The following is a 107,097-nucleotide window of genomic DNA, read 5'->3' on the forward strand; positions in this document are numbered from 1 at the left end:
TCTAATTAGTTTTTAACCTTTTTAAGAATATGACTTAGCTAGGCAGTGTTGGCTGTAGGCAGACTTTTCTGTCCCACCAGCCAGCTCCCAAATAACCACATAGAGACTTATTATTAATTGTGAATGCTCTGCCAATAGCTTGAGCTTTTTACTAATTAGCTCTTGCCTCTTAAATTAACCCATATTTCTTATCTGTATAGTGGTACCTTTCTTCAGTATGGCTTGTTCATCTTCTCCCCACATATCCTGGCAACTCTGCCCTTCTTCATCCATGAGCTTTTTCCCCGTTGGCAAGTCCCACTTAACCTCTTCCTGCCTAGCTGTTGGCCATCAGCTCTTTATTAAACCAATGAGAGCAATACATCTTCACAGTGTACAAAAAGACTGTTCCATAACAGTGGCGCAGGCCTTTAATCTCAGCACTCAAGAGGCAGAGGCAAGTGATCTCTGAGTTTGAGACCTGCCTGGTCTACTGAGTGAGTTCCAGGACAGTCAGGGATACACAGAAAAACCCTGTCTCAAAAAAAAACAAACAAAAAAGAATATGATTTATTCACACATATGTGCTTGGTGCCAGCAGAGGTCGGATGAGGTGCTGGCTCCCCTGGAGCTGGAGTTAAAGAACAGATGGTAGTGAGCTGCCGGTGAGTGCTGCGACTCGAACCCAGGGCCTCTGTAGGAGCAACAAGAACTCTTATTGGCTGAGCCATCGCTCTAGGCCCTCCATCTTGTTTTTTGGGACAAAATGGTCTCTCACTGAACCTGGAGCTCACTGACAGGCTGCCTGGCCGACCCATGGGAATCTACCCATCTTTCCTTCCTTGGTCCTAGCCTTTATTTTGAGACGGTTTTATCCAGCATGGACTGCCCTTGATCTCCTTTGCCTCCCAAGTGCCAGGATTAGTCTATACCACCATGTCCAGAAATTATTATCTTTTAATTAATTTTTTCTATGCTTATTTTCATTTTATGTATATTGTTTTGCCTGCATATATGTGGGGGGGGGGGGGTGTTGGATCCCCTGGAACTGGAGTTAAAGGCAGGTGTGAGCTGCCATGTCCTTGATGAACCGGGGTCCTCTGGAAGAGCAGCCAGTGCTCTTAACTGCTGAGCCATCTCTCTAGCTCAGTTATTATTTTTAAGGTCACTCTGGCTGCTGTATAGGTGAAAGACTGCAGGGAGATCAGGGAGGGGACAGTTTTAACTTCTCAGGTGGCAGATGATGGAAATGAGGTAAGAAGTGGTCAGACTCCAAGTTACACTTGTAATTGTACTCGGTGCCCTATCTGGAGTGAAGACCTTTTGTTTATCTCTTCTCGGGAAACAAACAAAAAAAACACCACCTGGAAATAAAGGCTTGATTTCTTTTTGCAACCAAGAAAACATTATTAGCGTCATCATGGGGTAAAGAAGGGAGGAATGTTGTTCATCTTGAAACAGACTTCAGCCCTTGAGATCAAAGCTCCCCTACTTTTCTCCCTTAGTACCCCTAAACTAGACGGTATACTTTATGCACGGAGCACCCTGATTCTCTACAGTGTGGCTGGCTACTCCTAGGGCATTCCCAGGGAGAGACCAGGCTATCCCTGGGAAAATGTTTCCTAGCTCTGAGGGCAGGGAATCACAAACACTGGTTTCCTAGAATCTTTGCTTCTTACTGAAACAAACTTTTGTATCAGATCAATTGTGCCTGGGCCACTAAACTAGAAAAGGTCCCGACTGTACCTACCACCAGAATAAAAAAGCCTCAGGCATTTCCATATGGCGCGAAGGGAGCTGAGAAAGTAGAGATACCACACCAAAGCCGTGTAAAAACCTCTGCATCATCCATGGGCCACGGGGCGGGAACCAACAGTGCTGCCCAGCTCAGCAGCTGCAGAGGCCGCCCGGCAGAAGCCCCGCCCACCATCCGGGCAGCCAATCGAATCCCAGCAGCCGCTCGTCCCGCTACCCCTACCGGCGGGAAGGCGGCACTGCAGGAGAGCCGGAGCCGGGCGCAGGCGGGCGCCTGGAGAGGTGAGCGCAGGCCGGGGAGGGGCGCGGGGCTGGGCGCGAGTTCCTGCAGTGCGAGGGCGGGAGCCCGAGGCCGTCGAGAGGCCCCGAGCCGCCCTTCGGGACCCGGAGCATCCTGGTCACCCGCTTCTCACTGCCCGGCCCTTCGCAGGCCCGGTGGCGGCGAGCCGGACACTCCGCTCTGCAAGACGGGCGTTACCGAGTGCAGCCGGTGACACAGAAATGCAATTTGCTTCTCGTTTGAAAGTGTAGATGGTTTCGGGCCTTACGTAGTAGATTGGTGGCTGCATCGCGCGGTGTTAATCCACCGGACTGAGCCTGAGCCCGTGGTTAACCCGTTTCATCTCCGGAATGGAGACTTTGAACTCTGCCCTGGAATTTTGAGTGATGGGTGACCATCTGCTCCAAGAGTGTCCTTTACTCTCTCCTAGCTGCACTTTATTATTTGGAAACTGAAGAAAAAATAAGTGTTGCAAGATGCTGTGAGGATTTCACTGTAGGCTGCGTGCTATCTGAAAAACTCAGAAATAAGGCTGAGGTTATCTCCTACTTAAAAAAAAAAAAAAAAAAAAAAAAAAAACCAGAACTAAAGCCGGTGGTGGCACACCCTTTAATCCCAGAATTCAGGAGGCAGAGGCAGGCAGATCTCTAGTTCTAGTTCTACAGAGTGCGTTCCAGGACTGTTACGAAAAAAACCCAGTCTCGGAAAAAAAAAAAAAAAAAAAAAAAGAAAGAAAATGTTATACTTATGCAGTTTTCCTTACAGCTGCCATTAGATTTGGGGCACATTAGCTCACCTCTTCCTGTCCGTTTCCTCATTTGTCGAAGTAGGGCTAAGGATAATGCTTGTTTGGTAGGATGGCTATGTAAGGCAACAGGATTTCCAACATAAGATTTATTATTAGCACTCATAATATACAAAGCAAACAATATTGTACTGCAAAGTTCCTGCCATAGTTAATGAAATTTCCATATTACTTCCAAGAAGTTTTTGAAATTATTGAACTAGAATACTAGAGCTCATTTTATTGTAAAAGTTTGTATTAATAAATATGCAGATACATTTCTTACATTGTACATTCCAGAACAACACACATCGAAGTCTAATAGGAGACAAAGTATTATCAATAGCCAGAAAACTAAGAAATATGAATGATTGCCAGACAGTGGTGGCACAGGACTTTAATCCCAGCACTTGGGAGGCAGAGGCAGGTGATCTCTGTGAGTTTGAAACTAGCCTGGTCTACGGAGTGAGTTCCAGGACAGCCAGGACACAAGAAATCCTATCTTGAAAATAACCTTAAAAAAATAAAAGGCCAGTCTGGTCTCCAAAGCGAGTTCCAGGAAAGGCACAAAGCTACACAGAGAAACCCTGTCTCGAAAAAAACAAAAACAAAAACAAAAAAACAAAACAAAAAAAAAAAAAAGGTAAAAAAGGGGCCGGGCGGTGGTGGCGCACGCCTTTAATCCCAGCACTCGGGAGGCAGAGCCAGGCGGATCTCTGTGAGTTCGAGGCCAGCCTGGGCTACCAAGTGAGTTCCAGGAAAGGCGCAAAGCTACACAGAGAAACCCTGTCTCGAAAAACCAAAAAAAAAAAAAAAAAAAAGTAAAAAAGGACCTGGGCAGCGGTGGCGCACGCCTTTAATCCCAGCACTTGGGAGGCAGAGCAGGCGGATCTATGTGAGTTCGAGGCCAGACTGATCTACAAAGTGAGTTCCAGGAAAGGCGCAAAACTACACAGAGAAATCCTGTCTCGAGGAGAAAAAAAAAAGTGAAGAAGGGAGGGAGGGAAGAAATATTAATGACTAACTACACTTGAACTTTTAGAACTAAGAAATTATCTGAGACTTCTGGGACTCAGGGACATAATTGCTGTTAATATTTTGGTGTGTGTAATCCAGACTTTCCTGTATTGTCAATATATTTTACTCTATAGGTCTCATTATAAAACATGGCTGAGGCAGGAGGGTTGCTGAGAGTTGGAGGCCAGCCTAGGCTGCAGAATGAGTTTCGTGCCAGCCTGGGCTACGAAGTGAGACCCTAGCTCAAAAGCAAAACTCACACACACAAATCCCGATAAGACAAAGAACAAGATGGAACAAAAGGAAGTGAATTGTTGTTGATCTTCACTGTGGAAAAACAGGCAGAGTTGAGGAGATCCGTGAGTGGAAGAGAGGCAGCCGAGGATGAACTTCAGGTGATTACAGTCGCCACTCTGAGGTGTAGGGAGGACTCTCGGATCAAGGCTGGGTGGGGTATGCAGATAGCGTATGGCAGAGTGTAGCTGGAGCTTCCGATGCCTGCTCCAGGGTTGTAGTGTCTGTGGTAGCCAAATGCAGCTTTGCTGATGAGCTCTGTGTAGCTTGAGTTTTCCTGCCTACCCCACAGTCAGGACAAATCTCTGTCACCCGCCAGTCCCACAGCCGCTCAGACCCAACCAAGTAAACACAGAGACTTATTGAAAGGTTTACAACAAGCCCCCACGGTCGGGTGTGTTTGCATATGCCCGACGGACACTTCCACCTAGCCAGTTCCAGGTCAGGATAGCCATTTCTGGGTCAGGGCATCTCGCGTGACCAAGATCCGTGACATTCCACAGGCTACGTAGGCGTGCAATGTGGCCATGTGATCTACGCCCTTGCGTGTAGTAGTGACGTTGATCTGTCCACGCCCAGCCTTTAAAATCCGGCGCCATGTTCCCGGTTCCTTCTTCTTCTTCTTCCTTCTTCTCCACACACATGTTTCCCGCAGGCCTGTTCACTCTCTGTCCCTTTATCTTTAATAAAACTCTTATTAGTGGATTCTGTCGTGTTTTGTGACATTCCGTGCAGGGTAAGAACACAGCGCAGCCAAAAAACTAACACTTATATTGCTTACAAACTGTATGGCTGTGCCAGGCTTCTTGCTAACTGTTCTTATATCTTAAATTAATCCATTTCTATAAATCTATACCTTGCCACGTGGCTCGTGGCTTACCGGCATCTTCACATGCTGCTTGTCATGGCAGCGGCTGGCAGTGTCTCTGACTCAGCCTTCCACTTCCCAGAATTCTTCTCCTCCTTGTCCCGCCTATACTTCCTCCTGCCTGGCTACTGGCCAATCAGTGTTTTATTTACTAACCAATCAGAGCAACACATTTGCCATACAGAACATCCCACAGCAGCTCTGTGTAGAACTGTGCAGGTGAGGCATAAGTAACCCAGCCTGTCTTCCTTTCTTCACCCTCATTTGGTGATTCTTCATTGGCCAAACACCATCACCAAAGGATCCATTGTCTCTGTGTGCCCCTGCAGTATGGTGGTTCTCAAAGATAGGCTAAACATTTTGTGTTTGTTTGCTTTTTAAAGATTTATTATTTGTGTGTGTGTGTGTGTGTGTGTGTGTGTGTGTGTGTGTGTGTGTGTTTGCATATGCACACGCCTGAGGATACCAGAACAAGGTGAACAAGGTGGCAGGTCCCTTGCAGTTGGAGTTACAGACATTTGTGAACTCCCCGACATGGGTGCTGGGAATTGAACTCTGGTCCTCTGCAAGAGTAGCAAGTGCTCTTAACCACTGAGCCAGCTCTCCAGCCTCACATTTTCTTTCTTTAGTAAAAGCAGCAACACAAGTTCAAAACCCTCTGTAATGAGGTCTGGTGCCCTCTTCTGGCCTGCAGGGACACATACAGGCAGAATACTGTATATATTATAAATAAATAAATCTTTTTTTAAAAAATGGGTTTGGGGATTTAGCTCAGTGGTAGAGCACTTGCCTAGCATGTGCAAGGCTCTGGGTTCGGTCCTTAGCTCTGAAAATAAAAAAATAAAATAAAATAAAATTTAAAAAAAAAAGAAAGAAAGAAAATATGTTTTAACTGTAGATCTTGGTGTTTTGGGTGTGAGCATATCCTTTAACCTCTGAGCCGTCTCCCCAATCCTTTGCTGGAGATCTCTAAAAATAATTAAGATTTTTTTTAGCCGGTAGTAGCACATGCCTTTAATCTCAGCACTTGGGAGGCAGAGGCAGACAGATCTCTGTGAGTTCGAAGCCAGCCAGATCTACAGAATGAGTTCCAGGACAGCAAGGGCTACATAGAAAAATCCTATCTTTGTCAAATACAAATGGACTAGACATTGAAAAAAAACAAAAATAATTCCTTGATATGCACTTAATTTTGCTACTTATTAAAGTGTAAAGCAAATTTGCATACTAATGAGATAGATGTGATTGTTTTACATTTTTCATACTTCACTGAAATTTGATACATAGAGCATCTTCAGTGCTTTTCAGAGCTGCTAGATATTTTGATTTTTATAATTGTTTATGCTGAGAACACCACTTTGCAAGGATACATGGGAAATTCTGTCCTGACTCCCAGACAAAACTCACTGGATGATTTTTTAAAAATGAAGTTCAAGTCAGCAACTGAACAACAGTTTTAAAATCAAATATCCTAACACAATATGATCTAAAGATATACTAATTTGATGGTTAATGCCAAGGAATGATAGGAAAATATGAAAATTCTTTGCTTTTTTTGTAATAAAACTATTATATTTCTATAAGAGTAGTTTTTGCCGGGTGGTGGTGGCACATGCCTTTAATCCCAGCACTTGGGAGGCAGAGGCAGGAAGATCTCTGTGAGTTCGAGGCCAGCCTGGTCTACAGATCGAGATCCAAGACAGGCATCAAAAGGACACAGAGAAACCCTGTCTCGAAAAACCAAAAAAAGAAAGAGTAGTTTTTTTCAATTTTTTGTTGTAAATAGATTCTTCTCTCATAGAGAGTAGTTCTTGACCATGATGATAGCATCAAACCTGTGCTCGATGGCACTTGTGTGGCTTGACAACATACACAGTGTGGCGTTTTGTCACAGTAATAGAAAGCTGATTGACACAGCCCCCTCTTTACCCATCACATTCTTCTCTCTCCTTCTCTCCATTTTCCTGCCAATATTTGACAAAATCTGGGATAATCTGATTTTAATAGATCTTAAAACATCAAAGACCTTATCCTACAAAAATAAGATTTAAATTTGGTCAGTGTTTTTTTTTATTTCAAGGATTATGTAGATGATCAGACATGGATGTATACCGTCTTACAGCTTTCAGTGTGACGTTCAGAGAGAGGTCCTGATGTTGGGCACTTAGTGAGCGTTCACGGGATGATTCTCATCATCATGAAAAGAAAAGCCAATTCTCTTTAGATTCTAATGGCTTCATTTTTCTCTAAAAGTTTGTCTCCACATTACTTACCAAGTGCTTTGTCCTTCTCTGCTGACGTACTGTGTTTCTCACTGTGTTTATATGACTGTGGCTTGAGGTTCTGCTATCTTAGCTGGGGGGGGTGGTAGGGTGAGGGGAGTGGGGGTGGGGGGTATTACCCCTTCCTCACACTCTGTCTTTACGGCTTTGCCTCATAGCCACAGTTAGAAGATCACAAAGGACAGATAACGTGTCCTGAGGAGAAAGGAGGACATTACTGAAAACAATGTGTTCTTTGCACAGGCCCAGGTAGTCACGTGGTCTTCCCAAGGCATTCTTGGGGTTGCCTCAAGTAAAGTTTGAGTTTTTTGGTTTGGGTTTTTTGTTTTTGTTTTTTTTAAGATTTATTCATTTACTTTTATTTTTTGTGTATGGGTGTTTGCCTCATGTTTGTCTGTATACCACAGATGCCAGAAGAGGGCATTGGCTTCCCTGGAACTGGAGTTACACGTAGTTGTCAACCACCATGTGGATGCTGGGAATGCAGTCAGTGCTCTTAACTGCTGAGGCGTCTCTCTAGTCCCAGAGTTTCTGTTTTCATGGGAGTTATTATTTCAGTTACTCGTGATTATTATCACTACACTTACTCAAAGAGAATCAGATCCCAGGGCTGGGGCAATGTATAGAGTGCCACAGAATAAATACCCTTGCCTCCCTTCTCAGCCTCTGGTTATCCAGCTGTCCTGTCACAGAGTAACACATCTAGCAGGTCTAAACAACGAACACAAAAAGCTAATCTTTGCAGGATTCTCCGCACAACCCTAGTGTTTCCCTAAGGCTGGCACCAGATCAATGGTGCACCGTCTAAGGGGCCTGGTGGAAGAAACTGGTCCACAGCTCCCCTCTGTTCTAGGGGTTCGGTATCAAGAATACACAGCTAGCATGCTGGCTGAGGAGTCTACTGAAGCTAGCGCTGCTGTCACATCGATTTCCTTTTCTGCTTCCTCCCTCTGCCTGTGACCCCCGGTCTCCGGTCTGGCTCTTCCTTTTGCCTTAATGTAAAGTGTCCGGAAAGACTGTTGAACAGTTCTCTTACGCAGAAAATTCAGGTCCCGTGGGGAGTCAGCTTCGCTTGTCTCTATAAAAGTAAGCTAGATTAAAAAGTGTGAGCTCCTGGGCTGGAGAGATGGCTCAGAGGTTAAGAACACTGACTGCTCTTCCAGAGGTCATGAGTTCAACTCCCAGCACCCACATGGTGGCTCACAACCATCTGTAATGAGATCTGGCTCCCTCTTCTGGCCTGCAGGGATACATGCAAACAGAACACTGTATACGTAATAAATAATAAATCTTTAAAACAACAACAACAACTGTGAGCTGGAACCTGGGGAACTACATCATCCCCATAGAGACTATGTGTCTCTAGCTTCTTATCCAGGATAGGACATAGACCATGCAGATTCACAAATGTCCCTCTCTAGACATTTGCTGAGATGACATCCCAAGGAAGGTGCCCTCCAGCAGCCCTGGAGAAGATACCTGTGTACCGTTCCTGGAGGGCAAAAGGTGGTGGTGGCATTTGAGGGAAATGGGACCAATGATGAAGAAGAAGTGGGGAAAATGGGGTCACGTAGGCTAGCTGTCCTAGTCAGCCTCTCTGCTGCGGTAAATGTGACCAAAAGCTGACCCGTCCCGCGGGCCAGGTTATTGGGGAGACCCGAGGAGGCACCTCCTGAAAGATCAATGGGGGCGAGAGAGAAAGGAGACCAGGCGCAATAAGAGAAGACAGAGTCAGTCTGAGTCGCGTCAAGGTCTCGTTTATTGACTGGGCATTGAGGCTTATAAGCAGGGCTTCAGGTAGGGAGGGGAGCAGGGGAAGCAGGGAGAGAGAAAATTCCTAAGGAGGGGGTCAGGGGCGAGGTCGCTTTGATCCCGGGCCCCCTGCAGTTGACAGGCTCCAGAAAGTTTACCTAATCGCCATCTCCTGCACTTAGGCCAGGAAGGTCTTATCTAGTCACATCTCCTGCAGTTAGGTCAGGAAGTTCTTGTCAAGGCTTGACAAAGTCCAGGACATAGCTGTCCGGAGTCGGTCTCCAACAGTTCCTCCCCTTTTCTCAAAAATGGACCAAGTCCATTGTGATCGGGGTGGCTAGGGTCCGAGAGAGTCCCTGTCTTAGGCTACACAGGGGGCTTCCCACGCTCGGCAGCGTGCCATGTTGAGCCGGTCTCGACGACCTCTGTACGCTGTTGTCTCCGGCGTGAGCCCTGTACTATTCCCGTCATTGGGTACCCTCTAGCAAGACCGTGGGGACGTTAGGGCCTTAGGACACTGAATCTGAGTCCTTGATGGGGCTCCTGGCTGGCCTCCTCGGAATCTACTCTCTGATAATGAATCGAGATGTGTCGTGGTGAGGCCGAATCAATCTAATTTTTGATAAACTGAGTCAACTGCTGAAAGGCCCAGGGACCAAAGGTAATGAGAAGGAGAAAAACAACTAAGGGGGCTAGAATGGTAGGTAGCAAGGTGGAGAGCCAGGGGGACCCTTGCAGCCAATTTTCAAACCACCCGTGCTGGTTTTCAAACTCCCTTTTTCTTTGGGCTAGCCTTTTCCTTAATTTTTCCATCAATTCCCTGACAATACCAGTATGGTCAGCATAAAAGCAGCATTCTTTCTTAAAGGCTGCACATAATCCCCCCTCCTTTAAAAAGATTTCTCCAGAGCAGAAATGGATCTTTCTATGGCCTCTAGGTCAGTAGTCATAGCCATTTGTAACTGCATAAGGTGGTTACTCTGCACGAGGGCAGTAGTTCCTGTACCAATTCCTGCAGTGATGCCCCCAATACCTAACAATAGGGCAATAGTCATAGACACAGGTTCTCGAGTGTATCTGCCTCTCTGCTCAAAGAATTCCATATCGGAGACTAATTGGACCAGAACATAAGAGTTTTCCCATTATCAATGGCAAAGCGAGCTTTCCCTTATTTAGTTTTTGCCATCTGCAAGTGTGTCATGGGTTCAGAGGTGGATATTGGAATTCTAGCATCCTCAGTTTAGTGGTACCCAGACATGAATCATCATTTAGTTAAGACATCAGTGATATAAGAGCCAACAGTAATTAGCAGAAGCACAAGGGACAAAAGCCTTGTGATGGCTGACAGAGTTCCTTATCCTCAAGGAACCTGGAACTTTATCTCAGGTTCCCTATGACAAGAAATTCCCTTTTGATCTAACATTCCAGGGGGGCGGGAAACAAGGGCGATGTTTTCTCTTCTATAATTACTTCCTGCTGACATTGGGACGTTGTTGTCAAGGCCCTGGAAAGCCAGAATGTTAGTCAAAGACAAGAGGGAACGTTTTATTGACCAGCTGAAGAGATGGTATGCATATCGGCTGAATTGGTCCATATCAGCTTTCAGCAAGTTCAGGGCTCAGTCATTTGCAGTAGGTTGTCACCAGCAAATGATGCTTGGATGTATCTGTCAGCCAAGTGGAAACCTGTTGAGATAGATATAAACTAGGAACAGGAGTTAAAACTTACGAACTTATTTGGAACTTTTAGACCCATAGTCTTAGCAATTGTAGTATTATCAATTTGCCCTGAAATCCATAGTGTCTTTTCTATCTAGAGAGCCAAGAATAGATTGGACTGAATTTTCCTTGGCCCAATAAAAAGCATCTGTAAGTCTATATTTAGAACCTGTTTACCTTTTTTTTTTAAAGAGACTTATTAGCTTTAATTAATTAATCCATTGATCAATCAATTACTAAGCTGAGAAAGCTATGGCTAGTCCAGTCATCAATGTCATCAAAGATCTGAGAAGAATAAACTTTACCTGAGTGCAGACTTTTAAATCTAATTAAAAAAAAAAAACAACAACAACAACAACAACAGAGACTATCTATTACCCAGACTGCCATCATCCCAGGCTCCTATAGTCTTCATAGTGTTGGCAGGACAGGTGTCAGGACAGCATCAGTCTTGGCTGCTGGGCCCATAATGTTAAATTTTCCCTGTTGAGGAGCAACTTGGTAAAAACTGACCTTATCTTGTCAGTGTCTCATAGGCCAAATCCCTGGCAGCAGGTGTTGAGTCAGAGCATCTTGCCCAGTGGTCGGTGTTGTCTGCAATTCAGGTGGCATCTTTTTGTCATTGCTCCATATCTTCTTTGGAGACCTTGGGAGTCATTGCTAGGAGCTGGGGAGCTTGGAGTCTCTGTTTGCTATAGTAAGCTTTTTATCCAAATAATGTAAATGCCATATTTATCAGATCTTGACAAGTTTGAGGACCATTATCTATTAAATGTATCTGAGCCAAACAAATCTAGGCCCAATCTTGAAAATATCTCTAAGTTTGGTAACAATAGCCAGGTCAATTTGTTCACCTATAGATATATTAGTTAAATATACCTCTCAGTTTTTTTTTATTAAAATAGAACAGTTTATGCTTTAAACTAGTATCTGAATAGCCAGATGACTAGTATTAACTTGTATTCCTTAGCATAAAGGACATGCAAACTCAGACATTCAAAACCAAACATACATGTGGCCACATTTTTCATTCATACCTGTAGAGTAGACAGACATTTTTACAACTATGACCCTTTGGAGTCTCAATGTAACAGCAGAATAGCAAGACAAAGAAATCTGAAACATGTTTCATCATTTTTTTTTTTATATCTCAAGTCATTTTTTTTAAAATCATTATTTAAACCTTTTCATCCTCAGACCTTTATACCTTGCTTTTACGTATTCTAATAACTTGCATGTTACATATTTTTTAAAACATTTCTTTATTTTTATATCTAAAACCTTTATATCTTATATCCTATATAAATTTTATTTAAATCTTATAATTTAAACTTTAAAGTTAAACTTTAAAGTTCTATATTCTTATATCTCAAACTATTTATTTAGACCCAAAATATCATATATTTAAACCCTCATGACACGCTTAAGCCTTTAAATTTTTATATCTTAAACTGTTTTTTCAAACCAGAAAAAAATCATTTATTTAAACTTTTATCCTCATATCTCAAGCCTTCGTATTTTTATAAAAGCATTATATTTTATCTTAACCAACAATAATTTGAAACCAATTCTCTTAAATGATGGCAAGTATTTGTAACCCATTGAACTCAAATGACCAAAACCCATTGCTATACCCAGATCGCCCCAAAGAAGCCACCTAGAGACTTAGGTACAGAATGCAAAAAGCAAGGTTCATTCAAATGAAGTCAAAGTTTACAAGCCACGGCAGGGGGCTCGTTCCAAATCTCTCACGAACAGCAGGGAGATTGGAAGGAGCGCGCCCTTTCTTTGTGAGGCTAGTTCTTAAAGGCACAGACCACATAATTCATCTCTCACAGCCTGCCTCCATTCTTTCTGGTTCATATCAGTATGTTATCTTTATTTCTTGTTTGTTAAACAACCGTGTCTAGGAGTTTTACGAGCTGTCTCCGGGGTTCGAGAAGTTTGGGATGTTTTATGACCACTTAGCCTCTGTCAGATGGTCATATATTCGGACTCTGTGTTTTTAAGTTTCTGTAGCTGATAAAGCCACCTGGGAAAAAAGGGGTCTAACTTCTTATCTACACTTAGGAATCTTGGTTTAGGCTCCTCTTTGTCTGTAGGGGATAGAGGAAGGGGGGTTATTGAGGTTTCACACCATGTAAATTTTTATTTTTCCTGTGGAAACAAAAGCATAATTTTCCCAGTATCTTGAACTGATAATTTAACATTTCTTTTTAAGCAATACCAGGACAGAGAAGGGTTAACAAGAGAAGCTGCTGGCCGGCAGAAGAGACCTTGAAGTTATTATCACAGTAAAGGGAGGGAGGGGGAGCAGTGGGCATAGAGCGTGTCCTTGGCTGCCAGTGTTCCTGAAAAAAAGTTTTTGTTAACTCCTCTGACTAAAGTCAGATTATCTGTTCAGTGTTCACACAGTTTTTGTCAATTGCAGGCAGTCCCCATTGCCCTGTCCAGAGCTCCTGTCTTTGCCCGCCTGTAAGAAGAGCGCGCACCCCCACCCTCGTGAGAGCGGCCTGCTGGCTGCAGTCCTGATAGCAAGAGAGCTAAGAAGGGACGGAGGTGGCCTTAGTTATGCCTCTCTTTCCTCCTCTTCCTTTAGGAAAATAAGGGAGGTTAGTAGACAGAAACAAATAACATTTACAGAGACAATCCAAGAACCGGAGCATCAGCACTGAGACGACGGCCTCATTCACAGCCAGCAAGTCCCTCTTACAGTATGCAAGCCACACCTGGCAGGAGCTACCTGTTTATCTCAGTTCAATCGGGGAGTGGGGGTGGGGGACCCAGTTCCCTCTATTGTGGCTCAAACATCCTTCCAGTGGGCTAGGCAAAGGTCTAGTGGAGAAGAAGGGAACTGTCCCATAGCGTCCGTCATGGTCAAGTCAACAATGAGAACAGTTAACATATTACACATAAGACCAAGGGCACACGGAAGAAAACTTTGCCCCAACGAGACAACCAACAAAGCTCCAAGAACAATGACAGCCTGATGTGCTCTGGCGGGGGGTAACCCTCCAGGCTCAATCACATCAAAAACAATGCAGACTCGAGGATCTCTGTCCTTAATCAAACAGACATCAGGGGCTTCCACATCCCTGTCAGACATGCACCTTTTTTTTTTTTTTTTTTTTTTTTTTTTTTTGGAAGAGAAGGAGAGAGTAAAGTAACAATGATCACAACAAAACACACACAAGAAACCCACAAAATGGCTCTGACAAATTCCCGGGACAAAATACAAAGTGGCACTTCCTCCCACCGTGGGGGAAGATACCCAAAGATGCTCCTAAACCAAATGGTCACCTCTGAGGTGGCCTTAGGGCTCTGGGACGTCTCCCTTTGCCGCCAGGTTCACTGTCCGGACACGTCTGTCCCAGTGAGAGCCTGCAAAGTACAAATCAAGCCTGCAAAGTACAAAACAAAAGTAACAAGACAGAGAGACACAGACAAGACAGAGAGCGCTCTTACCGGTAAAACATCTCTAATCACACCATAAAAACTAAAAAAGGCGTCGGGGACATTTTCCCCATCTCTGAGTAATTTGTTAATATCTTTTCCAACCTTGTTCCAAGTCAGAGGGTGAATTCCTGGTCCATTAATCACTAACCAGGGACATTTCTCCTCCACATATTGGAAGAATTTTATCAAATCCTTTTTTTTTTTTTTAACTCTTATTCCTCTCTCCCTAAGATTACCTTTCATCTCCTTTAGAAAAACAGCCTCTTTAGATAAATTTTTTGCCCATGATCGATGGGACGACATATTTACCTCAAGACTCTCCCACGTTGCACGAGTGATGCAGTCAGGGCGTCTCTACCCTGATCCTCTCCGGGGGGGCCCCTTCTGTTGTCCGTCGTCCGGCAGGTCACCGTGCCTCGGGCCCCACGTTCGGGCGCCACTTGCCCGTCCCGCGGGCCAGGTTATTGGGGAGACCCGAGGCGGCACCTCCTGAAAGATCAATGGGGGCGAGAGAGAAAGGAGACCAGGCGCAATAAGAGAAGACAGAGTCAGTCTGAGTCGCGTCAAGGTCTCGTTTATTGACTGGGCATTGAGGCTTATAAGCAGGGCTTCAGGTAGGGAGGGGAGCAGGGGAAGCAGGGAGAGAGAAAATTCCTAAGGAGGGGGTCAGGGGCGAGGTCGCTTTGATCCCGGGCCCCCTGCAGTTGACAGGCTCCAGAAAGTTTACCTAATCGCCATCTCCTGCACTTAGGCCAGGAAGGTCTTATCTAGTCACATCTCCTGCAGTTAGGTCAGGAAGTTCTTGTCAAGGCTTGACAAAGTCCAGGACATAGCTGTCCGGAGTCGGTCTCCAACAAAAAGCCACTTGGTGGAGGGGTGGATCTATCTGGCTTACAGGTTAGAGTCAGTCATTAAGGGAAGTCAAGGCAGGAACTTCAGGCAGAAGAAGCCTCACCGGGCACTGAAGCTGGGCAGGGAGGCAGTTTCCTGGCTTGCTTCCTCCGCCCTCCTCAGCTGCCTTTCTTCCGCAGCCTAGGGCCACCTGCCTAGGGATGGCGCTGCCCACAGTGGGCTGGCGCCTCCTATAGCAATTAGCCATAATTAAGAAAATGCCCTACAGACTGGCCACAGACAAATCTGATCTAGGCAGTTCCTCAGTTATGTTCCTGCTCCAAGGCATGTTCTCCAAATTGCAACATTTCTTCCAAGAAAGGAGAAAAGGGTGACAAGGCAAACAGAAATGCTCCAATGTGGGGGGAAAACAGGAACTTGGAGTTAAAAAAAAAAAAGTAGAAAACGGTGGCAAGGGGTGAAGACTGACCAGCCAGGCTGCAAAAAGGAATTCTTCACTGCACTCACTGTCCACCGCAGGCGGCGTGGAGAGCGCCAGGCTCGCGCGTTCCTGGAGTCTGCCCCTGCGCTGTTGAGCACCCCCCGCTCCTTGTAAGTGACCCCTCTTTTGCCACGCCCTGTTAGCGACCCCAGCTGTAAACTTGCTGACTCACCAGCTTGGACACGGGTACAGTTGTCCCTCGGTCTACCCAGGGCTCCCTTCTGGAGGTGAGTCGATGTCTGTGTCTGCCTGTCACACAACAGTCCCCGCCTCCCGGTTCCCTCTTACAGCGTTGACACCTGAAGCTAAGTGTGAAAACAGAATTCATAGAGAGGTTGTGCCAGTGTCCCCCCCGGGTCCTGAACCTCCTTCTACCTTCACAGCACCAACGGAAGAGACCAAGATGAGTGCTGAGGTGAGTTCCGTGCAGAGGGCTGTAAGGGATACTAGTGCTGCTGTGGGCCTTATTTCTCTCCTAGAGTATCCTTTCCCTCTCAAGATTTTTCAAACACACTCCCCGCCCCCCCCCCCAGGCTACCTACTTATTCATGGCTGTGGGTGATGGAGGAAAAATGATCTCCCCTGAGTTTTTATCCGGGCCTGCTGTGGGTCACTATATGCCTCTCCCTGTCAGTCAGTCCCTAGCCATGAAGTGAGGGGTTTTCAGCCGCTGTGTGCTCCTGGCATGGTGTCCTGGCCCTCCAGGCCCGTGCAGCAAGGCCAACTGATGAAGGATATTGTTTCCAGCGTTCCTTATTTTACCTACTCAATATCCCTCCATGTCCCCCCCCCCCCCAAAGAATTTAGAAACATCCCAAACAGTTAGCATTTTCCCTCTAGGCTACTCGTGCACGTGGCTCTAGGACACAGAGGAAGAACCAGGACCTTCTGGGTTGTTATCTATGTCCACCTACCTTAAGTTAGTCCATGCAGCAGGGCCAACCTGTCATGGCCTGGAACCTCCAAAATAATGAGTTAAAACAAAGCCTTTTTATATGTTGACTACTTCAAATATTTGCTATAATCACAAAATGCTAATGTAACTATTGACCATATTCTTCTGGAAGTGTCTCTGTGATAGGGCATTCTGTCTCTGGTTACTTCTTCATAGACACCTTCCAGTGACTTCCTGGATTGTCCACTCTAGCCACCAACCAGGAGCTCATCTGCTCCCACAGCTGTCACTGAAGGGAACTGCTGCACGTGGGGGGGGGGGGGGGCTCCCTCTCAGGCCCCGGATTAGGCACCACACCCAAACACCTGTTTTCATAGAGCGATCCTTTATTAATTGGGGAAGAAAAGTTAAAGTGACTGCTTTCTGACTCAGGCAGAAAACAGCAGCAAAAAAATTACACCTTTCGGGTGTCGTTGTTAAGCAGAGAAGAAGGGGAGGTCTGTGTTAGAACGGGCTAGGCTGTGGTGGTAGAGGAGATTGGGGATGAGGGGGAAGGGGACAGAGGTGTTTGCCCAGAGGGACAAAGGACTGCCTCTGGATACAGAGGAAACAGACATGGCACACAGGCAAATGGTAGTTTATAAAGGTAAAGGGGAAACCCTGTGTTAGGATGAGGTGTTTAATTTTAATTGGGCATGTTAATTAGGAGAGCCAAAGGGGACTTTTGAGTGCTGGACCTTGGTAATCAGCCTCAGGAGGAGGAAGTGGCCAAATAAGGGAATGGACCTTGGGGGCTGTGTTAGAAATGTTATCTAATGGCTTTTAGCAAGGCAGAGGGAACTGGGGAGAAGGGCGAGGCCTGCCAGAGCCACATGCTCGAGTGGGCTAGTGTCCCTTCAGTCCCAGTGAGGTGTGTCTGTCCGAACAGGTCCACTGCAGTCCACATGGTAATTACTGCATTGCTTACCCTCATTGGAAGGTCCAGTAGGGCTCCAATCTCATTGTGGCCTAAAACAGTCTTAAATGCTGGGAATCCATTTACTTCCTTAACTTAGTTACCAAGATTTACACCACATAAACAGTGGATTCCAGACTTAGCTTGTGGCTGTAATGGTAAAATCAATTTTATTTTTCTCATCCAAATTTTTTTTTCAATTTTTAAAAATTAAAGTATAATTGCATCCTTTCTCCCCTCACTTCTCCCCTCCAACCCTTCCATATTCCTCCCCCCATCACTCCCTCTCATATTCATGGCCTCTTTTTCATTAATTATAATTGTTACATATATATGCACATAAATAGAACTGGGTTTAATGAATGTGGCAGTAACTTATATTTGGATTATAATGTGTTGTTATATAGTTTTTAAAATGGACTTTATTTTTTTAGTGTAGTTTATTAACATTTGTCTTCTAGCAGTATTATTTAATTACTGTGTAAAGTACCAGAGTAGAGTGAATATGAAGGTGGCTGGAACTCAGGCATGGTAAGGACTTAAGCAACTTGGGTCTTGAGTCTGAATAAAGAGATGTCTTCCTGTGCGCCCTTGTCTGTCAGCCTCTTACATAGCAGGATTGCCTCTGAATGACTCCCAGCTGAGTAGAGCCCATGTGTGTAGATGCTGGACTCAGGGGAGGTGTGGCTTACAACAGAAAATCCCCTTAACTGTGGAGAAGTGGTCGGAAATAGAACCAAATGGGCGGAACTTTCTGGTAGATGCCCAGGAGGTCTTTAACAGGGAGAAATGGGCAGAGCCCTTTCTGAAAATGTTTTGGTTCCGAGTCTCTTGTGGCTGAGACCTGGATAGTCTTACTCCAACTCTTGGATGTCTGGTTGCCAGCCTCCCTTGCTTGCCAGCCCTCTGTTTTGATGTACTTCATCAAATGCCTGGACTGTTTTCAAACCCCACATTGGTCTTTGGTATTTCAGCCTGAGAAGAAATTTGGCGTGGTTGTGGTTGGTGTTGGCAGAGCTGGCTCCGTGAGGATAAGAGACTTGAAGGATCCACACTCGTCAGCATTCCTAAACCTGATTGGGTTTGTGTCCAGGTAAGTCCCACTTGGGGTGTGCTCCACAATTCATGGAAATCACAGTGAGTGGTAACACCACAGGGCATGGGTGTTTTCTCGACCCAGAGTAAGGGAAAGCCAGCTTCTCCCGAGAACCGCACAGAGTGGGTGCTAGAAACCCTACTAGAGTGGTCGGGGAACTGAAGAGTCAGGGGCCTCCAGCCGCATGTCCAGTGAGTGATGCCCAGTGCAGACCCCACATGGAGCAGCAAATGGGCACGATGTTTGTTTACTACAGAAGCTAATGGTGAGGTTTGGCCTGAAAGAAGTCTGGGTGTGTGTCGCTTAGCCATTCTGTCATTCAAAACAGTCTTCCTGGTGGCTTTGCACACTGTTGTCCTTACACCGTTCTCAGTACTCAGTACTAGTACCAACTCCAGTTCAAGATGAGAAAGCAGGGACATAGACCCATTCAGTGGTCTTGTTGAGGGTATAACAACTGCAAAACCCAAGAATTTCATTTAAAGGAAAGTGTTTGAGTCCAACACTATGTGTTCTTTTCACACTGGTAAGTGAGCTGTGTAACACAAATCTTAACAGGTCTTATTAATAAAAACAAACCTGGAGCCAGGTACTGGGGTCAACGCTGGAAGATCAGAGAAGCAGAACAAGCCACAGCTTCCTCACCTCACAATTCCTCAGCTGATCCTGTTTCCTCAGACTGGAAGCCTCTGTGTCCTCATCCAAATGGATCTCAGCTGAACTGCTGATCAAAAGCCTGAAAGCTTAACCAGGCTCTAGTTCCTTGTCCTCACACCTTATATACCTTTCTGCTTTCTGCCATCACTTCCTGGGATTAAAGGCTCTTGTCACCATGCCTGGCTGTTTCTGGTGTGGCCTTGAACTCACAGAGATCCAGACAGATCTCTCTCTGCCTCTGGAATGCTGGGATTAAAGGCGTGAGTGCCACCATTTTCTGGCCTCTATATCTAGTGGCTGTTCTGTTCTCTGACCCCAGATAAGTTTATTGGGGTGCACAATATATCAACCACAGAGCTGAACTTTTTTTAAATTAATTTTTCTGAAGTTAACATGCACATTATTAGGTCTCCTTATGCATTTTTAAGTAAAATTTGTTCTAGTTGCTTCTTTACCCTCCACTGCCCATCTTCCCGCACTCCACTCCAGGCCCCTTTATGCTTTTATTTTCTGTGTGGATTTTTTTCACCATAACTCAGTGGAAGCAAATTGAACCCTCCTTCTTTCCTTCTTTCTTTCTTTCTTCATGGTCAGGTCTGCCCTCACCCCACTCACCGGCTAAGCATCTGCCATGTCGGATCAATTATGAAGTAGACACAGATGCTGGGGGGTGAGATGTGTTGGGGACAAGTTCAGGCAGATCTCTACTTCCAATGTTCCAGAAGGACATCAGATAAATATTTTTCCTTTTTTTTTTTGTTTGTTTGTTTTTTGTTTTTTTCCAGACAGGGTTTCTCTGAGTAGCCATAGCTGTCCTGGAGCTCAGGCTGGCCTTGAATTCACAGACCTGCCTCTGCCTCCTGAGTGCTGGATTAAAGGTGTGTGCCACATGCCTAGCCAGATAAATATTTTCACAAGTCATAAATGACTACTGTGGTGATCTGTGCAGAAAGTCTTTTTGTGTTTAACTCACGGGGCCACATTTTCCCAGCCTGACTGACTTGAGTTGGCTCCTATTTCCAGGCATGAGAGAAAACCATATGTGCTGGGATCTTCTCTAAGTCCATCCTTTCTTCCCTGTCCGATTCAAGGTGGGGAGGGAGGGCTGCATGCAACAGGGAAATCATGATTATTGTTAGCCAACACACCCCAGTGGGCCCTACCTGAAGTTAGAGTCAAGTATAATGTGCCCTCGAGGTTGAAGTGGAAATATTCTTTCTGTAAGCCCTAGTTAGTTGCCACGGTGCATGCCTTGAGACTTCCTCGACCCCCTAGATCATCTGGGAAGATGGCCCACTCACAGCCCTGCTTTCCTGCGTCCTGGTATCATTGTTCTCTTGTCTATGGTCTCCCTTCTGGGTTCCATTTCTTCCCTAGAAAGCCTGTCTTGAAACCTAGATGTGTTCCTGGCCTTCCCCAGTCTCCATCCATTTCCCTGCACACTTCTCACGTAGTCTTTTTGGTGATGGTGGTGGTGGTGCATGTGTAGGTGTGTCTGCATGCCTCTGTCGGAATGTGAGCTCATTCTCCATGCTTTCTCCCACAGCGCCCAGCACACAGTAGGCAGACAGTAAGTGTTGGTCAAACCTAGCAGTGTGGGTTGGGTAGCTCACAAATTCCCTGTTGGCTGGAGCGTCTGCTGGCTGCCCCAGGTTGACAGCATCCTTCTAGGACCACTCACTCCCTACAGCTTTGGCCCTGGGGCACGGTACAGAATGACATGGCCTTGGCGCTTTCACCATTCAGTTCTCTGTCATTGTGACAGTCACTCAGGTCTCCATCCTGGCCCCACTGGTCAGCTGTGGCAGTTAGAGCCTCTCTGGGCCGGTTGTAATGGAGGCAGGGATGCTGGCTTTTCTCCTGGGGGTCACCAAGCCTTGAAGTATGTGAAGGAGCTTGGAGTATGTGGTAGTTTGTATCAGGGTGATTGATGCGTGTGTGAGATTTGGCTAGGTAGTCACAGTATTTGACCGGGAGCTTAGTTTTCCAGTAGGAAATGACCACAAAGATCCTTTTATGTGCGATACAAAGGTCTGATTCTTTTTATCTTAGAGAAATAACTTGGAAGACTTCTAGCTTCTACAAGCTATTGGTGGCAGTGCTGGCATTCCAGGTCCCCTGTCTTCAACCCTGATGCTGCTGGCTCTCCTCACTCTACAGTGAAATACCCAGGAAATAGGAAAGAGAAAATGAATTTCTTACTTTCCAAAAGCCCCATCCCTGGGCATTGTTGGGAGGAGGGGAGAAGAGTCCTGTTCATTCAATATAAGTCTTGGTTCTGTCTGCTTTTGAGACTGTGTTATTCTGAAACAGACGAGAACTCGGGAGCCTTGATGAAGTACGGCAGATTTCTCTGGAAGATGCTCTCTGCAGCCAAGAGGTTGAGGTCGCCTACATCTGCAGTGAGAGCTCCAGCCATGAAGACTATATAAGGTAGGTTTCCTGGTGCAGGTAGACGAAGAGGACTGAGCAAGCTAAAACTATGCAAATGGGACTTAATGGTCAACACAGAAAGTTCTGGTTATTCTGTGATCTACTGTCATTCTGCACAGTGGTGGCGCATGCCTTTAATCCCAGCATTTGGGAAGCAGAGGCAAGCAGACCTCTGTGAGTTCCAGGCCAGCCTGGTTTACATTGTGAGTTCTGGGATAGTCAGAGCTACATAGTGATATCATATCTCCAAAAAAAAGGGGGTGGGGTGGGATGAAATAAACCCTTTCCTCCCCAAGTTGCTTTTGGTTATAGTTTATCACAGTAGTAGAAAGCAAACTAGAGTTTGAACAATGATGAATAGTCAAATGATTTTATAACTAGAAAAGTTCTTCCTCACAGTATGGACAAAGATTGAGGCGTAGCTCATTCCTTATTTTGCAGGGCACTGACTCTTGGCTGTTGTTACATTCGCACACAGACTCTTGTGCATTTGCAGTGTTGTGCTTTCTGACACACAGGGCATTTGAGTGTTTACCTGAAGAATCCTTTCCCTGTGTTTCTGTTTTCAAAGGCAGTTTCTTCAGGCTGGCAAGCATGTCCTCGTGGAATACCCCATGACACTGTCATTTGCAGCAGCCCAGGACCTGTGGGAGCTGGCTGCACAGAAAGGTGACGTATTCTCTGGAACACAGACCTTGTGCCAGGTTTCTGCCCCCTGAGTTTCTAGGGTACCATCTTTCTGCCTTTCATGGAAATTGCCTTATCTGCATCTGCTTTGTGCTAAGAGTTCCCCCATCTCTCTCTTGCCCACAGGCTCTGGATGCATACGGAAGTGTATGGATTAGGATGTGGAGGAGTTTTTAGACCCTTGGCCTTGTTCTAATGGAACAGTGCATGGGTTTCCACATGTGATAGTGTCACGATGTTGATATTTTGGTTGTACCTCAGATACTTACAAACGGGAAAATGCCCAAGTCAAAGTAATTGATGTCTTATACATATACTCCCCCCCCCCCCCCCCCCCCCCCCCCCCCGCCGGGAGCTGAGGACCGAACCCAGGGCCTTGCTCTTGCTAGGCAAGCGCTCTACCACTGAGCTAAATCCCCAACCCCGTCTTATACATATACTATGTAGTTTCTTTGTTCCATTAAGGGAATAAGTACTAAATGTTCACTGTACACCAGGAAACTCTTTTAAGCACTTTGTAGGCTTAGTCAAAAGTTTTGGGGGTAGAGATCTTTGTTTGGTGTTACTATAACAGAAGGTCTGCAGTTGATAATAATGAAGAAAAGAGATTTATTTAGCTCATACCACTGGAGGTTGGAAGTCCAAAGTCAAGCAGCTGTGCCCATTTGGTATCTGAGAGTTTCTTGTTTTCCATGCAGCAGAACTAAGAGCAGTTTGGGGAGACCCAAAGTCTGGATATCGTATCTTCTGTTTTATCCATTCTACTTTAAGGCTTTCCCCTGAATTTTCTAATTGGGTTATTACATTTTTCAGTTCTGCCTTCATTTCAGCTTGAGTTCTCCTCAGTGTTTCTGTCTCTTTACTGATCCTGTTTTCAGATCCTAATTGTCCCTGTCATCTGTTCGGCCTTCTGTTTGTGTTCTCTTAGGCATCACTCAGGTGGTTATCGCTGTTCTGTTTAAGTTCATTGCATTCATGTTTGCTTCTGTCTTCTTTAAACTGTGTAAGTTTGGTTGTTTGTTTCTTAATCTGTGTCCTGGGGCTGGGGAGATGGCTCAGCACTCAAGAGAAATGGTTGCTCTTCCAGAGGACCTGGGTTTGATTCCTAGCACCTGTATGGCAGCTCATAACTGTCCATAACTCCAGTCCCAGGGCTTCTGATATCCTCTTCTGGACTCCACACGTGGTGCACAGACATAACATACATGCACTCAAAACACCCATACCCACAAAATAAAAATAAAGGTTTAAAAATTTTGCTCAGTCTCCTGGGATTCACTTAAGTAAGTCTCACTGGAGAACACTTCTGTAGACCTTCTGGCTTTGAGGGGAGGACACACTGTCTTAGCATTTCATCTTGTGGTTTTTCCAATGAGACCTTGGCATGTGGGCTCTCTGGATTGTGTGTCTAGTGTGAGATTCTAGGCTGCCTCTGCTGAATGGAAGTATGTTTTTGTTTTAGTTGTTGCACGAGTTCAGTTAATGTTGTATCAGGTACGAGGAGTTGGATAATACTTTCAGATTCAGGGTTGGTTTTGGATAGGAGGAACAGGATGATTCCAGTTCAGTGGTAAAGAAGGAAGCCTTGGTAAGAAAGCAGTGGTGAGAAATGGTGTATACCTGGCTGGATCGGTTTGACTGGTGTGTAAGATGTGCGACCCGAGCTGTGCCTGGGAGTGAGGATAGTATGGGTGGGCCAGGATCTTGGCCACTAAATAGACTAGCTAGGCTGGCAGACAGTCTATGCCACCAAGGCTAGGCCTGAGGATTGGGGATGGTGCAGGCAGGTGAGGTTCCAAGGACTCACCAGGATGAGCTGGTGCACAACTGTGTGATCTGGTTTAGGTCTGGGGATTGGGGAGAGAGCAGGCAGGCTAGAGTCCAGGGAGCCCTCCAGACCAGAGCGCAGGATGTGCAACCTGGGCTAGGCCAGGAGGTTGGATATGGTGTGGATGGGGCAGGATGGAGGACCAGCCCAACAGGACTGGTCCCTTCTTCCTTTAAATCTGTATTCATTGACTAGCCCCTCCTGCCTTCCTCCCCCACCTCTGGTAAACATTATTCTTCTCTCTACTTCCCGGACATTGGCTTCTCATATCCCACATAGTGAATGGCACCGTCATGTTTCTTTCTGTGCCTGGTCATTTCAGTTTCGTTTAACATAATCCCCTCTAGGCTCCCCCTCATTTCTGGGTATTACAGGATTTCAGCTTCACTGTGGAAGAATAGTATTCTGTTGTGGGCAGGCAGACCCTAGTGTATTTGTTCTGAATCTGTGTATTGACTCTTGGAACAGTGCTGAGATGAACAGGATCCAGATGTCTCTTTGACATTCCGTTTTCTGTGGTTTACACACATGGTGATGGGATGGGTAGGTCCTGTTAGGTTTCTCTGGAAGCCTGTGAGGAACTTCCACAGGGTTTTCCATAAGGACACTAAGTTATGGACCGTGCTGGCAATGTGTAGGGGTGGGACCCTTTCCTTCAGTTCATATCCCTGTCAGTAAGTGTTTTGGCCTTTTTTGTAACAGACATTCTAAATGGAATGAGGTGATATTTCATTGTGGGTTATATTTTCATTTTTCTAATGATAAATGTTGAACCTTTTTTTCCTGTTAGAATGGATTTGTATGTCTTCTTTGGAAAAATTTCTATGCATATTACTATTTGGAATTTTGGTTATTATTACCATTTTTACTGTTGAGTTCTCTATACATTCTGGATATTAACCCTTTTACTGGATCTATATTTTGCAAGTATTTTAATTCGTTTTTAAGTAGTGTTTTTATTCTGTTAATTGTCACGCATAGCATTTGGTTTGATGGCATGTCATTTGTGTTGTTTTGGCTTCTGTAGTCTGTCCTTTTCTGGTCTTACCTAAGCAATCTGCCTAGTCCACTTATGGTGATTTAAACAAGAAATAGGCTCTGATTTGAGCACTTGGTTCCCAGTTAGTGGCACTGTTTGTAGAAGTTTAAGAGTTAAGTCTGGCCAGGCAGCAGTAGCACACGCCTTTAATCCTAGCACTCGGGAGGTAGACCCAGTCTGATCTCTGTGAGTTTGAAGCCAGCCTGGTCTACAGAGTGAGATCCAGGGCAGGCACCAAAACCACACAGAGAAACCCTGTCTTGAAAAACAAAACAAACAAACAAACAAACAAAAAGGAGTTAAGTCTGCAAGTTTGAGGTTATATAGCCTCATCCTTTTTCTGGCTGCCTCTCTCTTTTTCTCTGCTTTGTGCTTTTGGTTAAAGATGTGCTCACTCAGCTTCCTGCTTTGCTGCCCTGCCTGCTGCCTGCTGCATACCTGCTTCCTGCTGCCTGCTGCCATACCTGCTTCCTGCTGCATGCTGCCATACCTGCTTCCTGCTGCCCGCTGCCCTGCCTGTTGCTTACATCATGCCTGCTACCTGTGCCATGCTTCCTACAGGGATGGAATCCTCAGCTCTTGCTAAGTTGTTTCTGGTGATGGTCTTTTCTCCCAGCCACAGAGCCAGTGTTCTCCAGAATTTACCATGTGTTTTCATCTATTGTCTCCTAGCTTATGGTTAAGTATTTCCTATGTTGTGAGTTGATTTGGTAAGTGTGTAGTGTATTTTGCATGTGAATATCCGCTTTTCCAACTATCATTCATTGAAGACATTGTCCTTCATAACATTGATGTGGCAGCAGTTTCTTTGTGTGGCACCAGGAAAGGACAAGGGTAAAACTGTCAACAGGTCAGCGACTTTCGATGCTTCAAAGGAGAGATGGACTAATGTGGAAAATGGCAGCCTTTGCTATGGAAGCTCTATGCAAATAGCATCCTTGAGAAAAGCTTAGCATTTAGAATATCCACAGGAGTCTACAACTAAAAACAAACCAAGTAACCTGACTAAAGAAGGTCATGTTGTAGAAATTTTCATTTTCCAAAGTGGCAAACAAGTATAACAGGTCCAGTCTTTAAAGAAATGCAGATAAGTCAGGCAGTGGTGGTGCACGCCTTTGATCCCAGCACTTGGGAGGCAGAGGCAGCCTGATCTACAGAGTGAGATCCAGGACAGGCACCAAAACTATATAGAGAAACCCTGTCTCAAAAAAAAAAAAAAAAAAAAAAAAAAAAAGAAAATGCAGATAAGAACTACAAAAGATATCCTATTCGTTAGGATATCTGTAGGGGTCTCTGTGACCACCATGGCCATCACAGTCCTGATTCTTGGGAGGCAAGAAGGTAGTTCAGTTCAGCATACCTAAGTAGCTGGTGTGGGTTCAAACTTCAAGAGCCTGACCCTGAGTAGTTTATTTTAAATTTTCCTGGTGGTAATTAATTCAATCCCATGTGCATAATAAAGCTTAAGATGAGACTACATGAAAACTCTCTGTAAAGTACATGTGACACCTTCCATAAAGATAGGTTCTACAGATTGACAAGCTCATAAGGGTCTGTGCACAAGGGTCACCAGGCTATTAACCCCCTCTGCTCTCAGCCTTCTGGGCAGATAACAGGTTATACATCCCTCCCTTTAAAGGGACAACCCTGTGTGTTTAACATTCCTAGTTAAACACACCCTAGTGCTATTGTGGGCGGAGTGCTGGGATTAAAGGCATGTGCCACCATGCCCAGCTCATCTTGCTTCTTTCTGAGTATCTTCTGACACCCAAGACTCCATTTCTTCTTCCCAGCATTCTCTTTGCCCTGAAAATCCTGCCTGCCTATCGGCCAATCAGCTTTTTATTAACAGTGAGAGGAACACATTGTACAGTGTACAGAAGGATTATTCCACAGTACACTATTAACCAGAAAATAAGTATTCACAGGGATTTAAAGAGGTGTTAGAACCCATGCACGTTAATGTCTGCTGGGGTATGTAAGGATAGCGGGGCATTGTCCTAGTGTGTGCTCTGAACACTGTCTGTGGACATCCCATAGCCTGTTCTGGAGGAAGAAGGACATGGCCTCCGAGCACACAGCTAGCTGTTCGCTGTGGATAATGGCCACCTTTTATTCCATTTGTCACTACAGGGAAAGTCCTGCATGAGGAGCATATTGAACTCTTGATGGAAGAATTTGCATTCCTGAAGAAAGAAGTGATGGGGAAAGAGCTGCTGAAAGGGTCTCTTCACTTCACAGGTCAGTGTGAGGCAGGCTTGCTAGCCACGAGGGAGGTTCCAAAACCAGTCATCCTCCGTACGGCCACCACCGGGAGCAGAAACCACCCAGATGAGAGTCGTCATGGAACGGTCTCAGGAGCTCTCAGTGCCTCAGGGGCCTCTGCTCAAGTGCAGCTTGTTCTTGACTTCACACGGCTTCTGTCATATCATTTCCGGTCATGTCAAAATGAGGAAAAGTTAGTAAGATTATCGAAGCTGAAAGACAAGAAGCAATTAAAGAGAGCCAAGTGCAGACCAGGAGAGGAACATATCCCTAAGTGCCTCAGTGGTACCTGCACACATAATTTATGTCACAAAGAGATTAGAGTAAAGGGTCTGGAGAGATGCTTCAGACGTTAAGAGCACGCACTGGCTGCTCTTCCACAGACCCGGGTTTGATTCCCAGCATCCACATGGTGGATTATAACTGTCTAGAACTCCAGCCCCAGGGGGCCCAACACCCTGGGAAGCAGTGCAGATGCATGGTGCACAGTCATACATACAGGCAAAGCACCCACACACAGAAAAATGAAGGGAACTTTTAAAAGATTAAAGGGATATCAGTAGAACACCTGACACTAGCAACTTAAGGAAGGGTCCTTTTGTTGCTGTAGCAGGGTGTTTACATTGTGTCTGCTGCTGAGGGGTTCGGCACTGTGGCAGGGTGTTTACATTGTGTCTGCTGCTGAGGGGTTAGCCATGGCAGGGTGTTTACATTGTGTCTGCTGCTGAGGGGTTAACCTGGCAGGGTGTTTACATTGTGTCTGTTGCTGAGGGGTTAACCTGGCAGGGTGTTTACATTGTGTCTGCTGCTGAGGGGTTAACCTGGCAGGGTGTTTACATTGTGTCTGTTGCTGAGGGGTTAGCCTGGCAGGGTGTTTACATTGTATCTGCTCCTGAGGGTGGTTACACTGTATCCTCAGTCCAGAAGCAGAGACACGAGCGCTGGGAATCCCTCCTTTGCTCTTTCCACTTTCTGTTCTGTGCAGGACTTCAGCCCGTGGTGTGGGTGACGCCCACATTCATGGTGCTTCTTCCTTGTGTAAAACTCTCTAAAGTCCCTTAAAGACACACCCAAAAGTGTGACTCCGGGTGACTCCAAACCTAATCAAGTTGACAGCAAAGATTAACGTCACTCTGGCTTGTTCTTCCCTTAATGAGATTTAATCCTTGCTGCAGCCTTGAGTGAAAAGCTGAGTCCCAAATCTCAAGGATGCTTCCGTCCCAGTCTTCCGGCAGAATTGTTCTTGGTGATGTTTTAACTAGGTCTGGAAAGGGAGTTCAGGGTTAGAGTGCTGGCCTAGCACAGAGACAGGCTCTGGGCTGTCCTCACCACCGTAAAAATGAGACAGCTGGTTTAAGGTTATTTTTCTACAGAATATCGTAGGTGAAAACTTTTCAGAAAGGATTGGGAACAGATGTTTGGAGAAGAGAATGTTTTCATACATCTTATGCAGAACAAACAACTTTTACTCTCTTCCTCCATCAGGTTAGAAGGACAGTGGCCAAACCAGTCGTCCGAAATGTGTAATTTGAATTTTTATGTCCGTCATTCTTAAAGTATTAACTGTAGGTAATTATCCAGATCTTAGGGTCACCTTGGATTGAGTCCTTTCTGGTCCACCCTTGAGTGTCTGTACCTCCCTTCTCCAGGGCTTTTATTACAGAAAGGAGACCCTTCTGTGTAGAAGGGCATTATTGAGCAACAAGAATGTCTTGTCTTGAAAATGTTATGAGTTATGACAGGAAGTGGCATGGCCGTTCACTGGAGCAAGAAACTGCTGAGAGTGTGGTATGTGTTGTCTTATAACGAAACTGAAGTTTCGTTTATCCTTGTGATATGTATGGGTAGAGACCTGAGCTCACAAAGCCGAGTCATTTGACCAAGGGCACACATGTGACAGAGCCAGGCTGGAGTTTCACTGTGTGGCTCAAGCTTCTGGTGGCTACTGAGTTCTGTTCAGCATCCTGCAGCAGGTGAAGACCAGCCCAGAAGGAGCCTGTTTGACACTTAATTCCCTGTGACTTCACTGAACTTTTTGTTGCTTTTATTACTAATCTGCTATTGTTTTGGAATGTGCTCATTATTTTAAGTTTGCCAAAGGCAGAAGGTGTATTTGGTTATAGTGTCACAGAGAGAAGTCCCTCAAACTTAGGTTATATTTAAGACTGGGAGGGCAGAGGCGGGTGGGGAGTGGCCACACAGATTTTTCATGAAGATCCTCATTTGGAGTGAGTGTGCTGTCTTTAAAAACCCAGAAAATGCTCAACATGAGACCAACTTCCTTTCTTTCCCTCCCTCCCTCCCTCCTTCCCTCCTTCCTTCCTTCTTTCCTTTATTTTTTCAAGATAGGGTTTCTCTGTCTAGTCCTGGCTGTCCCAGAACTCACTCTGTACACCAGGCTGGCCTTGAACTCACAAAGATCCGCCTGCCTCTGCCTCCCGAGTGCTGGGATTAAAGACCACCACCACCACCACCACCCACCCACCCCCACTCCCCACCCCCACCCCCGGCGAGACCAACTTTCTTGATCCTGAACTAGACTAAATGTATTTACACTTCAGGTTGCCATGGTGACATTCTCCTTCCGCCATCTGCACAGGCAATGCTTACAAGAATCTAAGTCTCAAAGGCTAATAAAATGTCCTAGTTCTCCACTTACCAGGTCTCTCTAAACCACTTATTGAAAAGATAAGTATGTATATGCATGAATACTTCTTTTTATATGTATATCTAATTGTATCCAGTATATTAGAAATAGAAATGTGAAACTTTTTTTTTTTTTTTTTTTTTTTTTTTGGTTTTTCGAGACAGGGTTTCTCTGTGTAGCTTTGCGCCTTTCCTGGATCTCGCTCTGTAGACCAGGCTGGCCTCGAACTCACAGAGATCCGCCTGGCTCTGCCTCCCGAGTGCTGGGATTAAAGGCGTGCGCCACCACCGCCCGGCTAGAAATGTGAAACTTTTAAGATTTATTTATTTATTATGTACAGTGTTCTGTCTGCATGTGTCCCTGCAGGCCAGAAGAGGGCACCAGATCTCATTACAGATGGTTGTGAGCCATCATGTGGTAGCTGGGAAGTGAACTCAGGACCTCTGGAAAAGCAGTCAGTGCTCGTTATTAACCTCTGAGCCCCCAATACTGTATGTTTTTAAAAGAAAAGAAACATTTTCCATTTAACCACACCTTGCTTTTCATCCTTTCATTGATCACTGTACACATTCGTGCCATGAAGCAGGACGTCCTCTTGATCATTCAGCTTCCCTCTGCATGGATCTTTGTGAGAAAGTCCTTTTCCCAGCTCCCTTAGCCTGTGATTTCTTGCAGCTAGCCCACTGGAAGAAGAGAAATTTGGCTTCCTTGCATTCAGTGGCATTTCTCGCCTGACCTGGCTGGTCTGCCTCTTTGGGGAGCTTTCTCTTATTTCTGCCACCTTGGAAGACCGGAAAGAAGATCAGTATCTGAAAATGACCGTGCAGCTCGAGACCCAGAACAAGGGGTGAGTTGTGAGAAGTCGGAAGAGACTCTTAATGTCCTCGGGCAGTCTAAGGGTAACCCTTCCCTGGCATCCAGACCCAAGACAAGTGTCTGCTCCTGTAGAGAGAGAGCTCTCATCTTGTTTATGTTGTCTTTCCATCCTTTACGCCCTCTGAGGTGTGAAGGAACAATGGAAGTCCAGTTGCTATTAAACAAATAATGGCTTATAGAATTAAAGCAAGTAAAAGTTATGCAAGTAATTAATTTAAGCTGTATTATTTGCTTATTTTTCTATTTATCTTAGAGATAGGATGCCACTGTGTTGTCCAGGCTGATCCCAAACTCCTAGGCTCAGGCAGTCCTCCTGCCTCAGCCTCTTGAGTATATGTACCATTCCCACCATTGCATATTTTTAGCTATGAGGAAACTGAGGTGCACAAAACACGTTGGCATTCTGTATTGCCTCAAACCTCAACACTGTGTTATTTGGAAATGTGATATATGAAGTTGTCTTAGGTAGATAAAACTGTTTGGAATAACTCAAATTTATTTTATCCAGAATTAAAGTAAAAATAGTGAATAAACTACATTCAAATTAGTCTGAGTCATCATTTTCTTTTTCTTAATTTTTTATTAATTTTTTGAGACAGGATCTCACTATGTAGCCCAGGCTGGCCTTCAATTTACTATATAGAGTGTATAGCCCACCTCCAACTCGAGAATTTCATACTTTAGCTGGAATTACCAACACACACAGAGTGTTCTGTGAACTTTGCAAAATACACATGGGGACTAATTTTTAGATAAAGTTTGATCAGCTGTTTTTGCTACTTTTTAATATTCAGTGATGTATTTGATTGAGATCACGATCAACTAAGGCAGAGATTTCTGTTTTCTGTGGCCAGGTATAGCTCTACTAATAATAATATAAAAATGTAATAATGAAAAAAAAATGTAATAATGAAGCCGGGCGGTGGTGGCGCATGCCTTTAATCCCAGCACTCGGGAGGCAGAGGCAGGCGGATCTTTGTGAGTTCGAGGCCAGCCTGGTCTACAGAGCGAGATCCAGGAAAGGCACAAAGCTACACAGAGAAACCCTGTCTTGAAAAACCAAAAAAAAAAAAAAAAAAAGTAATAATGATAATAATAAGCAACATAGGTAAAGGAGTATCTTGGAGAGCGTTAAGTCTATGAGAGTGGACAGAGATGCTTTGTGAACAACAGGATGGTATTTGCTAGCTTGCTTTCCCTGAGAATCCAGTGAAATAACTTGAGAATTCACACATGAGGTAACAACAGTTTGCAGTGTGCAAGGCTTGTGGCTGTCTGCCTTCCCTGTCTGCATTCTCTTAAAGCAACAGTAAGCCTCGGCACAAAGCCGAGTTTTACACAGAAGTCCCCTGATGGTAAATAAACAGGCAGACAGAACAAATGCCCGGCTACAGTAATGTTGGAAACGTAGTCACCGGTAGCCTTTGGGTGGCGGTGGACATGAGGGTGCCACTGGGCCACCACAGTGAGCCAGCCTTTCAGGGAAGATGGGTCCTGCCACATGAGTTCAGGTGTAAGTGAGCACCACCTGCTTTCCTGTGTGGTTCTTTCTTTGACCTGTGTGTAGCGTGTTCATATGTGCGTGCTTACACATGTGTACATGCATGTGGAGGCTGGAGGTTAATGTTGAGTGTCATCTTCTTCCTTGACCAGTCTCCACTTTATTTACTGAGGCGGGGTCTCTCACTGAATGCAGACCTTGCAGATTCCATGAGGCTGGCTAGCCAGCTTTGCAGGGAGCCTGTCTCTCCCTCCTGGAATCACAAGTGGGCCACCATGCCAGTGCAGCTGTTGCGTGGGTGCTGAGGGTCTCAGCTCTGGTCCTCATGCTTGTACCCCAGCACTGTATGTATTTACCCTCTCCAGCTCTGTCCAGTGTGGTTTGTAACATGAGGAATTTCTGTCTTTGCAGTCTGTTGTGCTGGATTGAAGAAAAAGCGCCCGGTTTAAAAAGAAACCGATATTTAAACTTCCAATTCAAATCTGGGTCCCTGGAGAATGTGCCAAATGCAGGAGTCAATAGGAAAATTTTTCTGCAAGATCAGGATATATTTATTCAGAAGCTCTTGGGCCAGGTCTCTGCGGAGGACCTGGCTGCTGAGAAGCAGCGCATCATGCATTGCCTGGGCCTGGCCGATAACATCCAGAAGCTCTGCAGCCCTAAGTGAAGAGGAAGCTGCCAATACCTCCGAGAAGGGCCAGAGTTTGGTTTTACCAACACTTCATCTATAGCTCTTACAATTAAATACGCTGGATAAACAGAATGAGAATAGTGTTTGGGGAGTAATGTTTGGTGCTGGGGCCATTCCCTGGGCATGTCATGGTCTATAGCCTAGTCTCATTTTGTTTTCCTAGTAGCGGCCCTGTTGGATATAGCCAACACTGCTTTCATCCTTGTGGAAAAGCCAGCGTGGCGGGGGTGGCGGGAGAAGATCTGAAGGTCTGACAGTGTGGGTTCCTGACTCTGCTCAGTTCAAGGCAGCAGAGGCTGATGGACCAAACAGCCCAGACTGCAGACACGTCCCTGAGGGCTGCCACAGGAACACCTCCCGACAGACTGTCACCTTTCCAGTGGCCTTCTGAGTACTTGGCCTGAGCTGAAGAACTGGTCAAGCTATTATTCTGTTAAATAACACTACTGTCGCCAGGGCTAGTTCTACTCACTGTTTACCTCTACCACAGTCTCACTTCCTGTAAACTCACCTGCCTTACCTTTCTACCAGCAGTGTAGAGGTCATCATGGTTCCACACGCTCCTCGTCGTCGGCACCCTTCCACCAAAACCCCTCCCTCCAGTAACTCACAAGTTACCCACCGGTCAGTAAGACAGCATTACCAGAAACTAGTAGTGACCCTGTGACTGAGGGACAGTCACATTCTCTAAAGTGTGGAATGCAGCTCAGACTATAAATATGTAAAAATGTCTTGGGTGAAAAGGAACCCTAAAACGGAAAAACGTAAGCTGTCCTGCTATAGTGATGGACTGGTAAGGAAAGGGTTTGGCCAGTCCTAGCTACAGACCAAAAGTTGAGAAAGAACTGGTGCCTCCTGGTGTGGGAAACAGGACCCAGCTGTTCCCACTACAGCATATTCATAATCTCTGAGACCTTCCGGTGGAGCTAAGTGGAGCAGGCACTATTTTGAACGTAATTTAGAAAGCACATTTGGGGGGGAGCAGAGTGTGTGGCTCTCTTCTCCATGTTGAAACATTCCCTTAGTGAGGCTCACAAGACTCAAGAAGCTCGCATTACCGTTTCCTGACTCCCAAGGCTCTGCCATACAAAGCAGGACAATTGCTACACTAGAAACTGATGGAGCTACCTACAAGCTGAGCAGGGAGCAGCAGGGATGCAGCCTTTGTAAGCTACCAGCTTCTAGATGGTGCACCCTCTGTCAACCATGACCCCATAACCTGACGGACTCACTGCTTCAATCAAGACGGGTGGTCTAGCATCAGCACCTAACCTGGATGAACAGAAGTCTATTCACATCTCCCGAGGAAGTTACGCAGGGCAAGAGACTGTTAGGGCTTAGAGCAAGTTATAAGAATAACAACTGGCCAGGCGGTGGTGGCGCACGCCTTTAATCCCAGCACTTGGGAGGCAGAGGCAGGTGGATCTCTGTGAGTTTGAGGCCAGCATGGTCTACAAAGGGAGTTCCAGGAAAGGTGCAAAGCTACACAGAGAAACCCTGTCTCGAAAACCAAAAGAATAACAACTGCACACTCTTGCTTCTTGCCCATCACCCCAGATGCTAACTTGGACAGTAAGTAATAGGGATCTTGGGCACACTGCAAACAACCTTTATGTATTTTTTTTTCTCTTTGGGGGTCTGCCACCCAGCTCCCAAATAAATACATGGAGACTTATTCTTACTTATGAATGCCCAGCTTTAGCTTGGCTTGTTTCTAGCCAGCTTTTCTAACGTAATTATCCTGTTTCTCTCTAACTATGTTTGCCTCTGAGCTTTTTACCTCTCTTTATTCTATGTTTTTTTTTTTTTTGTTTGGTTGTTTTGTTTTTCCTTCTTACTCTGTGGCTGGACCCTCTCCTTTTCTCACTCCTCACTCTTCTCCTTCTTCCCTAGATTTCCCCTATTTATTCTCTCTCCTGCCAGCCCTGCCTATCCTTTCTCCTGCCTTGCTATTGGCCATTCAGCTCTTCATTAGACCAATCAGGTTTTAGGCAGGCAAAGTAACACAGCTTCACAGTTAAACAAATGCAACATAAAAGAATGCAACACATCTTTGTACCGTTAGACAAACATTCCACAGCATAAACAAGTGTAACTCTGTGTGGCCCTGGAGTGTGGATACAGAAGACAGAAAGGAGGCCTCTGCAGTCCCCAGGGCAGGCAATAGGAGTCTGAACTTGCTGGTGACTAGGAATGAAGATTAGGAATGAAGGTGTGTATGACAAGGAGGGGGTCAGTGAGTCACTGCTCAGCCTGTGACTACTACGGCAGCGCAGCAGCAAGGTGGCTGCAAGAGACCCCGGAGGCAAACTCAAGGCCCATCCCTCAAACAACCAAGCCCCTCCTGTGTTCCTCACAGCAGTGCTGAAGCTAAATGAAGTCAGAAGGACAAGAGAACACTTATATATCATCTTTACCCTTGCCACCCCTCCCACAGCATCATAGGTGCTTATAACAGACCTGATCTCCAAACAGGCATTCTTTCTCCTCCTGCTCTGCGCATCCCCTTCCCTGTGGGCGTGGCATCCTGGATAGCTGAGGGGAGTAACCAGGTTTGATTAATACTGAATGTCTACTGGGCACTCACACTGTACCAGAATGGTTTTATTTTTGAACATTATATACAATTAAGTTTACAAGTGATACATTTTATGTACATGGACTAGAGAACTCTTTAAAGACAGTGAGAAGCTTCTATTCTCCACAACAGTACAGAGTGGAAAGTAGATTCTAGTGACCAGAAGAAGCACAAGGATATAAAGAAGACTATCTTTATACTCCAGACCAATAAGCTCCCTTCTCCTAGGTGGAGGGTTACCCATGTGGAAATTTCCATTAGCATGGAGCTTCAGAGCTTGGCATTCAAGCTGAGGTGGCAAGAGGGGAGAGCCACATCACTGTGGTAGTTGCCGGCTACAGCCACACTACAACCCCAGCATCTCTCCACCGCCTCTAGGACGCAATGGGCCTCCCACTGCAGACATCTCAAAGTGGACTCAGTCTCCTTGCATCACAAGAACATCAGAAAGATCCTCTGTGCCTTCTAGCTTCAGATTCTGAGGGAAGATAAGAAACACACAGGCTTTGATAGACTGGCAACCAAATCCTGAGACAATTTTAGTCGAGGAGACAAGGTGACTACAGAGAATGAGGTTTCATCACTACAAGAAAAACCATCTCATGGCAAATAGTTTGTACAAAGCTGCTTTTCACCAGGTGGTGGCGGCAACTCCCACAGAAGCTGAAGAACCAGGCCATCTGCCCCTAGGGAGCTAAGAGATGCAGTGGGGGAGGCCACCAGGAGCCTTGGCACACACAAGTCACCTGTCTGGCCGCCTCCCTCCACAGGTCCATCCCCCCATCCCCCTGCTGTTACATCCCTGACAGCTGCCCTTCCCACCTCTGCTCAGCAACCATCTCAACTCCCATCTTCACCTCAGGCAGCTGTTTCCCTAGGGCTGGCTGACTGTCAAGCCTTCCTGTCTTTTCTCCACCCCCACCCCCACCCCAAGGTGCAGCGGTGAGATGTGCTGGTACTCGGCACCCCCCCACCCCCCACCCCCCAAGGTGCAGCGGTGAGATGTGTTGGTACTCGGCACCCCCCCACCCCCCACCCCCAAAGGTGCAGCGGTGAGATGTGTTGGTACTTGGCACCCCACCCAAGGTGCAGCAGTGAGATGTGTTGGTACTCGGCACGCCCCCCTCCCAAGGTGCAGCAGTGAGATGTGTTGGTACTCGGCACCCCCCAAGGTGCAGCGGTGAGATGTGTTGGTACTTGGCACCCCCCCCCCCCCGCAAGGTGCAGCAGTGAGATGTGTTGGTACTTGGCACTCCCCCCGCCAAGGTGCAGCAGTGAGATGTGTTGGTACTCTCTTCCCTACCACACCTTCCTGGTGGCTGTAGCTCAGCTTCTACACGCTGTGAGAGCAGAGGGACTTAGCTCAGTGCAAGAGCACTTGCCTAACATGTAAGGCCCTAAGTCACGTCTCTAGCACGGGAGAAGGTGCTTCCAGACTCTGAGTTTTTGCTGCTGGCTACAGTGGCAGAGGAGAGAGGGAACTACATCTATCCTGAATCCTAAGCCCCACCACACAGCACATCTGAGGGAGGTCACTAACTAGAGTGACAGACAGGGTCCACATAGGATTGACTAAGAGTAAGAACAAGGCTGGAGAGATGGCTCAGTGGTTAAGAGCACTGGTTGCTCTTCCGGGGGACCTAGGTTCAATTCCCAGCACCCACATGCCAACTCACATGTTGTTCGAATCTTAGATGGTCTTTTAATAAAAAACCCAGAGCCAGATATCAGGGTGAAAGCTGAACGATCAGAGAAACAGAGCAGCAGCCACTAGTTCTTACCTCTACGAAATTCTCTGCCTTAAGAGACTGAGTTCCTGTTTCCTCATGCCTTATATACCTTTCTCTGCCCAGACATCACTTCCTGGGATTAAAGATGTATGCCACCACTGCCCTCTGTTCCCAGTGTAGCCTTGAACTCACAGAGATCCAGACGGATCTCTACCTCCAGAGTGATAGGATTAACGGTGTGTGCCACCACTGCCTGACCTCTATGTCTTATCTAGTGGCTGGCTCTGTCCTCTAATCCTCACGCAAGCTTTATTAGAGTACACAACATATCACCACACTCACAGCTGTGTCTGTAACTCTAGCTCCAGGGGATCCTACACCCTCACAGACATTCATGCAGGCAAAGCAATGCACAAAAAATAAAAACAAATAAAAAAAGAGTAAGAAGGAAGATCAAGGTGTGGGATGAAGTGTTTGGGCAATGTTTTCCTTGAGATTGCTAAGGTCTGAGTCATCACAGAACTCTGATCTTAGGAAATGTCAAAATATTCCAAGTCCAATCTCATACTCAGCCTGACAGGGTATGAGCTGTGGCCATATTGCATTCTTCAGATAATAAGGCCTCTTGAGGACTCCAAATGGGAGCCTTGATCACAACAAGAACAAGTCGATCCTCTAAAGCCTGAACCATAACCAGGGGAAGGGAGCGGAGCTGCCAGAGCTGGGAACCTGAGTAGGAACACTCCTACTCCAAATGGGGACTTATGGCCAGTGCCCACTAACTTTCTTGTTAACAGTCTCCCCAGTCACCCAGTTAGATTTTCAGCCTTTCTTCGGGTTCTTGGCATCTGATGTTTCTATCAGGAACCCCACAGAAACACCCTCACTGCCATCTCCCTTAACCACAGAGAGGGGGCATGTGCCCCCCACCTCTGCCCCCGTAAGCTTTTTCTTTTTCTTTCTTTTTTTTTAAGCTAGGTGGCGGTGGTGCACACCTTTAATCCTAGCACTCAGGAGGCAGATCTCTGTGAGTTCGAGACCAGCCCAGTCTACAGAGTGAGTTCCAGGACAGTCAGAGCTACATAGAGAAACCATGTCTCAAAAAACAAAACAAAAAACAAAAAAAAAAAATAAAGAAAAAAGTTTTTTTTAATTTTAGTCATTTGTGTGTCTAGGTGTGTGTGTGTGTGTGTGTGTGTGTGTGTGTGTGTGTAAGGCCAGAAGAAGGGGTGTCAGATCCCCCTGAGTTGAAGTTACAAGAGTTGTGCATTGCCCAATATGGGTATGGGTGCTGGGAACTGAACTCAGGCCCTCTGAATAGGATTACAGGCTCTTACCCACTGTGTGGTGACTCTTGGAAGATCTGCTTGCTATAAAATCTCTAGTGAGCTGGCAGGAAAAGGCAGATTCAAACACTCCTGTACTTACTCGAATAACCTACCTTTTCATTGGCTAAATGCAGAAGACAAGCAAAAGCCAGGGGTATGGAGAGATTCTGAGCCATGAGTGGGGGCAGCCTGGAAAGAAAGGTACAAGCACTGAGTAGGTCATGTAACTGAGAGAACAGGGATCCTCCGTCAGGTAGGAATCACACACACACACACACACACACACACCTAAAAACTATGGAGGAACAAAGGATTCCCCAGGCTTTATAAACAAATGCATTTGCAAGCAGGTTTTTCTAGTTTGTATTTGGAAATAAAATGTCTCCTAGACTGTTCCAGCCACTCAAACAGGGAAGCGCTTTTTACAGCTTATTCACACATAGGGCAGACACAGCTCCTTCCGGTGGTCACACAAAGCAGCTGTGGGCAGTGGGCCTGTCATGCTAAAAGTCCCACCAAGACGCTGGCCAGAACGCAGAGGGGAAATGCACCCCCAGCCCTCTGTCTGTCCGCACCACACCTCTTCTGCAGGTCCTTCGTGAGTCCACTGAGCATCTTCTCATCAGCCACCTCCTCAGGGGCCCCTTCTTTGCCATTGACACTGTGGTTTGCCTAACCAAAAAAAAAAAAAACAAACAAAAAAAATATGGTTTGAACACTTAAGTTCATGCTTGAAACAATAAAAACTTGCAAAACTGTACATTCAATAAAGAAAAGTGTACTGAATGAAGCAAAGATAAATTCTTGTTTTTTGTTTTTTTAAATATTTCTTTTTTTTTAAAGATTTATTTATTTCTTATGTATACAATTTCCTGTCTGCATGTATCCCTGCAGGCCAGGAGAGGGCACCAGATCGCATTACAGATGGTTGTGAGCCACCATGTGGTTGCTGGGAATTGAACTCAGGACCTCTGGCAGAGCAGCCAGTGCTCTTAACCGCTGAGCCATCTCTCCAGCCCTTTTTAAATATTTCTAAAAGACCTTAGGAGATGTTTTAGTTTGGTCTCCACCTAGGCACTCTTAAGAGGTGCTGGAATTTTTGTCTTGTTTTTTGTTGTTGTTTGTTTGAGACAGGGTCTTTCTATGTATGAACCCACAGAGGTCCACCTGCCTCTGGCATGCACCACCACGCCTGGCTGAGGTGCTAGAATTTTAAAGAGAGGTAATCAGGTCACCGAGGTGTGACTGTGGATAGTGGACCATATGCCCTTGTTCTTTCTTTCATATTCTAGCCACGATACAAGTGATCAGACCCTATTTGTGCTCCTGTAAAGTACTACTCCAAGACCAAAGCAATGGCAGCCGCCCACTGCAGCCTGCACCTCTAAGACTGAGCCGATGTACGTGTCTTTTCTCTGAGAGGAGTGTCTCTGCTGTTTGTTACAGTACGCACTGATACAGGGACTGAGGCTTTCTCTGATACAGCCAAGACCATGCAGCTTAGGGTCCTCAATAACCATGAATCTCATTGCTTAGCCAGTAGAAGGTGTGTGTGGAGTTTGTAGAACAGGATGGGTCTGAACAGCCACTTACTCAGGGTTCGCCTTACACTCAGGAGAAAGAATCTGGCCGAGTGATTACTTTTCCAGTGCTCTTGTTGAGAACAACATCCCAAATCAGAACATCAGCTCAAAACTTACAACCCTTTCTGACACTTTTAAGGTAGTCACACAGTTTAGTTTGCAAAAGTCATGTTTCACCTTAAGTTGCTACTGGGTACGTACTCCAAATGCTCGTCAATACTGGAAGCATTCAGTTGCTAAGGCAGAAGCACATTTCATTACCAGTAAGGTAAGACAACAGCCAAAGGCACTAGTTTGCCACGTGTATCAGCTTTCATGTGACCTGCCCGCTCCTCTGCTGGGACAATCTCTGTCACAGAGGCGTGATGTCTTTCTTAAACTGTGACTGCATCTCTCTGCTTTGGGGCCATGGACAACACTGAGGGTTCATGGGCTGTAGACCTCAGCTCTCCCCTCCCACACGGGACACCCAGAGAACACGAGTGCTGTCCTCACCTCTGTGTCAGCCTCCTTTCTGGAGAACTCTGTCAGCAGGCCCCACATGCTCTGCTTCAGCTTCTTCATGTCCATCTTCTTGGCCGTCTTGGCGTAATGGATTTCTATTTTATTCACCTGAAACAGGAATAGCAAAGCAGAATTGGGCAGAAGAAAAACATCAACTGACCGTAAAAACAAAAGTCTGGAATGAAAAAGTTGGAAATCAAGAAGGAATCCAGGCCAGGCATAGTGGCGCACACCTTTGTTCCCAGCACTCAGAGGCAACTGGATCTCTGTGAGTTTGAGACCAGCCCGATCTACATACTAAGTTCCAAGCTACAATGTAAGATTGCCTTAAAAAACAAAACAAAAAAGGAACCCCTCTCCCCTCCAAAAAAAAAAAAAAAAAAAAAATCCTTTTTGTTTTTACCTTTTGTATTTTGTTGTTTGGTTGGTTTTTAAGATAGGGTCTCGCTGGGCGGTGGTGGCATACACCTTTAATCCCAGCACTCAGGAGGCAGAGGCAGGTGGATCTCTGTGAGTTCGAGGCCAGCCTGGTCTACAGAGCAAGATCCAGGAAAGGTGCAAAGCTACACAGAGAAACCATGTCTCGAAAAACCAAAAAAAAAAAAAAAAAAGATAGGGTCTCATATAGCCAAGGCTGGCCTTGACTTCCTATGTAGATCTTGAACTTCTGATCCACTTGCCTCCAAGCTTCAGTGCTGGGATTATAAGTGTGTACCACGATGCCCAATTTTAATGAGCCAGAATTTAAAGAGCCAGTGCGGGACTGAACCAGGGCTTCATATAGCTAGGTAAACACTCCACCAACAAAGCTCCACTCCCAGATCCTAACTTCTTTTTAATTAGAAGTAATTTACATTAAGACTAAGAATTCCAGTGTAAAGAGATGCGCAGATAAAATATTAGGTAGCACCAAGTCTGGCACTTGGTGTAGGACATACAGATGTTGAACAATAAAATCAATCTGGCCAAGGTTTCTAGGAGGCACACAGCTAAGCTCATGAAGCAGCATGTAAAGACATGCTCCCTGCTGCAGCCTTCATTCATGTACTTTATTGGCACGATCAATCCACTCCTACTTATGGCCCAGGTTTGACTCTCAACACTGCACAAGTAAATACAAATTGTATTTGGAAAGATGTCAGCTCTACGTGACCATGTAACTAACCAGCAGCAGCTCAACCCTGTCTACAACTCAGCTGCCTGGAGAGCAGCAAGTTAAGATGGAAAGAGAGAGCAGGCGGAGTGCAGGCTGATGGGACTCCCACATGAGGCATTAAACAGATTTCCGGGAAACCACACAGTCCCAGCTGCTTCCTCCTCACCTTCTGAGGCTCAGCCACCAAGTTCGACTCTCCGTAAGTTGTGATATCTGCTCCTTGGCTTTCAGAAGAAATGTGACCATTCTCCTGTACATTCTTCTGCGTACAGCAAGGATCAGATTCGAGGTCAAAGGTTCTAACTGGTTCCGAAAATAAATCATCTGACTCTTCATAGTCACTGTCAGCAGCCTGGGCAAGGAAACAACGGCCTCAAGTTTGGCAGAAGCTGTCAATGGAGCTTAGAAATCACCAGAAAGAGTCCATGTACACAAAGCAAGCAGAGATCACCTGAGAATCCACTAAGTGAGCGCCAAGGTGGAGTGCTCACCTCGCTTCTTCCTGCTCACATAAATAAACCTAGAGACAGGCATCTGTCATCAGCCTCAGATTTCTGAAGCGTGAGCTTAAGGAGTACAATGACCACAGAGACCAGTGTCACCTTTGCTTAGTAGACAAGAGCACAGAGCAGGAGCTGGGCAAACAGCTCAGCAGGAGAGCACGCACACAGTACCTGTGAGGTATTGGGTTCTATCCCCCTCCCCCATCTCTTCCTGCTCCTGCCATCCAGATGTAGAACTCTCAGCTACCTCTCCAGCACCATGTCTGCCTGCATGCCACCATGCTTCCCACCATGATGGTAATGGACTAAACCCCTGAACTGTAAGCCAGCCCCCATTAAAGCACAACAGTCTGCCTCTCCCCAGGAAGGACAGAACCAGAACCCGTGCCTGCCAGTTCTTTCCTCCCCACATGCGGGTCAGGCGTCTGTCCTCCTCCCCATCACTTTTAACTGCTGTTTCTTCAGTGGACTCACAATGAGAAACAGGAATGATGTAGAACCAACCAAGGTCTGAAGATGAGCAGTGACTTGTACAAGTCCTTCTGATAAACACTTCCAGACTGTTCTTGGTCCCACTAGACCACACCACCTTTCACATGCCTATGTGTTTTGTCTCACGGCCAAATATTAGCTCCTAAGAACAGAAGTGTAGTTCTATTCCTTGGGAATCCCACAGCAGCCAGGATTAGTGCTATGTTGTACAGGCCAAAGACTCCATCCACAGGTCAACTCATTCACACAGGGTGTCCACTGCTTCCTGAACCCAGTGTATGCGTAAAGCGGCCGCACTGAGCTCATTTCTCAGCACTGTTCAGTGGTCTATACTGAGACAGACTGTGCACCCAGAAAAGCCCCATTAGACTGAGGACTCCTACAGCTGTCTGCATCCAAAAGGGGCAATGGAAACCAGGGAAGAGACCACCCTCCGTCTGGGAGAGGTGAGAGCTCTTCTTCCCTTACCTCAAGTCCAGGGCAGAAGTTGGAGGTATCGTTAGGGTTGTTGTAGTCATAGTCTTCGATTTCCTCATAGTGCTCAGTCTTTGCCTTCTGGTCCTGGCCCATCTTGAGTAACTAGAATAAAGGGTGGGGGAGGATACAAAAATAATTTTCTAGAAAAGCAGCTACTGGACAAAGTTGGGGATATCAGGCTTGTTTCCTATGCTCAATTTCTAGCATAGTCTAGAAGGAAATGACTGACCCTAGAGCAAGGATCCTAGCAGCCTACAGTCCAACTGAGTCTCCACTGCACAGAACGACACAAGGCACAGGGCACAGAGTCTCTGCTCACCCCCAAAACCAAAACATTTCCTCATCTCATCTGCAACTGCATCTTCTGAGTTTTATTTAAAAACAAAAGCTGACCACCTTACCTACAGCTTTCTGAAAGAAATTCAACTGTACTTGAACAATCCTGCTAAGAACTCATTTCCTTATTGTAGAGGCAGCCTGTTGGGGCTGGGGAGAGGACTCCGTACGGTGCCTGCCTTGCAAGCACGAGGGCCTAAGCATCTAACCCTAGGTCTGGAAAGCAGAGAGATGGATCCCTAGAACTCTGCTCGCCAGCCAGTTTAGCCAACTGGCGATCACAGGGTGCAATGGGAGACTGTCTCAGAAAAGAGAGGTGGAGCCAGGAGGAAGCCTCAGTGGGGAAGGGGCTCGCTACCAAGTCTGACAACCTAAGTCCAATCCCCAGGTCCAGTATGGTAGGAGGAGAAAACGGACTCCTAAAAGTTGTCCTCTGACCTCCACACATGTACTGTGCGGTACTCATGCGCATGTTCCCACACAGTACACACAAGGGAGACACCCAACATCTACCTCTGTTCCAGTGCACGCGCGCGTGCGCACGCGCGCACACACACACACACAATTAGGCTGCTGTCCTCTTGCTGGGGCAACCACTGCTCACTACACAGCAAAAACAGAAGCAGCCAGCTCTTTCTCCTAATTATACGTGAGTCCCCATTCAACCTTCCAAAGCCTCACAGAACTGTGCTCCCTTTGGAAGTGCTCAGTAACTACAGCCCTCAAACATCTGCAGCTCTTACACCAGTGGTCTGGACTTGGGATGCACATCTTGGAGTTGAGGGGAATGGCTGGAGATGCGTTGAGCTTACAACGCTTTCTTGACTATCCTAATATAATCCTATACTTTATTAAAACAATATTTTTATAATACAAATTCAAAAATAATATCAAACATTTAGAAGGTTATGAAGTGGCCCACATTCCTCCACAGTTTCTCATACGACACAGTAAGTTCTTCTCCACTGGAACACCCTGCTCTGTGTATGTGTTAGCTTGCCCCCTGCCAGGTTTCCAGTGTCCTTTTCAGGGTGTAGCTCCACTGAAGAAAAAGGGAACTCAAGCTCCTGCTGCTTGGCTGTCTGCCTCTCATGGGGACCGCCATTCGAAACATAAGAACCACAGTTCCTTCTTCCACAGGGAACAACACAGACAGCTTTATCCCCCTGCACCCTGAATGTGCAAATGGCCACCTTGGCTAGCCTACTGAAAGTTCGTAGGAAAGGCTACAGGGAGGGTGGCCATCCAAGAGGCTCCGCTGTGTGGCTGTGTCTCAGCCCTGCTCCGCCATTCCATATCAGGCTGTCTGTGCCTTGAGCACAGCAATCTCTGCTGTGGCCACAGCTGCAGTTCACAGTACTGCTGCAGCTCTGTCTCCTCTGCATTTCTGTTAAGTGAACACTATTGGTCAGTCTGTATAAGCAGAGTGTAGCATATTGGTGAATTCAGGAAAATATATGTATATCATTAAAATTATGAACTGAACATAGTGGTGCCCAACTGGAGTCCTGGTCCTTGAAAGTGATGAAGCATGATGATCCCAAGTTTGAGGCAAGTTAGGAATATGTAGTGAGTTCAAGGCCAGCCTGAGCCACAAAGTGAACATTGTCTCAAAAGAAAACAAACGAAGCTAGAAAATGCTCTATATTGGCTGGTTTTGTGTGTCAACTTGACACAGCTAGTCATCAGAGAGGAAGGAGCCTCAGTGGAGGAAATGCCTCCATGAGATCCAGCTGTAAGACGTTTTCTCAATTGGTAATCTAAAGGGGAGGGCGCAGCCCATGGTGAGTGGTGCCATCCTTAGGCTGGTGGTCCTGGATTCTCTAACAAAGCAGGTTAAGCAAGACAGTAAGTAGCACCCCTCCATGGCCTGTGTATCAGCTCCTGCCTCTAGGATCTTGCCCTGCTAGAGTTCCTGTCCTGACTTCATTTGGTGATGAACAGCACTGTGGAAATATAAGCTGAAACCTTTCCTTCCAACTTCTTGGTGACGGTGTTTTGCTGCAGCAATAGAAACCCTAAAACAAGTTGGTTCCAGGAGTGGGGTATTGCTGTGACAGACCTGACCATGTTTTGGGGAGGACTGTGGAAAGACTTTGGAACTTTGGGCTGTTAAAGCCATTGAGTGTTAAGAGCTCTGTGGGAGCTTGGAAGATAAGAATGTTGAGAGCAGTGCAGAAGATGGAGGCCAGGCTTGTGAAGTTTCAGAGGGACATTTAAAGACTCTATTAGGACCGTTTGCTATTTTGATTTAAGATTCTGTCATTCTGGTTTGTTGGGGCTGAAGAATTAGCTGTGATTAACAAGATACCAGAACTACTAAAGGTGAAACTTCGCTTTACTGGGATAGTTGATGCTGGTCGGCTAAAGTTGAGAATTGAGTTGTGATTAAGAAGAGAACATCATTGTGGTGAAATCTTCTGGGAAGTGTTTCCTGAGAGTCAGCACACAGAAGCTGTGTTCCAGAAGCAGCTGAGGCGGTACCTTACGCTGGCGGCCAAACTTGGTAGTGTAAGAGTCACCCATGTAGTACTGGTTTTGAAGGGGTCATGGAGAGCAGCTGGGGATTGGCACTCTTAGAGGCCTGGAGAGGCCACTGGTGAAGGTGCAGCCTCAGTGGCAGTTGAAGACTGAGGACTGAAGGGGTCATACAGAGAAGCTGAGGCTTGGTACCATGAAGACAGTCTATGAGAGGCTACTGGTGAGAGTGCAGCCCAGTTGCAGCAGAAGACCCCAGCGTTTTGGAGATGCCAGTACCATGGGAAGACAACCAAGGACAGCAGCAGCAGTGGAGTGGAGCCAGCTGGGGCCTAGGAGATGAGCTGTGTGTGCTGCAGAGGGCAGAGCCGGAGAAGTGACCGAAGCCCTTCGCAGGAACCCAAAAGATATTGGACGGTTAGAGTTTGATTTTGCTTTGATTTGATTGTGACTGTGCCCTAATTTTTCCCTCTTGAAGTAAAGTATTTTACTAGAGCCCACAGTTGAGAGACTTTGAATTTTAAAAGACATTGGCCAGGCCAAGGCAGGAATATTGTGATGTGCACATGCACACACAAGATAAATAAATAAAATGCAGGGACTGAGGAATGGCTCATCAGTTCAGAGGGTGCACTGCTCTTGAGGAGAACCTGAGTTTGTTTCCCAGCACCCATGTTAGACATCTGAAAACCTCCTGCAACTCCAGTTCCAGGGGAATCCAAGGCCCCAGGCTGCCTCAGGCTGTGCACTCCCAAGCTCAGACCCTCATCCGAATCTACATAGTTCAAAACAATGAATGCATAAAATGTAAAAAAAAAAATAAAAATAAAAATAAAAAATAAAAGACATTGGCTATTTTAAAGGGATTAAATTTTTAATGTGTTTGAATTTGTAAAAACTGTGGGACATTTTTTAAGATTTATTTATTTTATGTGTATGAGTGCTCCATCTGCATGAATACCTGCATGTCAGAAGAGGGTATCAGATCCCATTATAGATAGTTGTGAGTTGTGAAGCACCATGTGGTTCCTGGGAATTGAACTCGGGTCCTCTGGAAAAGCAGCCAGTGCTCTTAACAGCTGAGCCATCTCTCCAGCCCAAGTTATTTATGTATTAATGTGAGATGAATAAGAAAGGAAAGGTTGTGGCTTTTTGTTTGTGTGTCAAGTTGACAAGGGGTCAGCTGTACCAGCGTGTTTTGTGTGTCAACTTGACACAAGCTAGAATCATCAGAGGAAGGAGCCTCAGTTGAGGAAATGCATCCATGAGATCCAGCTGTAAAGTATTTTCTCATTTAGTGATAACTGAAAGAGGGCCCAGCCCAGAGTGGGTGGTGCCATCCCTGGGTAGGTGGTCCTGGGTTCTGTAAGAAAGCAGGCTGAACAAGCTATGGGGAGCAAGCCAGTAAGCAGCATTATGGCCTCTGCATCAGCTCCTGCCTCCAGGTTCCTGTTCTATTTGAGTTCCTGTCCTGACTTCCTTCAGTGATGAGCAGCAATGCTGAAGTGTAAACTGAATAAACTTTTTGCTTTTTGGTATGGTGCTTTGTTGCAGCAGTAGAAACCCTAACTAGGACATGCTCCTTGGGAAATTCAATCCCTAGTTCCACAAAGAACTTAAGCACGTGTAAGGAACAGACAAAATGACGAGGAAACTATAAACTACTCCTGCAGGTGACTCTGCAAAAGTGGGACTACGGAAGCTGGGTGTAACCCACGGCAGAGCACCCCAGGTGACGGCTCTCCAGTCAGTCCTCTCGCTTTGCCTCACCCATCTACCCTCCAGGGTTCCTCCTTGTCTCCCTCCTTCCCTCCAAGGTGCTGCCCAACAGTGACACTATAAGCTACGGGATCCACACAGGCCATCAAGAGACAACAGCTTAAAGGAAGGGGGGCACCATCTTACCCTTATGCCTGGTTTGAGGTGAAGCTGGACCAGAGTATCAGCTTCATAGTGGAAATCTGTGGGAAGAGTCGTGGCTTTGCAATTCTGGTTCTCCAAAGTGGACTTGGTCAGAGTGGTAGCAGCCTAGTCATTAAAAAAAAAGAAAGCCTTCTTAGTAACAATGATATACATCACTCTAAAGGAGTTTAGGAAGGGTGTGGGCATTACATTACTCTACTCCTTGCAATTCTCTGGTCAGCATAATGAAGTGACTGTGCTGGCCAGGAGAGGAGGTCTGTAATCGCAACACTCAGAAGGCTGAGGCAGGCATCCTGTCATGAGTTCAAGATCCACGTGGGCTGTAGAGGGCATGAGACTGGGCAACAGTGTCACCCTGTCTAACGTTCTAAGCTCGCCTGTCCCTGGCACTGGCTTTGGGACTATTTCTCAGTGGTCCCTTAGGGATGAGGGAGAATGAGAGTACTAGTTTATTAGTTAAAATTGTTTGGTGTTTTTTTTTTTTTTAATTTTTCGAGACAGGGTTTCTCTGTGTAGTTTTGGTGCCTGTCCTGGATCTTGCTCTGTAGACCAGGCTGGCCCCGAACTCAAAGAGATCCGCCTGGTTCTACCTCTGAAGTGCTAGGATTAAAGGCATGCACCACCACCGCCCAGTTTATCAGTTAAAGTTATAGCTGGGCACCGGGGCACATCTGGGGAGTAAAGGCAGGAGGACCAGAAGTTTAAGGCCAGCCTCAGCTATATAGAGAGTTTGAGGGCAGCCTGTGCTACATGAGACCCTATCTCTAGAAAACAAAAAATTAAATATACAATAACTTTCTGCTTATTTCTTTTGTTAGGGAGTCTATGTAGCCCCAGCTAGCCTGGAACTCAGAGAACCTCTGCCTCATGAGTGCTGAGATTAAAGGCATGTGATGCCACACCAGGCTATACAGTGATTTTTGAAAACCCTGTCTGAAAGGGCAAAAGGAGTGCAGAGTAATCTCAGAAGGCACTAATGTCTGGTACAAACCTTTGTTTTCTGAAAATATGCATCAAAATCAATATCATCATCAAAATTAATTTCGAAGTCTTTCTTTGCACTCTTCTTTCTGTTCTCCACGTAGGAGGCAGTGTCTTCTGCAGAAACAGAGACAGTTTACAGCACTCTTCACCTCTATGCCAACATTGTTCTCATCTTACATCTGCTAATGGCCTGGTAAGCACAAGGCAGCATGTGGCTAAGCATCACTACAGTGGTGGACTATGGCAGAATCACAGGCCTCACATCCATCTAAACTTAACATCTGTGCTATGCTAGCTGTATGCATCAGTACATGCTCCACTTTCTTACAGAGCCTGGAAGGCTAGAGGGGACTTCCCTTGTGTCCCCCCACTTACGTCGTGCTGGTACTAGGAAGCAGAATGAGGTCATGAGGCCTGTTCTCCAGACTCTAAGCCTTACTCTTGCCACTCAACATTGACCACAGTGCAGCCAGGAGGCTGGCTCAGCTCCCCTGCTTTAGCTCCTCCTCAGGAGACACAAAGAACAGAGACCAGCAGCATCTCTGCTCCCTGCTGACTGCAGACTGGCAGGCAGTATGTGCTGGACAGCATTGTCTTCAAGTCCCACCCACAAGTACTCACGCTTGGGTCTAGGCCGAAAGCGCCAGTGATCTGGGCCAGCCCACATCTTCATGGTCCGGGGACTGAAATAGGAGTATTCTCCAGGTTTCATGGATAAAAGGGAGCACATGGTTTGGACGTTGCTGTCCCCGAGGGAAATAACTTCTTCCCTTTAACACATACAAATCATTTGTTCATGTATATTGCACAGAATATAAACCATAAATTTACATGTAAAAAAACTGATGTTACTAAATATGCTACCCACCTCCTCTACCACAAAGGATCACTTCCTTCTTTTTCAGTTTTTTTATATTTCATTTTATATGTATGGGTGTTTTACCTGCATGTATGTGTGTGTACCACATGCATGGCTGGTACCTTCAGAAGTCAGAAGGTACCAGGGCATAGATTCCCTGGTCCAGTTCCAGGGCTGTGAGGCACCATGTGGAGTCTCTGGTTCCAGAAACAGCCTTTCTAAGTCCAAGCAAACCCGTCATTAAGAGACCACCAAGTTTTGACTTGTTTAGTGTTGTTGCCTAATTTTCTCACAAAGTGTTTATAACTATACAAATATGTTTGCTGTTCCAAAGTGCCTTGTAAATATTAATCTACCCATCTGAGGGACAAGAAAACAGGTAGAAAAGTCAAGGATTTTTTTTTTAAAGATATAGTCTCCCCTATGTAGCACTGGCTGGCCTGAAACTCATGACATAGACCAGCAAAACACCAATGCTGGCCTGGGTATGGTGGCAGATGCCTATAATCCCTGAACTAGGGAGGATGAGGCAGGAGGATCCTGAGTTTGATTCTGGGCTATACAATGATATTTGGCCTCAAAAAACAAGCAAACAATGCCAGAGCTGGGAGCTGGACACAATTCTCTGAACCAGACTTGGGTCTTTTCACACATGGTTTATGCCACACAACATGACAATCCTAGTTCCCATTCTCTCACTGATTAGGGTCCAGACACTGCCTTAGTTCCTCCTAAGAGTGGAAAAGATGTTCCATTTTACATACTTAGTCCCCCAAGCACTTGGGGAACCCCTTTAGTAATGTTAGGTCACCCAGCTTCATCTGTCAGCTTGGCAGCTCTGGTGCCTGAGGGAGCCCTCTCCTCAGGCTGAGGCACTAGGAAGCACATTAGTCAACTCTGCCGCCCTGGGAGGATGACGGTGGTGAGTGAGGAGAGTGCAGTCTTGTGTGTGAGGACCTTTGCACTGGCACTGAGCTGAGCACAAGTCCTTTCCACACACTCTACAGAGTAAGGAAAAAAAGCTTTAAAAAGGGAACTGGCACTGGGCGTGGTAGCACACGCCTTTAATCCCTGGGGAGGCAGAGTCAGGCGGATCTCTGAGTTCAAGGTCAGCCTGGTCTATAGAGCAAGTTCCAGGAAACCCTATCTTGAAAATAATAACGATGATGATGATGATGATGATGATAATAATAAAAGATGCAGACTGGGAGCCGGGCGGTGGTGGCGCATGCCTTTAATCCCAGCACTCAGGAGGCAGAGCCAGGTGGATCTCTGTGAGTTCAAGGCCAGCCAGGCCTAGATCCAGGACAAACACCAAAACTACACAGAGAAACACTGTCTTGAAAAACCAAAAAGAAGCAGACTAGCCTTCTCTTTAGAACTTTAAAAACAACAAAAATGGACAAACCAAAAACACAACCAATCAAACCAAAAGCCCAAGAGACTCTGTATTTCAAAATTAATTTTTAAAATTAAACTACAAAACCCTCACATTTCAAGTGTGTGGGACCCTATGCTGTCAAGGACAAGGACCTAGGCTATGTCACAGACTACATATGTGTAGTTCCACAAGAAGCACAGATGAAACAAGACGGCTGCAGAGCCTCTCTCCCTGGACCGCATCTGCACTCTGCTGTCAGCTTTGGGCGGTTAGGCACTTACGGGCAAAGGTGTGAAGAGCCTGTCTCCCTCCCCACAGCCTGGCCTGATGCTATGCAGAGAGAGGCCCTGTAGGCTTCCAGAACTCTAGTCACCAATAAATCCTCCAACACATTCTGGGTGACAGGTACCCCTTGCCCAAGTCTATACAACTAACCAAATCTGTACACCTGTACCCTAAGGCTGCTCTACCCAATCCTCACCCTCTTAGGGGCATCTCTGTTCTACCACCCCTAACGTCACAGGCCACTCCTTCAGACTAGCTGTCCTAATGCCACTGAGCTCACGGTTTCCTGCAAGCCAGTCCAGAGGCTCGGTCAGCCAGCCGAATACTTCACTAGTTTAGGCAAGAAGTGGTGTGAGCTCTGCCTGAGCAACGGTCGGTCAGTTCTATAACGAAGTGGCACCAACATGCAAAGCCAGGTGTGACCCTCAGCCACGTGGCTCAGCCCATGTGTGTGCTATGGCACACCAGCCCAGCTAACCGGAGCTGGAGGCCTGTTTGGAACCTTCTAGGACCAGGGGCCTTACCGGCTGCTTTGGACCTGGCAGAGCTCCTTCCAGCTCCCCAACTCCTCATGGTCCCCAGCTGCAGAAGGGTCTGGCTCATCGTTGTCATCAAAGTCTTCCACCCCGGGCCCATCAGGGACGTCCCCTTCGTCACTGTCTTCAACCTCAGCGTTGATGTCAAATACCTGGTCGTTCTTCTTAAACTTGTCCACCAGGGCCGACACAGACTACAGAGAAGACAGGGCTCTTCAGCCGTCCCCATTCTTAGGTCACCCCAGCTCATCCCTGGAAAGCAGCCGTTTTTAGCTTCTCCTTTCCCTGCCTCCCACCCCCCAGCCCCACCTGCTAGAACCAGCCCTCTCACAAGAAGTTTACACTGTGCAGTGCAGGCTGAAGCTGCTTTGTGTTGGGCACATTTTGAAAAACACAAAACAGGAATCTGCATTCATTAACTGCATGTTTGGAGAACAGTTTTCCATGGAGACCATTTATGTTGGAAGTTGTAGTAAGTAGGCTAAAGGGAGCCCTGCTAAAAATACACAAAGGAAGGCTTTTAAACATGACAGTTTCTCAGGAAACAGTGTGCCAGGGGACTTAACCCCCAAAAGAAGGAAATGCCTCTAGCCTGACAGCAGCTGGAGACAAGAGGCTACTATGATAAGCATGCTCAAAAGCAAATCTGACCCTAAGGGAGCAAATAGGACATGGAACTGACCTCAGAATCCACAACTGTCTGATGGTCCTGCTGGGGTTCACAGCCCCACCCTCCCAGCTAGGCTGAGAATTCCCAGAGAAGTGCCAAAGGAAATATTTTCTGTACTCTTGAATAAATAAAATTGATGCCACAGTTTTGGTTCCCACTGGGCAGAACTAATCTTAGGCTAGCTAACTGAAACCACCAGCCATTGGAAAATGCCCCAAGCCCTTATAAATCCAAAAGTTGACCACACCTCGTTATGTGTTTCACTGTCCCATTTAGTAAACTGGAACTCGGCCAGGGAAGGGCAGAGCTGGCGGTCCTCCACACACTGCTGCAGGGGCGCTGCAGGGACAGCAAGGTCAAGGAAACATTACAGGTGGGCCGAGTTTGCCGCTTTAGAATGACACGGAGGGAGAGGCGGTCACCTCACTGTCCCGCAGAGGCCGGATTGCCAGTGCTGGCTGGCTGCCAACATCCTGCTGCTGGACCATTTGGGGGTGCAAACAGACACAGGTGCACCCACAGTGGAGGCAAGCTAAATGCCATTCCCAGAGCTAACTGCAAAGGAAAGGTGGAGGCATGGACATTTGATTCTGAAGTGAGCTCTAGAGCTGGGTGTACAGGCCTTTTCTTAAAAGCATACTGAGTTCCTTAGTAATCACATAATGGTACTTATTAAAGTAGCTACAGATGACATACATCAGAGGATCACAGCCCTAGCTGAGGGCATAAACACTGAAAACAAACTGTTAGCACAACAGTTATGCTGAGCAAACGTCTACAAGAGCAGAAAGGATGAAACGGGGGGGGGGGGGGGGGGGGGCGGCTAGTGGTGTGTGCATGTAATTCCAGCCCGTGGGAGGGGAGGAAGAAGAGGGAGGTACAAGGCTGGCCTGGTACAGCAGGACCCCTTTAAAAAAGTGACAAGAACAGGCGCCATAACAGCTGCAGCCCAGAGGGAGAAGCTCCATTCCATTCAGCACACAGACATGCTCACAAACATACACAGCTATGGCACTGCAGCACATGGCGGTGACTGTTCCCTGCACCATTCTTGGAAGAGCTCGTGGTCAGTAGGGAAGAGGGAGAATTGGGGGGAAGATGCTGAGATCTTGTCAAGTCTGAGGAAACTACTAACAGGCGAGGTCAGTTCTTAGACTGCCACAGGGCTTGAGAACAATTCACAATACCCCCTTTTCAGGACCCTGGGAAGTGGGAACAAATATTAACAAGGTATCTCTGTCTGGAGAGACGCCTCTTTCCTGCACCCCAGCTCAAACACTGACCCTCCAGGTAAGCCTGTAAATACGAGTTGGCTGTAAACAGTGAGTACATGAGGTCCATGGCATACAGGCATAGTGATGGCTTACTTTTTTTTTTTTTAATAAAGATTTACTTATTTATTATGTATACAATGTTCTGTCCGCATGTATGCCTGTAGGCCAGAAGAGGGCACCAGATCTCATTACACATGGTTGTAAGCCACCATGTGGTTGCTGGGAATTGAACTCAGGACCTCTGGAAAAGTAGCCAATGCTCTTAACCTCTTAGCCATCTCTCCCGATGGCTTACTATTTAGACTCCATACTGCAGAGAGGGGGAAGTGAGCGGTTGGTAGGCACTGCCAAAGATCACCCAATTTGGCTGAGTAACCAAAGAAGCAACGAGAACAGGACAGGCTACCCCCATGACTATGAGAAGCTTCTCTAGTGACGGAGATACACTGATAAAGGGTGATTCTACTTACCTTCTAAATCTGTCATGTCTACCCAACCTAAATCTGGCAATTCCAGAGGTTCTCCTGAGGAGAGAGAGTGCATGTCGGAAGGAAAAAGCAGCTCGCTTTTATAGTCCTGGCAGTGAAGGGTGGAGAGAAATACCCCAGCTGTACTGCACTCATCAAAGGAGGCCGCAGTCTTCTGAAACATAGGATCCACCTGCGTGCAAGAACAGGGAACCAAAGAATGACAGCAGGCAGCAGCAGCAGCAGCAGCAACAGGAAACAAGCTCATGCACAGGTCTGTCTACAAGACTGAACGTCGTGCATGGTCAACTGGGGAGGACTTTCTGAGTCATCAGGTAAAATCCTGGCTGAAGAAAGGCAGTACACGGTCAGATGGATGAGCGATGAGAAGTGTATTTCCAATCTCTTTATCTACAGCATACATGGACAGACGCCCTCTGGCTAGTTCCCTTCCACAGGCAGTTTTTAACAGCTACTTCTAACAAGCCCAACACAGTAAAATGCTATCACAACAAATCCTGTTGCCTTAACAAGCTATTGGGATGGAGCTAATCACAAGGTTCTATCCTTCCTATGTTTTGGGGACTTCTGATTACGGTGGGGTCCTACTCTATCCCCAAGTTGGCATCTTACTCAAAGCCTTCTGCCCGAGGTTCCTGAGTGTCAGGATTACAGGTATATGGAACCACATCTGGCTCACTACTGTTGCTCTGAACAGAAATAGTTCTAAGATTGGAAGAACCCAACCAGGATGACGAGGTGAGGAACAGGCAGTCAGCAGGGCTGGTGGCTAAGCAATGGCTGGCAACGGTTGCAAGGAGGAAGGCCCAAGGCTGGGTCAGGGAGGGGAGGCACAGTCATGTGACACCAACCCAAAGGCAGAGCAATGGCTCAAAAGGAGGAAGTCACTGGGATCCTACTAGGAAGAGAATACTGCGTTCAGGTCTTACTGATGCTTTGGGATAGGTCTTCCAAGGAGAAACAGGGCTTGAATCTGATAACACAGATGTGGCTCCCTGGCCTTCCTTGGAGGTTATGATCTGCCGTCTTCATGACCCCATCTCAACATCCTGGGTCCCAAAAGGACATGTTTCACACCTCCACATCCTCTCATCTCTCTTGTCATCCAGGCAACCTCACAGCTCCATAATCATTCTCCCAGTTCACTTACCCTCCCACCCTAGTGCCCCTCATGCCCCTCATGTGACTGACCTCACAGAACACTGGTTATTGTCACTCCTAGTCCCTTTCTCAAATGCTAACCAGCCATGTTCTCCCACCTGGAGCCCAGACCTACAGTCATGAGTCTGCAGTTAATGATCGAGCCTTTCTTCAAAGCTCAGTCCAGCCATAAATGCCGACCCCATGGCCTGCTCTGCCGAATCAGAGCCCACACAAGCGCATACTTCCTCACCTCACACTTTCGATCTGCTTCAGACACATTGATGTTGCTTAGGTTCTGCTCGATGGTTTTGCAGGATGGCTTCTTCTTTGGCTTGGCAGCCTTTTTAGTTATTCCTGGTTCAACAGCACTTCCATCTAAAGGGTAAGAGCAGTTCTTGAAAGCCTTCTAGAGCAGTCATAATTTACACAGGAAATCCCCTCAAGTTAACAAGCTCAGCTAACCTGCTGCTTACAGAGTAACTGGATTAATAGATAACACATTTCACTTCTAATGAAAATCAATTTCTGGTTGGGTGGTGGTGGCGGCACATGTCTTTAATCCCAGCACTTGGTAGACAAAGGCAGGCAGATCTCTGTGAGTTTGAGGCCAGCCTGGTCTACAGAGTGAGTTCCAGGACAGACAGAGCTACACAGAGAAACCCTGTCTCAGACCAAAAAAAAATCAATTTTCTGAATACACCAAGCAGAAGCTCCCTAGTTAGTGTTTACTAAGTCTTGCTAAATAATTTCTAAAAGCTTTTAGACAGTTCTTTTTGAAGAAAAAGAACTAGTACTGTTGAAAGCAAGCTCCTATAAGGATAATCAAAGGCCTTTAAGAGACAGTGAAACCATCCTGAGAAACCCTAGCACAAAAGGCAGGTATGACAGCTGCCTAGGTTGGACGAGGCTCCGTTCAGTTCCCAGTAAGTCACCCGTCCCAAAAGACAAACAGTTGTATAAAATAGTTCACCATCCATCAGGAGTTCTCTACAGAATCCAGTAAGCCACATTTCCTGTATTTTCTCATGGAAAACCACATTCTGGAAATATCCAGGCCTTCAAAAAAGGCCTGACCGACTTCCTGTGTTTTCACCCTTGCCTAGTACACACTAGAAGTAGCCCCTTGAAGCCAGCTCCCCCTGCGCACCTGCACCATGGCTCTCCTCTTCCTCCTGAGAAGGTGTGTCCTTGCCCAGCCCCCCAAGGACTCTGTAAACATCAGCATGGACAGCATCCACACGAACGGCATAGATCTTGGTGCTGGCATCCAAGGTGCCGGCAGCCACCTAGTCCAAAAGTACAGCTAGATTCATGAAGATGCACAGGACAGCACTTGGACGGGTAAAATCCAGCTAGATTCATAAAATATTTATTGAAGGAAAAAAAAAAACCCTGAAAGGTGCTCAAAGACTGATGGGAAATAAAAACATGTTTTTCCCTCTGCATTTCACCCTTTGGGAAAAGGGTGTAAAGGAGCTGGGGCTGGAGAGATGACTCAGCGGTTAAGAGCACTGACTGTTCTTCCAGAGGACCCTAGGGTTTAATTCCCAGCTCACAACAGTTTGTAACTCCAAGATCTGACACCCTCACACAGACATACATTCAGGCAAAACACCAATGCACATAAAATAAAAATAAATAAATTATCTTTAAAAAAAAAAAAGGAGCTATAGTACTGTCTCATCAGGAAGGCTCTTGTGAATTCAAGTGTGTTACACTAAGCATTCAATATAATTGAGTCAGCTGTAAGGAAAGTACCCATGCTTCTTACTTTAAAGTTGGTTGGTTCTGTGTCCTTCTGCTTAAGAATCTCCGACATGAAATCAATCAAATGTAAGCCAAAAGCGTTCTTAGTGGTGATTTTCTAGGGGAAGAAATTCCAGAAAGGTTTATTACTCACAGGTTCAGCTCATATAAGCTCCTGTAAACGACACTGAAGTTTATCAGAAATACCCCCACTGATCTCCATTCCCACTTGCAATAGAGCCAAATCCACGTGCACTCGCCTCCTCAAAGGCTGAAAACAGAGAAGTCATGAGAGCTCACTGCGCACAGGCCTTGCTCTAAGAACTCTGTAGATGCCTGTGAGGCAGGTACTCCCCTACTCTCCCTTTAGAGGAGGAACCTGGAGCAGGGAGGTCAGTGATTTATCACAGTCTCCCAGTTTATAAGTGGGAAAGAGAAGGTTCTAGTGCAGGGTGGCTCCAGAACTTATTATTAGTTTCTAAACTCACACCAGTTGTCTGTAAGTCACGTGGCCGTGTTAGATGTACTACAACCAGTAGGCCATTCACAAGCAGCAACATCAAAGCTTCCACCAAGAGGCCGGGCGGTGGTGGTGCACACCTTTAATCCCATCACTTGGGAGGCAGAGGCAGGTGGATTTCTGTGAGTTTGAACCCAGCCTGGTCTACAGAGCGAGTTTCAGGACAGGCTCCAAAGCTAAACAGAGAAACCCTGTCTAGAACTGCCCCCCCACAAAAAAAAAAAAAAAAGGCTTCCACCAAAAACAGTAAAGCCACACTGAGAAAAAAAAAAAAAAAAAAAAAAAACAGCATTAGGTAGCCACACTAGAGAATAAACAAACCATCACTTTTTTTTACCTAAATCAAGAAAATCCTGTCTCCCTCTGATCAGATACAAAATCATAGTTGGGCATGTTGGTACACACCTGAAATGAGGTGAGGCAGAAGGATCAGAGGTTTGAGGCCAGCCTGAGCTACAAAGCAAGATCCTGTTTAAATAAATAGAAACCAACAAATACTCACATTTTCAGTAGAAAGCTTGATACAGGTAGAGTAATGTTCTGTGATCTGTGTGTTTGTAAACTTGGATATGGTAGTTGAAGCATCAATATTCCTAAATGGAAAACAAAAATTCTAGCAAGGATCTACAATACAGTTACTTCAAAACACAAACCCAGGAGGCCAGCAAGATGGCTCAGTGGGTAAAGGCACTCGGTCGTCAAACCTGATGACCTGAGATTGATCCCTGGAACACAAAGTAGGACAAAACTAACCCCTGCAAATTGTCCTGCCTTCCACATGCACTCACATGCACACACATGTATGCACACACATGTACACACACACACACACACACACACACACACACACACACACAGAATAAATATATTAAAACAAAACGAAACGAGAAAACTCCTGTGCCCAGAATCAATGAAGTACTACGGAGGCACCAGGACCCCTGCAGCCATGCCACCCCAAACAGAGCCCATGCAGAAATGCGCTCACCTGTTAGGGGAGGCCAGCAGGTGAGTGGAGTCTGTGCTGAACTGCAGGTCAAAGACCCTGGAGCGTCTCCGCTGCAACCGCTCCTTTTCATCATCATTCTGAGGAAAGTCTTCAAGGACTGGAGTGTTAGGAGTACTGAGAGGGGCCTTCCCGGTCCGGGGCACTGACAGCACCCGTTCCAAAGGTGACAAAACACCGGGCTGGTGTCCACGGGTCTTCGGAGAAGAGTTATTCATTGTTTCTGGCGGTCACAGAACAAAATACTTGCTCAAGAAACCTTCAACAGAATTATTTTCTATACCCAAAGGGGACTTAGGCTTGTCATGGGGCCCATTGCACATTCTCTGCTAAGTCCTAGAATCATGATGCTAGACACTCTACAGTTTGAGTTTCTTGGTGGGGTAGGAGTGGGGAGCAAAGAGAAAGGTAACAGGACAAATATCCACTTCACAGCTACTGTATATATTCAAGCACAGCCAGGAAAGGAGGAGGCAAGACTGGAGATGGAGTTGAGTGGGAGAGCATTTCCTAGCATGTCTGAGGACAGACAGGCTGCACTCCCAGCATTGCCAAGGACAGAGAGACGGATGAGACAAAGTTGCTGCCTTTGATAAGCTCACAAACCAGAAGAACATCTGTCATCCACAGTATCAGGCCAGGGAGATATTGGTGCTGAGCAATGATGAGGGTAGTCTGTAGTCAAACAGGCTGGGCTCTAATCCCAGCTCCTCCGTGTATCAGCAGGAAGATGGGGAAAAAACAATTGAAATATGTCACACAAGCACACACACACACACGCACACGCACACGCGCGCGCGCGCAGAGCATTCCTAAGAATTGGCCACATATCACATGCGATCACATGCAAACTACAAAGGCCTTGAATGGTGACTACATTAGCCAAGCAGACAAATGCAGCTTCTGATGTGATACCACAGGAAATTCTAATAATTTACTTTTATTTTATGTGCATTGGTGTGTTGCCTGCATATATGTCTGTGTGAGAGTGTCAGATCCCCTGTAACAGGAGTTACAGACAATTACAAGCTGCCAATGCAGTGCTAGGAATTGAACCTGGGTCCTATTAACTGCAGAGCCATCTCTCCAGCCCCAACTACAGGAAACTCTTAGAATCACCTAGGAAATGGATTTGCCAGAAATATCTAACCTAAATGTTACCTTTTATGAAATATAAGAGCAGAGGAAAAAGTTAGAGGATACAAATAAACATTTAGCTAAATCTGGAATTTACAGTTTACAAAACACTAGTTCACACCTGTAATTCCAGCATCTAGGAGGATGAGACAGGAGAGTTGCCAAAGAGTTCAAGCCCAGTTTGGGCTACACAATGAGACATGTCTCAAAAAACGAAATGAATGAAAACTTAGTATCATTAAAGACAAGAACACTGTGGTAGAAGCAGTAGTTCCCTGATTAAGGCATGCCTAAATAACCCAGCAAGGACTGGTGCACCTCAGACTGAAATCCAAGGCTTCTGATTTAAAGTCTATTATGGGCATCCCATTATACCACAGCCTCCTCGGCTTGTGCCTGAGTACTGGTTATCTAGAGGACACGAAGCTCAGCCATCCTTGGGGTACTGGTCCAGCTAAGCAGTGTTGAGACACTGACTGTAGTGGTGCCAGGGAGCACAGAAAAGAAGGGCTAGGCTGAATGGCACGTGCCCATAACGCTGGGTGCAGGTAGGATACTGCAAGTTTGAAGCAGGCCAGTTTGTGTAACAAGTTCCAGGCAGGCAGGGGCTACACAGTGACACCCTGTCTCAAAACAAGTAAAAGTAACAAGCCAATTATCAAAAAAGCCAGGGGAGCTCTTTTGGATGAAAAGAAACCAACTGATCATATAAACCAAAAGCAGCATATAGATACTCTCAGCCAATCCCTGCTCAAAAAGATAGCTAAGAGCAACATTGGGGGGAAATTCTGGAGATCTAGAATAAAGTCTAGACCTTAGTCTAAGAAATTGATTTTTTACTATCTTAGGCACCACAGTGACATGAAGAGGGTCATTGCTTTGAGGACATGCATGAGAAACAACTTAAGTGTGGAGTGATCTGAAGAGTGTAACTTGCTTTAAAAGTAAAGGCGGGAAACCGTTAGCAACTGCTGGACTCCGGGAGTGGGTACAGAGTATTTCTGAAAAGTCGGAAAACAGATGGTGTGTGTGATGGGCATACATGTTTGGGGGAGGGGGATGAAGCAGGGAAGGAATAAGGAAGACAGGAACTGTCAGTAAAGTCACTTTTGGGAGGAGTCTTTGATTTTTTCTTTTTTTTTTTTTTTTTAAAGATTTAGCTATTTATTATATATACATATTCTCATTACAGATGGTTGAGAGCCACCATGTGGTTGCTGGGAATTGAACTCAGGACCTCTGGAAGAACAGTCAGTGCTCTTAACCACTGAGCCATCTCTCCAGCCCCAAGTCTTTGATTTTTTCAAGAGAGGTTCTCTGTGTAGCCCTGGCTGTCCTGGAACTTGCTCTGTAGACCAGGCTGGCCTTGAACTCAGAGATCCACCTGCCTCTGCCTCCCAAGTGCAGGGATTAAAGGCGTGCGTCACTGGCAAGGTCACTATAAATACTGTAGTCAGAGGAGGCTTTACCAAAAAGGTTACAGCAGAATCAAAGGCACGCAGAGTCTGGGAAAACCACATGGAAGCAGGGGACACAAGCCAAAGGTGGGAACATGCTGGCACACATGTGGGCCCAGTGTGACAGAATGCAGTAGGCCAGGCAGCAAGGCCTCTCCAGAGCAAACACAGCCTCAGGCTCTCCAGGGCCACGGAGGAAAGAACACTAGAGCCTGACTCACGGCCACTGTAACAACTTTACACACCCTCCCCCCTTAAAAAATATTTAGACAGGGTCTCATGTAGCCCAGGCTGGCCTCAAACTCTCAACAGCTGAGAGGACAACCTTGAACGTCTAATCTTCCTGCCTCCATCTCGTGTATTCTGGCATTACAGGCATATGCTACCATGCCTGGTTTATGTGGCACTGGGGCTCAAACCCAGGGCTGGGGGTTGATTACAACCTCGATGCTAGGCAAGCATTCTACCAACTGAGCCACATCCCAAGCCCTGACTTTGCCTCTTAAATGCAGTGAGAAAGGAGGAATGAGCTAAGCTGGGCTTCAGGAGGACAGAGGACCCCTCTGATTGTCACAGTGAGAACACACTGAAGAGGAGACGAGAGCCTAGCAGGAAAACCAATTAGAAGAGGACAGCCAATAGCAGGCTAGGAGACGAGGAGACAGGTGCAGTGCTGGAGGTTAACAAGTGTCCAGACGCCGGAGAGGTCTTCAGAAAAGTCAGCTACAGGTGAAGCATGGTGTGGGGCACGAGGCAAGGCCACAGCTTTAGACTTCTCACATTTACTAGCCATCCAACTGCACTACGCAGCTGGATATCTAATCGTAGAATTCAGGGGGCAATTTCAGGCTAGATAAGTTTGGAAATCACCAACGGAGTGATTTCTCTCCTCTCTCCCCTCTCCCTTTTCCCCTCTCCCCTCCTCCTTTAACACACTGGATGAGCTCTCTAAATAAGTCAATGGAGAAGAGCTGATGTCTGAAACGGGTCCCATAATACTTTAAAAACTATAGGAGAGGGCAACCAGCAAATGGGCTGGGGAAGCACAAGTTGGGAGGAAAAACAGACAAGGATTCTACCAACTAAGTCACTTTTTCTCTGTTGTTTTCATTGTCTTAATGAATACAAGTGAGCTAGAGGGTCAGCAAGGAGAAGGTACTGGAGAGCTCAGGGAAGGAAGAAAAGGCTATCTGGAAAAAGAATGAAAGAAACAGGAAATGTGGTATAACGGATGGACAGTTTGAAGGGCCCCCAACACCAACCATTTGGCATCCCTGAGGATTTTTCTCTGGCCACTGTCAAGTGTGCAGAACAGGTTTAAACTAACCAGGGTTGTGGGCTTTGCCAAGAACCTGTAAAGAAGTAAGAGGACACAGGGAAGCGCATGATTAGAGTGACTGACCAGGAACATAACATAAAGAAGGAACAAGAACACAAGATGGTAATAGGCAGTGGAAAGTGGTAGAATATAGGTTGGCAGAATAAAAGTCTGACGTCTAGGAGTAAGAGAAAATGTGCTGGACACAGAGGGGTGATATTAACCACATGGGCGACAGAACGGTACCGTTACTGCTCATGACTCATTCACGGTGTGGCTATGGCAGTGACTATGACCTACTGTTTGGAGCAAGACACAAGATTCCTGGAAGGAGATAAAAGAACCCTAACTCACACTCATCCCTACCCCTGATTTAAGAAACAGAAAGCACTGCTTCAAACCTGGCTTCATCACTTACCAGCTAACAAAATTTTAGGCAAGTAAATGCTCTGTTTCCGCTTCACTATCGCCCTAAATGGAAGAACATATTATATACCTGGCTTTGGGTATAACCCGGTGATAGAGAACTTGCATAGCACTCATCCTTGGCTGGTTGGTTGGCATGTGCAGAGGTAGGGAGAGGGAGGGAGGAAGAAAGGGAGAAAAGGAGCCAGGAAGGGAGAGAGCAGCTGGGCAGACCTTGCTGTTCCAGAACAGGTGATACAATGTAACCATAATATACACAATAACACTTTATAGGAACATATTAAAAATAAAAGGAGGCTGGGAATATAGGTTCAACCCCTCTGCTCTGCTCTGGTTCGAATTCCTACCGCTCCATGAAAACAGTCTTGCTGTGATTAAGGACAACTTGCATATGGTCAACCAGTGTGGGCACTTCCAGGCTTCCTTTCTCTTGAGACCCAGCAGCATTCGGAATAACTAATGCCCTCCTCTCATCCGGTCTCTCTGTGCTGTCCCGGATGTGTACTGTCCACAAGGTCAGAATTCTCGCCTGCACCCATGGCTCTATGATCTAAATGATGGGGAAATACAAATCTGCCTCTCAGCCTATGGACCGCTGTCAAACTCATCCAGTAGATACAGACCCCTTCACCTGAGCACCTGTCCAGGAAGTCACAGGCAACATGTCCAAAATGGAACTATATTCCAAACCTCTTATCAAGGTCTGCCAGGTCCTGCCTACTGTCCATTCTCACTAAGCTTAGTTACGATGTTCTAGTTAGTTCCTAGCCCAGTCCAGGCTCTTCACTCCTGAATCTTCACTTTTGTACACGCTGTTCTGCCTGTAACGTTCTTTCCAATGCCTGCTTAAAAATCTCCAGTCCATAACGGAGAGGAGTCACAGCACCAGGCCTTATCTGTCAAATACTTCCTGGACTGTCCCAGCTTGAACACAAGCTCCAAGAGGCAAGGGGCATTTATCTGTTTTGTTCTCCCCTCCCCCTGCCTCGCCGCCCACTCTCTTTCAGAGTGAGTCTCACTTATCCCAGGCTAGCCTCGAACTCGCTATAGCTGAGGATAACCTTGAACTTCTGATCCTCCAGTCTCCACCTCCAGTGCCCAGGCTTCTTCTGTTGTGTTATCTCCGCAGCTGATCCAAGGTCTGTCCCAAAGGGAGCGCTCACGACTTCTGAATCAGTTCCAAAATAAAGGCGCGTACGCTCAACACAGAGCGGTCACCACTTCGCTTTCACAGCTCCCCGAATAACGTCCAGTCCGGAGGAAACACCACCTTCCCCCCCTCGTTAGAACGGGAGCGCGGGCAGCAGAGGAGCCCGGCCGCCACCTGCAGCTGCGCCCTGATTGGCCCAGCGCCCCGCTTCCCCCCCCCCCCCACTTCCCTCCTCTCCCCTCCCCCGCCTCGGCCCCTGACCCCCGGCCCCGGGGCCCCGGCCGAACCCCGAGCACACTCGTCCCTTCCGGACTTGCCCGCGCGAGCGCCCCTCGGCCCTGCCCCTGCCCGCCGCGCCTCGACCCTCTCGAGCTCACCTGGGCGCGGAGTCCTCATCTTAGCTCTCCGCGGCTCCGGACTGAGTTTTAAATCGCGAGCGCCAAACGTGGAAGCGCGGTAACCGCCGCGTGACGTCGCGCGGGGGCGTGGTCCGGGGCGCGCCTGCGCAGACCGCATGGGCGGCTGTCGAAAGGGTGGCCCCTGAAAGCTGGCTGCGAGTCCCGCCTGGAAGGCTACTCCCAGTGGGCCTGAGGACCGCACTGAAGAAGTTTGAAAACACCCCGGGCCGCCCCGCCGAGCGCTAGGAGTAGGACGTGTGGATCCCGGCGGGCAAAAGCTCTGCTTTGCTAGAATTTCGGTTTTAACGGGGAGGCAGTTTTCTGAGGAAGTGCGTGAGGTTCTTTGCCCTTAAAGAGACTTGTGCTGCGTGGGTAGCCAAACGCTGCCCTTATTGGAAGTTCCAGGCAGGCAAAAGGAATGTAGAGCAGTATGTTCATGTGTACACGCCCCCCAGAACATTGTGTATATATGTGAATACACCTCCAAGAGCATTGTGTATGCATGTACACACACACACACACACACACACACACACACACACACCAGATCATTGTATTTACCTGTGTATAACCCCCTAAAACATTGTGTATGTATATGTATGCACTTCCAAGAATATTGTGTATGCCTTTATGTATACACACACACATTCCAGAACATTGTATGTGCATGTGTGTATATATACACACCAGATCATTGTGTGTACGTATCTATACACACACCAGAGTATTGCATATGCACATGTACACACAGATTGTTGTGTAAGCTTGTGTATATACACCAGAGCATTGTGTATTCATATGTCTACACACACACACACACACACACACACACACTGTGAGGCGTTTACCCACCACCCCCACAGTTCCCCAGAGTTTTCTTGAGTGCGAGCAGCAGGAAATATTAGATAGAAGGGTTTATTGCGGAGAATCTTGCGGAGATAAACAGATAGAAAATAAAGGGTAACCTTGAGAGGGCCTGGAACCTTTTCCAACGGACCCCGACTGTCTCTGCCTCAGGGTTTTTATAGAGACGCCAAGGGGTGGAGCAAAAGACCTCCCCCCCAGCACAGCTAAGTGCAGACCATCTCAGACACCTGCACTCAGGCCCGTGGTCCTAATCATCCTCTATGCGGACTTGCTGGGTAAAGCTACGAGGAACCCGAGAACGGGCTCCCACAGGTCCCCCTTTCTTAATATATAAAAAAATAACTATTAATGGCTTACAGCAATCTCCATAACTGTTACACCTCCCAATATGGGAGTAGAGGATGATATAGATGGCATTTCTCTTTTGAATTAGGTCCAAGGTGACTACAGCAGTCTTAGCTGCCTCAAGCCCTTTCTAACCCAAAAACTCTTAAGGCGACTACAAACTTAAAGAATCCCTTAGCTTCATCATTACCATTAACAGGTTAACAAATATTGCTATACATAGTCACAATTCTCTCAATCTTACAACTCAAAGCAAACTCTTAACAGAACCATTTGAATTAGCATATATGGTGCTATATATATTTAACAATTTTCTCCGTCTTACAACTTTAACTCAATCATTTTAATTTTCTTGCTAACAGAACATAGGAAAAACTTCGATGCATTCACATCAAACTTAAATATTCCTTAACTCCACAAAACCAGGGTGCATTAATATCAATAGGGTAAATATAATTTCTGCAAACATAATTCAACCTCATAACTCCTCCTTTTCTTTATAATTTTTAAACAAAATCTCAAACCTAGTTAGAAGAACCCAAACTCATACAATTCCTACAAACCCATATTGAAAAGCAATCTTCTCAATCTAACCATTAACACTTTGAAAACTTAGCAAAACATCCAAAAGCAGTTTCTTAATAAAACTCTTTATACTTTAAAAGTAGTCTCTTAATATACCCCATTTGCATTTCTTACTAACAAAAACATGACATTAATCCACTCAAACAACTTTTGAAATTAGACTAAGGAATATTAACTCTCCCCCTTTTCTTTATAATTTAAGCAAAATCTCAAGCCTAGTTAGAAAACCCAAACTTTTAAACAGTGCCATTTGTAACACAAAACCAGTTCTGTAAGTAATTTCATTTTTACATAAACAGTTCCACAAAACAATTCATGAATCACCAATTAATAAAGCATATATGCATACACAAAACTGCATCTTGATTCTAGGTAGAAATAATAAATTTCTTCATTTAAACAGTTCCATTTTTAACCCAATTCCAGAAAACAGTTCCTAGGTCATTACTATAAGTAAACTCAAAATTGTCCCATTGCAATGAAATCTCTACTGTTCATTTCATTTCTTAAGTCCCAAAATTCAAATGATAAATTCTGGTACGAGCCTTCCAAATATGAAGAAATCCATAACCAAAATCTTTTTGTAGTTTTATCTCATTTTAAGTTCAAAAAGTTCAAACAAATAAATCCTGGTATTAGGCTTTCACTTCAAAACATGAAGAGACGTTTTTCAACCAAAACTTTTTGCAGTTAACAATTTTTGTTCAAACAAGCGTCTCTGAACTTATTCTCAAGCCAGAGACCGTTTTAGGTACAGTAGTATTCTAAACCGCGCCGTTTTTGATGTTAGCTCAGATTTTTCTGTGTTGCGTCGATTTTCCACGGATCTCAGCTACGGATGTCTTGTTGTGCTGGTTCTGGCGTCCGCCATTCTTAGCTTCTTAGCAGCTTCTGGAGCTTTTGAAACCATTCAGACTGCCTACTTTGCAGTCTACTGGGACACTAACCTTCTGTGTCTCGAGTTCTTTCACCATATACATTAGGAATAGATTCATATTTAACATTTACACTTTTTTACAAATTCACATATAACATTAACATCTACTTATTTATACTCTTTAAGGGAACTATAGAAGTACTTTAGCAAATATATTTCTTATTACTTCTTATATACTTTTTATCTTATTTCTTATTTAAACTTACAAACTAGTTTACAACTAGTATCTTTTTTTTTCTTTTTTTGGTTTTCCGAGACAGGGTTTCTCTGTGTAGCTTTGCGCCTTTCCTGGAACTCGCTTGGTAGCCCAGGCTGGCCTCGAACTCACAGAGATCCGCCTGGCTCTGCCTCCCGAGTGCTGGGATTAAAGGCGTGCGCCACCACCGCCCGGCTACAACTAGTATCTTAACTTAGCAAACACCTAAAGATTTCTTAACACAGATCTAACAAGAGAATTTTTACAAACTCACATATCTTATTTTCATCTTTTTCTATTTCTTACTCTTAATTATCACTATCTTTCTTAGAAAGATTCTCTTAACTAGACAGGAAGTACGTACATCATTTCTAAAGTTTAGAGTTTATAGTTAGCTTTGCTATAAAGCACTGGGATTTAGTGAGTGTTGTCATTATAGAGTTACTTGTTGCTAGGGGACTGTAACATCTTTGGGATGAAGCCACACTCCAAAGTTGCCAGTTCTCTCAGCCGGTCCAGAACCGGCAGAGATGCACTGTCAGTGGTAGACAGTTTTTAACTAGAGGCTGTCCCTTCACCCAAATTCATAATAGCTCCCCTAAGTGCTTCAATTCAGACAAACATTTCTATTACAGCAGCACTTTTGGTTTGTTCTACTGAAAAACTTCACGCTGAGGGTGAAGTTACCATATTTAGCTACTGTAAAGCTCTTCGCTCGAATACTGCACAGCTTTTAGGTGATATAAAGTATTTTTCTAAAGGAACTAGTAAAGCCAAAAGCAGCACAGCTCCTAACTCTATTTCCTCACTGTTTGCATTAACCAGTGACAAAACCTCAGAAACACTAATTGGGCCACTTTCATTCTGGTTCCTTTATAGGAACGTCATTGGAGCTGACCTTTCTTACTTCCACGCTCCTTGCGAAACGCTCCGGTAACCACCTAGCTTCATTCTCTTGTGAAAAACCACAAACATGTCCTCAACCCCATATTAACACAGGATCGGGACCCTTCCATAATCCGGAGCAGGGATCTTTCCATCTTAAACTTTTGCTATTTTGATGAAGAGCATGTGACTGTTGAGCCATTTCCACTTGGAATAATGCTCAGCTACATTGCAAGTTCAAAGCCAGCCTGCACCAGATGGGAGAGAAACAAAGAAAATAATAAACACCCACTGAGCAGCCAACTCAATGTCTATGCCTATAGGTCTTTTATTTGCTACATATACCTATATATTTTTACAAAAATGGAGTCCATACAGTATGCTATTTTGCCTTCTGTTTTGTTCACATGTCAACATGACCTGCACTTCTTCTTCTGTCAATAAATGTGCTGTGATGTTTTTAACATCCAATGGCAGCTCGCTCCTGGTTCTGAAAGGAAGAACTGAGAATTGGAGATAAAGACACCCGGTTTGAGCAGATTCTGGGTGGTTATGGTACCTTTTGGAGAAGTGGCCTCGGTGACGGATGATAAGACCGTAGGAGCAGGGCTTAGGTAAAGGTTACAGGCCAGTTCCACTTCTATTTGGACTCTCTGTATTCCTCATCTGTGAGATGTAAGTTGGGCCTGAAGCTCCAGCCATCATTCTTTCCCTGCCAAGATGGCCTGTACTCTCAAACTGTGTTCTCCTCAAACAGTGCACCCTCAAACCGTGAGCCAAAACAAATCCTTCCTTGACCTTGCTTCTTGTCAGGTATTTGGTCTCAGTGATGGGAAAAGTATCTCGTCCAGACGTTCAGGCCACAGCATAGAGTGTCGTGTCAGAGATTAAGGGAGTCAGAGGTCTTATGTGCCCGCTCTTATACTGCTCACTCTGGAGGAGTTCATGTCACCAGGCAACCTCGTGGAGAGGCCCAAGGGATGAGGATGCCGAGCCAGTGGCCACCAGATGTGAGCTTCGAAGCATATTCTCCTCTGACTGAACTCTCAGGGGAGACTCAAGGCTCAGCTGACAGCTTGACCACGACATCATGAAAAGCCAGAGGCACCTTGCTAGCCACACCAGGACTCCTGACCTACAAAAACCATTAGGTAACAAATGGTCTGTTGCTTTAAGCCACGGCCTTTGGGGGCAAATTGTGGCACAGCAGGAGGCAACCAACGCAGCCCAGCCTTTTCTCAGCATAAAAGATTAACAGCTGGTGTTAAGCTGAGTGTTGTGATACAAGACTGTCATCCCAGATGTGGAGGCAGGAGGATCAGGAGTTCAAGGCTAGCCTCAGCTACACACCCTGGGCTACATGAGACTGTGTCTCAAACAGTAATGAAGTGTTGGTATTGAGAGAGCCTGAGGTAGAAAAGAAATGTTAATGACAAGCCTCCAGGGCTTCAGCTTAGTTCTTATTACATTAGTGCGTGCGTGCGTGCGTGTGTGTGTGTGTGTGTGTGTGTGTGTGTGTGTGTGCATGTGTGTACACTTGTGCTCTGTGAGATGCCAGCAGAAGGACAAATGAGGCAACTTCTTGTTCTTGGGGTATGTGTGTCCAGGGGTATAATTTGTTCTTATTCTATAAGGGAAAAGGAAAGGTCATATGGTAAGTAGCTTAGTTTAGTGGTCAATGTGACTTTGCCTATCATTTTAAAGACCGTGACGTACTTTCTGAGCCCACAGCTCGGAACACCCCACTTGGCACCAAAGGGGCAGTCTGCAGTGCCTTATCCAAGGACAGTGGGAGGAGAAACAAGTCACAAAGAATGTGTTCCATTGGGCAGGATGGCACAGGCCTGTCCTTCAGCTGCTTGGGAAGCTGAGGCAGGACAGTCATAATTTCAAGGGCTCTCTGGGCTATGGGGTAAGGTCAAGGCCAGCCTGGGCAGCTGAGGCCCTGTCTCAAAGAGTAGAAGGTAGGTTGGAGGGGCTGGCTCAGCAGTTAAGAGCATGGGTTGCTCTTCCAGAGGACCCAAGTTTGATTCCCAGCATCCACAGGGCAGCTCGAAACTGGAACTCCAGTCTTAGGGGATCCAATGCCTTCTTCTAGCCTCCAAGGGCATCAGGCACACACGTGGTGCAGATGTAAAAATAAATAAATCTTAAAAAGACAAGGAAGCAAACAAAAAAGAATAAACCAAAGAAGGAAAAAAAAATAAGCAAGTCCCCATTCGGTGGCATATAAAGGATGAAAGGAAGAGCAAGAAAGCCATTTCATCCGTTATCCTTGGTGGGGAAGGATGTGCGGAGGTCCTTGGGATTCTTAGGAACTGGATTTTACTTTAGAGCTGGTGGGTACATAGGTGTCCCTCTGTGTGTGTGTGACATATCTTACAATAAATTATATAGCGACAAGAACTGTTCTGTTGAACGGGAAACGTTCGGGGACCTTCCATGCAGATGGAGCCCCGCCTCTCACTGTGTATGTGGGTTGATGTTGATATTGGAGTAAACTCAGGTCCTGGTCCTCCTGTGTGTACAGTCAGCACTTTATCCATTGAACCCCAGCTCCCCTGCCCCAGAAATTGGGATCTTATGTACCACGGGATGGCTTGGAGCTCACCAAGTAACCAGGTAACCTTGACCTTCCCATCTTCCTGATTCCACCTCCTGAGTGCTGGGTTTTCTGGTGTGCACCACCACACCTCATTTATGCCATCCTGGGGATCGAACACAGGCTTCATGCCTGCTAGGCAAGCACTCTACCATTGCAGTTACCTCCCCAGCCCAAGGGCTCTCTTTTCCAGAGAAACAGGACTATAAAGTGTTCACGGTTCACCAAATCTCCCACACAGGTGGATTCCCAGCCTGGCTTACCATCATGTCCTTGATGTGAGTCACACCTAAAATAGACTCTGAGTTGGACAGAGTTTGATCATCTTGACACAGCAAGCACCAGCAGGTGGAATCTGGCTCTTCCTGAAAAAGCTGCTCAGGAATGAAATCTAATTCCCATTGTAGCAGCCGATGCCCTTGGAATCTCCACAGAACAAGGAACAGCATGTACCAAAGGCTGAAGGAAGCTCCTTCCCAGGATAACGTGATGAATTACACCACCACAGATTCCCTTGCAAGACCCTACCCAAAATAAAACAAAACAAAACAAAAAACCCAGAGCAGGCTGGAGAGTGGAGGGATTGCTCAATGGTTAAGAACACATACTAGCCAGGCAGTGGTGGCACACGCCTTTAATCCCAGCACTAGGGAAGCAGAGCCAGGTGGATCTCTGTGAGTTTGAGGCCAGCCTGGGCTACAGAGTGAGTTCCAGGACAGGCTCCAAAGCTACACAGAGAAATCCTGTCTCGAAAAACAAACAAACAAAAAACAAAACAACAACAAAAGAACACATACTGCTCTTCCAGATGACCTGAGTTTAGGCTCCGCCTTAGGAGGCTCACAGCTGCCTGTAACTCCAGCTCTCAGGGACCTGGTGCCCTCTTCTGGCCTCTGTTGGTACCTGCACTAGTGTGCACATAGCCACACCCACATACACATAATTTAAAGAAATAATTTTCTTTCTCTCCTTCCTTCCTTCCTTTCTTCCTTCCTTCCTTCCTTCCTTCCTTCCTTCCTTCCTTCCTTCCTTCCTCCCTCCCTCCCTTCCTTCCTTCCTTCCTTTCTTCCTTCCCCCTTTCTTCCTTCCTTCCTTCCTTCCCCCCTTTCTTCCTTCTGTTTTTATTTTATTTTTTTTTTTGTTTTTCGAGACAGGGTTTCTCTGTGTAGCTTTGCGCCTTTCCTGGAACTGTTTTGATTTTTTAAGACAGGGTTTCTCCATGTAGCCCTGGCTGTCCTAGAACTAGCTCTGTAGACCAGGCCAGCCTTGAACTCACAAAGATCTGCCTGCCTCTGCCTCCTGAGTGTTGGGATTAAAGATGTGCACCACCAGTGCCCAGCAAGAAATAAATTTTTTTAAGGCAGTTAAGGTAGGGCTCTGTTTGGGACTTTAAGCCAACCTTAGAGATAGTGGGAGGGATTTGAAGCTAGACTTTGTCCTTGGGGAGGTGTGAGGGTAGGTGGGGTAGCTGGCCAGGGAGGTGGCTACTTATATTGTTCTTTTAGTGTACCAGGCTCTTCTACTCAGCCACACTCTGGTCAAGAGGGAGCTTTTTATTTCTTTTCCTGAGACAAGACTCATTATATATAATCTTGGCCGTCCTGGAACTCATTGTGTGACTAAGGCTGGCCTTGAAGTTGCAGCAACCCTCCTGCCTCTGTCTCAGGATGTTACAGATGGCAGAACCACTCTTCCCCAAGTTCCCTCCAATCCCAACCGCTGCAGAAGCCTTAGTTCTTGAACTTCAGTGGGGAAAAAGTTCACCGCAGTGGGACATAGGCAGAGCAAGCAGCCAAAGTTTATTTTTAGCCGGAGAGAAAGCGAAAGCACTGTTCCCCCTCCAGAGTGGAGAGGGGACAGAGCTGAGCAGCAGCAAGAGGAGCTGCCTCTAGTGTCTGGACTTAGTCTTGGCCTATCATGTCCCCTCCCCTTGCCCACCCTCGGGGGCGGACTGGGGTCACCTTCTTGGAATATGTGAAATGTGGAAGCTTTCTTAGAAGCCATTCTTACCCACAATTCAATCTGTTATGTTTAAATGCAAGAGTGTGTATAAAAATGTAACTCTCCATAAAGTTGCAACCTTTACTGGGGGAAGGGCAACAGTCTGCCAAGACTAGTTTTGCTGCCCACCGCCACCCGTACCCTGGAGCCCTATCTTTCCTCTAAACTAGTTAGCTTAGCTGTTTTATATCACACACAAGCTTCAAGCCCTCTTATTTATCTTCCCCAATGTTCCTGACCATGCCACGCATGTTCATAGATTGCATGATCACACTGCGCATAAATTACAGGATCATGCAGCACACGGATTACGTAGGATGTAAAGCCCTGGAATGACTAATTGTTTTGCCAGCACATGCACGGTCATGTAGCTGGGGGAGTGGCCAGGAATTCCAACATTGGATTCTCTTTGAAGGTCTCTAATGGAATATACTGAGACTGTAGTACCATTGACTACACTGTGCTGATCTTTTCCCTAATGAAAGCAAGCAGTCTATTAAGGATGCAGGGCCCAAAAGTAAAAGTATTAAGATCAGCAGAGACCCTAACAATGTGGAGACTAAGGTAGTCAACCACGGAGAGGCATTAAACAGAGATTCGAACCAGATTGCTCATGATCCCTTTTTTGTTTGGCTAGTCCCTCCCTAACATTGGCCAGTGACTCTTTTACTATTCCTGAATAATCAACGTAGAATCAACATTCCTCCCCTAAGGCTGTGCACAGCCTACCTTGCTATAAAAATACAAGATCTAATCCCCATTTGTTTTGCAGTATTACTTCGGCCAGGAAGTTCTAGTTTGGCTGGAGTAGGAAATGGGGGGGGGGGATGGGGGGCGTCCAGGGATGTAACAACCTGATAGGGAGACTGAGTTGGCATGGGACCACCTGGTGCTTTGCCAGGGAGCTGCGTGGGCATGGGAGTGGTATACCCAGGTGGCAGTGGGGGTGGTCAGGATCATGATGTAGGGTCCCTTCCAGCGAGGTTCTAAGGTCTTGTGTTGGTGTCTTCTGACATAAACCCAGTCCCTGGGCTGGAATTGATGTGGAGTAGGTGGTGGAGCCATCTCCTACACCGTTACAACCTCGGCCAGGTGTCCTTGAACACCAAGGCTGCTGCGCTTAAGGGGGCAAGCAAGTCAACATCATTGAACTTGGTGGGCAAGTCAGACCACAAGTTGGGGAGGACAGGAGAGGGTCGTCCAAATACGATCTCAAATGGTGTAAGCCTGATGGTGTAAGGGGAATTTTGTACCCAAACAGGGTGAAGGGGAGGAGGGCCACCCAATCTCTTTTAGGATCCATTTTCATGCACTCTACCTGACCGGAACTCTGGGGTCTATAGGCACAATGCAATTTCCAATCTGCCCCAAGTGCTTTTGCTATACCCTGAGTTACCTGCACTGCAAAGGGGGGTCCATTGTTGGAGCCAATCAGAACAGGTATACCATACCTGGGAATGATGTCTTCAGGTAGCTTCTTGACCACCATCTGGGCAGTTTCATGTTTGGTGGGAAAAGCCTCTTCCCAGCTTGAAAAATGTATCTATAAAAACAAATAGATATTTGTAGCCATATTCTCCTGGTTTCACCTTAGTGAAATCAGTCTCCTCGTGAGAGCCAGGATTAGTCTTCTGAATCCTGTTAGCCATCATCTTTCTGGCCTTTCGGGTTTCCAGGCCTGAGGTAGGCTATGGGTGAGGGTCAAATCTTCTGTAGTATATCCCAGTTTGTCCATCAGCTCATGGGAACCCCACTCTGGCAGCTTTAGAGTTAGTATTGGGGCAGCTTGTTCTGCCGCAGCCACCTTAGTGGTCTTGTCTCCCCTCTGATTTCCCCAAGTAACTGGGGAGTTCCTTTTTTGATGTCCCGGACAATGAATGATTGTCAGCTTAGCCAGGAGCCATAGGGCTTTCTGCAAGTCTAGGATTTAAATTATTATTATTATTTTTTTTTTTTGGTTTTTCGAGACAGGGTTTCTCTGTGTAGCTTTGCGCCTTTCCTGGAACTCGCTTTGTAGACCAGGTTGGCCTCGAACTCACAGAGATTCACCTGGCTCTGCCTCCCAAGTCCTGGGATTAAAGGCGTGCGCCACCACCGCCCGGCTGGATTTAAATTATTTTTGATAATCTTTCTCTCAGCTGTCAGAAGTCCCCTTTCTTGATATATAACATCATGTAGGTGTGACATGGCGAATGCCTAGCAACTGTCTGTATATACATTCTTTTTTTTTTTTTTTTGGTTTTTCGAGACAGGGTTTCTCTGTGTAGCTTTGTGCCTTTTCCTGGAACTCACTTGGTAGACCAGGCTGGCCTCGAACTCACAGAGATCCGCCTGGCTCTGCCTCCCGAGTGCTGGGATTAAAGGCGTGCGCCACCACCGCCCAGCTGTATATACATTCTTAAGGCCTTGGTCAAGGTGATCAGTTTCTGCCTTCTGGGCCGACGTTCATGGGGGCAGAGTCTCAGCCCAAATGTCCTCTCCCTCCATCACCACCACCTCGCCTGCATTCCTTTTTCCTTCTTTGACAAAACTGCTCCCAAAGGTGTACTGGGTGAATTCAGCATCTGGCATTGGTTGGTCCCTCAGATCAGATCATGTCCCATGAACTTGGCTGAGTATCTCAGGGCAGCCATGAAAGGGTTGTCCAAGTCTGGATCAGGGAGTAGAGTGACTGGGTTTAAGGTCATTGATGAGGCAAATATATTCACAGGGGGTGGTGGGGTTAAGGAGGAGGGACTGGTAGTGGATCCTTGCATTGCTCAACCAGCACTCGGGAGGCTGCTTGAGAAATTCTTCTACCACATGAGATGAGGTCACAGTCATTTCTTGCCCTAGGGTGAGCTTGTCTGCTGGCACAGCCACATCTGGATGGAATGGCAGAAGTCATAAAGCCAGCACAGCTGCTTGACAAAGATCCAGCAGAGCTGAGCCACATGATGGCTGCCATGCCACCTTTGGTTTTCATCTCTACCTGTTACATACTTGGGGCACTTTTAATATTCTTACAATTTGAGGATATTGGATTGATGGAAAATTCCTTATGAATCATTTATGCCCTCTCTCAGGAACGCTGCTTCTAAGCTTCCCCAGGAAATTCCTGAACATACTATTCCTCCCACTTTTAGGGAGATAACCTTATCTACTTGAAGGTCTTCCTTATGCCTTGGAGGTTGTGACACATAAAGAAGTCAGAGGTCTCTTTATGAGGCTATGAGATATTCTTGAAACATCTGTCCCTGTATTTACACAGGAACACGATATTCAAAACAAAGTAAACTTAAAAAGGTCAACAAGATTCAGTGGGCTAGAGGAGTTGGCCACAGTTGAGAGTATAAGCCTCTTTCATTGTACACTCAATTACGAGACATACAACTCTGTCCTACATAGAGACATATTGATGAGCAAATATGGAGTGGAAAGATGATAAAAGTATGAGGTGTCAGGACCTCCCTCTCTTAGAACAGTTAGCTCATGCAGAGCCACTATAATGTCATATGACCAAGGAACAACAGAATGCCAGGATTAGACATATAGACAAATTCTTTTTTTTTTTTTTTTTTTTTTTTTTTTGGTTTTTCGAGACAGGGTTTCTCTGTGTAGCTTTGTGCCTTTCCTGGAACTCACTTGGTAGCCCAGGCTGGCCTCGAACTCACAGAGATCCGCCTGGCTCTGCCTCCCGAGTGCTGGGATTAAAGGCGTGCGCCACCACCGCCCAGCGACAAATTCTATAAAGATATAAAATGTAAACGTTGTATTATGCCAGAATTTGAATAACTGCAGCAGCTTTGGCCTGAGAATTTTTCTTAGGCACTCTGACCATTAGAGTTAATGACACACTGCTTGGGACTTGGCAAAATGTCCAGGGTAGCTTGAAGATTTTGTTTTGATCTAGTGTCCTTGAAGCAACCAAAGCTACCAGCCTGAGAACAGGCTGGCATATGCCTCTAGATTCTCAAAAACTGGGTTATGGAGTTTATGAGTAAGAATGATGCCTCTATTTATTAATGATGTCAAAACTTGAGGGAAAATGATTGGAAATAATAACACTGTTCTGTCATAGTTTATTAATGATGACTAAAAGATTAGCAAAAGGAAGTGAAACACATGTCCAAAAACAAAAATGATACGATCTATGTTTTGGAACATCATGGATGTATCCCTGCTCACTCAATTCTGTATAAATAAAGAAGCACTCTGGCTGCTAGTCAGTCAGGCTGCAAGATTCTCCCGACCACCATGGCCTGCCTCACTTCCTTCCCCCAACTCCTTACATCCTCTGCTGGGACCTGTCCCACTGGGGATGACTCCTGTATGCTTCCTCTCTGTCCATCTCTCCTAAAATGAAACTAAGAAGTATTTCCTCCGTCACCACTCTTGCATCTACCCATCTTCAGACCCTGCCCTCATCCAGAGTTGAACTCTGGCAGTCCACATCTTTGACAAGCAAGGCAATGGCCTCAAAAGGGGGTATGGGCAATTAGGCATGACCAGGAAAGAGTGAGATACTCGGCCCATCCCAATGTCCACCTGTCTTCAGGTAGTCCATGAGTAGTATTGGTCTATGCCTGTAGCCCCAGTACTCAAGCTTTTTCTTTAAAATGGGACCTAGGTGGCAGGGGGTGGGGAGCTGTCACCAAACATAAATTGGACAGGTTTCCCCTCCAAGTGTAGAAATACCCTAGGTTTGGGGAGGGGGTCCAAACCCCATTCCCTTCAGTCACTTTCTCATACCTTCAAAGTTCCCTTCAGAACTTTCATGTACATGAAATCACTTTCTTATACTGCTGTGGATATTGCTCTGTATAAACAAACACTGATTGGCCAGTAGCCAGACAGGAAGTATAGGCAGGACTAACAGAGAGGAGAATTGAGGGAACAGGAAGGCAGAGGGAGAGACTGCCAGCTGCTGCCATGACAACAGCATGTGAGGATGCAGGTAAGCCACGAGTCACATGGCTAGGTATAGATTTATAGAAATGGGTTAATTGAAGATATAAGAACAGTTAGCAAGAAGCCTGCCACGGCCATACAGTTTGTAAATAATATAAGAGTCTGTGTGTTTATTTTATAAGTGGGCTCTGGGACTGGCAGGACTTGGCGGGAGCTGGAGAGAAAAAAATTACTTTCTTACACTTTTAGAACTTTTCATATCCTCAGACACTCAGAATTTAAGTTATTCTTGGTGCTTACTTAAGCCTTCACATTCTCAGACCTTTATCCTGTATGAGTCCATGAAGATGCAGCTTTAATATCTTATTTCTAAGTCACTTTCTTCCCCTGCTTCCGCCACCAGTACGTGACAGGGTTCCTTATAGTTCCTCTTTCTGGGGCATTCCTTGGCCCAGTGTCCAATTTCCTTGCATTGGGTACATGGGTCTTATTGCAGCTTTGGCTTGTTGCTCTTCCAGGGTGCCTTACCTTGTTCCGGGTCAGGCGGTGGAGTTGTCTCTGTTTTTCCTCTGGATCTGCAGCCGATGCTGCCAGTAGCATTCGAACCATGTTGCAAGCTTGTTTTCCGTCTGCAGCTGCTCTAGCTTCCCTTTCCATTGCCCTAACCCTCTCCTGTCTTTTCCTTAGTCTGGCTTGTACTTTATTTGCCACCTTCATCAAGTCATTCACCGACTTACCGGCTAAACCATCTATCTTTTGGAGCTTCTTCCTAATATCTGGTGCTGCTTGATTGACAACAGCTAGGATTACTGCTGACCTCTGCTCAGCTGCCTCGGGGTCCATGGGAGAGTAAGCCCTAAAAGTCTCCATTAATCAGTCTCTCAAGGTTAGCTGATGGTGATTCATTAACCTCCTGCTCAACACTATAAATTTTAACCACATTAGTTGGTGCTTAGCAGTCACCTGGAGACCCCTCATTAGAACCTGGCAGTAGGACCTTGAGGCCTCCCTACCTTCTGGTGAATTGAAATTCCATTGGGGGCGAGTCAAGGGGAAGCCTGCATCAATCTGGGCCTGGTTGGCCGTGGGACACGCATCATCTCCTGGAACCAGCTTCCAAGCCTCAACAATAATGCACTCCTTCTCTTCTGTAGTGAAAAGGATCTGGAGGAGTTGCTGGAGTCATTGCATGTAGGCTGATGAGTGAAAGCGACAGAGTCTAACAGGTTAATAAGACCCTTGGGATTATCAGAGAAAGAGGGGTTCTGAGTTTTCCAGTTATGCAAGTCAGCAGTGGCAAAGGGCCAATACTGATAAACCTCACTGCCCTGATCATCAGGAAGGCCTATCACACGAGTGGAGTCCAGCTCACAGGCGGTAGCTTCCTGGGGCACTCTTCCATGGGTGCGGGGGTGGGGGGGGGTGGGGTGGGGGGGGGGGACTCAGGATGGGCTGAGCCTCCCCCTGAGCATCTGGTGATGTCAGAGGAGGGGGCCCATCCTGGGGTTGTAGGGGGGGGGCTGAAGGAGATATGGTGGGGGTGAGGATAGGAGATCCTACTCTAATACCCCCTCTAGAATCAGGGGGGCTGAGGGCTTGGGATCCTTGGGGGAGTTCTTGGTGTCTCCAACCCCCAAGGCAAACACTGTTGAAGATCCCCCTGAGTTGGTTGTGAGTAATGGCTTCCTTCAGCCAAGGTGGGAGTGGGGGGTGGGCGGTGGGGGGTTCACAACTAGGTCCTCCCAGATATTAATGCAGGGAACCTGGTCAGGGTGTCCCAGCCGTCTGTAGATGACATCCTTAGCCCTGCTAATGAGAGATAGGTTAAAAATGCCTTCCATGGGCCAGTTAGTCTGAAAGGATGGCCACTCCCATTGACAGAGGTTCTAGAGTTGGCCAGCCTCTAGGTGTTCCCATCCATCTTGACGGCCACAGTCCCTGAAATCTTTAAAATGGTCAAGGAAGAGGCTCAGTGGGGTAGGAGGACGGCTGGACTTTTGGCCCATTATTTCAGGATGTTCCAACCACAGAAACAGACCAAACACAACCAAAGATGCACACAAAATGACAGACAAACCAAATGGCTGTGTACAGATCCGAAAGTGAGACTCCAGATTAAGGGCTTGTAGTTGTGACCCACTCAGTCTCTGCAGAGGTACTGGGGTGGGGGTCCATTCCCCCTCAGGAGGGTCATCCAACCCTCCAGCGGGATCCCAGGGCATCCCCCGGGTCTCCCAGCCTGTGATCTTTTCAGCACATCTGCCTAGATCTTATACAGACTTTACAGAAGGAGTTCCACCAATCAGAAACAGAATACAGTTTGCCCAGGCAATTCAGAAAGGTACCAGGTTGTTGGTTGTTGTTGGCACCTGAAGACTCAGCAGAGGGTCGTCATGGTGGGCTTGGGGATCCTGGGTGAGCACCCAAATGTTGTGCCCAAAGTCCAGATCCCCAAAGGATCACCAAGAGACCGAATCTGATGCAAAAACAAAGAATTTTTAATACGAGTTAACTCGGGCCTCTCCATCCAACTGACGAAGCAGCAGAGCAGGAGAGGCCTCAAGCAGCATGGGGCAAGGGTTTTTGTAGTGGCTAGATGGGGGGGGGGGGGACAGGAGGAGTGTGGGGTGTGTTGGGGGTGTGTGGGAGGTGTTGGGGAATTCCAAGACTGCCTAGTTACAAACCTGGGATTGGCTCCAACTCTGGTTAGGGGTTTCTGGGCTGGGCTGATTGGTTCTTTTAGGTCTAGGGAATTGCAACATTGTAACCTCAGCACCCAGATTTGTTTATCCACTTCTGATTGGCTGTTCCCTATGGGGTAATGTGTTCATAGCCCCTGATTGGCCCTTCCCTATGGGGTGAGGTGATCATGGCTTCTGATTGGCCCTTTCCTATGAGGTGAGGTGATCATGGCTTCTGATTGGCCTTTCCCTATGGGGTGGGGTGTTCACATCTTCTGATTGGCCTTTCCCTATGGGGTGGGGTGTTAGTTAGGGGAAAGGTCAGGCAGTCACCGCCTCTGATTGGGCCTTCCCTGTGGGGTGAAGAGTTCATGGCTCTCTCTGTAGCTAGGGCAAAAGGTCAGCGCAGTCAGGAGGTCAGGAGTGGTGGTGGTGGGGCTTCCTGCTCAGGCCTCTTTGCTATGCCTGCAGTTCTGCTGAGGCCTGGGTCTCTCATTCACTACATGCATGGCTGGTGCCTGAGGTTAGAAGAGGGTGTCAAATCCCCTGGAACTGGAGTTACAGATGTTTGTGAGCCACCATGTGAGTTCTAGGAATCGAACCCAGGTCTTCTACAAGAGCAACACATGCTCTAAACCAATGAACCATCTCTCCAGCCCCAAAAGCTACCTTTTAAAGCTACTTTGCTTTTGCATGAACTTGTTCTCTCAGAAACACTTTAGGATGAGGCACAGTGGTGTAACATGGCCCCAGACCTTAGCACAACTGACTCCATGATGAAAGTGCCATTCAGGCTGTAAAACTTAGCATGTAGACAGCACCACCTGTTGTTGGTTGTTTTCTTACTTTTTGGGAGTCCCTCCACCCAGCTCCCAAATAAATCACACAGTGTCTTATTCTTACTTATAAATGTCTGGCCTTAGCTTGGCTTGTTTCTAGACAGTATTTTTTTTTTTAACTTTAAATTATCTCATCTACCTTTTGCCTCTGGGCTTTTTCTTTTTCTTATGTATATCTTACTTTGACTCTTACTCCGTGGCTGGCTGTTTGGCTGGGTGGCTCCTAGCATCCTCTTCTCTTTGTTCTCTTGCTCTTTCTTCTTTCTTTTTCCAGATTTTTCCTTCTATTTGTTCTCTCTACCTACCAGTCCCGCCTATCCTATCCTTTCTCCTGCCTCACTATTGGCCATTCAGCTCCTTACTAGACCATCAGGTGTGTTAGGCAAAGTATCACAGCTTCACAGAGTTAAACAAATGCAACATAAAGGAATATAACACATCTTCGCATCATTAAATGTTACACAGTATAAACAAATGTAACACACCTTAAAATAATATTCTGCAACAACCACCAGCCAAAATGAAAACAAAGACCTAATTCATCAAAGTCCGTGATTCTGGGAAAGTCTCTAACTGTACTAACCTTGCTTTGTGGCTTCTGTAGTCCCACCTCTGGCTAACTGGTCTTGTTAACTGAAGTATGTCAACCCAGGACATGGCTTTTGTGTTCAAAGCTCACCCTGAGAAAGGCTTGGGGCTATACTAGATAGAACCCGAAACACCCAGTGTAGTTACTGACAGACTAACAAAGACTTTCTCTGAGCTTAAACCCATTTCTGAGCATGGATACCCCAGGACAGTGGAACTATGGAAAGAAAAGATTACAGTCTTCCTCACCTTCCTGAATGCTACCGTCAGCCACCCAGGAACTGCACATCAGCACCCAGGACTGGATGCTCCCCACCTTATCCATTTCTGAGCTTTTTTTTGCTCTGAAAAATCTCTGCAGGCTGCTCACCTTTCCATCCACGTTGCCCCCTTCTCACTGGGCCTACAATAGCGTTTGCCAAGTGGAAACTTGATCTCGCCCCCACTTGTCCGCTACCACTTCCTCCCAGAAGTCTGAAACCCTTTCAAAGGTTCCTTTGTTCTGGGAACTTCCAAAGGGGCCTACAAGGACCTCCAGGGTTTGCCCCCCCCCCCCCCCGCCCCCACCCGGCCCCCATAGGCTCTTCAGCCTCATTTTGATCCTCTCACCTCCCTGCCTCCACCCCCTCAGGCCTTTTTTCAGACTTGCCTCCATCCTGCCTGCTTCTACCACAATTCCTCGGCACACAAGCTCTCTTCGACCTAGAATTCTCTGCATCTACATCTCCTTCCAGTTAGCTCCAGTCAGGTTTGGTTCCTGCCGGTTCCCCAGGAAAGCCTTCCGGGATACACTGAAGGCTTCTTATTGGAGGAGGCTTTGATGTTCAAACTAAGATCATCAAGCATTGGAGGAGGAACAGGTGGCTCTGAACTGGGGTCCCTGAAGAACCGGGTAGGAACCTCTGACAAATGAAAGATGCTTCTGACCCACTGGACAAGGCTGGAGGCTATTCTGGGGCAATAATGAGCCTCCTAGGCTGACTGCTTGACTCTGTGCCAGCTCCATACCCAGTGTCTAGAGGCCAGGCATGCCCAGAGCAGGCAGGTCTTTCACATGTACTCTGAATGCTGCCTTTGTTTTGGAGTTCAGGCTACTGAGGGTACCAAAAGATTAAGTGATTTATCATTGCTATCAGAGGCATGTGAAACTCAATTCCTCTGTACAGAAGTGGTCGGCCCCTCCCCCACTGATAGGCTGCCAGAAGGCGGATTGTACTCCACCGCATTCTACTTCCTTAAAATCCAAGAGACACAACCTTAGTTTGGGTGAGGAACAATAGTTACCAATTGGCTAAACAAGCAACCTTTGGCTACAAATTTGCTAATTTTTCAGCCAAAAGCTGGCTTTTACCATAACACAGTTTCTGATTTAAACCATCAAGTTACTGAGAGCAAAAGGGACTGCTCTTGAAAGGGCTTTTCGATATCTTGGCCATGTAGTGGAGCAGGCCTTTAATGCCAGCACTCCTGAGGTGGAGGCAGAGGCAGAGGCAGGTGGATCTCTGAGTTCAAATCCAACCTGGCCTTTAGAAGCAGAGTCAGTTCCAGCACAGCCAGGGCCAAACAAAGAAACCCTGTATCGAAAAACTGAAGGGAAAAGAAAAAAGAAAAAAAATAAATAAAAGGAAATCGCTTTACCCTCTGAGCAAGTGCTTTTAATTTTTGTATGCAATATGAAATTCCTCATTTCCTAAATCCTCTCAAACAATAACATACTGTCCTGATCTTAAAACCAGTATGATGCATTTTGCTTTTCAGAGCTATTGGACCGGTTAATCTTGTTTCATTCCAAAGCCCACAGGGAAGGTTGCTAGGGCGGGTACTTTACTCCAGGTGCAGCCACTTACTAGGTATGCGACCACAGGAAGACTGCGCACCCTCTCCATACTTCAGTTTCTTCCTATGTACAGTAAAGCACCGATGTGATGGGGCTACAATATGAGGACTGAGTGAATTCCTAAACAAAAACACTAGTGTCTACCATGCTCAGTGAACTCTAACTATTCCCATCACTGGAACCGGTGCTGCACCCTTGGGAGCTTGCCAGGTTCGGTATCACAATCAAGTTTAGCTTCCTATCTGGAGAGGTTCCCCATTTCATTGTTAAGAATATTCCCCGTGCACAACAGGTCTGTTCTTCCCATTACTCACTCCACACACACCCGGTGCACTCTTGTACCTTCTGCCCCACCCAAGCTTTGTTGACTATTCCCTTTGTAGTCTTCTCCCCGCTCATAATTTCACGTTCCTTTCTTGTCTGTTCGATGAGAAACAGCCCCGCAGACTAGCAATCACACCACCATCTTCCCGCCCCAGCAGACTCCTAGAGCATGCTGTTCGTAGTTACTAAGAGCTTTGAATTTGGTCGAGATCTGGGTTTAGGTACCATGGAAATTAATAACTTAGATGTTCCTTAACTTTATGAGTTATTCTTTCCTGGCCACTGGCCATGCCACTGGAAACCACAGGGCAAACCACAGTTTTAAGATGCACTGAGAAACACCAGGATATAGTAGCTAGAGCTGTCAGAGGCACAAGAACTTCTTGGGGAAGGTACGCATGAACGTTGTCAGTGAACAGATTCTGATTCATACAGAAAACAGCCTCTGTTTTTTAGTGGAGTTAAGATAGAAGCAGGTAGTTTTCTAAAAAGTATATGAACATTTGAAAAACAGAAATCCCACCTGCACAGAGCCATCACCACATCCTCTTACCTGGAAAGCAGGTAACATGGGAGCATATTACTTATCTCTATGTAGCAAGAATTTCAAATATTGACTGACATCAGTTTCTAGAATGCTTTTATTTTTTTCTGGGGTAGGGAGGGTGTGGATTCTTCAACAGAAGCCCCAAAGGCTAGCATTTGATAACCTTTTACCTCACCAACTGCAGAGGGCAAGTCAGAGGGCGGGCCAGGGTCTCCTTCCCAGCAGATTTCCTGGCAGTGTTGGGTACAGAACAGCCTTGATGTTTCAAAACAACCACACCCATAACTATTTCTTAAGACTCTTCAAGATGCTGAAGGCTTGGAACAAGGGGGAAACACGCCAATCAGTCTCTTGAATCAGGCCTCTCAGAGCTGGACGGCTTCACATACCTTCCTGTCCAGCCCTGGCAATGGGCCTAGATTGTGATGACCCCTCTTTTCAAAAACACAAAGTTCAAGTAATCTCTTTGTCATCTTTGAAGGGAGACTAGAAAGTCATCACCAGAAGAGCGCACACGGCAGCTCCCTCAGAAACAAAGCGCTCCTCTCAGAGCCCACGGAGAGGCAGCAGCAGAGCTTTCTAATACTGCTTCCAGGCACTAGAAAGGCCATCAGGTGGTGCTTACGTCCTCTCAATCATGGGATGGGTCACCATTAACTTAATACTTAGGAATCAAAACTAACAAATATTTGGGTAGTTCTAGGGCTTTTCTCAGATACATAAAAACAGCTATAGCCGGGCGGTGGTGGCGCACGCCTTTAATCCCAGCACTCGGGAGGCAGAGCCAGGCGGATCTCTGTGAGTTCGAGGCCAGCCTGGGCTACCAAGTGAGTTCCAGGAGAGGCGCAAAGCTACACAGAGAAACCCTGTCTCGAAAAACCAAAAAAAAAAAAAAAAAAAAAAAAAAAAAAACAAAACAAAAAAACAGCTATAAATTTGTGTGAAAATAGGGAGACAGAGGCAGGCAAATCTCTGTGATTTAAGAGGCCAGCCTGGTCTACAAAGCAAGTTCCAAGACAGCCAGAGCTGTTACACAGAGAAACTCTGTCTCAGGGGGAAAAAAAAAAAGAGGAAGAAAAGAAAAAGTCAGGGTGGTGGCGATGACGCACGCCTTTAATCCCTGCACTTGGGAGGCAGAGACAGGCGGATCTCCATGTTCAAGACCAGCCTGGTCTACAGATAGAGTTCCAGGGCAGCCAGGACGATGTAGAGAGACCCTGTCTTAAAAAAAAAAAAAAAAAAAAGACATACCTTGTTTATATTTTCCAACTAGTTAAGTTATGAAAACTCACATCCTGAAGTAGGGACTGTGGCTGTCAATTCAAGGGAGGAAAGTGGAGTGCATCAGTTCGGGTGGGAATTAAGCTAACAGCGCAACAAGCCATTTCAAAGGGAGCATGGAGCAAGTCACGAAAAGAAGTCAGCTAGGATGGAGGTATCTCTGGAGCATCTGCTTCCAGTGTTGACACAGAAACACAACTTAACCAGATCTCAGCTCCTCAGCAGCAAACTCTCCCCAGGACATCTGTTCCCATGTCCTTTTCCCTTCTCTGCGTCATGACTAAAGTCAGGAGACTAAAACATCACACACACACACACACACACACACACACACACACACACCCACACCCGCCCGCCCCACCCTGCTGGCTGCAGCCTGTGAGCAAGGTGAAGGTCACATACACCTCTGGTATGTGAGAAATACACTCTTTGCAGCCTGAGGAATCAGAACTACCTTCTTCTACCTTTTTTTTCTTTTTTTTTTTTTTAATGGCCTTTCCTTTAAAGTCCTCCAGCCAGTGGGGGGCAAGGCAGTGTTTTCACCTGGGCCAAAAGGTTGTGGAACTCCTCCACCGCCTGCGTGTGCGCCACCGGATTCAGCACCAGGTGCTGGAACAGATTGACAGGCTCAGCATTCCGAAATGTCTTAGGGATGGGTATGGTCAGGGGCAGGATGGTGTTACCAATGAGGAAGTGATGGAGAGACCTTTGCTGGAGGCCTCGGCCTAAGAACCAGAGGAGGTCCTGGAGCCGCTGCGAGAGCATGCTCTGCTGCCAGTCGGTCAGGGGCAGTCGGAGCAGCAAGTGCATGAGGGCTGTTTTGAAGTGGTAGGAGGTGAGGACGGGGCGGGACGCTCCCGGGGGTAACGTCTGGTGGTCCTGAAGACTCAAAACGATCTGCAGGCACTTGAGGTGGCAGGTGTTCTCGGGGGCAAAGCGCCCCACCAGCTTCAGAAACAAGTGTTCGCAAGCCGCAAAGGACTCCGGCCAGTCCACACTGGTGAGCTGTTCTTGCCCGGGGGCCTGACTCACCAGGTAGACCAAGGTATCCTCCCGTTGCACCCCAAGAACCAAACTGATCAACAGAATGCGGCCCGAGCGGTAATCCAACCTGAGCTTGCAGGTGGTGGTAGACGGTGGGAGAGTGAGCTTAAAGTCATACTTGTGGGCCACGAGGGCCCAGGCGTTGCTCACCATGTTCCGGAACCACTGCACAGTCTTACACACGTCCAGGTGCGAGCCGGTGCACAGAGCTGCCTTGATGGAGCTCGTGCACTTGTTCGAGATGGCGGAGTGGCCCCTGTGATGGTGCACCAGACACAGCACATCCCCCAGGGCCTTCTCGTGCTGGCAGATGACTTCGGAGTCCACCTTCACAGAGCCGCAGCGCCGGCCCAGCGCCGGATCTCTCATCTCCAAGACAAACATCGTGCCCTGTGGAGGGACAATGGGCACCAGGACATCGAACTTCTGGGTCTCATGGAGGGTCCCCCACTTCTCAAAGGCAGCTCCAATGCCCAAGCAGTCCTCCAACTGTGGGTGAGCCTCCCGGCGGCTGAGCACCCGGCAGGCCTCAATGAGATCATCCACAAAGCTCTCCACAAACTCACAGGTGCAGGACAGGTCACGGATGGCATTCTGGATATAATGTTTGTAAAAGGATTCCAGGGCTTCCTGGGAGGGGAAATCAGAGAGCCAGGTGTAAGAGGTGACGGGCACAACACGGATTTCTTCCTCTTCCTCCTCGCTGCTGGAGTCGAAGGCTGGTTCGTGCTGCATGTTCTGTCGCAGGAGCTCAAAGATGAGAAAAAGGCAAAAGAGGCCTGTGTTCCACATGTTTCCCAGCATCCAGCCCAGAGGGCCCCCATCTTGGTCACTGGCCTGGAACGGCCATCCCATGTCCTTCTTCCCCAGCACTAACTGATCACTGGACGTGTCTCCTCTCCAGAAGTTCTCTGCTTTCTGCTTCTGCTCAGCGGCTCGCCGTCTCTCTTCAAACTCTATTTCTAACTGCCGCATCTCCTCGCTCATTCGCTTCTCCAGCTGCCGACTCCTGGCCAGTGTGTCCAGGTCCATCCGGTCACTGACCATCAGGGGGTGGTGGACAACATACATCACTGCCAGGAACAGCAGGCTTATCACAGCCATGGAGGCCTCTGCATCTGGAGAAGTAGGAGGGTGGGGGTCAGTGGTGACTTGTCGGGCACATCTGTTCTCCAGCACATAGTCCCCAGAGCCCTGGTACCTCAAATCCTGGATGCCAACTACTCAAGAGGAACAGAAAGTGCAGAGAGCTGGGTTTGGACGGAGCCAGAGCGGGCTGCCGGAAGAGGTTTAGGGAAGGGAAGTGGAGACCTCGGCAGGGTGTACCCTGAGCCAGCTGCTTCCCTTCCACATACTGTGGGTGGCATTTAGGCTGCCAGAGGGTGGGCATGAGACTGTTTTTATTCCAGTATATTATGGGGAGGGGGACCCTTACAGTAGGGTGGCCTCACCCGACTCATCAGTCCACCTTGGGCACCAGATATGCCCTGCCAGTCCCAGAGGCTCCCTTCCACAGGCAGAAAATACAGAATCTGTCTGGGCAATATCTTCCCCATCCTTGGGTAGCCAGCCTCAGTCCCCAGCTGCAGCATCCCACTTCCTCTGTGACTTCACAACCCTACCCTGTGTCATTAGACCACTAAGCCTCACCACTGTGCCCTGTAGGAGCCAGACAGGCACGGGGCTGCCAACTCCCTGTGTACTGCAATGTGGTTCTGAGGCAGCTGCACTTCTCAGCCCAGGAAAGTGCAGAACTCAGAGGCCAAGCCCCAACTGACAGACAGTAGCAGAGATTCCCTGGCCCTCCCACCCCATCACTGAAGCCTGAAACTTCCGGCCTTCATTCCCATTAATTCACCAGCTACTGGGCTCCCGGAGTCACGAAGGGCAGTGCACCAGGGATATCGAGTTCAGGTGAGGGTCTCTCCTCCCTTTGGAGCTGAGCCCAACTGCTCTCTCCATGAGCCCTGTTCAAAATGACCAGAGCCGCGCGGGCTCTGCCTTAAAGTGGAGGCCCCTCTGCCATTAGTAACTTCCCCAAATTCCACGCCCAGACAGTGCAATCTCACCCATCTCTCCTGACCCAGTTAAAAACCCAGATTAAGGGTTTCTCTTGGAATTAGGGGCCACCTTACTCACGGTCTCTGTTAAGAGCAAGAGAGCATTCTTAAAGACACAGCGCGGCCTGGCCCCCCCTGCCTTCTTCCGGGCGTGCACGATGCTGCCAGCTCATAGCCGGCACCGACTACAAGCGTGGTCCCGACGCGCTCTTTCTGGGTACAGACCATGTCTCCGACAGTCCAAAGTCTGGGGACTGCTGGGACTACCACGCGGTGCTGGCCGCGGAGAACTCCAGCAAGCCACAGCGCTTCCCGCCTCAGGGGTTCCGCCCCGGGAGGCTCCACCCCTTGCTCAAAGCCACGGGGCGGGGCCCCGGGAAGAGGCTCAGCAGCGCTGAAGCCCTCCTTAAGGGCACGCACCTTTTGTCCCCAGTCCTTTGAAGGGACAGCAGAGCATCTGTGGCTACCCTCTCACAAGCTACTCCGCTTCGTGCGGTGGCACAAGGCTGAAGTGCCTGCTGCCACCCTCACCACGTTCCTTCCTGGACAATGTATCCTTAATGAGAACTTGGGTGGAAGGACGATGGAAACAGAACTAGGAACTGACTGGGAAAAGCCGTTCTCACTTCTCTCCGACTCTGTGCGAAGTGAAAAAGGAGGTGTGTTTAGGTACCCGTAATAAGCATCACTTGATGGGGAAGATGACCCAGTGAGTGGAGTGCCTGCTGCCCAAGCATGAAAATAGGAGTTTGGGTCCCTAGGCATACACCTCTAACCCCAAAGTTGAAAGGGCAGAGCTAGGCAGGTCCACTGAGTTTTAAGTGGCCAATGAGTATACGGTTTTATTAAGAGATCTTGTCTCTTGCCGGCCGGTGGCGGCTCATGCTTTTAATTCCCGTACTTGGGAGGCAGAGGCAGGTGGATCTCTGTGAGTTCAAGGCCAGTCTGGTCTACAGAGTGAGCTCCAGGACAGCCAGAGCTGTTACACAGAGAAACCCTGTCTCAAAAAACAAACAAACAAAAAAACAAAAACGAGAGAGAGAGAGAGAGAGAGAGAGAGAGAGAGAGAGAGAGAGAGAGAGAGAGAGAGAGACCCTGCCTCAAAAAAGTAGAAATCCGCCGGGCGGTGGTGGCGCACGCCTTTAATCCCAGCACTCGGGAGGCAGAGCCAGGCGGATCTCTGTGAGTTCGAGGCCAGCCTGGGCTACCAAGTGAGTTCCAGGAAAGGCGCAAAGCTACACAGAGAAACCCTGTCTCGAAAAACCAAAAAAAAAAAAAAAAAAGTAGAAATCCATAAAGACACTGATATGTACCTGTGTCCTCCACAGGTACACAGGAGGCAGGTGCACACATACCCATGCAACACCACACAAACATGCTCCTACCCAGGTGCATGCATACACCACTACAGACCTCACCTCCAGACCATGCCCAGAATCATGTATCTTTCTCCAATCATAGTGACTCTTAGGAAAGGAGGATCTGTCACTCAGAGTCCTTGGAGCCTTGTTTGCCACACTCACTAGTCACATAAAAGTAAGAAGCCTAAATCTAGCCAGGCAGTGGTGGTACATGCAGTAGCAGGCAGGTCTCTTGAGTTCAAGTCCAGCCTGGTCTACAGAAAGAGTTCCATTACAGCCAGGGATACACAGAGAAACCCTGTCTCAAAAAAAAAAAAAAAATAACAACAAAAAAAAATTTATAACCCTTCAGGCAGCTCTGTTGATCATACATCATATCAAAGAGAACTTCATAAAGTATGAAGGCTAGATAAGGCTTAGTACATGTTAATGCTAACAAGGGGTTGGAGAGATGACCCAGTGGTTGAGAGCACTGATTGCTCTTCCAAAGGACCCAGGTTCAATTCTCAGCACCCACATGGTGGCTCACAGCTGCCTGTAACTCGTGCATGTGATACATAGCCATAAGCAGGCAAAACACCAATACACAAAAAATAAATATGGAGAGATGGCTCAGCTGTAAAGCGTACTTGCTCTTCCAGAAGACACTTGTTTGGTTCCCAGCACCCACACGGTGGCTCATAACCATCCGTAACTCCAGGTCCAAGGAATCCAACAATCTGACACCCTCTTCTATCACTGGTACAGAATGTCTCTAGATACAGAATGCCCATCTACACAAGTGGGCAAAACACACATAAACAACTTTTAAAAGTAAATCAATTTCTTAAAAAAGGGAGATGCCAACAAGCTATAGAACTATTATCCCACTTAAAGATCACACTTGAATTGACAAAAAGCTCAGTATCAGAGAACATCTTTGGTTTTTGTTTGTTTGTTTGATTGATTGATTTTTCTTTTGGCTTTGTTCCCCAACTTGTTTTGTTTTGGGGACAGAGTATCACTATGTATCCCTGGCTGGCCTGAAACACAGAGATCCTATCTCTGCCCCCCACATGCTGGAATTAAAGGCGTGTGTTACCATGCCCAGCTCCAAGCTATATTTCTTTCTTTTCTTTTTAAAGATTTATTTATTTGTCATGCATACAGCGTTCTGCCTGTATGTCTGCCTACAGGCCAGAAGAGGGCACCAGATCCAGATCTCATTATGGATGGTTGTGAGCCACCATGTGGTTGCTGGGAATTGAACTCAGGACTTATGGGAGAGCAGCCAGTGTTCTTAATCACTGAGCCATCTCTTCAGCCCTCCAAGCTGTATTTCTATATTATTTGTTTTTATTTATTTGTTTGTTTGTTTATTTTAGAGACAGGGTTTCTCTGTGTTGCCCTGGCTGTCCTGGAACTCGCTCTGTAGACCAGCCTGGTCTCAAGTTCACAGATCTGCTGGTTTCTACCTCCTGAGTGCTATGATTAGAGGCATGTGCCACCACTGCTCAGCTCTATTTTTATTTCTTATGTGTATGAGTATTTTGCCTTTATGTATGTATGTGCACCATGTATGATGCCTGGCACCCAAGAACGTCAGAAGATCCTCTGGAACTGGTTCTGGGAACTAAACTCAGGTCCTCTGCAAGAGCAACAAATGCTCTTAACAGCTGAGCCATCTCCACAACCCCCCTCCAACCTGTATTTTGTTAACTTAGGAGTAGGAAAAATAGGAAACCCTCCAAAGTTCATGCTGATTGGTGATTTTATACAAATGACAAGTGAAAGTAAGTGACTCATTAACAAGCCAACTCCTGCATTGTAGGCATTTACTTTTGCTAAACAAAGAAATATGGTAGATTTTCTGTGAAATAAATTTAGCTGTACCCTTTAAAAACTTATATTGTAAACCAGACATCATGCACAGGAATATAACCCCAGAATTCTGGGAGATCAGAGGCAGGGGATAAGTTCAAGGCCAGTCTGGGCTACGTGAGAGAGACCCTGCAAAAGTTGGACAAGAGTTGAAAGCACAAAGGTCCTTGTGCTCAAAGATAAGCATTAGGGAAACCAGGAATGTTAAACACACAGGGCTGCCTCTTCAGTGGAAGAGATGTAGAACTGATTTCTGTCCAGAAGGCTGGGAATGGGGGTGGCTAATAATAGCCCAGGTGATCCTTGCTCCATCTGTATGGGCAGGAGCTCCCCCAAGCTCCCACAACCAGGACCAGAGGTGGCTAATAGTCAAGATGACTTTATGCTATCTGAATGACTGAGACCACATAAAATCACCCCCCGACACACACCGTAGGCCCTTAAGATAACACATACAGCCTATCTTTAGAACCCATCTTCATGGAAGAAGTGACATGTACTTTGAGAAGAGTTTCGATGTAATTATGCCTCCTTGTGCCCACAGGATTGTGTTATATCAAGAAAAAATTTCCCCCCAGATTGTACTGTACTTAAATATACTAAAATAAACTGCCTGATGTCAGACTCTAGACATTTGAACAAATTTCCTTCTGGTCTCATGAGGATCCTTATTTTGTTGGTGGTGGCATTTGCAAAGACTACTCCTCCCCCAACACACACACACACACACACACACACACACACACACACACACACACACACAGAGATTGGAAAGATGATATAGTTGGTAAAAATGCTTGTTGTGCAAGCATGATAACCTAAGTTCAAATCCCAGTACCTTCCTAAAAAGTCAGACATACAGGATGTCTGTAATCCTATTGCTCATTCAGGGAGATGGGAAATAGAGACAGAATCTTTGAATGCTCGGGGCCAGCTAGACTGGTGAACACAGCACAGAAATAACAAAGAGACCCTGTCTCAAAGCAAGGCAGAAGAGGAGGACACACTCCAGAGTGACCCCTGACCTCCACACCCTTGTAGTGCCCTGCACACACAAAATGCACAAGTACGCCACACCAGATGAAAGTTATGAAATAGCCAGGTATGGTGTGCACAAAGGAGGAGGAGGAGGAGGAGGAAGGAGAAGAGGAAGAAGGGGAAGAGGAAGGGGAGGAAGAAGAGGAAGGGGAAGAGGAAGAAGAAACTTATGAAATGATCATTATGAACAACCCAGGAAGTAGCTACCACCATAACTGCCTTGACTCCGCCATCCAAGACTTAAACTTGTTTAACACCTTTCACCTTTTGGTGAGAACAGTTGCTTAAAGACTCAACATTGAGAGAAGCATCAAGGAACAGTTGCTTTAAAGGCGATTTATTTCTAGTTTTCCTTGTTCTCCAGCACAAGATTATTGGTACACCTCAGTTGTTGCTTTTTTATCCACAAGACCAGACTTTATAATTAATTAAAAATTAGATGTTACGTATAGTCTGGAGGAATTAAAGAAAACATTTCAAGAAGATTTTTTTAAAGCCCACCCAAACTCAGTAAGACCTGTTGTGGAATGAGCTAAAATGCATTGTAACTAAAAATATATGAGAAGCAACAAAAGGTTTAGGTGGGTGAATTTATGAAGTGATGAAAATACATGTTGTTTAAAGCCTTGGGCTACTGGTTGTAGTATTTAGCAAGAGATATTTTATGGGAAGTATTTGAGTCTATCATGTGTCAATGGTGAACTTCATAAACTCTTGTGGAGTTGAAAACCATCTGACTTGGACATTTTTGTTAGAAAAGGAAGCTGAGGGGGGTGGAGAGATGGCTCAGCAGTTGTGGGCACTTGCTGCTCTGGAAAAGGATTAGGGTTTGGTTACCAGCATCCACACTGTGGCTCACAGTCATCTATAACTCCATTTCCAGGGGGGTCTGACACTCCTGACTCCATGAGCACCAGACACACACATGGGGCACATCCATCCAAGCAAAACATTCATATACATAAAAAATAAAATAAACAATTCTAAAATAGGGATGCTGACTGCCTTCAATTGCCATCACACAACATTGTAGTGGCTCAGCAGTTTTAGTCTTGTGTGTCTGTGTATGTAAATGTGGAGATTGAATACAGGACCCTACACATGCTCAGTGAGCACAATCAGCCAGCCTCACCCAGTGCTGCGGTGGTTGTGGTGGTGGTTTTATAGTTCTTTTTTTTTAATTCACAACTGAGAAAATGAGCGTTTCCAATAAACAAGCACTTTTGGAAATGATCTTTTGTTGTAGAATTGATATTTGTCTTTTTTGTTGGAAACTGTGTAGCCTTGACTGTCTGAGTTCTCTAGATAGAGTAAGCTAGCCTTGAACTTGTCATCTTCCTGCCTCTGCCTCTCGAAGGCTTGCACCACCATGCCTTGCCAGATTTGATAGTGGGAGGGGCAGGTTCTACACAGAGTTTCTTTGTGTAGTCCTGGCTGTCCTGGAACTAACTAGCTCTATAGACCAGGCTGGCCTCGAACTCAGAGATCCACTTGCCTATGCCTCCCAAGTGCTGGGATTAAGTGCACCACCACCGCCCTGCTTAGATTTGATACTTTTTAATGAAAATAAAACACAAAGCAACCTTTAATCCCAACACTCGGGGAGGCAGAGGCAGGCAGATGTCTGTGAGTTCGAGGTCAGCCTGGTCTACAAAGCGAGTTCCAGGACAGCCAGAGCTGTTACACAGAGAAACCCTGTCTCGAAAAACCAAATAGATAGATAGATAGATAGATAGATAGATAGATAGATAGATAGATAACAAAGCAAAATGCTGCATGCAGGTGAAATTTATATTATGGTGATATCACTTTCAACACTAAATTTTGACTCTTAATATCAAGCCTCTCAGTGCACTTGCCACATTGTGGAAAGTAAACAAGCAAGACCTCCATCCCTATACCAGTTTGCAGCAGATGTTTTCTGAGCTCAAGCCTCAGTCCTTGCAGGATGTATCAGACATCACTGAAGTGAAAAGAATCACCCTGCATTCTAAACTTCTAAACTTCACTTAGCTTTGTAATTATGGGGAGTCCATCTAACCTTCAGTTAGGCCCATTTAATCTGCAATGTAATAACATGTTAAAAACCCACTATATAAATGAAATTATGCAGCGCTGGGCATGGTGGTACACACCTTTAATCCCAGCACTTGAGAGGCCGAAGCAGGTGGATCTCTGAGTTTGAGACTAACCTGGTCTACAGGGCGAGCTCCAGGACAGTCTGGGCTATACGTGGAGACCCTGTCTGGAAAAAACACAAAATAAATAATTATATAAATACTTTCCCAATGGAAATCATGTGCTTGAGGTTTGGTATCAGTTTTGGCAGTACTTATGTTTGTGGAGACACTCCTCAAAGAATAAATGAATAAAATCTCATTAACCTAAATGTTTGCAATCAATTTAGATGATAGGAGTGAGTAGAAGTCCCCAAAACAAACCACATCTGTGCCGAAGATGCTGATGGAAAAACGACCGGGTTGAACTTAGTGACTGCAGAAAATGAAAATGCCGAAGAGCCAGAGCCAAATCACTGCGGGCTATTTTTAGTTCTCTTGAATGGCATTCATTTCTCACCCCTGGGTCTGACCTAACATCTTTTTGACTGTCAAAGCCTTTAAAATGTAGTCTTAGCAGATCACAAGTTTCTACCAATGGAAAAAGCTAAAACCATCACTGGAAAAGAACAGTATTGGCTTAGAACACCCCAAGACCAAGTTTTCAGCACAGAGGAGACTTATTTGCTCCAGATGGGCAGAGAACAGGAAATAAGAGACAAAGACAGGAGACAGAGAAGGGGAAGGGAACAAGGAATCAAAGGCAGGGGTGTTTGTCCTGAAGAGACAAAGGACCGCCTCTGGATAGCGAGGAGACCATGTGGCCCACAGGCAAATGGCAGTTTGTAAAAGTAAAAGTGGAAGCCCCCGCGTTAGGATGAGGTGTTTAATTTTGATTGGGCGTGATAATTAGGTGAGCCAAAGGGGGCTTTTGATTGCTGGACTTCAATACTTCCATAGCTGGACCTTGGTAGTCAGCCTCAGGAGGAGGAAGTGGCCAAATAAGGGAATAGACCTTGGTGGTTATTAGCTTTAGGAGTGTCATCTAACAGTTTAGCAAGGCAGTGGGGAGAAGGTCAAGGCCTGCCAGAGCCATGTTTGCCATGCTCAAGCTGGCTAGAGTCCCTTCAATCATCACATTATAATAGGGATCCAGACCTTAGCACAACTGACTCCATAATGGAAGTACCATTTAAGCTATAAAACTCAGCACCAAGACAGCACCACCTGCCAAAACTGAAACAATGGCCTAATCCATCAAAGTCCGTGTCGCTCTGAGAAAGTCTCAAAATGTACTAACCTTGCTTCTTGGCTTCTGTAGTTCCACTTCTGGCTAACTGCTCTTGTTAACTGAAGTATGTCAAACCCAGAACCTGGTTTTTGTGATTAAAAGCTCACCCTGAGAAAGGCTTGGGCTACACTTGGGATCCTGAACCCACTGGGTGGCTAATAAAGACTTTATATTGACTCAAACCCATGTCTGAGCAGTCTTCTCTGGTGGATACTCCACGACGACATAGCATGTGAAACATGTAGCAGCATTTTCCCGGCTTACTATAGTCCAGCTGCTTGTGGTCCCCATCAAGGTGCTTAGTCAATGCCTTGGTGCTTGAGTTTCCTTGTTCTGTAACTAACACAAATCTCACATAGCAAGTTAGAGTGTGGAGCAAGGCTTTGGGACAACTTGAATGTATGCTTGCAGGTCATGTTTACTCATTTTTCACCCAATAAAATAACTTCTTCAGGGGTTGGAGAGATTGCTCAGCAGTTAAGAGCACTGTCTACTCTGACAAAGGACTCAAGTTGGGTTCTCAGCATTCACATGACTGCTTGAAACCATCTGTAACTCTATTCCAGGGGTTCTGGCACACTTTTCTGTCCTCCCAAGGCACCACGTGTACATACAGGCAAGTGAAACACTACATAAAATATAACCAAAGAAATTTTTTTTTTGAAAAATTAAATATCTCAGCCAGGTGTGGAGGCGCACACCTTTAATCCTAGCACTCAGAAGGCCAAGGCAGGCAGATCTCTGAGTTCAAGTCAGCCTGGTCTACAAAGTGATTTCCAAGATAGCCAGGACTACACAGAGCAATCCTGTCTTAAAAAAAATTAACTAAATACCTCTTATTCCCTCTGAGGTAAGAGCATTGTAAGAGTTTGGGCACCTGAATATCAGGTCCCAAGGAAGATGCACTTTCACCAGAGAAGTTATCCAGATTAGCACCAGGTACCAGCAAGGGACCCTCTGTGGCCATCCATTCACGATGCCCTATTGGTTGGATGTTGGTGAGTTCTTTCTGTGGCTTGGGTTCCTCCCTTCGTTTAATTAGAGGACCACTGATTTATCCTGAGCTGGTTGTTGAAATGTCATATTTTGTTTTCAGACTGGTGGCTGGTTTTTTAATCTTTTATTTTTATTTATTTATTTATTTATTTTTGGTTTTTCGAGACAGGGTTTCTCTGTGTAGCTTTGCGCCTTTCCTGGAACTCACTTGGTAGCCCAGGCTGGCCTCGAACTCACAGAGATCCGCCTGGCTCTGCCTCCCGAGTGCTGGGATTAAAGGCGTGCGCCACCACCGCCCGGCTTAATCTTTTATTTTTACCAGAGCATTCTATCATTTGGAATCTGTTTTGTTTTCATATAATTTTGCTTTCTTTTTTAAAATAAATAAATAAATGTATTTATTTACCAGCATTTTGCTTCTCTTTCCTGCCACTCATCCAGTGTCTAATTCTGAATTTTTCTGTGACCTCTCCTGATTATTTCAACCTTACCACTTTTAGTTTAGGAATTCTTTTCTTTCTTTTTTTTTTTTTAAGATTTATTTATTTATTATGTATACAGTGTTCTGCCTGCATATATGTCTGCAGACCAGAAGAGGGCGCCAGATTTCATCAAAGATGGTTGTAAGCCACCATGTGGTTGCTGGGAATTGAACTCAGGACCTCTAGAGGAACAGTGAGTGCTCTTAACCTCTGAGCCATCTCTCCAGCCCCTAGTTTAGGAATTCTATGAGCAAATGATCATAAAGAAATGAAAGATGCATTGTGCTCTCCACCCCAATAGGATAGAGGTATCATAGAGAACATTCCAGAAAGTGTAATACCCTCATAGGAAAACCTAAAGTTATACAGTTATGTCTTGGTTGGAAAGCACCTTACTAACTCAGCCAAGAAGATACTAATGAAGGTTGGTCACTCAGCCTTCCCATGTTGTACATGTGTAGGACCAGCCGGAGACACAGTAGGAGGAAGCAACCTCCAGATGAGAGCTGGGGAGTTGTTCTAATGAGGAGCACAGAAATCCAGTCCAAGACACAAATCCCATTATTAGCATAGGGAAGTTTTTCAGGAGAAAATAGTAATTCAAGAAAGGAGTGACCATTTGAAGAAAACCTTCCATTTGGTTCTCCAGCTGTTGGACAATCATGGTTAATAAACTCACAAGCATTTGGGGAAATGGGGAAATGTAACCAGAGGTCACTTGGCTTTACGGTTCACTCAATGGAGAGCATTTAATATATCAGATTGTTTTTTAAAGATTAATTTATTCTATTTTATGTGTATGTGTGTATTCCTAAGTCCATACATGTGCACATGTGTGTGCAGGTGCCTGTGGAGTCTAGAAGAGGACACTGGATCCCCTTGAACTGAGTTCAGAAGCAGTTGCAAGACTCCGTCCATGGGTGTTGGGTATCAAACCTGGGGCCTCTGCAAAGATGATTTTTAACCACCACGCCATTTCTCCAATCCCATATCTGATTATTTTTGCAGGTTATAAGATAGAAGACCTGGAATAGAACTAAAGATTGTAAAAGACTCTTTTAATTTGAATTTTAAAATGTTTCAGAATAGAAAGGATGAAATGTCCTCTTTTGACCTCTGCAGGCACCAGGCACCCACTAAGAGCACGTTCATAACGCAGGCAGAACACATACACAAAAATAACAATAATAAATCTTTAAAGAAACAAAAATTTTGGGGACTATAAAATTAAATAGATATTAAAAATAGAAAATTAACAAAAAGGGCCTTAGAAGTTGTATCAGGAGTAAACATAAATTGTGAAGTCTCTAATTAGCCTCGCCAGTACAACTTTCCTGACTTTACCTCTAAGCACAATAAAATTCTAGATTGGGGAGGAAGATTGTTCTGGTCTATTTTAAGAGGAAACTCTGAGGGAGAAGACATTCCCATACCATAGAAATCCCATCAGGAGGGTAGAAAGACAGACTATTACAGAACATGAGAGAGAAAGGAGCCTCTTCTCCCAAAGTCTTGAAGACTAACTGCCCGAGAATGAAGAATTCCAGCACAATTGACAACATTTTCTGTGATCGTTGCCTATGTAGACACAGTGTTCATTTTAAACGGTTTTGTCTTTATTTGTATTGTGTGTGTATACGTGGACATGCATGTGCCACAGTGCTTTCAGGGAGGCCAGAGGACAACTTGTGGGAGGCAGTCTGCTCTCTCTCTTCCACCACGGAGGTCCTGGGGTTGACTCGGGTCTTCAGGAGCTACACTACTACTTTCTTAGAGAGATGTTTTCAACAAGGATGTTAAAACAGCAATGAAACATGTGAGGCCTAAGTGTAAATGACTTTCTTCCTTTCCCAGGTATAGCCTGCAATTTCCTAAGATTCTCACGAGAACCCTTCTTTGTGATAAAAGACACATCTTAAACCCTTGTGCAATCCTTGTGAACCCATGATTTTAACTTATCAGATTGCAATCCTAACCAAGGCACCTCTGCAGCCACCCTATAATTTTATTTATCAGAAAAGATGGAGAAAATGGAAAAACAAAACAAAACAACTTAGTAAGCTGCTGAGATTTTACTTGCGATCCAGCAAAATTGTACTTACAGCTATCGCTAAGACACTTTAGCCCAACTCCGTCTTGAGAAGCATAAACACATCTATGCTTGTGTTTGTCCTGTCCTTTCTCTAAGGACCTGTGTATTAGTATTCATGCTTGAATCTACTTTCAGATCTCTTCTTCATGAATCTCAGTACTGTTTCATACTGGCTCATCCTGAAGTTGTTTTCAAGAATACTCAAGCAGTGAGCTCCAAAGACATGTCCTCGGGTTGCTAGAGGTGACACAGGGAATTCTGTCACCAGCTTATGCCCATCTACTGCTGATCTTTTGTGGAGACCATGAAAGGATAGTTATTCAAACAGTTGGTGAATTTCCTTGACTTGTGCTTGGGTGTCCCACTGAACTCTTTTTGGCAACTTTATACATATTTACAATATACTGTGGACATATTCACCCTCCCCCATTAGGAAGGAGGACATTGTCTCCACCTACCCTATACTCTTGTTTTTCTAAAGCACACTGGTTGAATTAGGGTTGCTAGGATGAGCATGGCTAGGGGCTTATTCACTGGAGCATGGGCAGCTTGCCAGTGCTACGTCATTAAAGAAAACGACACCTGCTGACACCTTTTGTGGAAATCACGAGGAGAAGGTCTTTGATGCGGTGCTGGTGGGTTTCCATGACAGTGGCTGCTTGTTCTGCCTGGGTTTGAATGTTATCTTGATTTCTTTTTTTTTTTTGGCCCCAAACCCACGCATGTTTAATGAGTGCCACTGGCCCACAAGATAGCAATCCCCATGCAGTCACACAGACCCTCTTCCTGCTACAGATGGAACAGGACATGGCTCCCTGGCAGAACATCATCATAAGAAACAACCCCCTGACGTCTGGAGCCACTCTCCTGCCTCTACGATAGCTGTCCGCGGCCTTTTTAAGGTGAAACACTCTCTGGTGACACATGGAGGCACAAACCTTTTTAAGCAGTACTTCCTGGATACAAAACACGCAGGAGTGCCCGCTTCTGTGCATGGCATGCGCCATTCCCCCTCTTGATTTAGAAACGATCCTGGCAGCTCTACCTACTGGATTGCTTGAAATGCTGTCTGTGAAGCTAGCATCCTTAGGTGCTGAGAACTCTGCTGGCCTCTTCCTCGTGGGTGACTTACAAATCTGCTTCTCAGCCTCAAACATTCTCAGATGAAACACAGATACTATCTTAGGTTCTTTCTCCTCCTCCTCCTCCTCCTCTTCCTCCTCCTCCTTCTTCAATATCTATTTATTTATTATTTATTCTGGTTTTTCGAGACAGGGCTTCTTTTTGTAGACCCAGCTGTCCTGGAACTCACTCTGTAGACCAGGCTGGCCTCAAATTCACAGAGATCTGCCTGCCTCTGCCTCCTGAGTGTTAGGATTAAAGGCACATGCCACCACCCTCCAGCTGAAATTTATTTTTATTTCATGTGTATGAGTGTTTTGCCTGCCTGTATGTCTGTGTACCACATTCATGCAGTGCCCATGAGGCCATAAGACAGTGTTGGATCCCATAGAGTTACAGAGGGTTGTGAGTCACCATGTGGGTGCTGGGAATTAAACTCTGTCTGCAAGAGCAACAAGTGATCTTAACCACGGAGTCATCTCTCCAGTCCCTTTTTTTTTTTTTTTTTTTTGAGACAGGGTTTCTTTGTGTAGCTTTGCGCCTTTCCTGGGACTCACTTGGTAGCCCAGGCTGGCCTCAAACTCACAGAGATCCGCCTGGCTCTGCCTTCCGAGTGCTGGGATTAAAGGCGTGTGCCACCACCACCCAGCTCCCCTTTTTTTAAAAAAAATTTTAAATTTTTTTTAATTTTTCTTTTTTCATTTCGAGACAGGGTTTCTCTGTGTAATTTTGGTGCCTATCCTGGATCTCACTCTATAGACTATGTTGGCCTTGAACTCACAGAGATCCACCTGGCTCTCCCTCCCGAGTGCTGGGATCAAAGGCATGTGCGCTGCTGTCCGGCTTAAATCATTTTCAGCACAACTGCTTGCCACTGCTTATAGTTTTCACCTTTTATGCCAGAAAATTCTCTTACTAGTAAGAAGCCGTGGTACCATCAACACATGGTGGCAGGATGCCATCTACACATGATAGAGATCTTAGACACAGAATTTACTACTTACTGTGAGGAATGACAGGGGATATTTGTGATGGCTGGGGCACTATCACATTCTACATTATAAGGTTACATTTGTATTTCATATTGTAGAAAAGAATCTTGCATTTACACATTTAAGTAGCTCAGCATGTGCACAGTACTAACCATGTCTGTTCTAGTTAATCAGGCACCCAGATGGCATACCAGGAGAATGCAAGTCACTGTGACCTCCAGCGCATGTGGTCCATGTCCACGCTGCCTGGGGAAATACAGTAACAGGAGAAGGGGCAGGAGACAATAAGGAGAGAAGTGGCAACATGATGATCTCAAAGCCAAGGCTGACCACCTGGCCCCAGGGACAAGAATAAACTTTGGAGTGACTGCCTTGTTTTCACTCAGCAAAGTTTGCTGGCTGGAGATGAGATATAAGGCAGAGTTTTGGGCTGTTAATTCATTGCATTCTCAGATATCTGAAACTCTAAATAAAGTCCTGTTTTTCATTTAAATTTATTATATGTGTATGGGTGTTTTGCCTGTATGTTTATCTGTGCACAGCATAAATGCCTGGTGTCCCCAGGAGTCAGAAGAGGGCATCTGATCCCCTGGGACTAAAGTTTCAGATGGTTGTGAGCCACAGATTGAGTACTGAGGATCAAATCCAAGTCCTCTGGAAGAGCAGCCAATGCTATGAACCATGAAGCCATCTCTCCAGCCTCATAAAACCCACTTTAACGATTCAGTCCCTGACTTTGCTTGGGGCACTTGTGAAGACAGGCAATACAAACTCTGATATCTCATTTTCATGTGGTCTTCTAAATGTAAGAACTAAACTATAACCTTTAATCCTGGCACTTGGGAGGCAGAGCCAGGCAGATCTCTGTGAATTCCAAAACAGGCACCAAAACTACACAGAGAAACCGTGTCTCAAAAAACCAAAAAAAAGAAAGAAAAAAAAAGAACTAAACTATGTGGGAAACATCTTGTAAAATAATTACTGAAAACAAACAAGCAAACAAACAAAAGGACTACAGAAGCCATCTCTGCTAGAGGGAGAGCTTACATACTTACGTGAGGGGCTTTTAGAAATCATAGCCAGGGCCAGCAAGATGGCAAGCTGTTTGCTAACTGATGACCTGAGTACAATCACTAGAACCCACAAAGTGAAAGAAGGAAACTTATACCTGCAAGTTTTCTTCTGACTTCTACACAGGTACTGTAGCCTGTGAGTGCACACACACACACGCACACACGCACACACGCACACATGCACACACAGGCACTCGCATACACATGAAGGCGAGTGGACACTTTTGCACACACACTTACTCGAGTGTGCACACACACGAAAACCCCTCTTCAACCACAGCAATGATTGAGCACCATACTAACTGAACTCAAACTACTCTCACAATATTTATATATCTCTCAAAATCCTTTATATTTAGATATTTTAAAAATTGTCTAAGCTAATCTAGGTAGTGATGGCCCACAAGGCTTTAATGCCAGCACTCAGGAGGCAGAGGCAGATCTCTGTGAGTTTAAGGCCAGCCTGTTCTAACAAGTGAGCTCCAGGACAGCCAAGGTCACACAGAGAAACCCTGTTTCAGAAAATAAAATAAAACAAAAATTGTCTAAGCTATTTGGAATTTTCCTTGGTGTGTTTCCTAAATGATAAAAATAATTCAGGGCTTGATGGACTGGCTCAGTGGTTAAAGGTGCTTGCTGCACAAACCTGATGACCTGAGTTCAATTCCCAGAGGCTACCTAAAAGTGAAGAGAGAGCTGACTTCACAGTTGTCCTCTGACTGCCACACATACACTGTAGCATTTGCATCCCCCGTGTCATACCTAGCCTCATACCCATTATATAAATTTATAAATAACAAATAAAAACATACACAACCACAAATACATTTAAATAATACTAATCTTTTTCTTTTTTTTTTCTTTTTTTTTGGTTTTTCGAGACAGGGTTTCTCTGTGCAGCTTTGCGCCTTTCCTGGGACTCACTTGGTAGCCCAGGCTGGCCTCGAACTCACAGAGATCCGCCTGGCTCTGCCTCCCGAGTGCTGGGATTAAAGGCGTGCGCCATCACCGCCCGGCTCTTTTTCTTTTTTCAAGACAGCATGTCTCTGTGTAACCATGGCTGGCCTCAAACTTGCTCTGTAGACCAGTCTTGGCCTCCAACTCACAGAGATCCTCCTGCCTCTGCCTCCCAAGTGCTGGAACTAAAGGTGTCTGCCTGGGAAATAATACTAATCTTAATTTTAGAGAAACTACATAGGAAGATATTATCTCTCACTAACCATGCTTTTGTTGTAATTAAATGCTTACCTAGGCATTCTGTCCTTAAACCAACTCTCCATGCTTAAGAATAACAAAAAATAGGGCTGGGGAGACCGATCTGCAGTTAAGAGGCACTTGTTGCTCTTGAAGAATACCCAGGTTCAATTCCCAGCTCCCACATGGCAGGGACTCTGGTGCCCTTTTCTGACCTCCACAGGCACCAGGCACTGATGTGGTGTCCATACATACATGGCAGGCAAAACACCCATACAACATAAAATATAAGTAAATATTTAAAAATATTATTAAAAAGTCAATACTTTCATAAAATAATTCTTTTATTTCAGTATAACATTCAGTTTTTAAACTGTCAAGTAATTATTTAAATCTTTCAAAAAGAACTCCATTTGGGAGGCTAACTATATTTGAAATATAAATTCTTGGAAACCTAAATGATAAAACATCTTCCTACTAATAAAAGAAGGGAAAAAAAAGTAATTGAGTCCCACCTAGGATTACTATGCTCCTATTGCTGTTAAACATGTTAAGATACAGCTGTTTGTGGGGAGGTGATGGCACACACCTTTAATCCCAGCATTTGAGAGGCAGAGGCAGGTGGATTTCTGAGTTCCAGGCAGTCAAGGCTACAGCAGAGAAACCCTGTTTCAAATAAAAAAAGGAAGGAAAGAAGGAAGGAAGGAAGGAAGGAAGGAAGGAAGGAAGGAAGGAAGGAAGGAAGGAAGGAAGGAAGGAAGAAAGGACAGCAAAGAACAGATACAGTTGGTCACAACAGTCCACACCTGAGTCACATGTGTGAGGCAGAGGCAGGAGGATCAAGAGTGCAAGAGGAAGCCGGGCGGTGGTGGCTCAAGCCTTTAATCCTAGCACTTGGGAGGCAGAGGCAGGTGGATCTCTGTGAGTTCGAGGCCAGCCTGGTCTCCAAAGCGAGTTCCAGGAAAGGAGCAAAGCTACACAGAGAAACCTTGTCTCGAAAAAAAACCAAAAAAAAAAAAAAAAAACCAAAAAAAAAAAAAAAAAGAGTGCAAGAGAAAGCTGGCAGTGGTGGTGCACACCTTTAATCTCAGCACTTGGGAGGCTGAGGCAGGTGGATCTCTTTAAATTCGAGGCCAGCCTGGTCTACAGAGCTAGTTCCAGGACAGCCAGGGCTATACAGAGAACCCAGCCTCAAAAATAAATAAATAAATAAATAAAATTTTAAAAAATGCAAGACAAGTCTCTGCAGAGCAACTTTGAGGCCTGCCTGGACTCCAAAAGATCTTATCTTAAAAACTAAAGAGGGGCTGGAGAGATAGGTTAATGGTTATCAACACTTGGCTGCTCTTTCAGAGGACCTAGGTTCCAATGGCGACTCACAACCTCACTGTAGCTCCATACATTCAGTCACAGACATACACATAGCCAAAACACCCATATACATAGAATAAAATGAAAATAATGATAATCAAAACAATGAAAAATGGCCAGCAAGATGGCTCAATGGATTAAGACACAGACTTAAGGGTCACTCATGCTTATTAAACATAAAAGGAAGGCCGGGCGTGGTGGCACACGCCTTTAATCCCAGCACTGGGAGGCAGAGGCAGGCGGATCTCTGTGAGTTTGAGGCCAGCCTGGACTACAGAGTGAGTTCCAGGAAAGGAGCAAAGCTACACAGAGAAACCCTGTCTCAAAGAAAAACAAACAAACAAACAAACAAAAAACCCAGAAATAAACATAAAGGGAAAGTAGAAATCGCTGTTTTGTTTTCGATGTAGAGAATTATTAAAAGACTAGATGCCACCATTACATAAAATGTACCACTACTGCTTAATAAATCTGAATAATACTGTCCCTACATGACGTATTTTTCATACGTTTCTTTAGTAAAACAGCCTTTTAGATGAAGCATTTGTGCTATATTGAGGACAAATATATATTGCATAATATATATTATATATATGCTCTAATCCACATACAATTGTGCACCCTGTAATCCTGTCAGATCATTGGGCACAAATATTTCTTCCTTCACCTTCAGTCAGCTGACACAGGGGTTGAGTCTTTCGGAAATGA

At 46.1% G+C, this 107,097-nt stretch overlaps 3 protein-coding genes and 1 long non-coding RNA gene across 10 annotated transcripts; 1 reads left to right on the forward strand and 3 right to left on the reverse strand.

Moving 5' to 3' along the window:
• Window positions 1-1,947: 1,947 nt before the first annotated feature.
• On the forward strand, window positions 1,948-33,160 carry Blvra (biliverdin reductase A). Of its 2 annotated transcripts, XM_052724086.1 has the most exons (9): window positions 1,987-2,016; window positions 15,557-15,628; window positions 15,809-15,933; window positions 18,343-18,461; window positions 21,435-21,554; window positions 22,126-22,223; window positions 27,242-27,349; window positions 30,696-30,867; window positions 32,809-33,160. In XM_052724086.1, exons 3-9 carry the CDS (start codon window positions 15,922-15,924, stop codon window positions 33,062-33,064), a joined length of 885 nt encoding a protein of 294 aa, XP_052580046.1. In that variant the 5' UTR covers window positions 1,987-2,016; window positions 15,557-15,628; window positions 15,809-15,921; the 3' UTR covers window positions 33,065-33,160. The 2 variants fall into 2 exon arrangements, with proteins under 2 accessions (XP_052580045.1, XP_052580046.1); XM_052724085.1 differs by lacking the exon at window positions 15,557-15,628 and having other exon boundaries at window positions 1,948-2,016.
• Window positions 6,673-15,527, reverse strand: LOC128101199 (uncharacterized). The gene is made up of 2 exons (XR_008215025.1): window positions 11,243-15,527; window positions 6,673-10,696 (listed from the first exon to the last, which is right to left on the reverse strand). It is a non-coding gene; the product is annotated as an uncharacterized LOC128101199 (long non-coding RNA).
• Window positions 33,161-35,674: 2,514 nt separating the features above from the next.
• On the reverse strand, window positions 35,675-65,025 carry Ncaph (non-SMC condensin I complex subunit H). Its single transcript, XM_052724084.1, has 18 exons — window positions 64,931-65,025; window positions 59,048-59,288; window positions 58,565-58,655; window positions 57,568-57,660; window positions 56,944-57,082; window positions 56,047-56,171; window positions 54,636-54,825; window positions 53,139-53,230; window positions 52,210-52,415; window positions 49,782-49,930; window positions 49,168-49,274; window positions 48,159-48,281; window positions 43,431-43,541; window positions 42,134-42,319; window positions 40,803-40,919; window positions 39,305-39,396; window positions 38,838-38,913; window positions 35,675-36,144 (listed from the first exon to the last, which is right to left on the reverse strand). Exons 1-18 carry the CDS (start codon window positions 64,947-64,949, stop codon window positions 36,085-36,087), a joined length of 2,217 nt encoding a protein of 738 aa, XP_052580044.1. The 5' UTR covers window positions 64,950-65,025; the 3' UTR covers window positions 35,675-36,084.
• A 2,899-nt stretch (window positions 65,026-67,924) lies between these two features.
• Window positions 67,925-89,796, reverse strand: Itpripl1 (ITPRIP like 1). 6 transcript variants are annotated; one of them, XM_052725241.1, is made up of 4 exons: window positions 89,540-89,794; window positions 86,900-88,518; window positions 74,821-74,912; window positions 67,925-69,901 (listed from the first exon to the last, which is right to left on the reverse strand). In XM_052725241.1, the coding sequence occupies exons 2-4, from the start codon at window positions 88,502-88,504 to the stop codon at window positions 69,715-69,717; spliced, it is 1,884 nt and encodes a 627-aa protein (XP_052581201.1). In that variant the 5' UTR covers window positions 88,505-88,518; window positions 89,540-89,794; the 3' UTR covers window positions 67,925-69,714. The 6 variants fall into 6 exon arrangements, with proteins under 6 accessions (XP_052581201.1, XP_052581200.1, XP_052581203.1 ...); XM_052725240.1 differs by lacking the exon at window positions 67,925-69,901 and having other exon boundaries at window positions 73,494-74,912; window positions 89,536-89,796; XM_052725243.1 differs by lacking the exon at window positions 67,925-69,901 and having other exon boundaries at window positions 73,494-74,912; window positions 89,686-89,781.
• Between the last annotated feature and the right edge of the window lie 17,301 nt (window positions 89,797-107,097).

The sequence above is a fragment of the Peromyscus californicus genome, unplaced genomic scaffold, assembly GCF_007827085.1.
Source record: "Peromyscus californicus insignis strain IS unplaced genomic scaffold, ASM782708v3 Scaffold_7__1_contigs__length_154581171, whole genome shotgun sequence".
In the NCBI taxonomy this organism is placed as follows: domain Eukaryota; kingdom Metazoa; phylum Chordata; class Mammalia; order Rodentia; family Cricetidae; genus Peromyscus; species Peromyscus californicus.

Excerpts from the sequence above, each read along its gene's own strand:
- Blvra (XM_052724085.1), top strand. Across the intron at positions 18,462-21,434 it reads CTGATTGGGTTTGTGTCCAG|ACGAGAACTCGGGAGCCTTG; the intron begins GTAAGTCCCACT and ends ATTCTGAAACAG. Across the intron at positions 30,868-32,808 it reads CTCGAGACCCAGAACAAGGG|TCTGTTGTGCTGGATTGAAG; the intron begins GTGAGTTGTGAG and ends CTGTCTTTGCAG.
- Ncaph (XM_052724084.1), bottom strand. Across the intron at positions 48,282-49,167 it reads CATATTTTCAGAAAACAAAG|GCTGCTACCACTCTGACCAA; the intron begins GTTTGTACCAGA and ends TTTAATGACTAG. Across the intron at positions 38,914-39,304 it reads ACGAAGGACCTGCAGAAGAG|GCTGCCCCCACTCATGGCTC; the intron begins GTGTGGTGCGGA and ends CTTTCTTTCCAG.
- Itpripl1 (XM_052725240.1), bottom strand. The coding sequence starts at position 88,504 with ATGGCTGTGATAAGCCTGCTGTTCCTGGCAGTGATGTATGTTGTCCAC. Across the intron at positions 74,913-86,899 it reads TCCACAACCTTTTGGCCCAG|ATACATTTTTCAAGCTGGGA; the intron begins GTGAAAACACTG and ends TTGTTTTTATAG.